Below are 144,179 nucleotides of genomic sequence, written 5' to 3' on the forward strand. Positions count from 1 at the left end.
CCTGCTGAACGACAATCAAACTCACCTACCCATTCTCTGTTTCGATCGTAGGACACTGGACGAAAACAGCGGTTGTTGCAGTGGCGTTCGATTGTGGCCACGCCGGTGAACACTACCAAACGAATTACCGCCACCAGGTTGATCATCCTGCCCCCAACTGCAGCCGGTGGCGATGTGGTTGTAATACCCTCGCCGCATGCCGCCTCCGTCGCGATCACCTTCACCATCCAAGAGCCGGCGAGCCAACACGCTGATCGAACCGTCGTGAGTATTTCCTGCAGCTCTTCCTCATTTTCGTCGCACGGTAAGTTGGACAAGTGTTCCGAACATGGTGGATGCTGCGGTGTCGAGTCGTTTGTAAAGATGCAGGTGGTGTGTAGCGGCGTCGGTAGTGCAATAACCTGCGTGCGCATCCCACGGACGTCGTCGTCGTTGCCGTCCTTTCTCTATACGCACCTGTTGGAAACGTTTCGGTCCAACGAAGCTAGCCGAACGTAAACGTCGCCGCGACGGCGATGTTTTCAGAAATGTATAAAAGGGATCGAAGGATGCGCCTTCGTGCTCTTTGTAAAACGTAAACGAGAAAGCCAGACGATTTTTTGGCTATTGTTAAAATAAAAACGATCTGTTCACAAAGGCAAGAAAAGCTGGATAACTTCTATTCTCGGTCCACGTAGATCCCGTTAAAGACGATAGTCTTTAACACGCACCCATTCAACGGTTTCGGCTCACCGGTATTGGTAAACTTTCCCATGTTGGCATGGAAACTTGACCTTTCTTCGATGAAAACACTAATCTTTCTTTCCACACTTTTCAGCTCCTGCGCAGAGCGTAGCTCAGCATGACCTTTGTTGCGTCCTGCAACAGTTTTCGGTCGATTCCCAACTGACGGCGACATGCAACATTGCCCCGTTTCCACACATTCCTACCCCCGCGAGTCCAGAACTGTCAGCTTTCTCTTGCACACTTTGTCTTCCTTCTCGTTCTAATGATGAACCGGTGTGCTAGGGGAGAAGTCACATCTGGCCTTTCACATCTTCCCTTTCAGTCTGACACATTACAATAGCGGAGCCGATCGTGTAGCATTCCCACACTGCACAGAAACCCGAATGTGTGTTGGTGCACTTTATGTCGGTCAATCATGTAGAGAATAAAAAGTCTGTATGAATGCCATCACACACCAACTGTCAATCGCGACGCGATGAAGTTTTCAGTCTTCGAAACATCCAGCGCTAGAACAGTCGAGTGAAAAAATGTAAAGTGTTGTTCCTTCCGTAAGAGTGTGTTGAATTTTCAAAGTTCATGGCGCCTAAACGGAAACTAATAGGATCCATCAACAAGTCGGGAACAGTGTCAGCTCATGTGCGATCTGGTCCGGGAAACGGATGAGGAGTTCGATCGTCCACGAATGCGTTGGCCGGATCTTAGAATCGGTAAGTAAACAAAGTGGTAGTGCAAAATCATAACCATTTATAACAGCGATTCACTAATTCTATTCCTTAGTTTGTTTCGTTCAACAGAAATAACACCGGAGGAAGAAACCGCCCTTGGGAGAGCAGAATGTTGAAGAAGCGGAGGAATTCTATGAAAAATAAAAATTTCCGCGTTGGCGGCTCGAGCAGAATACAACACCGTCTTCTCCGTCTCATTTGACATCCGAAATGGATTATATAGTTGTGTGCGTGCCATTATGGTGAAATTGCACGCACACATTCGTAACCTCTGTTTGGCACTAACACCACCACAAAATAACCGATTGAATGTTGCACCCCACCCCCTTTTTTGGTGCAACACTTTGTCTCGTTATGGAGATCGAAAATTAACAAACGAGATGGTAACGATATGATAACGAGACAAAATTCGCCAGTTGGGTTCCTACTTTCTTTCGCTCACACGTTTTTTAAACACTTCTTCGCTACTCTAATTTATTTTATTTCAAGCGAAAATGAGCGGTGTTAAAAAATTTACATGTGCTTGCTTTCTCCGTTCTGAACCGACAAAAAAGGCCATTGTCCCGGCTGGAGCCCTTTTATCATTTTTATCAGCCGCGTCCGTCAGTTGGTCGTCTCTTTCTTCCGGATAATAGACCCTACGGATCTGGATCAGCTAGCGGACGCGGCCCTTCACCACGACTACTGCCATCTGTTGACGGCTCCAACCGGTTCAATTTGAACTGGCCCTATCGAACCGTTGTTTTCACAACAACCTTTACGATTGTTTTTGTCCATCCGTTGCTGCAACGTGCTTCCTTCCATCTCCGGATTGCTGTATGGTTGCTGCAAAGTGTATGTTCCTGTCCCGTGGCGCGACGTTTGTGTTGAGTGTGAAGTGCCGTGTAAAGTCTGTTCCCAGTGTGTTTGTGCGTGGTCCAGATCCGTTCGCGTCGTTTGTGCCGTTTCATGTGCAAGTGCCAAAGCGCAACTTTCGTTGGCCACTTAAACATTTCCGTGATGCGCGTCGTGCACATCCGCCATCGCGCCTCCATCGCGCGTCGTTTTCGCCTCCATCGCGCTTTCACGCGTCACTTCTGCCACCATCGCGGTTTGCTGTTCCACAACCTCGGGCGATCGCTCGGGGTTATTGTTGGTAGGCATGCAATTTACGATGCTTGCGGCCACTTGCGCACCCTTCCTTTCATGGTGTGCTGCCCTGCATCGGTCAGTGGCGTGCAGCCACTCTTCGGCATTCCCCGGGCTACCTCTCCGGGCAGCCTCGTATTCGATCTCGGCCAACTGCAGCTCCTGCTGTTGGATCGAAATGCTTCTAAGCAGCTCTTCACGCCGCTTTGAAATCCAGTCTTGGTACCGGATCAATTGTGGTGTTTGTATCGTTGCGCGTTCCGTTTGGTGATGGTCCGTTGGTGTTGTGCCCCAATAATCTTCCGGCGACGTGCTTGTTGTCCAGGCAGCCGATAATTTGTTGGGCGGTGGGTAGCCACTATGCAGCATCGGCGACGGGCCGCTTATTGCGGAAGCCGACGAGGCATCTGTTGCGGCCTTTCCCATTGTGGACCGGTAACTTCGGTGGTTCGGCGATAGGCCACTTTCTGAGGCAGCCGGACTGAAGGTCCCGCGTCCGGTGTTTAGCGGTAATCTAGCGTCGATTTCGGAAACGACGCCTCCGGGAATCACCATTTCGTATACGAACGAGTCCATCGTCTTACGCGCACTTCCACATCCACATTTCACCTCCTAGATGGCACATAAAAAATGTGAGGTGTGAAAGGACATAAAAAATACATAGTGCAGCCCGTGTAACCGGGCAAATGAGCTAGTTTATATAAAACGCAAGTGAATCAGAAGTGATGTCACATTCGTCAACAAAATGGGAGCAAGGACTGGTAACAAAAAAAAATCTCTCGGAAATTGAACTTTATGAACCAACGAATCAGTTCATACTGGATTAGTTAGAATCTATATCAGCAATTCATCATCTAGGAAGACCTTTAGCACGCGTAAATGAAACACATGAAGTATTTACAGACGCTAATTTTAAACTTTTTTTTTTCAACCAGTGATGGCAAGGGATGCATACAGATTTTAGATGGAACATTAAATGAAGGATTTTATAGTTATAAAACCGGAGAGGCATTAACCAGTTGAAGTGGTTGCTTCAAGCGACAGCAAATGCGTGATAGCGTGAGAATTGAGCAGTGAGAACGTGAACGCTCACTCGGGACTAATATTAGTTTAGAAATATATAGTTCAAATGTTTGAACCGGAGCCCGGGACGATATATAAACCCGAAAAGGACTGGGGGTTAGGATCAGGAAAACGGATGAATTAACTTAATTTTGACGAGTTGACTAAGTCTAAAATAATTATTCGCTTCGAACTTCTTCGAAATCCGAAAGTTGTAGTTACAACACAGTGCTTTTACATTTATGTCGATGGGGGCTTCAGTTAAAGGGATAAATTCTGTGCGCCAAGATCAGGCACTGGTCGAACAGGGAGCGGGTCAGATTATTTCGTTAGTTTTGATCCCGCAATTCATATTTGTATTAGAACCCACTAACTGCTCGGCAATTGTCAATACAATATACCTTCGGCAGAAAGACCTAGAAACTGTAACGGGGACGACATGGAACCTTTAATGGGCCGGTAGATGAGCCAGGAACTGCTGACGGGCCAGGTACCTGGCCTAAAAAACCTAGTATCATTGTAATTTTGTGTTTTGTTAGTACGGATACTTTTCTAACCAACTGTAGCTTCTTGTTTTTTCATGGTATAAATGTGGTCAGCCATCGCTTGTTGAAAGTTGTTGATATATACAGTCTGCTGCAAGTAAAATCGGACGCTCGAAAAATGAGACGATCTGCTGTCTTTCCGCAAGCCTACAGTATTCCCGGAACCGAATATTGACCTTCAACGTATACATTTCTTTTCATTAATTCTTTCACTATGTAAGAAAATTGAAAACGAAATCAAAATCGATTGTTTTACTGAAATACGGCTCAAAATGTGCGCCAAGTCCCGAAAAGCGGACACGCAAGTAAAATCGGACAGGTAGGTTTCTTTGCCAATTGGTGCACTGCAAGTGGCCGCATGTCGTTGAACCTGCACATTTATTAGTTGGCCACTATTGTTCTTTGCACTTGATGTATAGGTACCCACATTATCATACAAAAAACCCTACAAAATAACGATAAGCTGACGAGAATGCAAACAAAGATTGTTACGCGGCACTGACCTTACTTTTGAAACGAAACATCAAAGAAAACATTATGTCAAAGGCAGTAAATGTCTTTCTGAACGAATAAACAAAAAAAAAAATATCAAAATTAATTGCTCCAAAACCAAATGATTCGTGCGTTCAACCAACAACAAAAACTTAGTATTTGGCAAGTTGATGAATTTTTTTTTTTTTTATAGAAATGGCTAAGATTTTTGTTTGGATTTTTTATTATGTAATTTGTTATAGAAAGCAAATAAAATAAATTCCGATATCAAAACTATACTGGTCATTTATTGACTTTTATGGTTCATAGGGAAAAATATTTCCCATGAAATTATAAAAAACCTGCATATACTGCTAGGTTTTTCTGGTGATATTCTCTTATTTTACACCCCAAATAGCCAAAATGTTGTGTTGTATTGCCAATTTTAATCTTGAATAGCTTACGGTCCTGAAAGGGTTAAGTTTACAATTATTTCCTTAAAAGAAGATCGAACTCAGTGTGTATTACTTTTCTGTGGAACAAACTTTTCGAACTGAAGTTTTCGCATCGAAAACAACTCTTGAAGAAGAAGATTTGCATCTAATCACTTATGGTGATACTGAAGCTGTTAAACGCAAAACCTATTCAGTATGCGTTGAAGCAAATTTAGGACAAAAATGTTTTTGGAGCGTTATTTCTCTTAGTACAGCTTATAACACTAAACCAACTTACAACGAAAAAGATACAATAAAAAAAATTTTTTTGATTGCAAAAATTCATCCCTGAATTTTAAAGCAATAAAATGTATCTGAACACCACCATATCTGCTTCTATCTATCTATCTATCTATCTATAAATTATAAAACTTAGCAAAGTGCGCTTACAAGTTGTACAATCTCATGTTGCGCGCAATCTCAAGATGCATGCAAGTGTGCTATGCTACCAGTAACCTGCTGCTGGAGTAGGAAAAACTATCCAAACCAACAATCCCGCCACAGAATAACTGAATTAGCGTCTTCATGATCGGTCCTGATGCGCTTTGCAATCGGTTTGCTTTTGACAAAAAGTACCGACAGTTACATAGCATTGATTGCTATAGCAACCAGCTGATTTGGGAAAGTGTATAGATACTTGGATTATCAAAAAAAAAAATCATGTTGAAATTGTGTTTTGAAGCAATTTAAAATTTTCGTGCGGCACCGGGCCCGGGCCCAGGCCTTATGAAATCCGTTTAATAAAGTCAAGAGAAAAAAAATACTCGACCCCGGGTAACTAGCAATGGTCTTCGTATAATTTAACAAAAAAAAGAAAAAAAAGGCACCATCAACAGAAGTGATGGCGAATTTCCTTAGAACTGTTTTCTCCAATACACGATTCTTCAAGTGATTCGAAACACATGCAAAACACAAATTCATATAAAATACAGTCACACACAAAACAAAAATGTCGCCATGATATACAAATCTACCATAACGAAATCCAGAGCTCACTCCGATGGACAAACACGAGGAAATTGAAGGAGATGTTTGATAGACAGCTTTTAGCAAAAAATAGTTTCAAAGCTTCCTAAGATTAACATGAAGTCGGACAGTACCGATTTCAATGGTTTGAAAGTGACTCAACTGGACTTGGAATAAATTGTTGAATGAATGTTACATTTGACTGAAATTCCACTGTTACAAACACTTTCAACGGGGTGAAGAAAAATAATTTTAGGAATCTTTTCGCAAAGCACGAAACTAAAATTTTACTCTTTATTTCCCGGTGTTTGTAACAGTGAGTGTTTTCCCGCTTTTCCATCCTATTTATCGGTTTCCTCGTTCCCTTTTCGTCTGACAGGTGCTGTTGGAGCGAGTTCGAACTTATGGGTCCGAACTGTTTCCAACATTTCTCCTCCCCGAGTGAGACACCTGTTTTCTCACTCTATTTGCACCTGTCTATCTGTTATCAATCTTCTATTATCTGTCAATCTTCTGTTCTTTTATCAACCTTCTTTTTTGTTGATACACGTGGGAATATGTTTTCTGCTGCTGGTTGTCCTAGCTGCTTACTCGGTATGTAACAAACCTTTGCACGTTTAAAACTTGTATTCTTCTTGCAGGTCAACAAATTCACTCGTGCTGTTCCTAAACTGCTGATCTCCTGTTTCCAAACCGTGCCATCAACGGCTCAGTACGCAACAAGAAACAAAAGATCTTCGCATCGTTGTCGCATCCCCGATGAGGGCCACAGGGTCATTCCGTCAGCGGTGAACGTTGCCGAAATCACGCCTCTGTCCGAGCCATCCGGATGATGCTGTGTCCCCAGCTCGTCAAGATCGTCCAATAGATCGGGTGCAAGCGGATGCTTATCTTCGGCAAGCTCAATCCTTGCCACTTGGTTCGTCTCACCTGTCGGCTGCCTGGTTAGAAGCGTCCCTCCTGTCGGCTTGCTGGAGGAGATAAACGGGCCAAGCATCCGAAAGGTGAACAATGCCGCATACCTGGCACCGTCCGAGCCGCTCCCTCGACCACCACCGCTGCTCAATCCTACGCGTGCGGGTGCCCCTCGTCGCCGCCACCATTGTCGGTAGTTGCGTTTGTTGCGATGACATCGAAACGCTGCTGGAATTTCCGAAACCAGCTGAACGACAATCACCTACCCATTCCCTGTCTCGATCGTAGGGACGTCGGTGGACACCTCGCCGCATGCCGCCTCCGCCGCGATCACCTTCACCATCCAAGAGCCGACGATTGCACATAAGCTGCTCCGGCATCGCCAACACGTCGATCGAATCGTCGCCGATGAGCGGGCTGCTCGAATCACCGTCATCGTGCGGCGAGGACATCGCCACACTCTTCTGGTCGGTGAGTATTTCCTGCAGCTCTTCCTCATTTTCGTCGCACGGTAAGTTGGACAAGTGTTCCGAACATGGTGGATGCTGCGGTGTCGAGTCGTTTGTAAAGATGCAGGTGGTGTGTAGCGGCGTCGGTAGTGCAATAACCTGCGTGCGCATCCCACGGACGTCGTCGTCGTCGTCGTTGCCGTCCTTTCTCTATACGCACCTATTGGAAACGTTTCGGTCCAACGAAGCTAGCCGAACGTAAACGTCGCCGCGATGGCGATGTTTTTAGAAATGTATAAAAGGGATCGAAGGATGCGCCTTCGTGTTCTTTGTAAAACGTAAACGAGAAAGCCAGACGATTTTTTGGCTATTGTTAAAATAAAAACGATCTGTTCACAAAGGCAAGAAAAGCTGGATAACTTCTATTCTCGGTCCACGTAGATCCCGTTAAAGACGATAGTCTTTAACACGCACCCATTCAACGGTTTCGGCTCACCGGTATTGGTAAACTTTCCCATGTTGGCATGGAAACTTGACCTTTCTTCGATGAAAACACTAATCTTTCTTTCCACACTTTTCAGCTCCTGCGCAGAGCGTAGCGCAGCATGACCTTTGTTGCGTCCTGCAACAGTTTTCGGTCGATTCCCAACTGACGGCGACATGCAACATTGCCCCGTTTCCACACATTCCTACCCCCGCGAGTCCAGAACTGTCAGCTTTCTCTTGCACACTTTGTCTTCCTTCTCGTTCTAATGATGAACCGGTGTGCTAGGGGAGAAGTCACATCTGGCCTTTCACATCTTCCCTTTCAGTCTGACACATTACAATAGCGGAGCCGATCGTGTAGCATTCCCACACTGCACAGAAACCCGAATGTGTGTTGGTGCACTTTATGTCGGTCAATCATGTAGAGAATAAAAAGTCTGTATGAATGCCATCACACACCAACTGTCAATCGCGACGCGATGAAGTTTTCAGTCTTCGAAACATCCAGCGCTAGAACAGTCGAGTGAAAAAATGTAAAGTGTTGTTCCTTCCGTAAGAGTGTGTTGAATTTTCAAAGTTCATGGCGCCTAAACGGAAACTAATAGGATCCATCAACAAGTCGGGAACAGTGTCAGCTCATGTGCGATCTGGTCCGGGAAACGGATGAGGAGTTCGATCGTCCACGAATGCGTTGGCCGGATCTTAGAATCGGTAAGTAAACAAAGTGGTAGTGCAAAATCATAACCATTTATAACAGCGATTCACTAATTCTATTCCTTAGTTTGTTTCGTTCAACAGAAATAACACCGGAGGAAGAAACCGCCCTTGGGAGAGCAGAATGTTGAAGAAGCGGAGGAATTCTATGAAAAATAAAAATTTCCGCGTTGGCGGCTCGAGCAGAATACAACACCGTCTTCTCCGTCTCATTTGACATCCGAAATGGATTATATAGTTGTGTGCGTGCCATTATGGTGAAATTGCACGCACACATTCGTAACCTCTGTTTGGCACTAACACCACCACAAAATAACCGATTGAATGTTGCACCCCACCCCCTTTTTTGGTGCAACACTTTGTCTCGTTATGGAGATCGAAAATTAACAAACGAGATGGTAACGATATGATAACGAGACAAAATTCGCCAGTTGGGTTCCTACTTTCTTTCGCTCACACGTTTTTTAAACACTTCTTCGCTACTCTAATTTATTTTATTTCAAGCGAAAATGAGCGGTGTTAAAAAATTTACATGTGCTTGCTTTCTCCGTTCTGAACCGACAAAAAAGGCCATTGTCCCGGCTGGAGCCCTTTTATCATTTTTATCAGCCGCGTCCGTCAGTTGGTCGTCTCTTTCTTCCGGATAATAGACCCTACGGATCTGGATCAGCTAGCGGACGCGGCCCTTCACCACGACTACTGCCATCTGTTGACGGCTCCAACCGGTTCAATTTGAACTGGCCCTATCGAACCGTTGTTTTCACAACAATCTTTACGATTGTTTTTGTCCATCCGTTGCTGCAACGTGCTTCATTCGCGCTTTATGGATTCTCCCCAATCAATCCTCGACTCCACGATCATCTACGGATTGCTGTATGGTTGCTGCAAAGTGTATGTTCCTGTCCCGTGGCGCGACGTTTGTGTTGAGTGTGAAGTGCCGTGTAAAGTCTGTTCCCAGTGTGTTTGTGCGTGGTCCAGATCCGTTCGCGTCGTTTGTGCCGTTTCATGTGCAAGTGCCAAAGCGCAACTTTCGTTGGCCACTTAAACATTTCCGTGATGCGCGTCGTGCACATCCGCCATCGCGCCTCCATCGCGCGTCGTTTTCGCCTCCATCGCGCTTTCACGCGTCACTTCTGCCACCATCGCGGTTTGCTGTTCCACAACCTCGGGCGATCGCTCGGGGTTATTGTTGGTAGGCATGCAATTTACGATGCTTGCGGCCACTTGCGCACCCTTCCTTTCATGGTGTGCTGCCCTGCATCGGTCAGTGGCGTGCAGCCACTCTTCGGCTTTCCCCGGGCTACCTCTCCGGGCAGCCTCGTATTCGATCTCGGCCAACTGCAGCTCCTGCTGTTGGATCGAAATGCTTCTAAGCAGCTCTTCACGCCGCTTTGAAATCCAGTCTTGGTACCGGATCAATTGTGGTGTTTGTATCGTTGCGCGTTCCGTTTGGTGATGGTCCGTTGGTGTTGTGCCCCAATAATCTTCCGGCGACGTGCTTGTTGTCCAGGCAGCCGATAATTTGTTGGGCGGTGGGTAGCCACTATGCAGCATCGGCGACGGGCCGCTTATTGCGGAAGCCGACGAGGCATCTGTTGCGGCCTTTCCCATTGTGGACCGGTAACTTCGGTGGTTCGGCGATAGGCCACTTTCTGAGGCAGCCGGACTGAAGGTCCCGCGTCCGGTGTTTAGCGGTAATCTAGCGTCGATTTCGGAAACGACGCCTCCGGGAATCACCATTTCGTATACGAACGAGTCCATCGTCTTACGCGCACTTCCACATCCACATTTCACCTCCTAGATGGCACATAAAAAATGTGAGGTGTGAAAGGACATAAAAAATACATAGTGCAGCCCGTGTAACCGGGCAAATGAGCTAGTTTATATAAAACGCAAGTGAATCAGAAGTGATGTCACATTCGTCAACAAAATGGGAGCAAGGACTGGTAACAAAAAAAAATCTCTCGGAAATTGAACTTTATGAACCAACGAATCAGTTCATACTGGATTAGTTAGAATCTATATCAGCAATTCATCATCTAGGAAGACCTTTAGCACGCGTAAATGAAACACATGAAGTATTTACAGACGCTAATTTTAAACTTTTTTTTTTCAACCAGTGATGGCATGGGATGCATACAGATTTTAGATGGAACATTAAATGAAGGATTTTATAGTTATAAAACCGGAGAGGCATTAACCAGTTGAAGTGGTTGCTTCAAGCGACAGCAAATAATGGCACTATTATACAATACAAGGTACGTCTCGGGGCAAAAGGATTTACACCCAAATTTGGCATTGACTATGAAGCAGTTTCTTCTTGTGACCAAGCTAGTAACATTTTTAATACTCAGTAGCAAGTCATAGGCCCATTGTTGTGTAGTACAAGGATGTAAAAACAGTTGCTATGGTACGTGCGAAGAACTTTGTAAGTTGTAACAGATTGTAAGATTGGCATAAATGTTTTCATTTCATAGCCTGTGCTAACCATTGCAACAACTTAACTATTCCTAACCCCCGTCTCTATTGGTATATAATCGGTATCCATAAAGTAAAGCGATTATATTCCAGCACCACGAGGAGGTTGGGATCGGAGTTCAAGGTAACAACATCAAACATCTAGTTGTGTTATGTTATGTGTTATCTTGGATACTACTTTTACTAGCCAAAAAATGGTGTGCGAAGCAATACGAACCGTATTGCTTCTGCAAGTGCTAACGTGAGACCCCGCTTTAGTTCTGCTCTATTTTGACTATTTCCAAAATAGTGAAAAACTTCCCATTATATCGGCGCTTGATGTCATATTCATTGATATAATCTTTCAAACCGGCAAGATTTGTTTCTTTTTCGCTTAGAAATGGTTTCAACCATCGCCATGAGTTTTCGATATTTTGGGTGTGCACCGTGGGGTCTTCCGGGTGTACAAAACATTGCGAATGGCTTATGGTTTGATGGGGGAAACCATGCAAACCAATCCCGTTGTAACCTCTCCAGCAATCCGTCATAATTGTGGAGCCAGGAAGGCTCTTTAGCTGTTGATACGGCTTACCGTCGCGTGCGTTATTGTTGAGGCGGTACTGCAACGGGCGCAATGCTGGGCGGAACCGGTTGCGGTACCCCGGTACCCAGCTGTATAAAAACCCCAATCAGTTCCCGCGTGAAGTAATGGAGCAGGTACAGATTGGCGTCCGAGGCGTAGAAGCGCTCCCAGACGGTGTAGAACCAAAACGGTAGTGAACGGGCGATGTAGCGCGTGAGCGATGCGTTGTAGATGACGTTCGCTACCCCGTACGCGGCGGTGTTGTGTATCAGCACCTCCAGCGCTTGGCAGAAGCGTTGCAGCTGGTGCAGCGGGCCACCGGAGGTGTCGCCGGCCGCGTCGTACACGCGCTGTAGCAGGGACGAGAAAAAGCGGCTGATGGTGTCGAAGTTCTGGTGCAGCATGTCCATGATCTCGTTGGCCGGCCAATTCTGGCGGAAGAGCCCGTACACCATGGCAAACGGGACGCCCATGAGCGCTTTCCACAGCCGCCGAACGTTGGTCTCGTTGCTGATGTTTTAGGCTCGCGTCGAAAAATGGTATTCCGTGTAGAAGCCCATCCACTCGAACGGGTTTGCCATCGAACATCGGTAGCGGTACCGTCATCTCCCACTGGCACTGGACGAACGGCGGGACGGCTGGTACTTGGCACACCGGAGTCTTGCGACTTGCAGGCCTCGAACGCGTTGGAGGAAAGCACAAAACTGAACACCGTCGTCTGCGGGCTCACCACTGGAATGGTCTTCGTCCGATGGCTGTCTACTGCTGGTTCAAAATCATCGACGTCCCTCTCCTCCACCTCTCCTTTCCGCGACAAGTTGGGGACTTTCTGTAAATCCATTTGCTGGAATTCGCGTGCTTTGTAGACCGCAACAGCATAAATCGTCCACAATACTCACACAGCACAGATTGTGCAAGTAACCCCGCTTGTTCACCAACACTGCGGACCGATGCCAAAATATCCATCGTCAAAGATTTATCTGAACCAACTAAAATTCACTTAAAAATTGCAATCACACAAGGTTTTTCAAATCCGTAAACTGTTACGTTTTGGTGGTGCCCATGGCGCAGCGGTAGCGCGAGGAAACACCACACCACAGGCGTGGGATCGAATCTCGAGTCTGGCACCCTCCGGTATTACGAACGGCTGACCACCGATCTATAATATACCGTCTTTCGGTCACACAAACTCTCTTCGGAGAGAGGTCTTGTCCCACTAGGGGATGTCGTGCCACATAAAAAAAAAAAAAGAGAAACACGGAACGAAACATACTCACTGCTGCAACAGAAGTTATGGAGTTTTTGACAGATTGATTTCCAGAACAATTCGAAGAAAACAAAATTTAGTACAACAAACTTTTAAGCTTAGAGTTGGTTCAATTGATTGGAATAGTGCGATAGAGTTGACACAGTTCATCTCTGACAATATTTAAATCATCAGTTTCCTTGATTTTGTAGTGGGTTGTCTGAATCGAATTTGAAATCTGTTAAGATGCTATGCTATAATGCATATTTGAATCGTGAAACTGTAAAATCCTCGCAGAAATAATAGGAATAGTGTGTTCGAATTTTTAAGATCTTAGTATATCTCACAGCAGCGACTGCATATCAAAAGAGTCCGCAAATCGTGGAACCTTTCTTTGACTAGCTCTTTGAAATATGTGCGTAGAAGTGATGTCAGGAGTGATGCCGCTTAAACTTCGCTTCTGGCAACTTTCGTTTCGCCTTCTCATCCGTGCTTCAGTATTATTATTATTTTTATTATTATTAACTAGCTCGGTGAAGAAGAGGTTGAGAAAAGTGTTGTGGTTTTACTCGTTACTTGAAAGTGCGATTTAATTTAATAAAGGGTGTCCCAGAAAGTATAAGCACGATTTCTAAATTACGTTTCTGGAAAACGGATGACGCCAAACAGTTGATTCTTCGGGTGTTTGATTGTTTACATTCAAACCTACTAGATAGTGCATCCAAACTACACTGGAGGAAACAAGAATAGCACCAACCTGTTTTTTGCCAATATTTTTTATATTTCCATAAAATTGAAGCTTTTTCGAGTTTGGTACGTTATTACAATCAGTTTGACAACTTTCCAGTGGATTACGGTCGCTTTAATGTGGAGAATTACTATTTAAACCGAAAAAAGCCTAAAAATGGGGAGGAAATAAAAATAGCACCACTTTGGTTTTTTGTTCAGCAATGGAAGATATTTAAAAAATTTCTTTTCCAGTTTCAATGGGGAATAAAAGGCCAATTCACTACTCCTCAGTGGGCAAATTAATCCTGTTTCTCCTTCGTTGAGCTTGTTTATCACGGAATCTGAAATTCTCACTTGCAATTACCTTCACCGCAGCACATCTAAGCTTACTAGATTGGTAAGAATAAATCTTACATTTCCGTTTCTATGGGCCCTCCTATGATTTGTGTATACCACAATATACCATTTCCATAACAGATATTCAATAGAACCGTTCAATCGTTTAAAATAATTGATTCACAGCGTGGATACAATTTGTGAACAGTAACGTCTTTTTCGAATGGTTGACTATATATGTATGTGTACACAATTTGCATCTATGAAACCCAAAACAAACCGGCCTCCAATCTGACAGGGCGATAATGAAGTTTACAAATATCATATTCGAGTTTAAAGAATCATTAATGAAGGTGACAAACGCGCTGAAGGATTGCAAGATGTCATATTCCGGTTTCCAGAAGCGTTAACGGAGTTAACAAAGGCGTTCAACGCGTTTCAACTTATGCTATCCATCGTAAAAGGCTGTAATTATTTAAAACATCTATAAAACATCTTTAGGTTTCATGGCATCGGGACAAAATATTACACTGCTTCATCAGAACCTGGCTCACATGAAACGCATATGTACGAAACTCTTTTAGTGCATTTTTAACATACTGGTCTATTGCATGTGGAGCATTCGTTAGAACTTTTGCCCTCGGGATAAGATATTTGAACCTGACAGCGCCGACGAGAACCTACAGCACCTGACACAGGCAATTTAGTGTTTGAGCTCTTATTTCCAATGTACTCTTTTGCAAGTTCTTCGCCTAACTTCGCGAATATTTAGATATCTTTTCTTTTGTGAGTTCTTTGTACAAGACCCATGCATTCCCAAATCCAAAATATTGAAAAATGAATGAACAGGCCATCTTCTACTAACACTTTTCACGAAGTACTATCTTTACATTTGGTCAACTACATCAACTCCGTACATGGTCGAGATGTAAAAAGACACAGTTTCAGGTCTTGATTTTTTATTGTCTCCAGTTCTTACATCACGATGCATTGAGCTCAGTAAATCGACATTTTTTTTTTATGTTTTACCTTGATAGACTGTAAGAGTTGCGTCGTCGCTATAACACGCTTTGGTAAGGTAAAGTTTCTCTTTGACTTTCTTTACGCAGATCGACACTTCCCTTCTAGCCTTGTTGACTGGGGCAACTAAGCTAGTTTTTTGGATTTCAAAAACTTCGCTAATTGTAAGGAGTTGAACAAATTATCACAATTTACGTCTCTTCCTCTGTTTAGGTACGAATCTACTAACTTTTTTACTACAAAATCTCCAAGTTTCTCTTCCGCAGAACGTTCATAGTTTTTTGACAGCAGGGATACCAGCCCTCACAACTAGTGTTGGGTCAAGTAACACTTTTTGATGTGCCGTATTGTGGTACCACACACAATTTGCTGTGCTGTGAATTGTGGTAGCACAGTAAAGTGTCATACAGTTATACAACTTGTCTTTTTATTCAGCAACATCTTCTCGATGCAAAATGCACAAACAAGTATCTGCTGAGTGTTGTTACTTTGCGCGCTAATCAAATCACAAAAGGATGCTAAAGTATCTGCAGTATATGCATTTTGCTCGATATTATGCTAGCTCGATAAGGGCTTTAGCCATCTACATTTCCATTCAACACTTTCATAATCCATAAGCAATTAGAGCCGGTGTTTAAAATGTGTTCCTTGTAAAAAATCATTAATAATCGATACAAAACCTCTGTTTTTTTAATGTGAGCTTAGTGGCGGTTTTGTTTCAAGTATATGCGTTATGTTTGAATAAAGTAGGTAAATTTCTTTTCTTCTTGGATTGGTTCCTATTGTGCTTCAATCGTAGCCTTTTTTCGTATGGTGGCAGTTTTTTTATACAAATAATAGAGTAAAGTTTATATGATAATGATGTTAAAATTCCACATACTGGTTTATACACTTCATTCCTATACTATGGTAGCTATGGAATTGGTATATCAAGGAACCAAAGAACGGTTCATACAATTTATTGGTTTAACGGTATGAAACTTTACTGTGGTACCACAATTTTTTCTGTGTCGTGTGTGTTGCCACACTTTACTGTGCTGTGTGTGTTGGGTAGCACAGTACCACACGACCCAACACTACTCACAACGTATTTTGCCTATGGGACAAAAATGTCCCATATGGCGGTTCTAGGTTGGAAATGAGTTTTTTAAAGTACCATATGGGATACACAATTTTTGAAGAGCGCATTCGAAAGATCGTTACAAATAAATAAAAGTCAGAAAATTTCAATGGGTTGTCACGACGGCAAGCGGAATAACACACCTTTTCCGAGTGCGAAGGGACAAAAAAGTCCCATCGGCGGTTCTAGTGTTAAAGGTCAGTAGAGCGCAGGTGTCGAGTTGGTGAATTGAATTCAACTAGCTCTGGCAGGGATGGCGCGTGAATTTCTCCACGGATAAATATGGCCACAAATACTGCCTGAGCTACCAGCCTGCGTTCATTAAAGTATCAAATCAATTAGAGAACAAGCTGACCAGACGAACAAAATCATCCAATATTACTAATGTGCTCCTATAGTGATGCTAGTACCAATAGTGGATGTAGTGGAATAAAATTCTAGCTCTACGACGAAATAAATACAATGGAGATATTTGTTCTTCTATCTTCAGATGTTCTTCGATCATGTGCGGAGTATTCAAAAGTTAAATCTTCCTATTCCATAATGAATTAAAGCTCCAAAATTAATTATTTCCAAACAGGTTGTGCTAATATACTGGATTTTTAAAAGAATTTATCAGGTATGTCATGTCATGATTTCGTTAAGGCTATAAATCACTACAAAATGTATTGGTTTATGAGAGGTCTTTGAGGCCAATGCATTGGTCTATGACCAAGACAACGTATTGGCCTATGAATATTTTGGCCGTTCAATTTGCTTCATATATGCTTAACACTAGAATACATTGCTTTGGCGTTTTTAATTTTCTGATGTACCACTTCCCCATTCTACTAGCTCGGTGTATAGCAAAAACGATTATTTTATTGTTTCAAAATGTATCATGTAAATTCAGAAATAATGTTTGCGCTATGATGTTTATATAAAGCGTGACCATAACTAAATTGAACCAAGGAAAGCGCGCTACTGTGGCGCCTCTAGTGACGTCAGCCAGAAACTAATATTTTAAGAAGTATTAGTGAATAGTAACAATGAAGTTGTGAAAGTTTCAGACCTGTACTATTTTTTTTCGCGAAATGCCGTACAATGGAAATTTAACGACCAAAAGTGAATCACAAGCATGCTTGTGCTTACCCTTTTTAACAAGGCCAGGATTGGCGACACCGATTGCGCCGGAACTTTAGACCCTGACTTTGCTGTTGAGATGCTGCTTTTTCCTTACTTCTTCTGTTGAGTGTCCATCCATCGAGCCGAAGATAACAATGTTCTGGATACGAATAGGCTGAGTGAGGGTATTTTGGCCCACTAGAAAGTAAATCAATTATTTCAATGATTTCAAATAAAAATACCCCCTTTGTCAGAAATGACAGGGCCGTATGGGGACACCTGCGTGGGAGTGTTCGTGGGGACGTGTCAAACGCCTCCGTGTTCAAAGGATCGTTACCAAAAGAGGGCGCTAGTGAAGATTTATATGTATATAAAAGCAGCGCCGAAGAAATATGCGCAATAGTCGCAATAGTCGGGGGTCCGCGACAGCCGAGCGGTAGCGCCGGTTAGAAAATCGGCCCATGAGCGCCGAGGCTCACCACCTCGACGGCGTGGGTTCGAATCCCAACCGAGACCGGACCCTCCCCTGTACGAGAGGACTGACTATCCACGTACAACAGGGAAACAAGTCTCGTAAGCCCTTAACGGGCAGGCATGACCAAGAGGTCGTTACGCCAAGAAGAAGAAGTCGCAATAGTGAGAAGGAGAAAATAAATTAATATTTTGACTGATCAGTGGATCACGTCCAAAAGCATTTACAAATCTTCTTCTTTCGGTGACTCTACCGGTTGTAGTTACAACATTTCAAAATATTAATTTCGCAATTTAATTGTCTAAGTTTAAATTAAATTCGCGCGCGGGTGCAAAGTAAAATGTCGAGTGAGGACCGTATTTTCCGGCAAGCGTGCATCGGACAGCGGGAAGCGACGGAGCACAGCAAATCTGCTGAGCAGCGGCAAGCGGCCTCGGGTGAGCCAGAGGAGCGGATGGCGGGCTCTACGGTGAACTCGACAACTTGGCATCCGAACGAGCGGATGGAGAATCATCCTGAAGCGCAGATCATGCGTGAGGGAATCGATCGCAGATCAACAGAGCGCGATCGACTAAGAACAATCATGTTCGAGATGCAACGTCTCGAGATGGAGAGGGCGTGCTTCGTGGCGGCAGCGGGGAGACGGGACGGCTCTAGTCACACCGAAAGGTGCAGCGAAAACCACACGAGCCGTTGTCCACCGGTACCATCACAGGCCCCGCAAACTACATGTAGCACGTCCACAGCTCACGTCCCGGCAGCACCGGCGTTCACTTTGGATGCACCATACGCGGTAAGCGCAACGCACGAACAGCTGATGCCGAGGGCAATTCCCGACCAAATGGTGACGGGAGCAACGTTCGCACATATGATGGCCGGCGCACCAACAGCAGAAAGCACTATGGCGGACGCACCAGCAGCGGAACGGACGATGGCGGGCGCACCAACACTGTCAAGGCCGATGGATGCATCAACGATAAGGATGCCCGGGGGCTTGATGACCTACGGTAACCAGGGAATTGCGGCACCCTTCCAAGCGGCTGGTCCGTCCACGAGCCGTATTATGACCGGTCAAACGTTGGACCCAGCATTTGCCTACGCGACAATGGCAGCCCCACAACACTGGGCATCGGCGCCGCCACAAATGCCGGCCTACACGGCGCATCCCGGGCACAACACTACTCAGCCACATGCACACACGACGCACGACATTTGGGCGCAGCAAACGATCCTGACAGCAAGCCAGTTAACGGCGCGCCAAGGGTTAACTCGCGAGCTGCCAACCTTCTCCGGCGCTCCGGAAGAGTGGCCGGTTTTCATTTCCAGTTATATCAGGTCAACACAACTATGCGGGTACACTCCAGAGGAAAACCTTCTGCGCGTACAAAGGGCACTGAAAGGCAAGGCGTTCGAGGCAGTCCGTTACCGCTTGCTGTTGCCATCGTGCCTGGACGGAGCGATAAACATGCTTCGTACGCTGTTTGGGCGACCGGAGATCATTGCGAACTCACTCGTCCAAAGATTAAGAAGGATGCCTTCGCCCGATGCAACACGACCCGAGACGCTGGTGGATTTCGGAGTAGCTGTCCTGAACATGTGTGCTACCGTAAAGGCGTGCGGCTTATGGGAGTACCAGTGCAACGCAACACTGCTCCATGAGATCGTAGAAAAGCTGCCACCGACCGAACGATTGCGCTGGAACGATCACCGTCTGGACCTGCCAGCAGTCACGCTCATGGACCTTGAGCACTGGTTGGATCGACTTGTACGGGCGGCAAGTTTATCGGTTCCGCTTTACGACACAACACAAACCGAACAAAGTCAGCACGGTCAGGTAAGCCGAAATTACACACACATCACTACACTTCCCTCAGAAACACCGGCACCGAAGACACACAATCCTGCGCCACCAAAAGGAAAAACACGGTGCGACGCATGCAACGGGACAAATCACAAACTTGCGGATTGTGAAAGGTTTTGCCAACTGGAGGTTGAAAGTCGCTGGTTGATAGTGAAAGACGGCAAACTATGTAGACGATGTTTGGGTCGGCACCCGGGTCAGTGCCGTTCTCGTACTTTCTGCGGCAAGGACGGATGCAGATCAAGTCATCATGAACTGCTGCATGACGAGGCAACCGAGCCCGCACCCATCCGGACGCAGGTTAACTGCAACACGCACACAGCGGATTGCGAGGAAGTCCTGTTTCGCTACGCTCCGGTAGTGGTGCACGGGCCGAATGGGTCGATCGAAACGTACGCCTTTTTCGACGATGGATCGTCATCAACCTTTGTGGAGCAGGGGCTGGTGGACGAATTGGGCATCGTAGGTACGCCGGATCCTCTTCGCCTTCGTTGGACCGGGGAGACAACGCGGGTAGAAAGGGAGTCAGTTCGACTCTCGCTACGTTTGTCCGGCCTAGGGGAACAAAGCCAGTCATGTGTACTTGAAACGGTACACACTGTGCGCAATTTGGCACTGCCCGAACAGACCCTCCTGGTGCCGACACTGGTCAAGCGCTTTCCTTATCTGCATGGGCTTCCCTTGAGGTCATATGAGAAGGTGAAGCCAAGGATCCTCATCGGAATTGACAACTGTTTCGTAGGACAGCCGCTTTGCAGCGTTGAGGGCAAGGAAAACGAGCCAGTTGCAACAAAATCACGTCTCGGCTGGACAGTGTTCGGTCCTCGCACGGGGAGACGCGTCCAAGCCAGCATCTACTGTGGCTACCACATCTGTTGCGGTGACAACATTCCAGATTCAGCATCGTGGAAGTACAACAACGTAGAGCGCGTGAAACTGCAACGGCAGGTGGAGGCGGCTAGGGAAGACAGCTTAGATGACACCACAGCTCCAACGGTGAGAACTGTCCCATTACACACAGATCCACCAGCAACGCCCGTGTTGGCAGCATCAGCACCGTCGTCGATGCCGGAATCCTCCAAGATTCCGAAAACTAGTCATTCGGTTAAAACATCGGATACTAAAGTTGCCTGCGGTCCCAGAGCTGACACCGCGTGCCAACGGACACTTAAAAAATCATCCAGCCCCGATACCCAAAACGATCCGGCTCTGGCGGCGTAAGCGAGTTCACCTGTGGCTGGTGGTGGCGGAACGATTGCAGGATTTTTATTTAACAAAAGTAAAAGTAAATAGCAGATTATAAATTATTATAAGGATTATTAAATCCATAAAACACATGAAAAAGGCATTTTTCAGGTGGGCCAAAACTGGTACACAGGTGGGCCAAAATAGAAGCAAAGCGGGCCAAAATAGCGACAAAAAGTGTGTTCGGAAAATGATAATTTTTCAGTGAAAACATCAAATAAACTAAAAAATATGAATTTTAATGCATGCTTAGATAGCTATTCTACATTATCATACCCAGTTTATCGTAATATGATCGGTACAATTAATGCAACGATTTATTTTGTGGTGACCCTTCCCTAAGTGGGCCAAAATGGGTACTTTTACCCTAGCTATAAAAGAAATTACAGATCGGCTGAAACTAAAACAATTACCACGATTAGCTTCGCTTTCGCGTGTGTTCAACTCACTTCTTGTTGTGATACTGATCCGGTTTCTCGAACTTGTCATTTTTTCACTGAATTTCCACGCAAGGTTCCACTAACACAGACAAATTTTTGAATCGCTGTGACCAGACACGGGAAGTTACGTTTATACCACCCGGGTTGGATCTGACAGAACGTTGATTTATACAGATGGGCGGGACAGACGATGACGAGCTACACGCTAAAAAGAGATGGCGTTTCGAAGCGTTATGCGGGATGCATTACTATGGGAATTGGCGTTATTTTCAATCTTTGAAGCCAATTTATGGAGTAATTTATAATGGTAAAAATATGATTTTATTTTTGAAATGTTGCTCAACATACTAACTTTCTAGCGCACACTTTTTTCTAGATTTACATTATAGATTTTGAATCAATAAATGCTGAAAAAACGCAATTTCGACCGTTCTTGCTATACTACACCGAGCTAGCGGGATGATGAAGAAATGCATCGAAAAACCAAAAACGCCAAAAGATAGTTAACAAATATACAAAAAAGTAACAGTTTACGGATTCGAAAAATTTTCAAAAATAGTGAAGTTATAGCGTTTTACAATTAAGGGTCAAAATGACCCCTAAAAAGCATTTTACAGGGTGGCATCGTAGAAGTGATACACTTATCCGGTTTCTGCCAAACCCCTGTACCCAGTGTGTTAAACAAATGGGTATATTTCGACAGATTTACTTGTTTACTATTTATGTCCAAAACGTACACTCAGTGTTCAGTTCAGTTTTCTAGTAACTACAATGAATTCAAGTCACGAGCAAGTAAACATTTTGCATATGCAAGGTTTGACAAACATTCAGATTTGGCAGAAACTGTCTCATCTCAATTTAAGTCGATTATTTGTCTACCAGACCATCAAGCGATACGAAAACTAGGTCTTACTAAACCGCTTAGTAACTTTTAACTTTTTATTTAGGACTTAAACCTTAAATACTTTTACACCAGTATTAAAATTTTTGAAGTCCTTCCTCGGCGGTGGCACAGTTCAAAAGAAAGCCTTTCTCCGCACACCACCGAGGAAGGCTTCACTTCTAGCATCTCTTTCTCTCACTTCTATCTTTATCTTACTTGGATTCTGGTGGGTCAACGTGCCTCGATAGCTTATCAGCTTCGATCGAGAGCTATCAGCTGATCGATGAGTAATGGATAAACTCATCGATCAGCTGACCGCTCTCGTTCTCCTTCCTCTCATGATGGGACGTTGACCCGACCGTACTCCTCGTGCCTCATCTAACCTCCTCGTATATTAATCAGTTGTCTCACTCCATTGGACCATTCGCTGATTTGGCAACAGTATCAGTGCATAACACTAATACGTGCGTCGTCCATTTATCCATCTAAACTCAATACCAATCATACACTCAAACGATTGATTTGTTTTTTTTGGTGCATTAGTATATTGACGGTTATTTTAAATCTTGGAAAATATCAATGTATTGTAAGTTTGCTGTGAAGACGGTTAGCAAGACGATGTTTGTATTGGTAATTTCTTCAATTTTGGATGTACCGTGTCACTTGAATGTGAAATAGCAATTTTGTACAAACAAGCGACAAAACCATATAAACCACGAGATAATTACCCATTATTCAAATATAATACGTTAAAGGTAACATAAGTTAAAGGATATCAAAAAAGTTTGGAGATTATTTGTAGCAATTTCTTTTGCAGAAAAGATGGCTCCTGCAAATGTCACAACCAGCCCTATCTGGGATCATTTTAGCCAGGTGGAATCTGGAGCAAAATGCAATTATTGCCTTAAAATATTTTCATACACCAAAGGAACTACATCTAATTTGAAGCGGCATTTGAATTTGGTACATAAAACGGTGCCATATATGAGACAAAATCAATCTGTGTCAGCTGCTATTAACATCGACGAAGAAGCTGGGCCTTCCGGAACAAACCGTCCGTCTACAAAACAAAAAGCAAAAGTGAATATAGGCATACAAGGTTATTTAAACAAACCTATCAGCAGTGAATCAAAACGACTTCTGGATAAACTCTTACTAGAACTAATTTGTAAGGAGTGCGTGCCGTTTGATTTAGTGGAAAGCGAAATTTTTAAAAAGTTTATACATGCACTAAACCCAAATTACAGTCTACCTTGCAGAAAAAGGCTTTACTGCCAAGCGTATATAACGAACAGTATGAAAAAGTCAAGCAGAAGTTAGTTACTCTTAAAGCTGTAGCAATTACGTCTGATGGTTGGACGAACATAAACCAAACGAGCTTTTTAGCATTGACAGGACATTACATAGATGACAACTTCAAACTAAACTCCACCTTGCTTGAATGCTCTGAATTTGAAAATTCGCATACTGGTACCAATATAGCCAACTGGATCACGGATTCGTTGGACAAATACGAAATCAAAAAGAAAGTTGTAGCCATTGTCACTGATAATGCGTCTAATATGAAGGTGGCATGTAATGAATTAAATTTTAACCATATTCCATGTTTTGCCCATACACTAAACTTGGTAGTACAGCATGAAATTAAGAGTAGCGTAAAGCCATTAATGGATAAGGTGAAGAGGGTGGTAATGTTCTTCAAAAAAAGTCCAAAAGCCACTCAATCGTTATTGGACACACAGAAAAGATTGAATTTAGATAAACTTAAACTCAAACAAGAAGTACCAACGCGCTGGAACTCAACTTACGACATGTTGGATCGGTTTTTAAAGAACAAGATTTCGATACTCTCGTGCGTCGATAGTTTAAAATTAAAACTCCATGTGCAAAACGATGACTGGGAAACGATGGAACAAATCATAAAAGTACTTCAATATTTCAATTCTGCCACCAATATAGTTTCTGCTGAAAAGTATGTAACTCTTTCACACGTAGGACTGTTATGCAATGTACTTCTAAAAAAACACGTCAGTTTGAAAATCAAGAAGATATTGTTCCAGATGTTCAGAAATTAGTCTCTCTGCTCATCACAGGTTTACAAAACAGGCTTGAAATTTTCCGCTGCAATGATCAGCTACTGAAGTCTATGGTATTAGATCCTAGAATCAAAAAATTAGGTTTTCAAGAAGACGAAGAAAAATTTCAGAACACTTTCGATAATATTATAACAGAGCTTATTCCTCTTCAAAAGCCGATGACTCAAACCAATGATGTTGTTAGAAAAGCTAGAAAAGATTTGGATATGCTTTTTGGCGATTTAGTAAAAAAGAAGGCGACTTTTAGTTTAATATTACCTAGACAAACAGCTTTTAATGAACTTGTATTCCGGGTATGTCTGTCCCTTGCGAAAGACTATTTTCAAAGGCGGGTCAGATTTATTCAGAAAAGCGGTCAAGGCTATTACCAAAAAAGTTAAAAGAAAAGCTTTTTATTCAACAAAATGCTTAAACGATTAAAGAAATTTTTTATATTATTTTCCAGTTAAAATAAATAGTGTGGAATTAACTGTAAAACAGATTGTTTTTTTTTTCTATAATTTACAACATTACTGCTATGCTCAATACTTAGAAGAGTTATGAAATTATTCGATAACTAGGTTTTTTAGGCCAGGTACCTGGCCCGTCAGCAGTCCCTTGCTCACCAACCGCCCCTTGGTAGGTTCCATCCCATCCCCGTTACAATTTCTAGGTCTTACTACAGAAGATAAATTTGATAATTGCCGAGCGGTAAGCGGGTTCAAATACAAATACAAATTGCGGGATCAAAAATTACGAAATAATCTGACCCGCTCTCTATTCGACCACTTAACTGAAGCCCCCATGGACATAAATGTAAAAGCACTGTAATATCGCAAAATGTTACCAAAACACCAAACGCGTCTATCAAACAGCTCGGTTAGTAGGAAGTTTTTCAAATACGAATACTTGTTCCAAGTTACAGCATATTGTACCAGTTTCTGTGCCACACAGCGCATGTCCTGTGGTTGCGCCACTGTTTATGCTTAGCTTACATGCACCGCAAAGCAACCTTTGCAAACGGTAAAATGTTGCCAGTAAGTCAGTCAACGTTCAAAATCTGCGCACATTTGTTTTTCGGCCAGCGTGTGAAAAAAAGATTTGCATAAATAAATTTTAAGATTTGCAACACTATCTCTTACACGCTTACATCTGCATCGGCTCACGGGTAGCAACGTCTACACGAAGCGAAAAAAAGTGACAGAAAAACTGACATTTGCGCCTGTATTTTCAGATTTTTACGCCTCGTGTAGACTGAGCAAAACACTCATATAACGCATGATAATCCGCAGAATTGGGATGCAAATTGCGCATTCTTTCGGCCAATAGTAAAAATCCCCTAAAACAGGATTTAAACAATTCAGAGAAAGCGAGAGCACTGCATTGGTTACTTGTTACCTGACGTTATAGAAAAACGAATAATATCGGTGCACATCCTTCTCTTTCCATGCCATCCGTGCCGCATTCACTGCACATTCTGCGGCTCACTATTCCCCACGTATCAGTTTCTCCTTTCTTTCGTTTGTAATGGAGAATTCCTTCCATGTGTGTGACGATTCGCTAAAGGCGTAGTATCGACTCGACTTTCGGCACACTCTGCCGCATGCTATCCCGCACCTTCTGTGTTTCGCGGAAGGTGTTTTCCCATCTTTCACATCCCGCCTTCCACCACAAACCACAAACCACATATCTCCCATCTCCCATCCCTCATCAACAATCTCTCTTCTCCCCATCATACTCTTTCTTACTTTGCCTGCCTCATCTCCTATCGCATTCAAACTGTCTCTCTCTCTCTCTCTCTCTCTCTCTCTCTCTCTCTCTTTCTGCGTATCTCCCTCATCTACCGGTCCATTAAAGGTTCCATGTCGTCCCCGTTACAGTTTCTAGGTCTTTCTGCAGAAGGTATATTGCGTTGAAAATTGCCGAGCAGTTAGCAGGTTCAAATACAAATATGAATTGTGGGATCAAAACTAACGAAATAATCTGACCCTCTCCCTGTTCGACCAGTGCCTGGTCTTGGCGCACAGAATTTATCCCTTTAACTGAAGCCCCCATCGACATAAATGTAAAAGCACTGTGTTGTAACTACAACTTTCGGATTTCGAAGAAGTTCGAAGTGAATAATTATTTTAGACTTAGTCAACTGACTCGTCAAAATTAAGTTAATTCATCCGTTTTCCTGATCCTAACCCCCAGTCCCTTTCGGGTTTCCCTTTTATATTCCGTCCCGGGCTCTGGTTCAAACATTTGAACTATGTTCTGTGGTTGCACCACTTTTCATGCTTAGCTTACACGAACCGCAAAGCAACCTTTGCAAACGGTAAAATGTTGTTAGTGAGTCAGTCAACGGTCAAAATCTGCGCACATTTGTTTTTCGGCCAGCGTGTGAAAAAAAGGTTTACCAAAAAATGTTTTTTCGGTCTCGTGTAAACTAAGCATAACACTCCTACTACGCATGATAATCCGTAAATGCGATTTGCGATGTGAATTGCGCATTGTTTCGGCCAGTTGTAAGAATCCTCTCAAACAGTATTAAAACAATTCAGAGATGTCAACTGCATTGCACCTCCTTCTCTCTCCATGCCATCCGAGCCGCATTCGCTGCAAATTCTGGGGCTCACTATTCCCCACGTATCAGTTTCTCCTTTCTTGCGTTTGTAATGAAGAATTCCTTCCATGTGTGTGACGATTCGCGAAAGGCGCAGTAACGACTCGACGTTCGGCACACTCTGCCGCTTTCTATCCCGCATTTCCTGTGTTTCGCGGAAGGAACGACCCCCATCTCTTGCCTTGTTCGTTTCGCGGAAGGTAAAGCTACCTGTCCGAACAGTACTCTCGTATCGGTCGTCCTTCTACTCTGCCGTGGATAGCGGTCCCCATTTCTCGCATTCTTCTTTTGTTTTCTTGTATTCGTAGATCCACAAACACAAGCATTGAGATTAGAATACGAATAGATTGGCTGTGTTGTAAGCTAATCCTGTCTGCGAGCGTGATTGGTCTCACTTCCTCTCACATAATCGCGAAGTGAACTCGGACATACCGTCCAATGCCGTTGGATTTCTCTCTCTCTCTCTCTTTTCTCTCTTTTTCTTTGTCTTTCCCGCTGTCTGTCTTTCTCTGTCTTTCTCTTTCTTCCTCTCCCTCTATCTCTCTCTCTCTCTCTCCCCCTCTCCATCTTACATTTCCCATTTCACATCTAACATCTACCACCTCCCACCTCCCACCACCCAACACCCACCACCCAGCACCCACCTCCCACCACCTACCTCCCAACTCTCATCTTTCACCTCCCACCAACATACCTCCCATCTCCCATCACAAACCACAAACCTCCTGCCACAAATCACCCATCTCCCATCTCCCATCTCCTTTCTCCCATCGCATTCACACTGTCTCTCTCTCATAATCTCTCTCCCTTTTTATTCATCTCTCTCTCTCTTTTTCACTCTCTGGCTATATCTATCCCTATCCCTATGCCTCACCTTGTCATACTTTCCATTTTTGTCTCTCTTTTTCCCACTATGACTGCCTCTATCTTTACTGTATGTCTCTCTCTTTCTCTCTCATTTTCTCGTTCCATCTTTCCCTATTTCTTTCTCTCACTCTTACACACACTTACAACTCAAAATTCCAACAATTGCGCACAGAAGGGTCGATTTTGCTTAACAGGCCCCTTTTTTCTGATTTTGAATTAGTAGCGACATCGAATCAGACTTCGATCGAATAAGGGTTACTTTTCGCGCGCGTGTTTATTGGGCCATGGTCGACCCTCGGAAGGAAAATTATTATATAGGACTAGGTTTTTTAGGCCAGGTACCTGGCCCGTCAGCAGTCCCTTGCTCACCAACCGCCCCTTGGTAGGTTCCATCCCATCCCCGTTACAATTTCTAGGTCTGCAGAAGATAAATTGTGTTGATAATTGCCGAGCGGTAAGCGGGTTCAAATACAAATACAAATTGCGGGATCAAAAATTACAAAATAATCTGACCCGCTCTCTGTTCGACCACTTAACTGAAGCCCCCATGGACATAAATGTAAAAGCACTGTAATATCGCAAAATGTTACCAAAACACCAAACGCGTCTATCAAACAGCTCGGTTAGTAGGAAGTTTTTCAAATACGAATACTTGTTCCGAGTTACAGCATATTGTACCCGTTTCTGTGCTCCACAGCGCATGCCCTGTGGTTGCGCCACTTTTTATGCTTAGCTTACATGCACACATTTGTTCAATCTGCGCACATTTGTTTTTCGGCCAGCGTATGAAAAAAAGATTTGCATAAATAAATTTTAAGATTTGCAACATTAAATTAAATTTTAAAATTTTTTAAAACTTTAAATTTAAAATTTAAAAGTTTTTTGTGATGATGTACACTGGTTGTTGATAACATTTCAGTATACACACTATCTCTTACACGCTTACATCTACATCGGCTCACGGGTAGCAACGTCTACACGAAGCGAAAAAAAGTGACAGAAAAACTGACATTTGCGCCTGTATTTTCAGATTTTTACGCCTCGTGTAGACCGAGCAAAACACTCATATAACGCATGATAATCCGCAGAATTGCGATGCGAATTGCGCATTCTTTCGGCCAATAGTAAGAATCGCCTAAAACAGGATTAAAACAATTCAGAGAAAGCGAGAGCACTGCATTGGTTACTTGTTACCTGACGTTATAGAAAAACGAATAATATCGGTGCACATCCTTCTCTCTCCATGCCGTCCACGCCGCATTCACTGCACATTCTGAGGCTCACTATTCCCCACGTATCAGTTTCTCCTTTCTTTCGTTTGTAATGGAGAATTCCTTCCATGTGTGTGACGATTCGCTAAAGGCGTAGCTACCTGTCCGAACAACAGTACTCTCGTATCTGTCGTCCGTATACTCTTCCGTGGAAAGCGGTCCCCACTTCTCGCATTCTTGTTTTGTTGTCTTGTATTCGTAGATCCGTAAACACATGCGTTGAGATTCGAGTACGAATCGATCGGCTGCGTTAAAAGCTAATCCGGTATGCGAGCGTGGTTGTTCTCACTCCCTCTCAAATAATCGCTTATTCAGCTCGGACATACCGTCTAATGCCGTATGCTTTCTCTCTCTCTCTCTCTCTCTCTCTCTCTCTCTCTCTCTCTCTCTGTCTTTCCCTCTCTCCCTCGCTCTTTCTCTCTCTCTCTCTCTCTCTCTCTCTCTCTCTCTCTCTCTCTCTATCTCTTTCTCCCACCAATCACCACACAACACTCAAAACCCACCTCCAACCTTCCACCTCCCATCACCCACCTCCCATCTTTCACCTCCCGCCTACCACCACAAACCACAAACCACATATCTCCCATCTCCCATCTCCCATCTCCCATCCCTCATCAACAATCTCGCTTCTCCCCATCATACTCTTTCTTACTTTGCCTGCCTCATCTCCTATCGCATTCAAACTGTCTCTCTCTCTCTCTTTCCTCATATCTCCCTCTGGCTATATCTATCCCTATCCCTATGCCTCACCTTGTCATACTTTCCACTTTTGGCTCTCTTTTTCCCACTATGTCTACCTCTATCTTTACTGTATGTCTCTCTCTTTCTCTCTCACTTTCTCGTTCTACCTCTCCCAATTTCTTTCTCTCACTCTTACACACACTAACAGCACAAAATTCCAACAATTACGCACAGTAGGGTCGGTTTTGCTTAGCGGGCCCATTTTTCTGATTTTGAATTAGTAGCGACATCGAATCAGACATCGATCGAGTGAGGGATACTTTTCGCGCGCGTGTTTGTTGGGCCATGGTCGACCCTCGGAAGGAAAATTATTATATAGGACTAGGTTTTTTAGGCCAGGTACCTGGCCCGTCAGCAGTCCCTTGCTCACCAACCGCCCCTTGGTAGGTTCCATCCCATCCCCGTTACAATTTCTAGGTCTGCAGAAGATAAATTGTGTTGATAATTGCCGAGCGGTAAGCGGGTTCAAATACAAATACAAATTGCGGGATCAAAAATTACAAAATAATCTGACCCGCTCTCTGTTCGACCACTTAACTGAAGCCCCCATGGACATAAATGTAAAAGCACTGTAATATCGCAAAATGTTACCAAAACACCAAACGCGTCTATCAAACAGCTCGGTTAGTAGGAAGTTTTTCAAATACGAATACTTGTTCCGAGTTACAGCATATTGTACCCGTTTCTGTGCTCCACAGCGCATGCCCTGTGGTTGCGCCACTTTTTATGCTTAGCTTACATGCACACATTTGTTCAATCTGCGCACATTTGTTTTTCGGCCAGCGTATGAAAAAAAGATTTGCATAAATAAATTTTAAGATTTGCAACATTAAATTAAATTTTAAAATTTTTTAAAACTTTAAATTTAAAATTTAAAAGTTTTTTGTGATGATGTACACTGGTTGTTGATAACATTTCAGTATACACACTATCTCTTACACGCTTACATCTACATCGGCTCACGGGTAGCAACGTCTACACGAAGCGAAAAAAAGTGACAGAAAAACTGACATTTGCGCCTGTATTTTCAGATTTTTACGCCTCGTGTAGACCGAGCAAAACACTCATATAACGCATGATAATCCGCAGAATTGCGATGCGAATTGCGCATTCTTTCGGCCAATAGTAAGAATCGCCTAAAACAGGATTAAAACAATTCAGAGAAAGCGAGAGCACTGCATTGGTTACTTGTTACCTGACGTTATAGAAAAACGAATAATATCGGTGCACATCCTTCTCTCTCCATGCCGTCCACGCCGCATTCACTGCACATTCTGAGGCTCACTATTCCCCACGTATCAGTTTCTCCTTTCTTTCGTTTGTAATGGAGAATTCCTTCCATGTGTGTGACGATTCGCTAAAGGCGTAGCTACCTGTCCGAACAACAGTACTCTCGTATCTGTCGTCCGTATACTCTTCCGTGGAAAGCGGTCCCCACTTCTCGCATTCTTGTTTTGTTGTCTTGTATTCGTAGATCCGTAAACACATGCGTTGAGATTCGAGTACGAATCGATCGGCTGCGTTAAAAGCTAATCCGGTATGCGAGCGTGGTTGTTCTCACTCCCTCTCAAATAATCGCTTATTCAGCTCGGACATACCGTCTAATGCCGTATGCTTTCTCTCTCTCTCTCTCTCTCTCTCTCTCTCTCTCTCTCTCTCTGTCTTTCCCTCTCTCCCTCGCTCTTTCTCTCTCTCTCTCTCTCTCTCTCTCTCTCTCTCTCTCTATCTCTTTCTCCCACCAATCACCACACAACACTCAAAACCCACCTCCAACCTTCCACCTCCCATCACCCACCTCCCATCTTTCACCTCCCGCCTACCACCACAAACCACAAACCACATATCTCCCATCTCCCATCTCCCATCTCCCATCCCTCATCAACAATCTCGCTTCTCCCCATCATACTCTTTCTTACTTTGCCTGCCTCATCTCCTATCGCATTCAAACTGTCTCTCTCTCTCTCTTTCCTCATATCTCCCTCTGGCTATATCTATCCCTATCCCTATGCCTCACCTTGTCATACTTTCCACTTTTGGCTCTCTTTTTCCCACTATGTCTACCTCTATCTTTACTGTATGTCTCTCTCTTTCTCTCTCACTTTCTCGTTCTACCTCTCCCAATTTCTTTCTCTCACTCTTACACACACTAACAGCACAAAATTCCAACAATTACGCACAGTAGGGTCGGTTTTGCTTAGCGGGCCCATTTTTCTGATTTTGAATTAGTAGCGACATCGAATCAGACATCGATCGAGTGAGGGATACTTTTCGCGCGCGTGTTTGTTGGGCCATGGTCGACCCTCGGAAGGAAAATTATTATATAGGATAAAATAAACAACAAATACTTCAGGATTTTGTGACCGGTGATCGTCGCTCGGCTGCGACGGGGCCTTGAACCAGGGAAGCACTGTGGTGAATTGGCGACTGCCGTGGTATCAACGAATACTTCCGGGCCTGGCTTATCTACAAAAGAGAATGACACGTAACATTATAAAATAAATTTGATTTAGAATGATTCTTCCTTTTTCAGTTACCGGATACCCAAAATGGATGGAAACAAGTATCAGATCGATTTGACGAAAAGTGGCAATTTCTCCATGCTATTGGTGCTGTCTATGGAAAGCATATCCAAATTAAAAAACCGAAAAAATCCGATAGCGTTTATTACAATTATAAAAAAAGGTTTAGTATTGTTCTGCTTGGTATTGTAGCTGCAGACTATATCTTTTTATACGTTGATATTGGAGGCAAAGGAGGGGTGTCTAGCTCAGGATTTTTTCGGAACAGTAAAATTCATCAAAAAGTCATAAGGAACGAATTAATCATTCCGGAACCAAAGCTGATTGAGTAATGCTCGCGTAATTTTGTTGGAAGACAAGGCGTCGTGTGCTCTATATTTTGCCTACGGCCATATGGGGGTATTCATTCACCAGTATGTCCGGCCATATGGGGGTATTGAACTGTATTTAATTACCTTCTTCTTCTTGGAGTAACGACCTCTTGGTCATGTCTGCCCGTTAAGGGCTTACGAGACCTGTTTCCCTGTTGTACGTGGATAGTCAGTCCTCTCGTACAGGAGAGGGTCCGGTCTCGGTTGGGATTCGAACCCACGCCGTCGAGGTGGTGAGCCCCGGCGCTCATGGGCCGATTTTCTAACCGGCGCTACCGCTCGGCTGTCGCGGACCCCCCGGTATTTAATTACCGACTGCCTTCTGAAGTTGCTTTCGGAATTTTATGCATCTGCTTTAGGGTACTACACTTACCTAGAGCCAGAAATGGTCAGAAAAATTGTTATGATGACAGTGTACCTCCACAACTTTCTTCGAAAACCAAACCCATACCGGGAACCAGATCATACCGAAGAAAACGACGACCAAGTTAACGCAAATGGCATAACTTTTATAAATTTGCAACGCGTACCAACCAGACCATCAGCTGAGTTGATGCAGAAGCGTCTGCCGAGAATCAAACTAGAAACAAGTGTTTTCTTATTATTTCACGGTACAGAAGTGCTAGCGCCGTAAAGTAGGCAAAGGATGCCCCAGTAGCACAGTCCTTTGCATAAGATAATTATGTTAGCAGTAGTAGATATGTTAGTGATAGATAAGTAATAAGTATTTGTGAGATAAGATCTAGCGTTAAGATAACTTGTAAGATTACATCAATAAATGTATTTTAGTCTAAGCTGAACCATCGACTTGAGCTATCGGAACATTGGTCCTTCGAACCGGATAGAATTTGGATTCTTGAAACATTCATCCGGAGTAAACCGCGTTAGAGAGTTGATTCGCGGAAAGAGTTTGAGTTCAGTGGATGGTAGTTAGATTCACTAGTTCATGGTGGTTGCCGTGGTGAAATTGTGAACTTTGGACCTGTACGTGAACGACCGTGTCAAGCGGCAACCAAATCCAGCAAAGCGCGCGTGAATTTGAGTCGACGCTACAGTGTGGCATAAAAAGTTAGCGGTTGGCGTATAAAGGTTTACATTTCTCGGGACAAAAATAATAAGGAAAATGCCCGTTTCGGACAAAATGGCGCGTCAGTTGAAACGCGTATACAACGACAAGTTAGCGGGAGTTGATTTTTTTTATGAGTTCATCGAAAATTATACCGAAAACCAGCAATGCCAGATAAGCAGCCTCCACATTTCGTTAGAAGAGGCTAAGATTAACTTCGAAAGTGCGAGAGAAAGGTTGCTTACGGAACATGAAGAATGTGATACGGTGGAACTTTTGACGGAAAAACAAGCCTTCTATGGGAAGTTCCATCGGGTGAAGGGCTTTCTGTTGGAGAAGCAAGATGGGGCGGACGGCCATAGGCCGGCTGCAAATAGTACAATGGCGAATGCAAGTTTTACAAATTCGCAAGTGAGGCTTCCCAAAATTGATCTACCGGCGTTCGATGGTGACAAAACAAAATGGATGAGCTTCAAGGACCGCTTCACTGCAATGGTTCACGATGCAGAGTTGTCGGACATAATGAAGCTGCAATATTTGTTGGCTTCGCTAAAAGGAGATGCTGCCAGGTTATTCGACCACGTAAAGCTTGTAGAAGGAAACTACAACAGTACGTGGCAAGCGTTGTTGGATCGGTTTGATGATGCGAAGATGCTGAAACGGGACTACTTCAAGGCGTTGGTGGATCTGCAACCGATGGCTGCCGCAACGGCGGAGGAATTGACTCGTATCGTCAACGAATCGAAGCGCTTAGTGCTTGGGATGGACAGATTGCAGGAGCCTGTATCTTCCTGGGATACCCCATTATCAAGTCTGGTAAGATACAAGTTCGACGAGCAAACACTAATGGCTTTCGAACTTATTGCAGCCGAGCAGAAGACGGATACCTTTAAGGCATTGATGGAGTTTTGTGAGCGGCGCATCAAGATTCTTACAAACTCGGTCGTCCACACGCAAAACAGGATCGATACGAGGCCGGCAACCAGGGGAACAAATGCAAATCCTGACCATCAAGGTACTCGAAAGCCTACACAAAGACCGTATCCGGCTTCAATGTCAGGTGCAGCTCAGACAGGCAACATGCTCAGAGGGTGTGTGTTGTGTAAGGCTGATCATCATATCGCAAGATGCGAGAGATTTGCAAAGATGTCGTTGTCAGAGCGTCAACAGATTGCGAAGGTTGAGTCTTTGTGCTTCAACTGCTTGGGAAAGGAGCATCAAGCAAGATTCTGCAAGGCCCAGTCAAGATGCGGAAACTGTCAGAAACGGCATCACACCTTAGTATGCAACAAAACCAATCCGATTACCCCGAGAACAGAGAGCAGCATAAGCGCCACCACGTACATACAAGCTCCAGTTGATTCGCAGCCTCCACAAGAGAAAATGATTTGGTTGTCAACGGCTCAGGTGTTGATTTGCAATGATGAAGGTAGAGAATTTCCAGCTAGAGCGTTGCTGGACCAGGGGTCGCAATCCAACTTCATGAGCGAACGGTTGGTACAGCAGTTGAAGCTGAAGAAAAGGCGACTAAATAAACCTTTGTCCGGCATCGGAGCAGTTTCGCTAAAGGCAGAGACGATGGTGGTAGCTACCATGAAATCACGAGCGTCAACCTTTGTGTCTCGAGTGAATTGGTTGGTGCTGCGAAACATAACAGCCAACTTTCCAGCGCAAACTCGGAACACGGAGTCTTGGAACATTCCCCAAGCACTGATATTGGCAGATCCAGCATTCTTCCGGAGTGAGCGGATAGACCTTCTGATTGGTGCAGAGTTATTTGGCGAGTTGCTCCAACAAGGTCAATTAAAGTTAGCACCTCACTTGCCAAAGCTCCTGGAGTCCAGCCTTGGTTGGATTGTATGCGGCAGGGAAGAACGAGTCTCTGAAGATGCAGCTGAGGTCGTCTGTTCCTGTTTGGCTGACAACGATCTTGGGGCAATATTTGAGAAGCTGGCTAGCCTGGAAGCGATACCGGAAGAACGTGTACGGTCCGAGCAAGATGAGGAATGTGAAAACCTTTATCTAAACACAACGAGGCGCACCGAGTCGGGAAGGTATGTCGTTAACTTGCCCAAGGTAGTCAACTTCGAAGAAAGGCTGGGAGACTCACTTCAACCAGCATTGAAAAGGTTAGCGGCCATTGAAAGGCGTATGATCAAGGAGCCGAACCTGGGTGCCGCGTACAAGGAATTTATGTCCGAATACATCAGACTAGGGCATATGACAAAGGTGTCAACTTATGTAGAAGATAAGATGGCAAAGGGCACGCCACGGTTTTACCTACCGCACCATGCAGTTTGGAAGACTGATGGATTGACGAAAAAGTGTCGAGTGGTGTTCGATGCATCATGCCGTTGTGGTACCGGGCTAAGCTTAAACGACATTTTGTTGACTGGACCGCGATTACAAGACGACATAGAAGTCATTCTTCTCAGATTCAGGATGAGGCCTGTGGCCTTTGTGGCTGATGTAGAAAAAATGTATCGGCAGGTCTTGGTGGCGGAAGAAGATAAAAATCTACAACGAATATTATGGAGAGAAACCGCCAATGATCCAGTTGGGGTCTACGTTCTGAATACGGTAACGTATGGGACCGCGTGTGCACCCTTCCTAGCAATCAGGACATTATTTAAGATTTTCGAAGATGAAGGGCATCAGTTTCCCATGGCGTCACGCTGCGCAAATGATTTCTATGTTGACGACATCTTGTCCGGCGCAGCGACCATAGAGGAAGCGGGAAACATGGTAAAGGAGCTCAGTGAGTTGCTCAGCATGGGAGGGTTTGGCCTCCGCAAGTGGGCTTCCAATGAGCCAGAAGCACTTGCAGCAATCACACCAGAGCACATCGCGAAGGCAGGAAATTATGAGTTTGGGACGGAGCCTACAGGTACGGTGTCTACTCTGGGCTTGTCGTGGAACACATCGTCGGACGTCTTGAGTGTTCAAGTTAGGCTACCGCCACAGATCGAAACCCTACGCACGAAACGGCAGGTATCGGGATGCCTCGCGAAAGTATATGATCCATTAGGATTCCTCGATCCTGTTAAGATGAAGGCAAAGCTGCTTTTGCAACGTATAGTAACTTTGAAGGATGCCAAGGGAAAACGCTGGGACTGGGACGATGTGTTACCAGAAGGCTTGTTTGCAGAATGGATGGCGTTCTTTCCCCAACTTACGGCACTATCAAAGATAGAAGTTCCAAGACCAGTGGTAACGGATAGCAGTATGGAAAAACAAGTGCATATATTCTGCGACGCATCGGAAAGGGGGTATGGAGCTTGTTGTTACATCCGTTGTCAGAAAGTTGGCGAAAAGGCGACAGTGAACTTCTTTATATCGAAATCGAAGTTGGTATCGTTGAAGCAAAAGATAACGATCGCTAGATTGGAGTTATGTGCAGCGCTCTTGGGCAGCAACTTATATCGGTTAGTGAAGAAGGTCCTGCCGGAAGGAGCACCTGCCTTTTTATGGACGGATTCCATGACTGTGTGGCATTGGGTGAATTCTCCTCATGGAAATTGGAAGACATTCGTAGCGAATCGCACATCAAAGATCCAGCGGAACGCAGAAGGAGCTCAATGGAGACACGTGCCGGGAGTCGAGAACCCGGCGGATCTGGTGTCTAGAGGTGTGGATCCGGAGGCACTTATCGACACCAAGCAATGGTGGTCGGGGCCAACATGGCTCTCCTTGGAGGAAGAATCGTGGCCAGCATTGCCAAACAATGCAAAGGCATTGGAACCTACAGGAGAAGAACGAGCAACAGCGGTACTAGCCTCTTCGCTTGACGAAGAGAACTTTAGTGACCGACTCTACTCCCTGTGTTCCACATACACGAAGCTGCGCAGAGTTGTGGGATATTGTCAGCGATATCTCCACGCTCTAAGGTCGCATGCAAAACCAACGTCAGAGGAAATGGCACCGTTGACCACGGAGGATTTAAGGAAGGCGGAGTCAACGCTTTGCCACTTGGCACAGAGGGAGCAGTTGGTGGCAGAGCTGGACACGTTGAAGAAAGGAAGGAGTTTGCCGAGTGCTTCGGGCTTGAGGTTCTGCGATCCATTTCTGGGCGAAGACGGATTGATTCGTGTCAAGGGACGGCTTCAGAACGCGCGTATGAGTGAGGCAGCAAAGCATCCCATAATAATTCCCAAAGGACATCCGTTGGCGAGGTTGTTGGCGTTACATTACCATGTCAATTTGCTTCATGCTGGGCCACAGTTGATGTTGACCTCATTACGACAACGATTTTGGATCATGGGAGTGAGGTCAATGGTTCGGCAAGTGCAGCGGCAGTGTGTCAGCTGCTTCAAGAATAAGCCGAAGCTGGTGGTGCAACCAATGGGAGAGTTACCTGCAGCAAGAGTAGCGGAAGCGAGACCGTTTGCCATATCGGGTGTGGATTACTGCGGCCCAGTGTACATCAAAGGCGGTCATAGGAAGGCAGCACCCACAAAGGCATACATCGCAGTGTTTGTGTGCTTCGTTACGCGGGCAGTGCATCTGGAGTTGGTTTCCTCTCTGTCCACGGCAGCCTTCATAGCGGCACTCCGAAGATTCGTGTCGAAGCGAGGATTAGTGGCTGAACTGCACTCCGACAATGGCACCAACTTCAAGGGAGCCGCCAACGAACTGCGTAAACTCTATGATCTGCTTAGTTCCTCTCAATTTCAGGCAGAGGTAACAACTTGGAGCAGTGAACGAGGTTTGAAATGGTGTTTCATTCCGCCGGGAGCTCCCCACTTCGGAGGACTTTGGGAGGCAGCGGTTAAGTCGATGAAGCGTCACCTACATCGTGTATTGGGAGACGCAGCAGCCACGTATGAAGATATGGTCACGCTGTTGGCGCAGGTAGAAGGTTGCCTAGAGCCAGAAATGGTCAGAAAAATTGTTATGATGACAGTGTACCTCCACAACTTTCTTCGAAAACCAAACCCATACCGGGAACCAGATCATACCGAAGAAAACGACGACCAAGTTAACGCAAATGGCATAACTTTAATAAATTTGCAACGCGTACCAACCAGACCATCAGCTGAGTTGATGCAGAAGCGTCTGCCGAGAATCAAACTAGAAACAAGTGTTTTCTTATTATTTCACGGTACAGAAGAATCCATAGCAGCACAATAACCGTCCCGCCAACCAACGATCCGGTCACTTGCAGGAACACTACTCCATCCCAACCCGCAGCATATATCTCACAACAACACCATGAGAAAAATAAAAAATCAGCTTACCGAATGGATCGATTCTCCAGCGTCAAACGCAAACCAAGTTGGCTTATAGATTAGGATTGCGGCTAAAAATGTAATATATCACCATCGTTTTCTTACCTGCTCCAGTTTGGCGAGATTCAACAACCTTCTTCCATTGTTCCATTCAAATGTTTTCATATGGTTTTAAGCAAGGAAACATCTAGGCCCATATCTTGAACTTCTCACTAAGCTGAACGGCTGGTGGGACGCACCTGGATATATCTAAGCCGTTTTGCTCCGGACGTGACGGATGAGGATGTCCGGACCATGGTCTTGACTCAGGTTGGCACGGAAGATGTGTCGGGGTTCCCGTAGAACTGAGTGGGACTGCATTGTTACCAGCCACGTGTCCGCGGGGAATAGCTTTCCGGGAATTTATCGATCGGCCGTCGGTCGCACCTCTGCCGGTTTGGCGCCCGAGCCAGCACCCGACGCCTCCGCAGGATCGACCGACCAACTCACGTGATGCCGTTGACCAGCCTCCTTCTGCACGGAACGAACTGAACTTTACGGCTAATGTTGTCGCGTAGCGTGTGCAGCCTTCGTCTGGTGTCCCACGTCAACTACGATCCATCACGACCGCGCTTCCTTCGGCTCCTGCTCCACACTTGCCCGCTGCCACTAACACATTCACTGCTGCCACCGTTACGGACGGACACCGTCACACTGGGCCTCGTCAAGTCGCCCGCCGTTCCGTCCCCGTACGGGTTTATTACCAGAATGTGCACGGAGTCCGAACGAAACTTGATGACTTACGTTTAGCTATAATGCAATCGGATTATGACATCATCATCCTGACTGAGACGTGGCTGGAGGACTCAATTCTCTCCACAATGATGTTCGACGACTCTTATGTAGTATTCAGGTGCGATCGCAACCCACACAATAGCGAGCGTACTCGTGGCGGCGGTGTTTTAAATTACGTGTGCTGCGTCGTTTCCCGTTATTGCTGTTCTGTTCCCGTTCCCATCGCTGGAGGCTGTGTGGGTGCGCATTCAGCTTAGTGCAGTGTCCATACTTCTGGGTGTTGTATACGTGCCCCCAAACGCCCGTTCTGACACGTATGAGTCTTTGCACGAATGTATTGGCGTGGCCCTCGAGCGCCTGGCTCCTAACGGTTGTCTCCTGGTGTTTGGGGACTTCAACATGTCGTGCATTCGCTGGAGAGCTGATCCCGCTTTCGGGCCTCGTGACTCTGTATTCATCGACGGCGTGCACCTTAATGGACTGGTGCAACTTTCGGCCGTCAGCTTGACCTTGTCTTTGGTAACCCTGCTGCTGCTTCGTTTTGTGGTACCATCATCCCTGCGCCTGTGCCGCTGTTACCCAAGGATTCACACCATCCTGCTCTGGAACTTCCCCTGATGACGAGCCCGCCGGTATCCGTCCCTCGCCTGCCACCTGGACGCCCTCGCGAGTTGGACTTCAGGAAATTGAACCACGCCCGCTTCAATGAGCTTATCCGGAACCACGATTGGATTTTCCTGGAGCAGGACACATCGCTCGATGCAGCCACCGCCAACTTCACGTCCACGATATTGTCCTTCCTGTCTTCCTGCTGCCCTATCCGTAAACCCCCTCCTCTCCCGCTGTGGTCTGACACTCACTTGCGCGCATTGAGGGCAGACCTCAAACGTGCGCTTCGGTCTTACCGTGCGCAGCGGTGCGTCTTCCGTCTGCGTGTTTTTAAATATGCAGCATCCGCATACCATGCTTACAACCGCTTCCGGTACGGTTGCCACATTGCGCGCATTCAATCGAGGCTCCTTTAGGACACGCGATCTTTCTGGCGGCATGTGGACAGACGTCGTGGTGTTTCCCGCATTCCCTCTTCCATGTCCGTTGGCAACCGCTCTGCTTCCACTCCTATGTCAATAAGTAACCTGCTGGCTGAACATTTTGCCGGTCTCTTTGTTGACACCGCCAGCTCTTCCACGTCTCTCACCGATGGACTAGCTTTCACTCCTTGTGACGCAGTCAATTTGTGCACTATTGAGATCAGCGAGGCCTCGGTTCTCACTGCCATCAACCAGCTGAAATGCTCCTTCTCTCCCGGTCCTGACGGTATTCCCTCTTCGGTTCTCATCCATGGTGGTCGGGCCTTGGCCTCGCCTATACTCTAGGACGATCAGGGACGAGGTTTTTCCCACCATGTGGCGGTCTGCCTGGATGACTCCGTTGCACAAGAGTGGCTGCCTTTCCACTCCTTCCAATTATCGAGGCATCTCCCTCATTTGTGCTGTCTCTAAAGTCCTCGAATCTATCGTCCATTCCTCCGTTCTCCCCTCTGTTAACTCTCTGATCCCTCCGGCCCAGCATGGTTTCATGCCCAAACGCTCCACTGTTTCGAACCTTATGTCCCTTATGCTCGACCTGTTGCTGCCGGGAAACAGGTTGATGTTATTTACACCGACTTCAAGGCAGCCTTTGACTGCTTGTCACACAGGCTGCTCCTTGCCAAGCTCGAACGGATGGGTTTTGGGGGTCTCTCCTTCTCTGGCTCCGATCCGTTTTAGCAAATAGGACCTACAGAGTTAGGGTCGAGGAAGCCCTCTCCGATCCTTTCGTTGGGCTGTCGGGTGTACCTCAAGGAAGCGTCCCGAGCCCTCTCCTTTTCTCGCTTTTCATCGCCGACTGTGCTAAAGTTCTTCCACCTGGTGGCTGCCTCATGTATGCGGATGATGTCAAGCTATATCTTCCTCCCACTAGTCAATTTAGCCGTTACCATACAAGTTTTCCCACCCCCGATCCCTCTTGGCCCATACTTCGGCCTTTGCACACAACATGTCGAGTATGCCATCTCTTTTTAGCGTGCAGCTCGTCATCGTCTGTCCCGCTCATCTGTATAAATCAACGTTCTGTTGGATCCAACCCGGGTGGTATAAACGTAACTTCCCGTATTTGGACACAGCGATTCAAAAATTTGTCTGTGTTAGTGGAACTGTGCGTGGAAAGAAAGTCAGTGAGCAAATGACGCCGGATCAGTATCACAACAAGAAATGAGTTGAACATACGCGAACGCAAATCTAATCGTGGTAATTGTTTTAGTTTCTCCTGGTCTTTTTGTGCCTGGTAATTTTGTTTTAGTGATTCCAGAACATTCCCAACCAGCCTGGATTTGGGTTCCATTTGAAAATTGAGCATGCCAGAGAAAACTCCATACAAAAAAAACCAGCTCTCTCGGACTTAGCCGATTTTTGCGATCCCACTCTCGATGATTGCCGTCCGCAGATGCCGCGACAGTGGCGGAGACCCGTCGCTCGCGGACTTAGCCAAATTTTTCGATGGAGAAATCTTTTTTGGGTGATCGAACGCGCGCACCCTGCATCGCGCTCGCTCCCGTACACGAGGAGCGCACCGAGCTCAACATTTTCCATTGCGGAACACCGCGATGTGCGTTTGTCTCCGTCACTGCGTGCATCTCATGCTTGCATTTCTCCATTGGAACGATGGAGACGTGAATATTTTTCTCCTTCGCTCCGTTCATCTAATGCGTAGAGCGATTTTGACAGATCAACGTAAACAAAGCAACGAGGTAAGATCGCTAAAGTTTTTCGGTGATAATTACATGTTATTTTATCATTCCAGTTGCTACATGATAGTATTTCACACCATCAATCAACTATCAACTATTCAATGCACAACCCTGACCAGTTCGCGAGGTTTTTTCACTGCAGGATGATAAGTTCCGGACGACCTGATCGAAGTGCGCATGCGCATTGCGGCGATGGATACATAGAGTAAAAACATAAACAATCAGGTGGGCTGTAATGTGAAAGTGTTTCTTCCGAAATAGTTTATCATTACTAATATTATGTTCTGTTTTTGTAGCCTTTGAATATTGAATCAGTGTTGTGTTATTTGGATAAGATTAGTTGTACTGCATCAAGCAACCACGGAAAAAAATCAGTGACGCGATTGATACCATCTGTCGATTGTTGCATTTACACAACAAACCTTACATCTTTCGTGATCTACCCGAAAGTTTCGCCCATTTATCGTTGAGTTAGATGAACATTAGATAAAACATTGTTAACAATCAGGTAAGATGTGAAGTGATAGTGTTCTGTTGTCTTTTTATTTATCTTTATTATATTAATGCATTCCATATTGATTCAATGTGGTTCTGTGCTTCCAGGTTGTAACATCCTGCGAAATTTCTCGGTAGCCACTTCCACATCTTTGGAGCAACATATTCAACCATGCAATTCGTCCCAAACAGGTTAGCACTGTAGTGTTTGTTATAGAACACATTGTTGTGCAGAGGTAACACAAAGTCTTTACTTTGCAGAAACATCCGTGCTGTGAAAATCAAGTTGGTGTATTTGATATTCATTTGCTTGAAGCATGTTCACATCAGCCTTCGGAGTAACACAACTTTTGTTTAGGCTTGTTGAAACACTTATTTTCAAGATAAAAAATCAGCAATTGCTATCGGATGATCCCAGCAGTAGCTTTTCGCTGGGCTGAATGTCACGTGAGATTGAACGTACTTCCCGATGACTCGAAAAAATTCTCTAAAATCTCATATTATTAACATAATGATTGTTTTTCATTCCAGCTGCATGTTCATCTTTCATGTTCGTGGTTCGGTTCATCAACCCATCACAGGTTCGAGGTTGGCAAATTAATTATTGCTCCGATTATAATTATTGGAGTAACGGAACAGTTTCGATTTTTTTCACACTTTTTTATCAACCGGGTATGTTCTGCCGCCTATTAAATTGCATACTTAATTTATCTATATTCCATCAAATATTTGTAGATCGTCTGCATACATTTTTTTTTGGCAGAAAGAGATGATTAGAGACAGCTTTACCAGTAAGTTGATTAGTGTAATTGTGTTCTCCAAAAAAGTTCATTGACACCACACGTTACTGATTTAATGTTATTTTTTCTTCCAGTCTCAAAACGGCGCAGCTACTGTCTTCGTAGTGTTTTAGCGTTCAATCGCCTCATAATCCGATCAAAATAAAAAAACATTACACCTCACAGCTTGCGGTCATCTATTTTCATACATCGCCTTTATATTTTCTTCATTTATTTTGTACAACGGCCAACACCCTACACGACCATCATAAGACAGAACCTTTGGTATGTTGAGATTTATTTATTCATTATACATACGATGTCTACATTACGGAACATAGGCTTTATTCAGATGTGATAATTTTAACAGTTTTAAGATTAACAATTACCAATTTTTAACGGTGATTTTGACTATTAATATTTGTACGTTGTTGTAAGATACCATATCTGGAAGATTGAGCAGCATATTATTAATTTAGATTATCAACTATGCTGTACTGATACCATAAATATGGCATATCTACACTGCTGTTTTGATACAGTTATCCAAAGATATCAACTTTGCGAACACCCGGTGTTGGCACTGGTGGTTTACGTGTTTGCCAATTGATGATGGCGATTAATGAATGAAAATAATTAATCAACATATTTTATCCTACTTTTCTTTCCAGGTGTATCACTGGATCCCGTTGATAGAAAAATGTGAAGTAGTTTAGCAAAAAAAATATAGCTAATAAAAGGTAAAAACGCAACAACACATTTCGTCCAGCGTATTCATTCGCGCAAGAGCTGTGACGTCACAGCCGCGCGTAGAAGCGAAAGAAAAAATCTCTCGGAAGTAACTCTCGGGCCTGGGGCTCTCGCGCGCTCACCTCTCAAAAATTGCACGGATGCAGCTGCTATTGTCACAACTATCCGTTGAACGGAGAACCCTCGGTTTTTGAACGGACATCAACTCATCGCGAGGTTAAAGCACGCAAAAGGTTATTTGGGTTGTTATCTTCAGTTCGATGGAGACACTCAACTGTAAAAAGTAAGGAAAGCAGCATCTCAGGAAGCCGACAAAGCGACCGGGGAAACTACATCCGAGGCAGCAAAGTCGGAGTCGGAAGTTCCAACGCAATCGGTGTCGCCAATCCTAGAATAATCCTAATAAAAGAGTATTATACGTGAGTATTTGTGAAAAAAAGTGTAAAAGTGTTCCAATATGTTTTGAGTGTTAAATAAATGTTTCATAATTTTAGCTATTTGTGTCTGACATTTTTTTTTGCGGCATCAACCGAAAGAAATCATTTATCACTACTACATACATAAATTCTATGGTTCGCACCAACACATGCATAGATCAGGGCTGTACGTTCTCACTTACACACGCTCATAAGCCCGTGGCTCAAACTGCTGACTTTTCCTAACTTCTCCTAAATTTTGTATGGCCGAAATCGAGGTGAACCCAAATTAGGAGTTTGCATGCAAGTTTTTGCCTAGTGGGCTGTATCCTCGTCTAATGATCTCCTCTCCTTGCAACGTTTCGCTGATGATTTTTCAACTTGGTGCATTTCCAATGGCCTTGTTCTCTGTGTCCCAAAATGTTGTGTAATCTCGTTCAGCCGCTCTCAGAACACTCTGATACACAACTATTCCCTGAATGGCTCGCCGCTTCCGCGTGTGTCGGTTGTTAAAGATCTAGGGGTGTGGCTTGATGACCACTTGTCTTTTGCTCCACACCTCGACTCGGTGATAGAGCGCGCGAACAGGATTCTAGGCCTGATTAGTCGTATGGCCTCCGAGATCCGTGATCCCCTGTGCCCACGGGCACTATACTGCTGCTGGGTGCGTCCCATCCTGGATTATGGTTGCGTCATCTGGTCTCCCGCTGGTGTCTCGGCGCTGGATAGGTTGGAGAGGGTGCAAAGGAAGTTCACTCGGCTCGCCGTGAGGCGTCTTTTGAAAGACCCCAGTGCTGCCATTCCTCCCTACCCAGCGCGGTGCCAACTTCTGGGGCTAAATTCGCTTAGAGACCGTCGTAGTAGGGCCCGCGCTTTGTTTATTGCCAATATCCTTTTATCCAATATCGACTCCCCTTCCCTGCTTGCGACAATCCCTCTCTATGCTCCTTATTTCCAACTCCGCAAGCGCCCTCCCCTGTTCATCCCCACCCGACGTTCATTGTTCGCTCAGTGCGAGCCCTTCGTGCCTTTAATGCTGTAAGTGAACTGTTCGACCATAGCATGTCCATCGCCAGTTTCCGTTCTCGCCTCTTGTCCCATTCTATGTGACCGTCCTTCACCTGTGCCTGTGACTCTTCCTCCATACGTTATCCTCTCACCTATCCCTATCCGTTCCGTGTAAGCAATGTATGGTAAAGCCCTTGAGGCAAACAATATTAAATAAAATAAAAAAAAAAAATAATATCCTCGCCAGTCGAGCGCCATGGATGGTCCTGCTTCGTACCAATTTTGTAACTATCATCCTGTTTGTTGCACAATACTGTTAGCCACTACTGCAAACTACGAGGGCTGACAATAAAGTAAGGTCTCCAATTTTTTTTTCATAGAAAATGACATTTATTTACAAAAAGCGATACACCGTTGGAAAGGCCAAGGTCTTGGCTACTTTTCTGCATAATCGCCATTTTTTCCAACACCTTGCGCATCCGCACGATGAACTTGTCTATGCCGGCAGAATACCACTCTCCGTCCGCCTCGCGCAGCCAGGTGTTGACTTCTTTCTGAACCTCTGAACCCATCGGGCAGAAAATTTGTGATACTGCAAGTTGTTCACAAGGATACGACGGATTGTTTCGCTGCTACACACTCCTCCAAGCTTCTCTTCCAAGTCCCTAATTGTCGCACGGCGCTTTTTGAGCATTTCTGCCTCCACTGCTTGAACAATCGCATCCGAGACCGACGGTCGGCCACTTCTCTCCTCGTCGTGAACATTAGTGCGCCCGGAATTGAACTCGCGGCTCCACTTACGCACGTTTTTTATGTCCATATACTTTTCCCCGTAAACTTCAACTAGTTGACGATGGATTTCAATAGGTTTTACCTTTTTCGCACTCAAAAAACGTATTACAGAACGCAATTCGCACTTGGACGCTGACGCGAGGGGTACCTCCATCGTTGACGGCTGCTCAGCCAAGACTGAGCGGTCGGGGAAGCCTCACCCAGCAGCAAAGTGGTAGTGGGGGAACCAAGGAACACGGCGGTGTTGCCAGATTTCGCCTGCAGCGTTGGAGACCTTACTTTATTGTCAGCCCTCGTACAACTGGCCGAACAACACCTACGAGTTGAGCGGAGGTCCACTAGTGGAACTAATCCTGGATCCAAAGGAACTAATCCTGGATATCCAGAAAAAAACCTAACGTCCGATCCGAGTCAATCTGAAGACGCAGCACCAAGTTTCAGTTTGGCGAGAATTTTTGGATTGACCAATCTTTGCGTGGTCAAATCAACCAGCGGCGGATCCCACATCTAGCAACAGTTGGGTTTGTAAATATGATACATTGCATCGAGATTGCTCTCAGCTCAATCGCCATCTACGATGCTATGCGAATAATGACAAAGACAAAAAACTGATACATAAATACATATGTCATTTAACTTACATTATTTTTTATTTTTTAGTTCGTTTAGGGAAAAACTTTTGTTTTGAAAATTTATTTTTTCATTTAATTTATTTTATACTTTTACGTATTGCATGAACAGAGAAAACAGGATATTCTTTTATATGAAAATTGTCATTAAGTTAGTTGAGTCGGAGTATACTTAAGGAACGAATACAAATCCACTGCCTGTTACTGCAGAATCTTGCTGTTACTGCGATCCTGCTTTGCTGTTAACAGGATCGCGATGTCCGAGTACTAATTATCAAGGAGTATGAGTAGGGCTGCATTCTGTTTTAACGTTTGCTATGAGCACTGAGGAAGTGCTCGCGTTCTTCAGCACTGCTGCGAGAGAACACAACAAGCGATCTCTGAATGTCACACAGCGCTCTCCCGGGAGAGCTGCTGAAAGAGACCAGCACGCTTCAAGTGGGCCAGAACGGGATCCCCAACGCGCAGTCATAATCTGGGAGCGAAATATGCGGGTGTTGCTAGCACACTCTTTCATTACTGATCTCCTATCTTTTATCTCTGTCCGATTCATATTTTGCGACATCCGGGAAGGTAAATGCAAGAAAACTTAAAAAAAAACTGGTTCAGTTCAAACTTTTTCATAACTTGCATTACTTTCGCTAATTACAACTGCTTTTTCACTATATATTCAGCTACCATCAAACAAACAAGAGTGGTTGGATGTTTCACGAAAGTTTGAGGAGCGATGGAATTTTCCTCACGCCATAGCGATTGATGGGAAACACATCCACATATAAAAGCTCATAGCATAGCGGATCGCAATATTTCAATTACAAAAGATTTCACAGCACCGTTGTGCTAGTTGCTGCGGACTACAATTTTCTGTACGTCAATGATGGTGGCCAGGGCGGAGTTTCAGGCGATGGACATGGTGCGCAATTTTTTGCAAATCTATTTTTCATTAGCCGACCGAAAAACAGATTTTCGCTTACTTTGACAGTTGACTGCCCATCTGACAGCATTTTACCGTTAAAGTTGGATGTAGACGTTACATATTAATCTATGCAGATCTTTGACGTCTACAGCTTTTCCTTTGTTCTTTCCGTAATGGCGACCACAGATAAATATGTCACGTTTGGGAGGGCTTCTGTGGTACCGCAGATGTTGCTGTCAATCGCTGCAGTTGCAAATGCCAAATGAAGGTTTGTTGTGTTTATGAGTAGTGGTTTGAGTTCGTTGTGCCGTGCGCTGTTCGTTGAGTTCGTTGTGGTATTTTAGTTAAAACAATTAGTATTAAAATGGCATTCAACACAGTTTTGACTGCTGCAGCTGCAGAACTGGCTACATTAGTGCAGTTACTAATTGAAGAAGGCGAGGAGCACTGATTCTCAATTCACTAAATTTCGTATTCCCCGTTGGTAAATATTGGTTTTTGCACTTAATATTCCTTAGCGGAATGGTAAGTCACATTATAACAAAAACTGTCTGAGCTGAGAATCATTTTGTTTTGCGTTTATTTCGCGTTTCTGTTGATGTAGAGCTATCAAACTCACAGGGTGACCATATTTCAGGTTGATCTTGCAGGGTTGCTACTTTTTACGCGTTGAAAACTCGTTTTTCAAGGGAAATGGGAAAGGGTGCGTATTGCCTCAGGGGTGCGTATTACCCCAGCCACCCCTACCTGTGAGCATTAATAAATACTGCCCCGGGGCACTAATTCTGTCAATTTACAACAAAAATGTACAGCTGGTAAGAATAATACGTGTCGCGGAACGGTTTACAGTGAAACAACGGTTACCATGTTTACCAGTTACGGAACGGTTCACTGTGTCAATTCTGCTTAGTGAGTTTTTAGTGCAAATAGAGTTTTGATTGTGTAAGGTGCAAAATACTACTGGAAAGATGTCTGCGAAAAGAATTCGTGTAAAAGGATCCCTGCCAAAAAAAATTAAGCGTTATGAAGATGCTCTTGAAAGAGAATTATCTGGGGAAAGCAGCTCATCAGGACCAAGGAGCTCACCAGGACCAAGCAGCATGGAATTTGAAACGCTTGAAGATGTATCCACATCTAATTAGGAAACCAATGATGAAGAATCAGTTGTAGATGAATCGACAAATTATATCCAAAGAAATTGGATCAACATCGACGACAGAGAGGCCAGTGAAGATGTCGATAGCAGTGAGGATGAAGAAGACTTCATGGAGCCAGTGGATCCAAACAGTGGCGAAGGGAGGCTATTGAACTGGGCCTTGGAAACTAATCAGAAGCTTTGGTCACTAACTAAGTTATTAAAAATTCTGCGCGACGTGACTGATTAAAAGCTGCCGAAAGATTCGCGTACATTTTTGAAAACAAAGCAGTGCGGTAAAGAGATCGTCAAAATCCAGGGAGGTGAACTTTGGAATGCAGGAGTCCGAAAAGTTTTAAAGCAAAATGTTCGGTAAGTAAAGAAACAATAATATTTTCACTATTCTATAAGATTATCAAATATTTATCAAATTGTGGTTTATCCTGCTTTCCAGTTATGTTCAGCCATCGCAAGTATAGTGTCCACAGATCGCTACCCGCCAGGGACTTTCTGTGGATTATACTGCTAGGTATGTTGGGGACAGAGCCTAACAAAGCACCAGTTGTTTCTCAAGTTGGGTTTATTTGGTTTTCTGAACGTTTTTAGTTACGTCACAAATGTTGTGATAGCGATGTCTAAGACCAGTGAGACTGTTATCAATTAACCGTTAATAATCCATAAACCGGTACTCGCGGGACTGACACTATGGCCGCTGTGTTGGAACGCGGCCGTCACACAAGGCTAACAAGATTTTTCGAACTGGCTGCCAATGATGAATTTGCCAAAAGATTACTATATCAAGAAGTCCCGCGATACTACCGATACAGCACACCTACCAGCAGCCTACGTTTGCCGTGGCAAGGGTCTGGCGAGCATTGGATTCGACGCGTTAGAGACCAAAAGATGGTCATTGGCCGGATGGTATCATGTTCCATGGTGCTGATAGAACGATACTGTTTGCGCCTTCTTTTTTGTTACCATAAAGGCCCAACGTCTTTTGAAGATCTTCGGACTGTTGATGAACATATTTGCGCAACATATAAAGAAGCTGCTATTAAGCGAGGTTATCTCGAAGATGACTCTGAATGGGAGAGAGCTCTCAGTGAAGCTGCTTCTTTTCAAATGCCAGCTCTTCTCCGTCAATTTTTTGCCCTTATTCTATCGGAAGGCGCACCACAACAGCCACGACGTCTTTGGGATACTTTAAAGGATCAATTGTGCGAAGATTTTCATCGACAACATCATCAACGGTACACATCCCAAGATTCCGATTTAAACCAGCTTCTTCGTGATATAGAGCAGTTTCAAGCGTTGCGTGATATTGAAAAGACCATACGAGGAACTACGCCAACCAAATCCCTCAGTTTGTTCAACGATATGCCACAACTTACCGATTATGACCATATTCAACATCAAATTGAAGACTATAATATCGTGCTGATTGCTGCAGAGCGATCGTATAGTACCCGAGATATTGAAACTCTTTCTTCCTTGCATTTGCACAATGAAGATCAACGTGTCGTTTACGATACTATTAAGGCAGCTATTGACAACCCATCACAGAATGAAGCTAACTTTTACTTCCTCGACGGACCTGGAGGAACAGGAAAATCGTTTGTGTTGGAGAAAATTTTGGCGTACACACGTCGCCAGTCAAAAATCGCCCTAGCAACGGCATCGAGTGGTATAGCCGCGTTGCTATTAACAGGAGGAAAAACTGTACATTCAACATTTAAGCTGCCGCTCAATCTAGATGATAACAGTACCTGTGGAATTCCAGTTCCCTCGAAACTGGCAGGCTTAATTCGACAAACTGAGATTATTATTTGGGACGAAGCTTCTATGAGTAGTCGTTATGCACTTGAAGCTGTTGATCGTACACTACAAGACATTATGGAAGATACCCGCCCGTTTGGAGGGAAAGTGGTTTTACTATGCGGTGATTTCCGACAAATTTTGCCAGTGGTCCCCAAAGGGACAGATGCGGAAATAATAAATGCATGTATTAAAAAGAGTATTCTCTGGTGACACTGTCACATGCTACGTTTGCATATCAGCATGCGTGTGCAAACAGCGCCAAATGCAGGACAGGCTATCGAGCTACAAGAATTTGCAGACTTCCTGTTGCAAATAGGCGAAGGACGGCATGTCACAGTACCCGGTCTGAAACCTTCGTATGCTAAAATTCCTCGCGACATCGTGTTACGTTCATCTGCACTACACCGACCCAGCTTTCTTTTCGGATGGAGCTATTCTTTCGCCGTTGAACATGAATGTGCATTCTATCAACAATGCTGTACTCGAGCGCTTACCTGAACAAGAGCAGGTGTTCCTATCCATTGATACATTGGTCCAACAGGAAGACTATCAACATTTTAACACCCCTACCGAATATCTTCACAGCCTTCGGGACATTATGGAGATGTTCCATCAAATCAGGATCCGCCATCCTGATCGCCAATCGCAACGATTCGTTTACCGAAAGAAACCCTCCGATCCGTGCCTCCGAAGTATACGTGATGGACGTGGCGACTTTCGGGTCTACATGCTCACCTGTATCGGCACAATACGTAAAGAATCTAAACGCCCAGGAGCAGGAGAAGGAGTTTCCGGACGCCACTAATGCTATCCTTCAAAACCATTACGTAGACGACTATCTTCAAAGCTTCAAGACAGTGGAGGAAGCGCTGAGAATCGTGAAGGAAGTAAAACTGGTGCACTCTAAAGGAGGCTTTACGCTCCGGCGATTCCTTTCCAACTCGTCAGCTGTACTACAAGGTATCGGAGACCCATTGGAAGAATCAACTAAAGACCTCATGCTGGAACAAGGGAAAAACACCGAGTCGGTGTTAGGAATGAAATGGAAGATGAAGACGTCTTCACGTTCTCCTTGTCTTCGAGTGAGAGCATCCAGCATATTCTTCAAGCCAAGCATATCCCTACGAAAAGAGAGGTGCAGAAGGTCGTGATGAGTCTGTTTGATCCCATGGGCCTCGTGTCCTTCTTTCTAGTCCATGGAAAGATCTATGACAACGATGGTGGGGGTGGACCAACCTTTTCCCAGATCTAGGGAAACTACAAACATACTACTTCGGGACCGGTTATCGAGAGGATGCCGAGCTACAACTGCACGTATTCGTGGACGCAAGCGAAGCCGCGTACTGTGCGGTAGCTTACTTCCGGATAGAAACCAACGGAAAATTCCAAGTTGGACTTGTAGGCGGAAAGACAAAGGTAGCCCCACTCAAGACAGTCTCGATACCTAAACTCGAACTGAAAGCCGCAGTCCTAGGATGTCGGTTACTTGCGAGGATAAAGGAACAACATACCCTCACGATACACCGACAGTGCCTGTGGAGTGACGCCGGTGTCTGCCTAGCCTGGATAAAATCGGCAAATCCCCGACGCTATCAGCAGTTCGTTTCGGTACGAGTAGCAGAAATATTAATAACTAGCTTGACGCCCCGGCGTTGCTCGGTTTTAGAGGATTGAGGGATTGAGAAAAGAATTATGGTTTTACTCTTTACTTGAAAGTTTGAATTAATTTATTAGTTACAATAACGGCAAATTTAAATGTATAAAATTTCATGAATTTCCCCGTGATGTATAAACCTTAGGGTAACTATGTTGGATACACCTTGACATTTGTTTACATGCTTGTTTTGTTAGTGTTAATAAAACTGAGTTTAAATTGTAAAATTTAGATAATTTTATCAAAAAATAGTGATCAAGCAAACCTTCAACAACATCTGCAGTACTTAAACTTAATGTGTGAAAAGTTTCAGAAGCGACGGTTCAGTATTGGTCGAGTTTTTAGTGTACATAGAACTCCATACACAAAAAAAAAGCTAAAATATGTAGTAGATGGACGTGGGTGCCTTCAAAGCAAAACGTGGCGGATCTGGCGACGAAGTGGAACAACGGCCCCGACCTGAGTATGGAGAACCCCTGGTTCGTAGGACCACAATTCCTGCACGAACCAGAGGAAAGTTGGCCAGAGAAACGGTCAGTCCCCGACACCAACGAGGAAGTAAGAGCGATACACCTTCATGCCTGACCAACAAAAACACAACCGATGGACTTCTCGCGGTTCAGCTGCTGGGGAAAACTACTTAGAGTCACAGCGTGCATCAACCGTTACATGGACAACCTGGGACGCAAAGGTGATAACAAACCACTAGAGCTCGGTGTGCTCCAACAAGCTGAACTTAGGAAAGCAGAATTGGCATTATGGAAGAATGCCCAGAAGGATGCGTTCCCCGACAAGATAGCTGAACTGAGTACAACGAAGGGCAATCCCGACGGAAGACGCAACGTTGTCCCTAAATCCAGTCCCATCTACAAGAAGTGGCCTTTCCTGGACGATGACCGAATTTTAAGGACGAGAGGACGAGTCGGAGCATCTATCCATTCAAACTTCGACGCTAGGTACCCAGCTATACTCCCAAAAAATAATTATATGACATTCCTAATTGTAGATTGGTACCACCTAAACTACCGGCATGCCAACAGGGAGACAATAGTGAACGAAATTCGACAACACCTGGATATTCCCAACCTCCGAGCACTTACGAAGAAGGTTGCCGATGCCTGCGCGTACTGTAAAGTGATGAGAGCGTCCCCAAACCCACCGCCGATGGCACCACTCCCAAAAATGCGTTTAGCCGCGTTCACTAGACCATTTAGTTATACAAGATTAGACTACTTTGGCCCGTGCTAGTACGAGTAGGGCGCAGGCAGGAAAAACGTTGGGTAGCGTTATTCACCTGTCTAACGGTTAGGGCCATACACCTGGAAGTAGTTCATTCACTAAGTGCAGAATCATGTGTTATGACCGTGAAACGCTTCATGGCCAGAAAAGGGATACCGCTAGAGTTCTGGACGGACAATGCCACCTGCTTCCAAGGAGCTGCAAGCAGAGATTCGGGATGCCTTTGCAGTGTCCTTTACTATACCCACGACAAGCTGGAACTTTATTCCGCCCGCGACTCCACACATGGGAGGAGCGTGTGAGAGGATGGTCATGCGGAGCGGTGCAAGGCTCAACTAGGAAACCAGACGACGAGACTCTAGAGACTTTGCTCCTCGAATCCGAAGCATTAATTAATTCCAGACCTCTGACTTACATCCCCTTGGAATCAGCCGATCAGGAAGCTCTAACACCAAACCATTTTCTGTTAGGTAGTTCAAACGGAACGAAACCAATGCCATCGTCGAACCTAGACCAGAGGGCAACACTTAGGAGCAGTTGGAAGCTAGCTAGGTACTAAACCGGTTCCAGTTCTGGCAGAGGTGGCTCAAAGAATATCTTCCCGTGATAACAAGAAGGAGTAAGTGGTTTGACGAGGTGGAGGACTTAAAGCCAGGGAAATTAGTACTAATAGTGGAAGGTACAGGGAGAGACCAGTGAGTGAGAGGAAGAATCGAAAAGGTAGTGATCGGAAAAGACGGACGTGCTAGAGAGGCTTTAGTTCGTACGTCGAACGGCCTGAAAAGAAGATCAGCAACCAGGCTTGCTGTTTTGGACGTCTTGAGGGACGGTGAACCCAACCCAATGAAGTAGAAGATAAGGTGAGTTCACGGGCGGGGGTATGTTGCGACGATCGTTCGACACCCCAGGAGTGAGTGTTCCTACCCGATTGGGATCCTGCACCATATAAAAGGGAAAGGCAGGGTCTCAATCGGTTAGTAGCGGAATAGCAATACACGTGATTAGTGTGCCCAGAGTGAAAGCAGTGAGTGAGTAACGTTAGTAAAGAACCACCGAAATTAAAAGGTCAGAGGGGGAGAGGAGTAAGTAGTAAGGACAAGCAAGGAATAATGTAATACATGTAAAAAAACATACTATATGTAAATAAACATTTTGAGAACCCTTGTGCCCTGTACCCTTGTGCCCGAGGCCTGGTTAGAGAAAATCATCTCAACAGTATTCTTTCGGCTTAACACTTTGACGGCCGCACAATTCACGGTGTCACAACGCTTTGCGACCGGCGCGTTTGCACTAGTTCCTCCGTATCTGGCCGCCCTGTTTGATCATTCATTTTCAATCTTTATTAGATTTCACGAACGAACGAGCAACGCACCCTGTGGAATTTGTTTACTTTCTATTTGATATTTGTTTACATTCAGTAGTCTGTGGTGCGTGTCTGGTGACAGCGTTGACAGCACACCAAAATGATGTGATCGGATGCAAAATGAAACGGAGCCATTACATCTATAGATGTAGCCGGCCGTCAGAGTGTTGATAGTTCCTTGTGTCTTGATCATGTTTATACCTCTTATTTACCTTATGTAAACCTAACCTTTAGCCTTATGTTGGAAACGTTTCGGTTCAACGAAGCTGGCCGAACATAAACGACGCCGAGACGTCGATGTTTTTAGAACATATACAGGGTGCCCGAGGTAAATTTGACAGTTTAGAAAGGAATTTTTGTCAAATTTATGTTAAATGTTAAAAAAAAATTTTCTTCTACAAAGTTTAGCTTACCATTTTTGCCGCATTTTTTTTGTTTACCCCCCCTCCGCGCCGATGGCTGCCTGCCCCCGCTTCCGGAACCCCGGGCAAGCGTGGGCAGTTCGTGCCGGCCATAGGCCAGTTCTCAAAATCTCGATTTTTCGATTGCGAGCTAGCGCTTTGCGGTCTTCGGCAATGTTGTAGATCTCGATGAGATAAGGCTTTTTGGTTAAGGGACATTTTCCCCTCCGACCCCTCCTTCCTCCCGCAAATTTGCATTTTCACCACTGTTCGGCCCAAGTGGCCGACGTTTGGCCACCCAGGTCCCCTGACCTTAATCCTATGGATTATTTTGTGTGCGGCACAGTTGAGCGGGACACCAACAAGGCCTCCTGCAATACCAAAGCGGAGCTGGTGGCCAGAATGGTGGCCGTGTTTGCGGCCATCCCCAGAGACATGGTTGGTAATGGTAAGCTAAACTTTGTAGAAGAAAATTTTTTTTTAATGTTTAACATAAATTTTATAAAAATTCTTTTCCTATTCCCTCAGGAACTGTCAAATTTACCTCGGGCACGCTGTAAAAAGGATCGAAGGATGCGGCTTCGACCTCTTTTTCAATACGAAAGACGGAAAAGCCAAACGATTTTTTGGCACAACGAAACACAAAACGAAGATTACGTGTAACATAAAGTTGTTTAAGATAAGGCAAAGAAAGCTGGTTGTCGTTCCTTTGATTCCGTCAACTAGAGCACTGTTAAAGACCATCTTCTGTAACACCTTAAGTACGTTGAATTATGACATCTGTCGAAATAAACCACGAGGCGGATTCTCTTCTGCAACAGACCTCCGACTAGAACGGACGTCACCTCGGTCTTGTATTTGTGCTTATGTCCGTATAATTGTCGCTCTTAGGTGATGATTTCATTATCGGTAATCAATTATCAATTGCGTCAGTGTTACGCGTTATAGATTCAAATATGAATTTATTACTTGTCATACCAGTGAACTCTACAGCTCTGGAGTGTAAACTAGCATGATTTCGATGTGTAAGCGATGTTCGAACTAATATGCCGCATGCATCGGGAAACGCGGCGAACATGAAAAAGCAAGTTGTCAAATTGTTCCTTCCGAGGGTCGACCACTGCCCAATAAACACGCGCTCGTACAAGAAACTCGCAGGTTGATTCGATGTCGCTACTTTGCCAAAATCAGAAAATGGGCCTGTCAAGCAAAACCGACAAAAATTACACCTTTTACCACTGTTTAGCGCGATGGCCAAGGCGTTTAGTGACACCGTCCGAAACAGCGCAATGCGGCACGGATGGCATGGAGAGAGAAGCATGTCTACCGGCAATTCAGGGATTCAATTCAATACTCTTTTCTTCTCTGAATTGTTTTATTCCTGTTTGAGGGGATGTTTTCCATTGGCTCAAACAGTGTCCAATGTGGATTATCATGCGAAGCAGCAGATTAATGCTTAGTTTACACGATACGCCAAAAACTGATAATACACGCGCTAATGTCAGTTTTTTTGTCATTTTTTTGTTTCGTACCGACGCCACTATTCGTGATCCGATCCAAATGAAAGCGTATGCAGTGTTCATTTGAGTGCTTAACGGTAAAACAAAACAGCAGAGAGGTAATGTTTTCACCGAAATCTTATCAACAAACATTAAACATTATCACAAACAACTATTTTCTATCCGCTTGTAATCAATACCCGGTGCGTAGATTTTTGTCTTTTAATCGCTTCGCCGACCGAAAAACTAATTTGCGCACATTTTTACAGTTGACTGACCAACTATTAGCATTTTTCCGTTTGCAAAGTTTAAAATTATTTTACGGTGCAAAGGGCTGCCTGTGAAAAACCTCCTACTACCCGAGCCAGATTGTTTCGTATCTTATTTCGCTTACCGTCGTTCGACAATTGCGAGCACAATAGACCTTCTACAGAAAACCTAGAAAGTGTAACCTGGCCTGCATGAAGCCTTCTATGGGGCGGTCGGGGAGCCGAAGGGCCCGGTACCTCGCCTAAAAAACCTAGTTAGAATTGATAATTTCACTGCACTGCACACATTCCACTTTCCATGTGTTTTTTTTTATGGTACCAGAGGTGGGGCTGTCAAGTGACAGCTGCGCCAGGCACATTGAGATGAAAAATTGAGGGTATTACAATTGGGAGGACGGAAACGACACAAACTGCCAGACTTCTCGACGATGTCCAAAACAAAATGTAAACAACACTTTGAAAAAATCGAAAAAATGGCTCGACGATTCAAAACGACGCCACCTACGTGTCGAGACGATGCGTGGATACGAAACGACGCGCGTTGTTATCGTCGAGCAGGTTCAACACTATCCGCATCTGTAGCCCTTCTGAAGAACTATCGCCCGATGCATTGAACTTCTTGCACGAGCGTGTTTCTACGTTATTTGGAGAAGAATATTTATGAATGCTCTTTGAAAACCCCAACTTAAGATCAGTTGCCAGTTACATGTGCTTCCAATACATTGAATAATATTGTAGCCCACACCATTTCCTATCCGAAAATGAATGAGAGGGGGCGCGAGGCGTGAGCGGAAGTAAAATGCCGACTGTGTAACATCATATCAGATTCTCAAAAACTATTAAACATAAAATAACTTTCATTAATTGCATATTCCTGGAACAATGAACAGCAAATCGAACAATAATTAACGTGGTGCATTCTGCCCCTGGGCTTAAACCATTTCGAACAAAAATATTCAATTACTGGTGGACAAAAATCTGCATTCCACGATTGCTAGAAATGATTAAAATAGCTATTTATTGCTAAAAATATTTTTAAAACAATATTTTATAATATTGATCATTTAACGATATTTTAATTTTGTATGAATTTACATTCACTGAGTAATCAAATATTTGAATCCACGCGCACGGACGCTTAGAACTGAAATGCATGCTTTCATGGTTAAAACAATTGCCAAGAGCTGCACCAAACGCTATGATAGAAAAAATGGAGCAATATAGAAATGCGAGAGAAACGTAAATAAGCTGGGGAAAAAAGTGTAATTGCACGATCCATTGTTTTTATGAACAACTTAGAGCGCGCCACATGCAACTGTCCCGTAACCTTACTGGTAGAACGGCTACCACTAGAAACTTTTCACAAACCTGAAACCTGATGTATAAATATGGAATCACAGAACTCTACATCTAGAACCCGCAGAAGAACAGAACCAGCTCCCTCCTCTGAGTCTCTCTCCAACGCGTGGTGCGGTGCGAGAGAGCGTGAGAAATCACGACCGCCACCGACGGCGCTTTTTTTCGCTCACCAAACCGCTGCTCAAAACGTACCCGAACGAGACGGTATTTTTCGTCTGCAAGAATATTTTAAGCCTGCTATTTTGCCAAAAAAAACACTCGGTATTTACCAAGAACACGATAATTCAGGATGCACTTTTTGTTTCAACGTTGACAAGTCACTTGCAAAACAACACACACAAGTGCCAGCACTGCAACGCGTGTACAAGTGCGTTGGTGTGCGTGCGCAAATTTTTGGGTGGCGTAGAACAATCGCGCACCGGTTCGATATCGGCTGTTCATTTCGTCCTAGCTAGCCAGACAGACGTGTGACACGTTTTAGGGCGTTTTTTGTTTTTGGGTTTTTTTGTTTTTTTGAGAGAAGAAAATAGTTTGCTTTTTCGCGGAAGTAAGTGTTGCCAGGTGTTTTGTTTTTCAACCTTCGTGCGTTACATTTCTTTTTTTTCTTTTCCCAACCGATAGGATGAGTAAGTGTCTTTGCGATTGCGGCTCGACAGTGCTGTGGCAGTGTAACCGACGCTTGCGTTATTCTCCGGCCGATGACAATTCCTCCTTTGCAATGTATCAGCAGCGGATTGCCGTAGCACCCCCGGACGAACTGGAGCCTCAGATGGGATCTGAGGCAGCAGCTCCGGATGATGATGATGATGAACCATCTGTCTTCGCATACACCGATAAAGTATTGCTGCCCCGAAATGTACAAGCACCGGATGCTAATGTTCTGGACGTCTTTGCAGACTGATTCGTCTGGCAGCTTCGATGACGATGACGATCAGCAATCCGGTAATTCTGACGAAGCTCCGGTGAACGGCTTATCTGCAGATGCTGTTGGTTCCGAAGCTCCGCAAGCGCAAGGCGTGAACGGCGTACCTGCAGATGCTGTTGGTTCCGACGCGGGACAATCAGCTATTCCAGGAACGGTCGATGCTGTTGGTTCCGACGCGGGACAATCAGCTATTCCAGGAACGGTTCAGCAATCTTCTACTCCGTTTTGTATCTTTCACTTTTCATACAAAAGCTACATACAAAATTCAAAACAATAAATACGTTTAAGGCAACCTTGATTGTAGCTCCTTGATATTTTCATGGAATTTCCCCATTCCCTGGTATGCATCGTACGATATTCCACGCAAAATCATAACTGCGTTGATTCTAATAATGGAAGGGAAAATGAATCAAAGTGGCAAAATGTAAGTTGAAAATAGTTGTAACTCCATTTCATTTGTAATCAGTTATTTATTTTCTTTTAGTATTAAACACACCAATAACTCGATCGTGATGATTCATTCAGGAAAGAAAAATTTAAGTTACCATGAGGAGGCTATTGTCAGGATATTGTCCATAGGAGGTATCAAATCTATAATTCGATTTGTTATTGGGATGTGCAGCGATGCCGAAAGACTGATCAAATTCCTGGAAACCAACGATTTCATTCTTTTTAAAAAGTTTTTATGCATTCACCTTCCTGGATGTCGCAAAATATGAATCGGACAGAGATAAACGATAGAAGATCAGTAATGAAAGATTGTGCTAGCAATACCCACATTTTTCGCTCCCAGATTATGACTGTGCGTTGGCGATCCCGTTCTGGCCCACTTGAACTAATAGCGTGCTGGTCTCCTTTAGCAGCTCTCCCGGGAGAGCGCTGTGTGACATTCAGAGATCGCATGTTGTGTTCTCTCGCAGCAGTGCAGTAGAACGAGAGTACTTCTTCAGTACTCATAGCAAACGTTAAAACAGAATGCAGTCCTACTCTTACTCCTTGATAATTGGTACTCGGACATCGCGATCCTGTTCACAGCAAAGCAAAACGAGTTGCGTCAGATCCTGCAGTAACAGGCAGTGTATTTCTACTCCTTCCTTAAGTTTGATAATGAATTATAACACTCCGACTCAACTAACTTAATGACAATTTTCATATAAAAGAATCATTCCTGTTTTCTCTGTTCATGTAATACGTAAAAGTATAAAATAAATTAAATGAAAAAATAAATTTTCAAAACAAAAGTTTTTCCCTAAACGTACTAAAAAATAAAAAAATAATACATGTTAAATGACATATGCATTTATGTATCAGTTTTTCGTTTTTGTCGTTATTCGCATAGCATCGTAGATGGCGATCGAACTGAGAGCAATCTCGATGTAATGCGAATAACGATAAAGACGAAAAACTGATACATAAATGCATATGTCATTTAACATGTATTATTTTTTTATTTTTTAGTACGTTTAGGGAAAAACTTTTGTTTTGAAAATTTATTTTTTCATTTAATTTATTTTTTCAAATTTACGAACATATCAAAGCTTTTATGGCGAGTTGGTTGGGGAAAGTCTAAGACGAAGACGAAGTAGACAAGATGGATAATGTTTATGAAACAAAACATTAAGGTTTGGAGAGCGGATTAAAAAATGTTATAGAAATAATTTTGTAGTAATGTTTTGGACCCCGCGAATCTGTGTGCTATATTTTTTCGCCTGAACGCGTATTTCTTGTTGTCCTGTGCCTTTTGGCTGTGCTGTGCCCTGCCGTTTGTGCTCCCTAGAAATTGACGCCAACCCAATGCTGTGTTCTGGGCACTGCGAGGGGAGTATTCATCGCAAATGCACGGGCCTTTCTACTTCGTTGATTAGGGAGCTTGCCAAGGAAGTAGGAGTGTTTTGGCTGTGCCAGGCTTGCTTACCATCTTTCAAGGATCAGCTGGCCCAAAGAAAAGTTCAAGCGCCAGTCGCCTTGAAATGCTAACAAACCATAAACAAACTGGCACTCTCAGTGACTGATATGAGAGTGGATATGCTTTCGCTCACTCATTTCTCGAGCCCCGACTATTACAGGTTCGAATAACGGAACTAATGATCGCATCTCACTGATACCAACACAAAAAGCAACCGGGCGTTTTACCCGCCCGGTAAACACCGCCATTGCTGATCATCTATCACCACCGTGTACAACTCAATTAAAACACCCGTGCTTACGCTTGGACGTTCTAGGCAAGAAGATAGATTTATTTGACATTTCATCAGTGTTGCCAGTAATTCATAATGTCACCTCTCAAGGCTGAAAGCTCCTATTCTATCCGACTAACACACCGCCGAGGCACGGGAGCACCAGATGCACAGGATCCTAAATGCATCCCACTAAATTCACCAAAATTCTGGCTCTTCATTACCCGGCTTGAACCATCCGTAACGGAAGATGACATCTCAGCCATGGTCTGCAGCCGCCACTCGCTCAAAGAAGAGGATATCATTGTGCGCAAACTTGTGAAACGTGCCACCGACTGCAACACCCTCAACTTTGTGTCGTTCAAAGTTGGGCTGCCTGCATCAATGCAGAGTGTTGCCCCATCACCTGGCACTTTGCCGCCTGCGTTGATTTTCCACGAGTTTATTTCCACTCCGGATGACGATTTGACGCTCACCACACTACCGGCTAATTTAATGGCGATGCTGCAGCCTACACCAGCCCCACCCAGAAAGCGGATGCGCAAGGACTGCCGATTGGCCAATAATCCTACATCTCCGTCTTGCACAGACGCATAGTTTGGGGTTCACACGCCAATCGATGCCGTCCACTCGTCTACCGGCCCCCATTTGCCGTAATATCAACGACTTCCATCGATCCTGCACCTGTTCACACCAGCACGCTCGCCGTATCGCACGCTCCTGCTCAGTAGTGATGGGTAAATTCAACAAAAAATCGGAACCGCTTCCGAATGGACTCCACCAATCACAGAAGCGGCTTTGAGAGGTGGGTGCAATACTCCGAGCTCGGAACCGCCCGGAGCCGTCCAGAACCGTCCGGAGCCGCTAGTCGGCAGCCGGAGCCGTCGGAGCGGTTGGAGCCGTCGGAACCGTCCGGAGCCGTTCGAAGCCGTCCAGAACCGTCCGGAACCGTCCGGAACCGTCCGGAACCGTCCGGAACCGTCCGGAACCGTCCAGAACCGTCCGGAACCGTCCGGAACCGACCGGAGCCGGAGCCGTTCGGAGCCGGCTCCATCTGCCCACTAGCGGCTCCGGACGGTTCCGGACGGAATCGTGGGTTTTACTAAGCCGGAATCGGAGCCGGTTTAAAGATGCACGGAAGCGGTTCCGGGCGGTGGGTGCGGTTCCGAGAACTCACCACTACTGCTCAGTTCCTGCTTTCGAGTTCGCCGGCTGTTTCCTGCTTGCCTGCATCCACCTGCTCTTCATCCGCCGGCTTGTCGACCGCCGGATCTCGTGCGCTTGATGCTACGCGCTCGCCCGATGCCGCTGTCCTATTGCTTCAGTCGCTCCGCTGGCCCGCTCCTCGTTGCAGGTATTGTACCAGAACGTGAGAGGGCTACGCACCAAAACAAGCGACTTTCGTCAGTCAGTCTCCGGCGCGCTGTATGACGTCATTATCGCCACGGAAACCTGGCTGGACGACTCGTTGCCCTCTTCGTTGCTTTTCGAGGATAGCTTAGCGGTGTATCAGTACGCAATCTCGTGGCGGTGGCGTCCTTGTCGCTTGCGCAAGTCACCTGGCGTCGTCCCGTATGCCACACACTCCCCCGTCGTTGGAGCTCATGTGGATTCGTGTGCAATGTCCACGGTCCTCGATCGACATCGGTGTTTGCTACGTGCCACCGGATCGTATCTCATCGGTCCCATATCTGAAAAAGGTGTGATTGAGAGCGTCTCGCGTATCTCCGAGCGGATGGTACCCGGCGACGAACTGATGCTCTTTTTAGCGATTGATGAACCCTCGGTGCGGTTCCTCCTGCATTCCACATTCCATGTCGCTCAATGGAGAGACCGGTTCCACTCCTCATGGGGTCTGCAAACTTTTCGCAAAGCACTTCTCTAGCGTTTTCGTTGACCCGACTCAGTCGGCTGCCTGGTGGGGGGGCCTCTTTACTCCTGAATGTGATCGTTCCTTAGCGGATGATCTTACTCAGTGGGGGTGGGGGGGTGTCCTCTCTGATCCGTACTTCGGTGTATCAGGTGTTGTCACTGTGCTGCCACGTACCGGGCACTTGCTGTATGCTGACCATGTCAAATTTTTCCTTCCCATATCCTCTTCTTCCGACTTCTTACTCCTTCAAGAATCCCTCCACCGCTTCTCCGACTAGTGCTCCGCGAATGAATTGACTCTCTGCACATCCAAGTGTTGTGTCATATCCTTCAATCGCTCCGCTGGGGTGACCCACTACGACTACTGTATTAGTGGCGTTGCTTTGTCGCGGGTGTCGGTTTTCGAGGACCTAGGGGTGTGGCTTGACGCCACCTTGTCCTTCTGTGTGCATATTGACCGGGTGGTATACAAGGCCAACCGTATGTTGGGGCTTATTTCTCGCCTGGCATCGGAGGTGCGGAAGCCGCGCTGCCTAATAGCGCTGTACTGTTGCTGGGTCAGACCGATCCTCGAGTATGTTTCCGTGGTATGGATCCCAACTGATTGCACCCCCTCCAAATATCCCAAAGCGGTGACGAGACGCTTCACGCGTCTAGCGGTGAGGCGTCTTCTCGGCTACAATGCCTGCTCCTTCCCGCCTTACGAGTCGCGGTGTCAATTGTTGGGGCTATCCACAACCCCGCTGACAGAAGTCCATATAAAAAAAGGCTTTAACTCGGCTTTTACTCGGCTTGTATACAGTCAAAGTATAAGCCAGAAGAGAATGCACGCTGTGACGTCATCGGTCTCTGTGCTTCCTCGCTCACGCTTCGCTTGCTCTCTGCTGTTTCTTCTCCCACCCCATTTCTTTCTTGTCAAATAAATGCATGTGTTTTTGGTTTCTTATAAAATCGCGAGGATGATAATTTATTAAAACAATCAAATACAATACAATATTGATACAATATTTTACTGCCAATATTGTTTAAATACTTATCCGTTAGTTTTACCACGATCACCAATCCGTCCCTGGTGGTGCAGTTAGGCCTTCATTCTGCTTCGAAGCCGCATCTTCGCCGTGGTCCAATTCATACATCAACTGCTGTCTGTACCGGCTGACAATCACTTCTTTCACACTTCACTACTTGAATACACTTTTAACAATACAAAACAATACCTTTGAAGATGTGCGCTGGCTGCTTTGACAGATTCGCTCAAAGTTGACTTGCAACCGAGAGTGCACTTGGTGTACTAGAGCAAAACTGATCGTGTCCAAAAACTAACACCCAGAAAAGGGAGAAAGACAATTTTTTTCGAGTGTTGGAAAGGGATGACGTGATGAAATCGAGAGAGCGTAAGAGACTCTGTCAACGGGGGATTCAGACCCGTCAACGGAACGCTCAGGCTATTTTCATCGCCCAACTTCTCCCGCACTCCACTGACGCTCCGGAACTTCTCTCTCATATCCTGCTATATGTCCCTTCCCATAACCTTCGGGAAAGGCCTCCTCTCCTTATTCCCTCGCGCCGTACGCGTTTCTCCCAGAACGATTCATTTATTCGCGCCATGTCTTCCTTCAATAGCAATAAACACCTGTTTGACTTCAACGTCTCCATCCCTTCCTTTCGTTCACGTCTTAACAACTCTCACATGTAATCCATCCCTCTCCCCCTCTCGTGATTTGTCATAATAATCTTGGCTCATCCATACGTAATCTGTATAAAAGGTTGTAAACATATGATCAAAACGTAAAGGTTAAAGCACTCCGAATTCTGATGAGGAATCACACGGGACCGTCGAGTGCACGGCGACGAATGCTGGCCAGTGTGGCGACATCGGCTATGCGATACGCAGCACCTGTGTGGCACGGGGCGCTGAAGCGGCAAGTAAACCGTCGGTTGCTGAAGCAAGTTGATCGCACCTCCGCAAAGATGGTGGCAAGCACGTTCAGGACGGTTCGATACGAAGTGGCCAGTGTAGTAGCCAGCATGCCCCCGATATGTGCATTGATAGAAGAGGACCATCGCTGCCACGAGCAGCGGAGAACCACCAACGTTGCTCCTGGCAAGATAAGGAAAGATCAGCGATCGGAGACCATGCGGAGATGGCAGGACGAGTGGGACAACTTAGCCGAGCAGCCTAACGCCAGCAGGTATGTGAGGTGGGCACATCGAGTGATCCCGCAAATAACGCCATGGATCGCACGGAAACATGGAAGGGTGAACTTCCATTTGTCGCAGGCTCTTACGGGACACGGATTCTTCCGAGAGTTCCTTAAGGGGTTCACCCTATCCCCGGACTGCACCCATTGCGTAGGCGTAGTAGAGAACGTGGAGCACGTGCTGTTTTCCTGCCCGCGGTTCGCAGATGTACGGCAACGACTCCTTACTGACCAACAGGACCTCGTACTCACTGCCGAAACGCTGGTGAGCCACCTTCTCAGTAGTCGCCGAAACTGGGACAGAGCAAACGAGGCAGTACACAGCATCACCAGGGAGCTGCAGCGCTCCTGGCGAGCGGAGCAACAGCACCGATCAACGGCGGCAGCAGCGGAAACGAGAGCGGATGCTGCGGCAGCAGAAGCGAGGCGAGTGAGAAACAGGCTGCGTCGACCGGGCGGATACTCGCGCCGTCGCCCGGCAGTCACCGCCAGACTCAACGCCATGACGCCCGTGGACAGATCAAACTGGCTTCGGGAGTTGCGCAACATCCGTGAGCGAATCCGTCGCCTGAGGAACAGGACTGTCCAGCGAGCTACGCACCACGCGCTCGCAATGCTGAGGCGACACGAGGCTACGAACCAGCAGGAACTGCAAGACGCACAGCGAGACCTCGTAGCAGCGGAAGCAGAGCTCGTAGAAATCCGAAGGGACCAACGGAGACTGTCACAGCAGGAAAATCGGTCCCGACAACGACGTCATCAGCGATGACACCGTGAGGACATCCCGATGACAGCAGAAAGAAGGCAGGGGTAAACTGAGCCAAACATGGGAGCAAGACGCGCACCAAAGCACACGGAACAACCAGCTCGGAAAGGTTTTTAGGAGGTAGTGGTGGGAGTCAATCAGCGGGGGCAACCCGTCTGCTGTATCTCACAGAGTCCGTTCCCCAGGGCGTGGTACCCCTTACCTTGGTAAGGAGCCCGACAGTCCCTCAGGAACATCCCCTTACCCTCTTCAAGGGTCTGGGGGTGCCACAGCGTCCGTAAAGAGAGATTTTTCTCCTTTCCAAACCCCCCCCGAATGATCGCTCTACCACGACGGTGCACATGCGCATAGGGAACAGGGTACGTGCGATCGCCAGAAGGCGATCGATCACTAAAAAAAAAAAAAAAACGTAAACAAACAAAGCAGTTGTTTCGATTGTGTTGTACGAGTAGAAGCTATTTTGTTGCGTTGCATTGTTTTTAACTATTGCTTGGCTATTTTAAAAGATTTAAACAATGAGCCAATAAAATCGACGAAGTTACGAAAAGTTGGTAAGTACAGCTAGATCCATACGTTTGCCACGCGTGTGATTAAATCATAACCAAATCGAGTGCGGGAGTTCTTCGTGGTGTTCAAATAGTCTGTTTCATATACAAATGGTTTGTTTTATTGCAGGATGCAGAAAAAAGCCTTCGTTTAATTGACGAAGTGCAGAAGCGGCTCGTTTTGTGGTAATAAAAGCACAAGGCGTACAAAAATTTGAACATAAAAAAATAGCCAAAAAGTTCGAAATAGCCTTAAAAGTGGTGCAGGTATGTTTGTAAGGTGCTTAAATTTTTACTTTATTTCCAATAAATGTTGAAACCATATTGATATGAGGCAGGAATTTACACTTGTAAACAAAAACACTGCATAAGCCATCATGGCAATTACGGCCATAATTAATTTATGGGACCGAACCCGTCATGATAAAAAAGAGTAATTAAAAAGAGTAAGAAAAATTATGAAATGAAAAAAAAACCCGGGTGGTTTTTTGGTAGAAAAGGGAGATTTTTCATTCTTACTAGCCTTTATAGTAAGAATAAAAAATCTCCCTTTTCTACCAAAAAACCACCCGGGTAACTATTGATCGTAGCACGAACAATCCGAAATTATCCCGAAAGAAACTCGCGCAAGAACACATATATTTTTCAGCCCATGACGAAGTTTACACCCCCAAATGGTTTGGATATTCTGCGATGCCTTTCTTCGGTGAAGCTACTCAAGACGCCGAGCATGTTGACACGGTCAGTTTGAGTTTTATTATTTGTTTGAACTAATAATGTTAATTTAAATGTAGGTATGTAATGTATTTGAAGTTGAGAGTATGTTAATATTTAGGATTATCGATTATTACTCATTAACTTGCTAGGAACGCTGAGTGGCTGAAACCTACCATTTGTTTAGCATGGTTAGTCTAGTGTTACTCACAGGTGTAAATATTTAGAAAGTATCATACATTTGAAGTTTCTCTTTTTATTAGTTTTGAATAATAATTCGTTTCTAACATAAACCCAAACTACATTATTAAATTTAAAATCGTGAGCCATGTGTATGTCCAGTAGGCCATTTGCAGTTCTCACAGAAACAGGCTGGAGACCGTGCATAGGCTCTCCACTCCTCGATTCGGCTTCCACTAGTCGTCCATCTACGACTCTAGCAAAAGCAGATAAGGGTGTATATGTATTTCTTGAGGCCCGCTTACGCAAAAAATTATGAAAAAAATTGTTATTAAAATAACATTTTTCGGGCTCTAGATGGCCAGGAAGCGACTAGTTAATATGCCAAGGGAGTTGTCCACTGGCATACGAGCTCTTAAGTATCGTTTATTGAACGCTCGTTCAATGGAGTCAGGACTATGCACGCCACCATACTGACGTATGCAGTAATCGGTAAAGGCAAATGCCTTGTCACCGAGGAGAAAATACGGAATTGCGGTTCGGTAGGGTACCCGCAACGGTTATGGAGGTGGAATATTAAGCTGTTTGTTTTCCAACCTCTGGTACAGCCGTGTGTTTTTAAATATTCCCCCGTCGGATATCCTACCCTTGCCTATAGCGTATATAAAATAATAGTCAGCATCGACTACTACCAGTAGTACGATTGTTCTTTTTTTCTCTCTACGTTTTATCCCGGTAGGTGGACCCCCGGGCACATAGACCCGGTGCTGTGCTGTCGCTTTTATACTCCTACCTTGGGTAGGCGTAATCCTTAATCGGCGTGATCGGCGTAACTACACCGTAGTTGGCGCCAGTTTGTTGACAAATGTCAGCGATTTCAACCCTACCTCGTTTCCATTCGTGACAATTAGTATGAATTTTGTTACTTACGTTTTTCGTTTTTCAGTAGAGGGTGCTTTGAGACAATTTTTTCTCGCTGGCAGCCAGTTTGTATTGAACATCGTAGTTGTGCGGGCATACTTTGGAAGATGTGAGACTTGCCGCTACTCTTTGCACCATGGCTCCTGCCATGGATACCTACGTTGAAAGCTTATTTTAGCGTGTTTCCGGTGCCATGGATCATCAAAAGCGGTTGGTTCCAGCCCTTTTCCGTCTCACCATCAACCACACAACTACCGAGATCGCCACCACCCCTAGCACTCTTCACCACTCCATCAACCGTCGCCTATTCCTGCGCCGCCTGCTTTATCCCGTAGTGCCATAACACGACCGAGATCGCTACCATCCCTTACACGATTCACCGCTACATCGCCGTCGCCTAGTCCTGCGCCGCCTGCTTTATCCCGTAGTGCCATACAATCACCGAGATCGCCACCACCCCACACACGCTTCACCGCTGCTTCACCGTCGCTCAGTCATGGAACATCACCAACACCGTTTCCGGACAGTTTAGCGAGGCTCGAAGCTGATCCAGATCCTTTTAATTTTGGGCCCCCTTCCAGAAGACGCCTTGCTTCTCCAACTATTGAAATTTCCTATCCTCTTCCTCTCCCCGATCCTGCTTCTAACCCACCCCTTCGTCCAGTTGTGGAGTGTTCATGCCAAAGGGAACTGAGAGAAGAAGTTCGCGTCCTCCGAAAGGCCGTGATCAAACTTCAGGTGGCATTAGAGCAAACCGGCGAGTTAATGACGGTGCAACGTTTTGCCACAAGACCCTCAAATTTTGTCAAGCTTGAGTATGGACGCTCCATTCGCAGAGATGGTGGCGCATCCAAAGCAGGGGATCTTATCTCTCGATCCGAAGAAGAGTGATAGATTCCCTCTTTAGTCGCTGTCTCTTCGCGGCATGCAGCTAGACAGGTGCTGGGCGTTCTAACAGTAAAATTCCTTTTGCCCAATATCAACATATTTTCAGTTTCATCGCTCGGGTTGCCGCTAATCGAAATCCGGCTGCCAGTGATTTCGTGAAAAATGTGTTGCGAGGCCGATTATTTTTTTTATTTTTCAGAGCAGAGAAAATTCGAAAAACGAATCTAGCAGAAAGTTGTGATAATGAAATAATGAAATACAAAGAGTTTGTTATACCTTAATAAGTAAAGTGTTTATTTCCGATGGCACCAAGGTATGAATCAATGGAATAAACGCTGCTATAGCGCACAACTCGAAGATCTTTGGTCAAAACCCATCCGTTGATACTGTTTATCCCAAAGCTCAAAGTCGTTCATTCTCAATCCAACCCTATCGCCTCGTGGAATGAGATACGGTCCAGTTCTACGCAGCTGATAATGTGGCATTCGAATTTGATCGCACTCCGCACTGACGGTTCGACATTTGTTTCCATGTCACAAACGTCGTTTCAACGGGTGCTGCATTCTCAAACGGATAAGCGGAAATTTTATCCCGAGGCCCGAATCTGGTTACATCCTCAAAAATATGCAGTAGATTGTGGACGATGCTGGAAATGAAATCCCTGCCAAATTTTTCACCATATTGCCGAACGAAACATTGTAGCTTTTGCCCAAAGTTGTCTGTCAATCTCAATCTTACGATTGATTTCCAACGGCAATGTGATCTCCAACAGTCTAGTTGAAATTTTTTTGCTGATATCCGAGGGCCAGCTGCGGAATCTCCATTTTCCAACAAAGCGTCCTTTCAGTATTCGTCGAGTGGCTCCGTGATCGATAAGATGCAGCTGGTCAGCTACGACCATATCTTTGATAATGGAACTGATTCAAATCTAGGAGCGGGGATCGTAGAGACGTCTTCTGATATGGTATATCGACCGACAAGTGTTCTTTTTCGGGATACTTGGTTCACTGAGCAATCGCGAACGTTGAAAGTTATCTATTGATATATCAGTGGATAAAACGGCTGTCATACGCGAACAAATTGATCGAGCAGCTGCTATGTCGATAGATATTGCTATCGCGAACGCTCAAAGATGAACCCTATCGATCGATATACCGATCGATCGATATATCGATCCACTGCTATGGACCAGTCGATAGCGAGTTAAAAGCTCATTTTTGATGTTGCGTCCTGCAACAGTTTTCGGTTCGATTCCTACTTTCTTTCTCTTTATTCTTCACGAACACGTTTTTTAAACACTTATTCTCTACTCTAATTTATTTTTATTTCAAGCGACAATGAATGTAAACAAGTTGCAAGTGTTTTTTCCTTTCTTTGTTCTGAACCGAAAAGACGCCATTGTCCCGGCTGGAGCCCCTTTTATCATCTTATCAGCCGCGTCCGTCAGCTGGTTGTCTCTTTCTTCCGAACAATAGACCCTACGGATATGGACCAGCTAGCGGACGCGGCCCTTCACCACAACTACTGCCCTCTGTTGACGGCTCCAACCGGTTCAATTCGAGCTGGCCCTATCGGACCGTTGTTTTCACAACAGTGGTGTATTCAATTAAATTATGAAAAAATGATGCACAATTAAGAAAAACTGAAAAATCATGGTATTTATTGATATATATATATATATAAATATATTTTTTATGTGGCACGACGTCCCATAGTGGGACAAGGCCTCTCTCCGAAGAGAGTTTGTGTGACCGAAAGACGATATATTATAGATCGGTGGTCAGCCGTTCGTAATACCGGAGGGTGCCAGACTCGAGATTCGATCCCACACCTGTGGTGTGGTGTTTCCTCGCGCTACCGCTGCGCCATGGGCACCCCCATGATTGATATATTACCGAATAAAAAGTTATGAAAACTAATTATGCAAAATATATCAAAAATTAATTTAATTTCTATGTCCACTGCAGTCCGAAGTTTCCACTGCCCATTTTAAATATTTTGGTCAGGATTTACAAAAATAAATAAGAAGCCAAAATATTATATACAGTGACCGGCAGGAAAAAGTGCCCACTTCGAATTTTGTTGATTTTCGCTCAATATTTTTTTCTCAATCCAACTAAATATACTGCGAGTATTTTTCGTATACTGATTTACATATTTCATATAAGATCCACTAATTAATAAGTGAAAACAAACATATTTTGATTTTGAGAAAAAAATAATAAAAAAAAGTGTCTAAAAAAACAGTGACAAGAAAAAGTGCCCACTTCAGTTATTCATTATTATCCATAAAAATAAGAAATAATAAATGCATTTTGATATTTTATGTGTTCTCTTTGAGCTTTTAGAACCTGCTGAAGGCGCTTTGGCATACTTTCTACTAGGATTTTTAGTTTTTGGGGATTTTATTCTTCTGAAGCGCGCATTAGAGCTTCAAATTGTCGTTTTTATTCGATTCATCAGTTTTGTCCACCCTAGCATCGAGAACTGCCCACAAATGCATAATCTCCGGGCTCTGAGGAGGCCATTTCAACAGTTTTGTCCGACAAGACGGGAAGAAAGACTTCGTCTTCTTGGTAGTATGTCGAACTTGCCCCCGCCGGGAGAACGAACTTCTCTTCAAGGCCCGTCAGGATCAGTGAAATCTCCAGATTTTGTTGCAGGATGTTTATGTTTATGTTGTAATCTGCAGTCTTAACACCGTTAATATTCCCAAGGCTCCCCACTCCACTGGACAACCCCAGACTACCATGTTGCCTCCTTCATGGCATACTGTGCCCTGGATGTGGCGAACCTGCAGCATTGCCTCCTTCGATTTGCACTGTATACGTTCAGGCCATCTTCGATTAAAAAGTTCAAATTTTGATTCGTTAGACCACCGAACCGTTTTTCAGTACTCTAGAGGCATAGCAGCATGTTCCTCAGCGAGCTTAAGACGCTTGGCCTTATTGGTCATGCTCATCTAAAGAAGCCTCCTAGCAAGTCTGCTCTGTAACCCGTATGCAACAAGCCGACGACGAATAATTCTTTCAAAAACTGATGGCTGAAGTATTTCCAAGATCTCCCTGACAGTTACTTTTGCATTTTTCTTGACCTCACGAATGATCTTAGCGTCCATGCGCGCATCGGTTTTGCGCTTGTCTCCTCTACGAGGGCGATCCTCCACCGATCGTTGCGTTTAAAATGTAACTATTAATTTTCCTACCGCTGCGTTGTGGATTTCCTGCTTTGAATAAGTTACTTTAATGTAGATAAGTGCCATAAAACAAATTTTATGCTATTTAATTTCTTGTAACACTCAAATTAATGAGACACCTAAACCCAATATAAACAAATTGTATATTTACAACCAATCATGAATTAAACACGTGATCATACGTGTATAAATGTCAGAAATAGTGCTAACAAACTTAAAAGATATCAAACGCAATAAATTGGTTAGCCCTCAATGCAAAACTTTATGCAAAACTCAAAATTTCAAAGTGGGCACTTTTTCTTGTCACTGTTTTTTTAGATACTTTTTTTCATTATTTTTTTCTCTAAATCAAAATATGTATGTTTTCGCCTACTCGTTAGTGGATCTTATATGAAATATGTAAATCAATATACGAAAAATACTCGCAGTATATTTAGTTGGATTGAGAAAAAAATATTGAGCGAAAATCAACAGAATTCGAAGTGGGCACTTTTTCCTGCCGGTCACTGTATATTAAAATATATTTTAATTTTTAAAGTATATCTGAAATAAATAATAGAATGGAATAGATTAAAAAAAACTCAAGTCCCAAAAAAAAGGTTCATTTTTCAAGGGTAATCTGTAAAAAATTATACGCACCGCATGTGGCGTACGGATTAACACTGGATGATGCTGTACTGAAAAGGTGGGTCGCCGGTTAGAAAATCAACACGTGTCCACTAGGGCTCACAAACTTGCCGGCGTGGATGCGAATCCCACCCGAGACTGGGCCTTCCCCTGTACGAGAGGATTGGCTATCCACGTACACAAAGGGAATAAATTAAATGAAAAAATAAATTTCAAAACAAAAGTTTTTCCCTAAACGTACTAAAAAATAAAAAATAATGTATGTTAAATGACATATGTATCTATGTATCAGTTTTTCGTCTTTATCGTTACTCGCATTACATCGAGATTGCTCTCAGTTCGATCGCCATCTACGATGCTATGCGAATAACGACAAAAACGAAAAACTGATACATAGATACATATGTCATTTAACATACATTATTTTTTATTTTTTAGTACGTTTAGGGAAAAACTTTTGTTTTGAAATTTATTTTTTCATTTAATTTATTTTATACTTTTTTACATTGAACTGTATTACATGAACAGAGAAAACAGGAATGATTCTTTTATATGAAAATTGTCATTAAGTTAGTAGAGTCGTAGAGTATTCATTATCAAACTTAAGGAAGGAGTAGAAATCCACTGCCTGTTACTGCAGGATCTGGCGCAACTCGTTTTACTTTGCTGTGAACAGGATCGCGATGTCCTAGTACCAATTATCAAGGAGTAAGAGTAGGACTGCATTCTGTTTTAACGTTTGCTATGAGTACTGAAGAAGTACTCTCGTTCTACTGCACTGCTGCGAGAGAACGCAACATGAGATCTCTCAATGTCGCACAGCGCTCTCCCGGGAGAGCTGCTAAAGGAGACCAGCACGCTATCAGTTCAAGTGGGCCAGAACGGGATCGCCAACGCACAGTCATAATCTGGGAGCGAAAAATGCGGGTATTGCTAGCACACTCTTTCATTACTGATCTTCTATCGTTTATCTCTGTCCGATTCATATTTTGCGACATCCGGGAAGGTGAATGCATAAAAACTTTTTAAAAAGTCTAGTAAGACCTTCATGAGTTGGAATAGGTATTCGTTTGCTCAAAATCTGGTCAAATCAAACGTCAATCAAACTGGTTGCTAAGGTATCGAGCAATGCGATGGGAACTTCATCTGGTAAGGTTCGATTCCTTAGTTATATTCTCAAAAGATTATCGTTACACCCATATAGAAATCTGAAGCGAAACAGTTCAGTGCGAAAAGAGTGAATATCCGACATCATGAATCAAAAGGGTGCAGAGATCGAGTAATTGTTTTTCATAAAATGTATGTGTGCATAATGTATATAACAAAACTGTTTGTCACAGGAAATGCTGTGCTACTCGCATCCAGTTGGACAAACTGCTGGACATCATGTAAGAGAATCCAGCTGTTGCAAAAAGTAGTTCGTCCAACCCTGGTGCATCCTGGAAAGAGGTAGCAGCTGAACTGAATGTGTTAGGCCCTAGTAAAGAAGCAGGGGGATGGAAACGAGTAAGTATTTTGAAGAAATTTATGTTTTTGTTTTATATTTTACTTTTTATTATATATATTTTATATTTGTATAGACATGGACCGAAAAAAAATCAGGAGCAAAAAAACTCTCCCACAACCAACGAGAACAGAACAAGACGGGTGGAGGCAGAGCAAAATTGAAAATTTTATATATTATGGACGAAATTATTATCCATTTAATGAAGTTGAATGAGACTGTTGCCGCCATTCCTAACTGGAATGCCAAGAGGAAGAGGGAACAGAACCCCAAGAAAAAGAAACATCGGAACAGAATGAATTAGTAACAGAGGAAGCTCCTAGCACCGATGAGGCCAACGATAAATCATTAGAGGAGCCAAGAAAAGAGAGACCATCTAATCCGAGAAAACGAACGCATTCGATAAATTTGGATTTCGAATCGGACGTAATATCGGCATCAGCTGAAATACAAACAACACCGCAAGACGTCCAAAAGCCGAAAGTTCTCCCCCACAATATAAATTATAAAAAAAAACCATTGTGGATTAAAACACACATAATTGCTTTGCTACAGGAATGTGTAAATTATGGGAAAATGTTTGTCGAAAGCACCATCCGCTATCATGAAGAACAACTCAAAAATATGTGAAAAGAATGATTCAATAAATACTTGTAGATGATTTCACCAATTGATTAGTATTTGTAATATCATTTGAAAAATTAATTTTATTTTTGCATAATTCGTACAAACTTCCTCAAGTCGAAGGGTTTGTTTGTGAATATTTCTTATACCGCATATTTTTGCTCGTCTAAAACACCAGTTAGCAATCCATTCAAAACGCACATTTTGTGAAGAGCACAACAAACATTTATAATTCGCTCGCATTTTTCTAGTGCGTAATGAAGCTGCCTAGCTCCCAAGATACATCGAAATTTGTTTTTTAATATGCCAAACTTTCGCTTGCCCTAGCCAACGCGCTGGACAGTATGATTGGCACTGATGATCAGTTGTATGCTGTATATGACGACTTCAATTATTCCTCGCTGCTATGGAGCTTTGACGGCACCAATATACCGGATCGCATTCAACCGACGCCCGTATATCGGGGTTGTAGTCCATTTCTCGATGCTATGAGTTCGATTGGCTTACCCAACATGGACACGTTACATGCACACTTTTTCTTGGCGTAACGACCTCTTGGTCATGCCTGCCCGTTAAGGGCTTACGAGACTTGTTTCCCTGTTGTACGTGGATAGTCAGTCCTTTCGTACAGAGGAGGGTCCAGTCTAGGTTGGGATTCAAACTCACGCCGTCGAGGTGGTGAGCCCCGGCGCTCATGGACCGATTTTCTAACCGGCGCTACCGCTCGACTGTCGCGGACCCCATGGAACCTATATGAAAGTCGATTTAAAACAAATTCCGAGCATTAAATTTCTTAATTATGCTCGTGGCAACGTCACCAAGAGGTTCAAACTTTATTTCGCCGATAAATTCGCTAAAAAAAACGATTTGGCAAGGATTCTGCACATGTGGCAAAAAGACCGCCGTGTTTGTGACGAATAAGAACATAAATTCGGACTTGTATAAGAAGGAGTGCCTTATGAAATAAATTTTGCCATTTGTTAGGTCTCATGATGGTCCAGTTATGTTTTGGCCTGATCTAGCAAGCTGCCACTATAGCAAGGACGTGCTATCATGGTACAACGATACTGCTGTGAAATTCATTTAAAAATGATGAATCCACCGAATTGCCTCCAGATCCGCCCAATAGAGCGATAATGGGCAGTAATGAAACAAAAATTAAAGAAGAGAGCAGTAACAAAGGACATAATAAAAATGAAGAGTTTTTTTTTAATTTACTGGCCAGAACAGTGACTAAAACTGTTGTGCGCTGGTTGATGGGCGGTATCAACAAAAAAGTTGGAGAATTTCTTCGTAAAACTAGAACGTAATTTTTTTACGTTATATATTAAATCAAAAATTATGATTCATTCAAACAAAGTTTTTCAATTGGATTAATGGTATGAAAGATACACGCAATACAAAGTGCCCCATTTCTAAATGATATCGGGGTTCAAATATCGGGTTTAATGCAAGAATGAGACCTACTAGAGGCCGAACAGCAGCCGTGAAAGTTGTTAACAAATTACGTTCTAGAAATATTTCTGTTATATGCGCGATGAACAAAAAAGGTATTTTGCATTACGCACTGCATAAGCGCTCAGTGAACAGATCCTTATTTCTTCAATTTGTAGTTGAACTCAAAGAAATATTGAAGCAACAAAACTTTATGCGTACAGTCATGGTCATGGACAATGTTCCTATCCATCGTTCCATAGAAGTACGAGAAAAAATGGAAAGTGACGATCAATTAATGTAGTTACCTCCATATTCACCGTTTCTGAACCCAATTGAAAATATGTTAAGTAAATAGAAAAAAACCAGTAAGAAGAGCTTATGTTCAAGATGAAAACAGTCTTGTACAAGCCATACAATTTGCTGCTAGGTCAATTACCGAAGAAGATTGTGAGGGTTATATGAACAATATGTTAAGGAATGGGCAAATGTGTATTAGGGAAGAACAGATAATAGATTGAACTAACAATGTTATTTTGAGTAAAGTTGGTTTAAATAAAAACATCTAATTAGCCAGTAATGAATGATTTATCTATTTTATTGAATCACAAAACAAGAACCGAATCTTTTAGTCTCCATCGACCATCAACAATAACATCAACGCGTTCAATTCATGTACACGAAACCTCTACAATTTATGCTAAATTCATTTCCATTCGATTTAAAACGATATTACACCTTCGAACTTCGTACGCTCCTGGTTTGATAGTCAGAATCAGCAAAACATTTTCTTGAAGGTAATACCTCCAGTAAAAACGTTGCATTCATATGCAGAAACGAAAGACCCCATTTGAAAACCCCTACTTTAATTAATGAATAAAAACCAAAACAACAGCGCGCGCGTAATAGTCTTGCGAGAAAACGAAATCAATTTGCACCGATCTCAAAAACGATACGAGTATGCATACAAGTAATAAACAGAATTGTCATCCTTCTGTTATGTTATGAAATTCTATACCCGATGGCCTGCAAGTCATATGTTAAAACGAGATCTTTCTGCGTCGAATTGTCATTCCGTTGACCGACGCTTGCAAGTCATTGTTGGCATTGACATGTATTTGAGCAAACACGATAAATGGGTGTTTGCGAGCGCCAAACGATGCCGTTTCCTGTAATACAGGTATGACTACAGGTACGGGAAAAAGGTAAAAGTTTTCATGTATTCAGTCTCATTAAAAATATTTTGGAGAGTTGTTATTACAGAGCCCACATCTTCCAATGTCAATGAACTTATTAAATATGATCAAAGTTCAAATTCGGAAGCCGACAATGAAAAAAACGAGAACGCAAAATTCACTGATCACAGGGATGCAATTTATGATAAATCGTCATGATGAAATTAAAAATTCTTTTTTTTTCCTCTACAGATACGACGTGAGAAGTGTATCAACCCTCAAACTATTTTTTTTGTTATTGATGTACTTCCTGGTTTTAAAGTAGCGGCGTATGGTTATGGCCAATATTGATGACAATTCATGGTATACCCGAAGTTCATCCAATGATTGTTGCCGCTTAATACTATTGCGGTACTTCAAACCCTTAGCCCTATTCCTTTTAAATTGGGGGATGAGCTGAATATACTATCGGAAAAAGGGTTTAGATCAAGGGACGTGCTGCTAGGAGTTTCCTTATTTTACATAGTAGCGGACGCTCCTGCGAGGGCTTTTAAAGGCAACTATTATTTGGTCGATCTTATGTCAACATATCTTCATAGTTTCACCTTTTTATTCATAGGAGTGGTTGGGCACAATGCCATCCATGGATGTCTTAAATGTACGTCGGTTGGCCAGCATCTCCCGGCTTCACGAACGGTGACGTATTCACATGTGACGGGTGTTCTTAGAACACATGAACTATAACGCTTGCAAGGCTATGGCCAACACCACTAATATCCGTCTCCGTTATTAAATTTAAGAAACTTTAACATTATTCAGGATATTATTGTAGCAGATAGGCTCCATTTAGTTGATTTAGGTCTAGTACGTAGAATAATTAGGAGTTGTATTTTTGGAGAGTGGGGTGTTCAAAAATGGACTACTGATGAATCCGCTTGTATAATGAAGCACATGAAAAAAAAAATAATACTGCCGTCGGAAATTCATCGCCCCTTAGGAGGTTTCAAAGACGAAAAAAGTTCTATATTCTGATGAACTTAGACATCAGAATATAGAAGAAGAAGGCATCAGAACATAGAACTTTTCTGCAGTATGCTGCCATAACGGCGTTTAAAAATGTGCTTAATCAAAGAGCATATAACCATGTTATATTACTATCTACTAGAATAACAATTTTATCGACTGAGTTTCATAGAAAATACTGGGAGCATGCCGGTAAAATGCTAGAACAATTTGTCAGTGACTACGCAGAGATCTATGAATCCGCGTATATTAGTTGTAATATTCATAATTTACTACACTTATACGATGTTAAAAAATTTGGATCACTTGACGACATCTCTGCATACCACTTACAAAATGCATTACAACATATCAAGGGTATGATTAGAAATGGCAATCATGTGCTTAAACAATTATGAAACAGAATTTCTGAATATGATCGTTTTCAAGCAATGATTGGAATACCAATGCCGATAAATGACATTTTTTTAAGTGTACGGTGGTATAGTATACTATTATTGCACAAATTTTGTTTTAAAAAAAGGACTGCACGGCGGATGGTTTTTATCTGACAAAGGCGAGGCATAGGCGATCTCTCCGACGAACCACTTTTGTTCACGGCTTCAAACATACTTGCTTGTATGTTTGAAATATTACATAGTTTTGTATGAAAAATTAAATAGATGGCATAACTCATGCGACTCATCAAGACGGTTAAATGCGAATTGGTCTTACATTGCCTTGTTGAGAGAGAAAATATGCGCAATTATCTTTACCCCGCGTCCACACGGGATAGTAGCGTAGCGATTTTGACACTCCGTCGTAGTGTAAATGTTGGTCGAGAGGCCTTAGTCACGGCCATAAAAAATAGTTGACACTACGACGGAGTGTCAAAATCGCTACGCTACGATGCCGTGTGGACGCGGCCTTACAAGAAGGATTCTTCAAACCAACATAGTGATATACCATAATAACTACATTTACTCAATAATTTAATTTTCTGAATTATTTTCGTCACAAAAGTTGTAACTTTTATAACTTTCAAAGACTAATTGAACAACTCAAATCGTATTGAACAAAACTCACTGCACAAACTACAACTGTGACAAATGGCTAGACGGACAGACCGATGGACGACTCCCAAAAGATCTGAAGAATACCACTCCAGTAGTATGAAGTTCCGCGAAAAATGGAAATACACGCATAACATGTACCCACAGTGTACCCACAGTGTGTCACACGGAACAGACGGGAGCGACCGACGTATGCTATGCCGACGTTCAGGACTTGAAAAAAAATGAGACAAAACGACAAGCAAAGACAAAATCGACAAAGCATGGAAGAAACGAAATACAAGGGGGAATAGAGAGAAACGGGAGTAAAGAGCCCGTATCGGAACGTAAATGTAAATCTGCTCCTTTCAATATAAAACTGAAGAACGTTTATTAGTAGAAAGTAAATTAAATAATTTACATAAAACAAATGAATTGCAAAATAAACTTCAAATTGAGCTATGCTTAAAAAAACTGTTCTTATGAACACCAAGTAGTAACAAAACTGAAAATCAACAATACTCACCATGTTTAGATTGATAGATTTTGAAGAAGCTCCTCCCACACCGTTTCACTCTTATGTCTGCGACAATAACAAGCCACACTCATGTTGGAATGAATTCTGAAATAGTTATGAAATAGTAAATTAGTAGAAACGTTTATCAAACTGAGAGAATATTTAAAATTACAAATTAAACTTTAAAAAAGACTGAGCAAAAATAACTCACGACACTTTGTGTGGGCCTCTGCATCCATTTCCTCACGAACATCACTAAAATACACTGAAATGATGAAACTGATACATAAATAAATTAGAAAACTATCTTCACATATTATTAACAAACATTAAACATTATTAAATGCTTATGAGTACCTTCAGCTATCTTTACAGCTTCAAATACCATGCATTAATTGTCAGTTGTTGACAAAATTGATCAATCATATAATACTACTGCGCAATCCAACAAACCGATTATCATATCACTTCTCCACAAATATGCTCCCAAACAAAACGTTCCTTGAAGCGTGTTACACAGCTTACTTACAATTGATCAGAAGACTTATTAAGCATTACGTTCAAACAGATTAATTCTACACAACTTACCACACTATACACTTTCTTCTTTAATGAAGTATTCATGTCTACTTGATCACAAAATACAGCTCCGTTTAATCACTTGTATCATGTAAGTACTTGTTTCGTGCAATGGGTGTTAAATAGGTTTTCAAGTATTCATTTTTGCAGATATCTTCATTTAAACTTGTTAGCTCTTTTACCCTGCACCAACAATCTCTCTACGCTAGAAATAGAAGAAAAAACACACAATTGAAAATGATACGTTAATTTATACATAACGAAATTCTACTACAAGTTGCTGCATCATTCGTTGTTTTTACAAGGCCTACAGAGAAGTCATGCAGTGATCGGGAAAACTCATCTACATACCGTTGTCTGTCTCATGTTCGACGTGGCAGATTTATTTTGGTTTGAATCAACGACATTCCATCGCCTGGCAATACAGAATAAAAATATTATCCTAGCAGTTCGCATTTAGTCAACACCATCAATTGGCATCTGTTTCACAACCGGAAATCTTCCAAGCTAACAACTTGACAGCTCTCGAGGATTCTATTTCTACTGCGACATTTCATTTCATGAAAAGGCATTACACAAATAAACAATATGACATGTGGTTGTAGAGTTCTGTACTAAAGTCATATCCCATCCGCACCTACCCAACAAACATTAAATTAAATTTTAACCGGTACCCGTTCAACCGCGTACCCGGGAAGTTTTTGGAATTTTGTTTTCAAATAACTTTTGATTGGATTGACGTACCGACATTAAACTTTTAGAATTCCTAGAAACACAAATTTTCCATCGTTTTGCTGAAGAAAAAAAAATTTCCAGGAATTATTAATATATAATATTAAATAAAGTGCGCTACAGATATTGTTGTTGATAAAATGTTCGCGAAAAGCACCAGCACTAAGCCGCTTCTGTTCAATTATGTGAAACAAATAATTCAAAAATTCCAGTAAAGTTTTTATTTTCAATGCGATTAATCAATTCATATGAGAGCAATGATCCAGTTGGAGCCGTTACCCAAGTGACAGAAAACACGATTTAGATAATTTTTGCCAGGCTTAGAAAGGGGCTGCATAGAAGATTAATAGCAGTTTTATTAAGCCAAAATTGCAAGTGTGTGCGTGAAAAATGAACCCACCGTGAGTGCACTGATCCGATCCTTACTATTATAAATTGAACCCTTCCATCCCAAAACCGGAACTGACAGCTCAAAGCCATCAAATCAAAACAAAATATAAATTCGAATTCGAACAGAGGATTTATTTTAACAATTTCAGCAGTTGTTCTGGAATATTTTCTTCGCGTGTTCCAAAAACCGTCTAGTTACAATTCGTAGTCATGAAACGAAAAAGACGAAAAGGTAAATATAGAAAAGTACAAATATACAAAAAAATACCCTTTTACATTTACCTTGCTTGCAAACAGGATAATCTTCCCCGACGAACTCGAATGCAACAAAATCGCAAACACTGCATGTATCGAGCTACCATGGAGTAAACCTGCTTCCTAGCTTGCTGCTCGTCCTGTATCACAGGGTCAGCTGCATCTTGCGGCGAACAGAGCGTCTGCATCATCATTGCATAAAGTTCATCCCTTGTCGATAAAGTCACTGGAAATATTGGCCTACCCTGGCTTTCCAGCATTATTTTGGCTTGTATGTCCTGTCTCGTTTCCGAAATCATAGCCTCTACAAGCAGCAAACGCTCCACCACGGTCAATACGAGCAATGCAGAAACCTTCCGGCCTTTGTTGTTGAAACCTGCTGGACGGTTGCAAATAACACTTTCCAAATAAAAATTATCGAGTGCTGAAGCAATAACGCAAATAAATCAATAAACTTACCATAATCGATAAACTGCCTCATCACAATCTTGCTTGGCCCTGGGTAAACGTGTTGTTGGCTTTCATACTGTTGATCTACTCGCTGTTTAATCCGCCTTCTGATCGAGAAAATTAGAGTCACATCCCTGTTTATCTTCGAACCACAATGTTGTTTTTGGTACAGTGCAAACGGCTGAATCGAGAGAGATGTGGAAATATGTTATTCGTAGACCGAGACGCAGGTAGGACATTTCAGTCCAGTCATTGCTGATGCTCTGCAGGAGTACCATGACAAATCGCCGCCAGCACCATTGATCGCCGACGATTCACTTTCACGTTTGACCACCTCATCCATGTCGATCAAAATATTACTCTACTTTTGCTCCCACGCACCTCCGTGGACGCGGTTTTCCATCCGCTTTTTGTTCAACAATCGAGCAGTCGACTCCTGCCAGCCAATCTGTTTCGCGATCATGTGCGGAGCTTTCGGTTTGGTAAAAGTGTTGGTCATCAACCGTCGCGCATTTGCAAGCTTCAGTGACAGTTTGGCCAGATTGGTGTGATAAATCAAACAGAGTGCCCTGGCGTATCCCATCTCGGTGTCGGACCCAAGGTCGAGATCCCGCAATCCCAAAATAGCGTGCGGCTCCAGCTCGAACGGCAGCGTGAAGGAAAACAACCCCGATTAAAGGTTGTGGCACTCAAGTGATGGATCGTAGAATCGCAGGACAGCATTTTTTTGCTCGAATTTCGCTTCGTGGTTAGCATATTGGTAATGAACTTGATCAGCTTCCTCGGCGCCAAAGTGTCATCAACCGTAGCCTCGTGCTTCGTTGTGGTGGTAATGGTGAGCCCGAGTGAAATCCAAAACGAGAAAAATAGGAAAATGAATAAGCTTGTCCCCTGAATCTTACGAACCTTTTCAATGTTAAACTCTTTTCGGATGTAACACTTCACGTTTGGCAACAGTGACTCCAGTACCATTTTGGTATCCTGCGGCGGAAGTGTCGTACCTATCGCGAAATTCTCCTGTACCACGTCCAACATCTACTGACGTGACGCCGACAGTACTTCCGATCGTCCTTGATAATCGTTGCTATTGCAGCATACACTATTGCAGCAGCGAACTGACGATGGCGATCACATCGTTCATCAGCACATTCTCCTTGTTTGTTGCGAGTTTGTAGAGAATTCCCGAAGCCACCAAGTTCGTTTTGCGAAGCTCTACTTCTCAAAAAACCCTATATCGAATATGAAGTTCAAGAGATGAAACATTTTAAACAAAACTTCCTTCAACGGTTGTGATTTATTCACTCCCGCCGTGTCAACAAGTTTTGATACAAACCTCTGGTTTGTTGACGTTTTTTCATTGAACACCTACATTCGACCGACGTTGATGATGATGCTAAATATGTTTCTGGAAAAAGGCTTCTCTTACCGCTTTTCTTGTTATTCCGTGAAAACATGTGTGGTTAATAAAGATTATCATCTTTTATTTACGCTGAACAAGTCCGCACGATGCACAGTCGCATTACCAAATGAAAACACCAATGACAGCTCAAAACTGATGCACAGCCAGCTTAGAAAAATGTTCAAGAAGAAAACATTCATCAGTCCGTGTATGTACACGGCGATACGAAATTCCGCACCCATACATTCAAACATCGGTGGGATTTAGGGCAATTTCACTGCATTTTTCAAAAATAACCGTCAATTTTGTCACCTGGGTAGCGTCAAGCAATAATCTCGGAATAGAATCGCTGCTTCAAGTTGGAATCTTGTATATTATGTTTTTTTTGCTTCCTGTTATCCTGACTCAAGAGCTCTTGGTGAATTCTTTAACCATTCTTCAAATAAACTAAACATTGAAATAAAAAACAAAACCTGTGGAACGCACAACAACGTATCGGTTCATTTGATACTTATTTCATCTCCTTCAATGCCAAAAACCGCCATATTCCTTCCGGCGATGTACTTGTAAACTTGTTTGATAGATTTCCCTGAACTTAAATAAAGGCTGGCCCCGGTTTTCGTCAGCCTCGGTGAAGATAAATACACACTATATAAGGTAGCGGAATGTAGAGCATTTTGACGTCTACACTGCAAAAAATCGAAAAATAGCTTTTGACAGTATGCTGATACTCAAATTTGGCGGGAATCATCCTTAGAAGATAAACAAACAACAACCCTCGAGAACCAAACAAACCGATTCTTCAATTGCTTTTGTTTTGTTCGAATGGAAAATGTTTAAGAAGCCGTCGGCCGTAGTGGGTCACCGATTTTTCGACGAAATGTATCGAAGTTTCACCTCACGTACCTTCTCTTTACGCGCATAGTTGTTTACATTCTATGCTGTTTATCACCATGCTGGCAAAAGCCACGCAGGCCATTTTCTAAAAAAATACCTCCTAAAAAGTCACCTATTCAGTACTTAATCATCTTGGCCTTGGTTTTCGTCGTTTGACAAATCGTTCGAAGCTGGTTTATAGTAGCGTGCTTTGTTCTTTACTCATATGATTCAATTCATTTTGTATGACAGAAGAATTAACATGGACTCATAAACGAGTGGTACAGGTTTTCTGGTTCAGACTACTTTGCTCAATCAAAAATATCTTCCAATTGAAGCACTGAAAAGTATTATTGTAAACCTACACGGCATGGAAACCAAAGAAGTAAAACGGAATATAAAACGGTTGATGGCCATTGATTTGATGATTAAATACACAAACTTTGTTATAGTTTCAAGAACACCTTCATATCAACAACTGAATATTCAGACGAGAAGAGTGTACACATCCAACTTTTGTTTTGTGCCAGTCAATTCTTGAGTAGGTATTATAAACGTAAGAAGTGTAGTCCGCTAGCCTCGGTTTTCGTCGCTGTCAAAGTCCCGTTTGGTGACGAAAACCGGGGCCAGCCTGTACTCAATATTCATATGTGTTTAGCATGCCTTACACAAAAAAGGCCAATATGATATGAAGTTGGTGTTTTCCAAAATAATGCATATGGAGAGCTTTTAATAAATTCACTGAACAAAACATACTAACGAAGAGGAATTGTAAAGTCCGCAAGCTCAATGCACCATTGGATAAAAAATGTTCGCTATTTGATCTGACGGAATCTTGTTCACCTTCCATAGAAAAATGTGTACATGCAACAAAGCTTTTTTCTGCCACTCAACAAAATACAGTCAACTCCTATCAAAACCAAATACACGTGATCTAGGCGATCGCTTGTTGACTAACCGAGATGAAATAATTCGATTATCTGTGAATTCGGACTCGTGATTTATCACAATTTTAATCGCTGGGTCAGGAAGAAAAAATCATCCCAAAACTTCGTTAAGGTTGGACAAGCGGTTTCTTAGTTTTAGTTATAAATCGTATATTTGGAAATCGTGTGGGAAATTTTCCGACTTTTCCTTAGGGAATTTAAAAGTTTTCTTTTCTTTGAACCTTCCATGAATAAAAACGAACAAATGCCGATAACCGATAAAAGCCATTTTTACCGAATTTTACCATTTTCCGGCTTTTTTTGGGAATTTTCACGTGCTCTTTTCTCCTAAACCTTCCTTGGGTAAAAAGAAACAAACCATACGAAGACGTCATCAAGATTGGTTCAGCCGATTTTGAGTTTTAGCATCACGAGCATACAAACATCCATGTTTATAGATATAGAGAAGAAGAAGAAAAGAAGAGATAGAGAAGATTACTAAGAACAGCATTTCCGACGAAAAACGAACTTAATAACGGACAAAACTTTGTTCCCAGTTGAAGCATGAAGAAAGCAAGAAACGACTGAAAGTTTATTTATTTTTACAATTTCTTATGTAACTTCCCAAAAAAAGTCAAGTGCAGTTGGTCCCCGCTGTACGCTATACTCGATATACACGAATACGCGATTTTTTACATCTGACCGCTCATAGCATTGCTTGAGTTCCCAACAAGAAATGTTGGCGTTATTTTTTGGTAAAAGAATTCTCTTCACAACTGAATTCTTTTCAGAATTCTCTTACCCCTTCTTTTGAAGCAGATTTCCTATGCAATCTAGGCGTAAACCGACTTCTGAAAAGAAGTGTTTCCGCCAATTCTCTTTGTACTTGCGGGACGCCTCAAAAGAGAACGCTTTTGACGTGACTGTGCGTTTATTACAGACTATACGTGGCAAAACGTATACCCATTCGTAATAGATTATATGAGCTGAGTTCAGGATATCTTTTCTTTCCCATAATAATTATTTTCATGCAGGAAAATATTTTTGTTTGTTTTATTATTCTAATATTTCGATAATAATAATAAATATCTATCGTCCGGTTCGGAAGGCGATCAGGCGAAATATCCAGAAATGGTCCGACTCCTCCTCTGGTTCGTGCTGGCAAACAGCGACCACGGATCGTAGCAGGCTCCTTCGATGTACGATGTGCAGCACCACTCTGTCATGGCCAGTGAAAACACGTAGAACGCGTTGATGTTTACTTTAACCGTCACCCGTTCAACCGCCTACCCGGGTAGTTTTGGGAGTTTTGTTTTGTTCTAACTTTTGATTGGATTGACGTATCGGCAAGAAATTTTTAGAATGCCTAGAAAAACTCATTTTCTATCGTTATGCTAAAGAAAATAAATTTTCCAAGGAATTAAAAAAAAATTATTTGCGATTTTCGGTTGATACCCCTCAAACGTTCAACCGGACTACCCGGGTAGTCCATACATTTTGTATGGGAGATTCCGTTTTCCTGTACTTAAGACTTAATAATTTTTTATCTAGACGTCAGATCGATATGAAATTTTCAGTAAAGATACTTGAGGGTGTTTCCAAAAATATTGTATAATTTTTATAAATTTAAAAATTCATGAAGTATGTTAATTTGCCCATTGATTTCCTACCTCGACCCGAAGCTTTTGGCGGTAGGGTATGTTACACCCGGTAACAACCGATGATCGCCGCGATGTCCAAACGCCACCGAACAACTATTAACTTAGCCTGTCGCTAAGGGTCATCGTCTCATCCTGTTTCCTTTCCTGCCCTTTTCCTACCATGTTCCATGATGTTGTTTGAAAACTTGTTCTATAACTTCACTCCGATTCCGACACTCAAACCCGCGAAAGCGCTATTATTAACTCGCGCTCCCGAACAAGTTGCTTCGATTTCATTAAAAAGAAAACAAATTTTGGCAATCGAAGCCACATGTCCTTTCGTTCGGCGATTGTACCGAATACGCTTTGGTAGGTTATGAAGTGTAAATGTAAATGTCAATCCAATCAAAAGTTATTTGAAAACAAAATTCCAAAAACTTCCCGGGTAGGCGGTTGAACGGGTACCGGTTAAAATTTGATTTAACACGTTCCGTACCGCGTCATCCAAATATGGGTGACGGCAGTTTTAGTTCTAGAAAGTTGTTGACCCATAAATAAATGAAAATGCAACATGAAAATTATTTTAATATTTTATATACATTTTTTGTTAAGCTAAGTTTTTGCTTGGCCTTCGAAAACAATCGATTTAACAAATATTATAAAAAAAATTGTAATTTAAAAAATTGTACTGAAAAGTGTGTACGCAAGTGTGTAAAACGCTTGGTACGCAACGTGTTAATGTTTGTTGGGTAGGTGCGGATGGGATATGACTTTAGTACAGAACTCTACAACCACATGTCATATTGTTCATTTGTGTAACGCCTTTTCATGAAATGAAATGTCGCAGTAGAAATAGAATCCTCGAGAGCTGTCAAGTTGTTAGCTTGGAAGATTTCCGGTTGTGAAACAGATGCCAATTGATGGTGTTTAGTAAATGCGAACTGCTCAGATAATATTTTTATTCTGTATTGCCAGGCGATGGAATGTCGTTGATTCAAACCAAAATAAATCTGCCACGTCGAACATGAGACAGACAACGGTATGTAGATGAGTGTTCCCGTTCACTGCATGACTTCTCTGTAGGCCTTGTAAAAACAACGAATGATGCAGCAACTTGTAGTAGAATTTCGTTATGTATAAATTAACGTATCATTTTCAATTGTGTGTTTTTTCTTCTATTTCTAGCATAGAGAGATTGTGGGTGCAGGGTAAAAGAGCTAACAAGTTAAAATGAAGATATCTGCAGAAATGAATACTTGAAAACCTATTTAACACCCATTGCACGAAACAAGTACTTACATGATACAAGTGATTAAACGGAGCTGTATTTTGTGATCAAGTAGACATGAATACTTCATTAAAGAAGAAAGTGTATAGTGTGGTAAGTTGTGTAGAATTAATCTGTTTGAACGTAATGCTTAATAAGTCTTCTGATCAATTGTAAGTAAGCTGTGTAACACGCTTCAAGGAACGTTTTGTTTGGGAGCATATTTGTGGAGAAGTGATATGATAATCGGTTTGTTGGATTGCGCAGTAGTATTATATGATTGATCAATTTTGTCAACAACTGACAATTAATGCATGGTATTTGAAGCTGTAAAGATAGCTGAAGGTACTCATAAGCATTTAATAATGTTTAATGTTTGTTAATAATATGTGAAGATAGTTTTCTAATTCATTTATGTATCCGTTTCATCATTCCAGTGTATTTTAGTGATGTTCGTGAGGAAATGGATGCAGAGGCCCACACAAAGTGTCGTGAGTTATTTTTGATAAGTCTTTTTTAAAGTTTAATTTTTAATTTTAAATATTCTCTCAGTTTGATAAACGTTTCTACTAATTTACTATTTCATAACTATTTCAGAATTCATTCCAACATGAGTGTGGCTTGTTATTGTCGCAGACATAAGAGTGAAACGGTGTGGGAGGAGCTTCTTCAAAATCTATCAATCTAAACATGGTGAGTATTGTTGATTTTCAGTTTTGTTACTACTTGGTGTTCATAAGAACAGTTTTTTTAAGCATAGCTCAATTTGAAGTTTATTTTGCAATTCATTTGTTTTATGTAAATTATTTAATTTACTTTCTACTCACTAATGATCTTCAGTTTTATATTGAAAGGAGCAGATTTACATTTACGTTCCGATACGGGCTTTTTAATCCCGTTTCTCTCTATTCCCCCTTGTATTTCTTTTCTCCCATGCTTTGTCGATTTTGTCTTTGCTTGTCGTTTTGTTTCATTTTTTTTCAAGTCCTGAACGTCGGCATAGCATACGTCGGTCGCTCCCGTCTATTCCGTGTGACACACTGTGGGTACACTGTGGGTACATGTTATGCGTGTATTTCCATTTTTCGCGGAACTTCATACGACTGGAGTGGTATTCTTCAAATCTTTTGGGAGTCGTCCATCGGTCTGTCCGTCTAGCCATTTGTCTCAGTTTTAGTTTGTGCAGTGAGTTTTGTTCAATACGATTTGAGTTGTTCAATTAGTCTTTGAAAGTTATACAAGTTACAACTTTTGTGACAAAATAATTCAGATTATTCATTAAATTATTGAGTAAATGTAGTTATTATGGTATATCAATATGTTGGTTTGAAGAATCCTTCTTGTAAAGATAATTGCGCATATTTTCTCTCTCAACAAGGCAATGTAAGACCAATTCGCATTTAACCGTCTTGATGTGTCGCATGAGTTATGCAATCAATTTAATATTTCAAACAAAACTATTTAATATTTCAAACATACAAGCAAGTATAAGTAGTAAGCAAGAAGCCGTGAACAAAAGTGGTTCGTCGGAGAGATCGCCTATGCCTCGCCTTTGTCAGATAAAAACCATCCGCCGTGCAGTCCTTTTTTTAAAACAAAATTTGTGCAATAATAGTATACTATACCACCGTACACTTAAAAAAATGTCATTTACCGGCATTGGTATTCCAATCATTGCTTGAAAACGATCATATTCAGAAATTCTGTTCCATAATTGTTTAAGCACATGATTGCCATTTCTAATCATACCCTTGATATGTTGTAATGCATTTTCTAAGTGGTATGCAGAGATGTCGTCAAGTGATCCAAATATTTTAACATCATCGTATAAGTGTAGTAAATTATGAATATTACAACTAATATACGCGGATTCATAGATCTCTGCGTAGTCACTGACAAATTGTTCTAGCATTTTACCGGCATGCTCCCAGTATTTTCTATGAAACTCTGTCGATAAAATTGTTATTCTAGTAGATAGTAATATAACATGGTTATATGCTCTTTGATTAAGCACATTTTTAAACGCCGTAATGGCAGCATAATGCAGAAAAGTTCTATATTCTGATGCCTTCTTCTTCTATATTCTGATGTCTAAGTTCATCAGAATATAGAACTTTTTTCGTCTTTGAAACCTTCTAAGGGGCGATGAATTTCCGACGGCAGTATTATTTTTTTTTTTTTCATGTGCTTCATTATACAAGCGGATTCATCAGTAGTCCAATTTTGAACACCCCACTCTCCAAAAATACAACTCCTAATTATTCTACGTACTAGACCTAAATCAACTAAATGGAGCCTATCTGCTACAATAATATCTTGAATAATATTAAAGTTTCTTAAATTTAATAACGGAGACGGATATTAGTGGTGTTGGCCATAGCCTTGCAAGCGTAATAGTTCATGTGTTCTAAGAACACCCGTCACATGTGAATACGTCACCGTTCGTGAAGCCGGGAGATGCTGGCCAACCGACGTACATTTAAGACATCCATGGATGGCATTGTGCCCAACCACTCCTATGAATAAAAAGGTGAAACTATGAAGATATGTTGACATAAGATCGACCAAATAATAGTTGCCTTTAAAAGCCCTCGCAGGAGCGTCCGCTACTATGTAAAATAAGGAAACTCCTAGCAGCACGTCCCTTGATCTAAACCCTTTTTCCGATAGTATATTCAGCTCATCCCCCAATTTAAAAGGAATTGGGGTAAGGTTTTGAAGTACCGCAGTAAGCGGCAACAACCATTGGATGAACTTCGGGTATACCATGAATTGTCATCAATATTGGCCATAAACATACGCCGCTACTTTGAAAACCAGGAAGTACATTAATAACAAAAAAAATAGTTTGAGGGTTGATACACTTCTCACGTCGTATCTGTGGAGGAAAAATAGGAATTCATCATGACGATTTATCATAAATTGCATCCTTGTGATCAGTGAATTTTGCGTTCTCGTTTCTTTCATTCTCGGCTTCCGAATTTGAACTTTGATCATATTTAATAAGTTCATTGACATTGGAAGATGTGGGCTCTGTAATAACAACTCTGTAAAATATTTTTAATGAGACTGAATACATGAAAACTTTTACCTTTTCCCGTACCTGTAGTCATACCTGTATTACAGGAAACGGCATCGTTTGGCGCTCGCGAACACCCATTTATCGTTTTTGCTCAAATACATGTCAATGTCAACAACGACTTGCAAGCATCGGTCAACGTAATGACAATTCGGCACAGATAGATCTCGTTCTAACATATGACTTGCAGGCCATCGGGTATAGAATTTCATAACAGAATAGGGGGTCCGCGACAACCGAGCGGTAGCGCCGGTAAGAAAATCGGCCCATGAGCGCCGGGACTCACCACCTCGACGGCGTGGGTTCGAATCCCAACCGAGACCGGACCCTCCCCTGTACGAGAGGACTGACTATCCACGTACAACAGGGAAACAAGTCTCGTAAGCCCTTAACAAGCAGGCATATGACCAACAGGTCGTTACGCCAAGAAGAAGAAGAGCAGAACAGAAGGATGAAAATTCTGTTTATTACTTGCATGCGTACTCGTATCGTTTTTTGAGATCGGTGTAAATTGATTTCGTTTTCTCGCAAGACTATTACGCGCGCGCTGTTGTTTTGGTTTTTATTCATCAATTAAAGTAGGGTTTTTCAAATGGGGTCTTTCGTTTCTGCATATAAATGCAACGTTTTTATTGGAGGTATTACCTTCAAGAAAATGTTTTGCTGATTCTGACTATCAAATCAGGAACGTACGAAGTTCGAAGGTGTAATATCAGTTTAAATCGAATGGAAATGAATTTTGCATAAATTGTAGAGGTTTCGTGTACATGAATTGAACGCGTTGATGTTATTGTTGATGGTCGATGGAGACTAAAAGATTCGGTTCTTGTTTTGTGATTCAATAAAATAGATAAATCATTCATTACTGGCTAATTAGATGTTTTTATTTAAACCAACTTTATTCAAAATAACATTGTTAGTTCAATCCATTATCTGTTCTTCCCTAATGCACATTTGCACATTCCTTAACATATTGTTCAAATAACCCTCTCAATCTTCTTCGGTAATTGACTTAGAAGCAAATTGTACGGCTTGTACAATACTGTTTTCATCTTGAACATAAGCTCTTCTTACTGTTTTTTTTCTACTTATTGAACATATTTTCAATTGGGTTCAGAATCGGTGGATATGGAGGTAACTACATTAATTGATCGTCACTTTCCATTTTTTCTCGTACTTCTATGGAACGATGGAAAGGAACATTGCCCATGATCATGACTGTGCGCTTTAAGTTTTGTTGCCTCAATATTTCTTTGAGTTCAACTACAAATTGAAGAAATAAGGATCTGTTCACTGAGCGCTTATGCAGTGCGTAATGCAAAATACCTTTTTGTTCATCGCGCATATAACAGAAATATTTCTTGAACGTAATTTTTTTACAACTTTCACGGCTGCTGTTCGGCCTCTAGTAGGTCTCATTCTTGCATTAAACCCGACTTCATCAATCAAAATAATCTTTTCTCTAGAAAATGCGTTAAGATGATCAAGAAATTCAATTGCATAGGCTTTACGTATCTGCAATGCTTCTTCGTTAACTCTGCGTTCGGGAACCAATTTTAAACGCTTAAATGTGTAGTTCATTCCGCATATTTCTCTTGCTACTGTTCTTTGACTAACTGTTATCCTATACACTATTTGCAACTTTTCACAAATAGTCTTGATCGTAATGCAGCAATGTTCATCCATCTAAGTCTGGATTTGTAGGGACAGTGTTGCTGATATCTTCTTTTCCTTAGACCCACCGCGCTTAGCTGCTTCCACTTTGTGGAAAGACTGTGGATGCAGACATATCCATCTTGGCCGAGATCGTTGCTACAGAAACTTTGTTCTCATACGCACGAACAATTTTCTTCCGGTCGTCGTTCTTAACAGCTCGTCGTTTCCTAGCAACAATGGCTAACGCAGACGTCCTTTCAGCGAACATGGCTGAAAATCTAATCGCCGCCATTTCTCCTGGTTTCTCCTTTCTTAAAGGCTTCGTTCTGCTCGTCCGCTGCTTCCCATGTCCTCCCAATGGTTTCTGCTCTTCGAATGTAAGACCCGTCTCACGCAAAAGACGCTTCCTCAGGCCATCATCGCGAACACCCGCAACCAGTTGGCCACGCGAAGCCTCCCCCAAACAGCACTTAAATTCGCCTAATTGTGCGAACGCTATGAGTTCGACTATGTATTCTGCCACCGGCTGATTTTTTTGGATGCAGTTTCTAAAGTTGAACCGCCTCGCTAAAACGTCAACTTTTTGCTCCAACTGTGCTGTACCAAGCACATACGCAGGCGCAATTTCCAAAAGTACAGATCAACATAAGCTTAAAACAATTAACATTTCAAGCTCCATTGCAGAGCTTAATCTTCCAAGCAAGTTCTAAGTAGCATACAATGTAGAATGCAATATGGAATGCAAAACAAATGAAAGGCAAGATAAAACGCAAAGGGACAACGTATTCACAATCAAAGCCAAACAGGCATGTACGCATAATGTAACCTGATATTGTTTACCGCTAACAAATTCAACCACGAAAAAACCAAAATTAATTTGCGCAATAAACCAAATGTTAAAGAAGCAATGCATGCGTAGTTGGGAATGCGTGTTCCCACGCCTAAAAGAGCATACGCCCTTAGGTAGCATACGACTCGTCTCAATATGACACCGCGAGATAATTCTCGCGATTTCGGGTGCACATGCAATCGCGCCAATAAACAGCATATTAAGTTCAAGAGCAAAAGAACGTTTATAAACATATCAAATACAATGTATGGATTCCCACACTTTCAGGTAAAATAATGAACCTCAAGTTCCGCAATCGAACATGTTCAATCATGATAGGCACGTTTAGGATCATATTAACCAAACTTACCAATCATAATTAAGTAAACACGAAGTTAGCCAGACAGTAAATCGATATCAAATCTATCAATATATGCTCTAGGTGCAGTGGTGCACACAGGACGTCGGAATGTAAGTCGGCGGCCTTAAAATGTGTGAACTGGGTGTTGGCGGGTTCAAGGGGGAGCACGGAACATGCTGCTTCTAGTAGCGGGTGCCCCGTATACAAGAGACAGGCATCGAAGATTGCTAAGCATTTCCAATATCAGAGATTGCTGGGGATGGGACAGCGATATGAAATCATGTATTGCAATGTCGCTGGCCTATCGTCAAGCTATGTTCTGTTACGCGACTCGGTAGAAAGGATGCAACCCGCGTTGGTCCTTCTTTCTCAGACGCATATAACGGAGTGCGAAGCATTTGATCAGCTTAGTATACTGGGGTACAGGGCCGTGTCCTGTTTGTCTCACTCACGACACACAGGAGGGGTTGCAATTTATGCTGGGAACTCGGTTGCTTTGAAGGTGATTCTAAACGAGTCGCTGGAAGGCAACTGGTTTTTGGGGTTCACTGTGACTTGAGGCATGGCGGCTGCAAACTATGGCGTTCTGTATCACTCACCTAGTTCAAGTGACTCACGATTTGTCGAAATTCTGGAGGACTGGTTAGACAGATTTCTAGATTTTGGCAAGTGTAATGTCTTGGTTGGGGACTTCAACATTGATTGGTTCAATGATGTGAGGTCCGAAAAATTGAAGAAACTTATGGACTCGGTGTGCCTGAAGCAGAAGGTTAGTGCAGCTACTCGTATTACGAATAATAGCAGGACATTGATTGACCATGTGTACTGCAACACAGACTCAATTAGCGTGATAACAGATGCTTGTGCAAAAATATCTGATCATGAAACATTGCTTTTAAACTTGAATGATGAACGTTTCAGGACAGTTCAAAAACAAGTTAAATGCTGGAATAGGTACTCTAAAGAGGGTCTTTGTCAGGCAGTCACTTTGGGTCTACAGAGGGAAACTACAAATTTCCATGAAGCTGCAGATCTATTTTTTTTTATGATTGCTCCTTGTTGGACTAGAGCCCGTCTGAGTCGTGACCGTTTTTTTATATTTACATCGCTTATTTCTAACTATTTTTACAATATCATTTGTCGTAACTCTGTTTTACCCATATTGCTATTCACATCCGTATTATATCTGTTCCACTTTAGAGTGATATGCTGTTTTGCTATAGGAGCTTGCCCAATTGAATTCAAAATGGAGCTATAAATGTTTTTTTGCTGAAGGCCGTTGAACAGTCATTCTTGGAAGGTATGCTAATTCAGTTTTTATTATGATCATACATGGATAGGTTGAAGGTATGTCAGCTATGTTGGGTGGATTTCCCCCGTTCAATAGTATTGCCTTGGAGTATGGAATGTGTTCCAACTCTTTAAGGTGTCTATTTACTAGCAGTTATTTTAGTTTTAAATTTAGGTTTAACAAATTGAATCCTCCTTTGGCTTTTGGTAACGCTAATTGTTCCATTGACACCCTTGGTCCTCCTTTCGACCATATGAATCTCCCTAGCATTGAAGTTAGTTTGCCTAGTGTTTTTTTTTTTCCTTTAGAAATAATTGATCCTATGAACAAACAGTTGGATGTTATATATGTGTTGGCTAGTATTACTTTCTGCTGGATGTTGAGTTCCCTAGCCTTGTGTTGTCATGTAATATACGCAAATTTATGGGTTATCGCTTCCCAGTTTAATTTGATCATTAGCCGTAAAGAGTTCGTGAAAATCAATCCTAAAATTTTAATTGCGTTTTAGTTTTCTATCCAATCTACTGTCATTCTGTTTCTTGCCGATATGAATCCTATATCTATGGATACGCATTTTTTTAAGTTAAGTTTTGCTCCTCAGTTCAATTCAAATTCTATAAACGTTTGTTTGATGCTTTCAATTTTTCGCGGACACGTAGTTATTATTGAAAAGTCATCAGCATATGCATTTATCAAGTCGTCTTGGCCTTGGCATATCTCTTCTAGTTTAATTATCAGTGGATGTATGTATATGTTAAAGAGCAACATTGCTAGTGGGTCACCTTGCCTTACGGAGCGTTTGATTTGCAGGGCTGGTTGGAGACAACCGTTAAAATACACTTTTGAAAATGAACGTGTCTGAATGGTTTTTAAGAGCTCTATTAATCTTGCATTGAATCCCATAGCGATGAGGGTATTATTTAAGAAGTCATGGTTCACTCTATCAAAGGCCTTTTCTATATCAAAGGAGATGAATTTTCCTTTTACTTTCTTATTGTTCAGTTGCAGAATTCTATATTTTATTGATAGAAGCGCCTGCAATATGTTACGTTTGTTATTCGCGCACTTCAATATTTTGTAATCACATTTTAGCAGAGTGATTGGTCGAATATTTTCTATGGTTGTTGCATTTCTAGTGTTTTTACTACCTTTTGGCACTAGCAAAATTATTCCCTCTAAAAATTCTGTAGGTATCCTATGTTCTGTGTTGGATACCTCAAATAGTGTGCGATCGCGTGTTGAAACAAATACTCTTTCGTCGCTCTATTTTGCGTGCCAGATGGAGCGTATATGTTGAGAATTTTTGTTTTATCGTTCACGCATATTGCGATGAACCTGCCATCTAAACTCTTTTCAACAAACGTGTAGCTTATCTCATCCTTTATAGCGATTGCCGTTCCTCTTTGTGGTTCATCAATATTTTCAATTATATTGTTCCCTTTAATCGTTTCTAAGGAATTTGCATTTACCTCTTGTAAGCAAACAATGTCGAAATCTAACTTTCTTATGAATGATATGAGCGCATTTCTTTTAGTAGTATTTGATATGTTAGCTATATTGATCGTAGCGATCTTGTATGATATCTCAGTTGGTTTTTTTTTATTTTTTTTTATTTGTTTGCTTTCGAGGTAGTCCCTCCATTTTTTTTTATAAAATATCGTTTATTGTACGTGTATATAGGTAAGCTTACATTTCTATTTTTAAAAGTTTTTACATCGAGGACAGTCGAGGACGTTTATGTCAATCACAGCATAATTTTTTTTTTTATTTGTTTGCTTTCGAGGTAGTCCCTCCATCGTGGCTTTCCTCGTATATTTCGTCCTACCTCTTTTACACTGAATGTTGATCAAATCAGTAAGTTTTGTCATCGTTTTTCTTTTCTTTGAGCGTTCTCTGTATCGCGATGGTCCTGCTAGCGGAGAGAACGATTTGGATCTTATGGGAGATCTCGATTTGCTGCCCGTTGAAGAGTAGTTGCTTGCAGGTCCCGTTATAATCCTCTTCGTGATTATCGCGTTTGCACTATCTATTGTCTCGCTTTTTTCGTTTGTCTCGATAACACTATTGTGGGCAGCTGATATGGGAGCTGCCTTCTGTACCACTTTTGTGGCATCTGTGTAGCTGCTGATTCGGTCGTTCACCTTTGCTTTTTGCACATGCAGCTTCCTCTGCAGGCAGGTCATACCGTGGTGCACTGTGAGTCCACACTTCCTGCACGTGTGCTGTTGTCCACGATATGTTACCAGCGTTGTTTCTCCGCCAATAACAATGTACGATGGTATATGTTTTTGCACCACCATGCGTTTTTTTTTTTAAATTTGTTACGCGAAGAGGAAATCTTCAGGAAGACACCCCACACACTACGGTAGTGTGGGGCTTTTACCCACTAAAACCTCTCCTCGACCACATCCCCTGGGAACTGCCTCAAGGCTTTACTCCCAGGGGGGGTTCTGCTCCCGCACACGTCTAGCGATTGGTCAGTGGCTCCAATCCGTCGTCAATGCCCAACACGGGCCTGCCTCTGCTCCTCTCTCCACCTTATCTGCAGCTTCGTCGCAATCGTCCGCATTCCAGCACCAACTGCCACCCAGTTTTCCTCCGAAGCACACATCACTTGCGTGAGGTTTCTCGCCGTCAGCACCACTCTGCAGCTCTGCACCATCTCGACGCGTTCCTCGCGGAAACGTGGACAAACAAACAGGACATGTTCTGCGTCCTCCACCATCTTGCTGCACCAGGAACACCACGGGGCGCTGGCATGCTCGAACCGGTGCAGGTAGGACTTGAAACACCCATGGCCGGAGAGAAACTGCGTGATGTAAAAGTCAATCTCTCCGTGTTTCCTCCCTACCCACGACGCGAGGTCTGGGATAAGGGTGTGTGTCCATCGTCCCCTGCCAGAACTGTCCCATCTGCTTTGCCACTTCCGCATCGTCTACTGCTGAACCGCTGGTCTCACCGCACTGGAGCTGCCACCTCCTGCCGCCTTCCGTCGATAGCACTCAGCGTCTTCCTCCACCAACAAGCACGTGGGCACCATCCCTGCAATCACCGCGACTGCATCCAAGGATATCGTCCGGTATGTACAGGTTACCCGTATAGCAAGTAGCCTATGCACCCTTCCAATCCTCTCCTGGTACGTTGTGGCGCTCAGGGCATTTGCCCACACTGGTGCCGCGTACCGCAACGCTGACGTAGCCACCGTCGCTAGAAGGCGGCGTTTACTGCTTCTGGGTCCTGCGGTGTTCAGCATGATGCGCGAGATAGCTGCTGCAGATCGCGTTGCCCTCTCACAGGCATACTCGACGTGTGCCTTGAAGGAAAGCCGGTCGTCCAGCATCACTCCCAGGTACTTCAGCTGCCGCTGAGCGATGATCGGGGAATCACCCATCCAGATAGACGAAGACTGCCTCTGCTTGTGGCTGCTCAGCAGTAGATGCTCGGTTTTGTGGTAAGCAATCCCGAGCCTGTGCTGCCTCATCCACGACTCTATCCTACTACAGGCCTCGGCCGCAAGGATCTCCACTTCGGCTGCGTCCTCCCCAAGCACAGTCAAGGCGATGTCATCGGCGAAGCCGATGAGTTCTGTGCCTTTAGGGAGGTCGAGTTCCAGCAGCCCGTCATACATAATGTTCCAGAGGGTAGGCCCCAGAATGGAGCCCTGTGGAACACCTGCAGTTATGGCCATGGACTCTTGGCCCCACTCTGTGTCATACAATAGGCGACGCTGGCTGAGGTAACTCGCGAGAATCCTGCACAGGTACTCGGGTACGTTGTTCCTGCGCAGAGCTAAGCCGATCGCATCCCAGCTGGCACTGTTGAAGGCATTCTTCACGCCGATGGTGACGATTCCGCAGCAACGATCTCCAGTCCTCTTCTTCTCGTACGCTGCTCTCGCCTTCCCCACTACCGCAAGGAGGGAGGATCGCCCACACCTTTCCCTGGCTTCAGCAGAAGGACTAGCTTCTGCCTCTTCCATACAGCCGGGAACTCACCCGTTTCCAGAAACCGCTGAATACGACTCCCTGAACACTTCCGGATACGCCTGTACCGCAACCTTCAGCGCCACATTCGGAATTCCGTCCGGGCCCGGAGCTTTGTCCAGCTTCTGCAGGCTAACCGCGTCCAGCAACTCCTCGATGGTCACCGGCACCACTCCCGCAGACAGCTCCTCAGCTGGTGACGACGATAGGACACGGGTCGTGAGATCGTGCTGCGGAAACAGCTCCTCTATGACGGCACGAAGTCTGCACACATTTCTCTCGGCTTTGCTACAGAGGTCGAGGAAGCACCTGCAGTTTCGAGCTGGGTGGCCTCCTCCTCGGCATTGTTGCATCACACGCGTCCGATAGGACGTCCACCAGTTTAGCGGCACTGGTTGGTGCGATGCCAAAGCCCCCGAGGCTTAGAGCCGCCAGAAACGTGTCCGAGTGGAAGCACTGCGTCCTCCATCCTCTCGTGACCCCATATCCGCTTTCTGATGGACCACGAGTATGTCCCACCGAGAAGCGAATGGCTTGGTGGTCACTGAGGGTATCGTCCTCTAGCACTCTCCAATCTGCTCCTGGCGTCAGCCGTTGACTGCAGAAGGTCACGTCCAGTATAGATGACCTGTCATTTCTCCGGAAAGTACTTGCTCCACTTGATCCTCGCTGGTTTGTGGTCTTACTGCCCCACTCCACCGACCAAGCATTGAAGTCGCCTCCGACCACTACTGATCCCCTCCCGACTAACTCCATCGATAGCTTGTCCAGGAACTCCTCGAATTTCACGACCGGCCAGCTAGGGGGAGCGTAAACACTGCAGCACACGACCGAGTTAACCGTGGCTACGACAAACCCCTCGTGCTCACTGCAGTCGACACTCTGGAGAGGGTACCTACCCCCGGCACAACACCTGCTGAGCCACCTCGCAATGGTTGAGGTTGAGCTGGATCACCTCCATGTGCTTCTCTGTTACGAGCGCGCCTTGCAGTCCGGTCCTCCTATCTGCCGGACATAGAACACATTTCGGCTCCTTTCTGCAACCCCCTGCTCGATGGCCAACTTCTCCGCACCACATGCAGGTGTTCGTACGGTCCGGCCCCTTGCAGTTCCACTGTTGGTGACCTAATCCCCAGCACTTGAAGCACTCCTTGGGTTTTGGGACCAAGCGCAGGGTGCATACGGTCCACCCAACTCTAATTTTTCCTGCCGCCAGAATCTTGGGAGCAACGCTAGAAGACACTTTGATGGTGGCCTTTTGCATACCTCCATACGCCATGCGCAGCTTCACTTGCACCTTTGTTTCCTCAATGCCTACTTGTGCTTTCAAGGCCTCCACAATGTCCTCGGCCGATGTCACCTCGTCTATGTTTCGACATTCGATGGTCTCAGATTGGCTGAGCATTTTTACCTGCCCAGCATTCCCCACCGACTTTTGTAGCGCTTCCTGACACTTCAAGTCTGCCGCGTGCACTCCTCTTTTTAGCTCGATGAGGAGCTCATTCTTCCGAGTGCGCCTCACCCGGTACACGTTCTCCCCTAGACTTTTCAACTCCGGGTCACACTTTACGCGACGCAAAATATCCGCATACGAACTATTTTCCTCTGCATCCACTAGTATCGCGTCTCCTCTTTGTCTCACTACACCAGTGTCCCTAACACCTTTCGCATCCGACACTGATTTTCTCTTTGTTCCTCCATTTTGGGTCTGCCACCCCACAGTTGACGCTGGGCCTGCCCCCCCCCCACTTTTCGGTTTTTTGCTGCTTTCCATCGAGTCCTCGGGAGATCTTGTGGCACGAGGTCTCTTTACCGTGCCGATCGGAGTCGGATTTGGAGCAACCGATCCATCCCTGCCGGTGGCAACCATCTCTACACTTCCTTTGCCAACGCCCCCCTCTAGCGGCTCGGTAGCCGATTTCTCCCTTTCACACGCCGTCAAAGCGGCCACAATCTTAATTACCATCCTTTTGATGTCCTTGTGGACATTATTTCTGTCCTTGGTATACTCGTGGAGAGCTTTTGCTGTTTCCAGCGCTTCCGCGAAATTGCTCCCCTTTTTACTGGCAGCGTCTCCTCTCCCTACCTCCACTGTAAGCCTCGCCACTGGCGTTGTCTCTACCGCGCGAGTGCTCACGGAAGCTTCTTCGGCGGCCACCACTTCTGCGACGTCGCTTGGTGGCGTCCTCTGAATTTTGGAGCTTCTTCCGAAAAAGGCTCCTAGATCCTTCATGGCTGTGCCAAGCGGATTTGTGTTCCCGCTGGTATTAATCTCGCAATCATCCCGTCGGGATGACAGGGCGCTCTAAGATCTCAATCGCCACTTATAGATGGGGCTAGTGAACCTCAAAAGTCCTGCCCGTACACACTCGCACACACTTCACTTTCTCGATCAGCGCGCTCTACTTTGCAGCCACCGGCAAAGCGTCTTTTCGTTAATTCACAGTGAATCTTCACCAAATCACTAGCAAAGAACACCACGCACCGGCGATCACAATCCACTCCCGCGCGCGTTTAATTGAACTCAATCTCGTGAAACAATACACCGAACAATTTTCGTTTCTCGCTGGAGCCGTTGGAACGGCGTCCTTCTTGATCACGAAACAGAACCAACCATGCGTACAAAGCGGTATCCGTTAGGGAGACCGGCGCAGATGTATTGGGGTCCCCATACACCTTCTGTAACGGATATCACTCGTCCGTACAGGCTCAGCTCTTTTTGAATTGTTTCATTAGAAACCTCAGCTGAGGCGTCGTGGATCTTAACTATAGCCGATCCATCGTCCATCGAAATGGGTATGACATATTCATTGTCGTTGCACAGGATGCTGTGCTTCCTGTCGTGCTCCTGCACGATGTCCAGGGCCAAATTTTGGTCTTTTATGGAGACGAAGGCCGCGGTCGATGATGTCCGTAGGTGAATACGGCTGATTTTTTCGAGTGAAATTTTTATCTTCTCTAACACAAAGGAAGTGACCTCGCTAGGCGGAGGTCTCCTTGGAATGCCGGAGAAATCTACCTTTATGGTAGATTCTCTCTCCGCACTCATTCTCTCTTTTTTTATAAGCTTGTAGCACTTCTAGATCACACACGGTTGCTTCGCTCAAGCTGTAGAACCGAACTGTGAAATTTCCATGAAGCTGCAGATCTATTGAAGGATACACTAGAGAGTGCTATGAATAGTTTAGTTTATGAAAGGACCGTGGAGACTAGATACTCTGGCAGATGGTATACGTTGGCTCTGGAACGTCTAAAGCGGAAAAGAGACAAAGTGTACAAAAAATTTGTTCGGACTAATCTGGCTTCACATTGGTGTGAGTACGCTAAGCTAAGAAACGAGTACAGTAGGTCTTTAATAACTACTCGTGAGGAATACTTCAATAGGGAAATTAGCAAGCATCAAGGTAATTGTAGGGAACTTTGGAAACTTCTTAAAAGCATGTTGAAACCCGACGAGAATACAGCTTCATGCGTGAAATTCGATAACTGTTTCGAGTCCGATGAGGCGGTGATCGCAGCAGGGTTCAACAACTTTTTTGTGAAGAGTGTCACACTTGTTAACGGCAACATTCCGACGGTAGACGAACCAGTCTAGCTGAGACAAGTTGATACTCCCAGGCATAGATTTTCTTTTCAACCAATAGACATGAGCAAGCTTAGGCAGATATGTTTTGACCTGACCAAAACGGCAGTAATAGGGAATGTAAATGCAAAAACTTTGCAGGATTGCTTTCATGTAGCGGGGGAGACGCTCCTGGATTTGATTAACCAATCGATGGAGAGGGGTGTTTTTCCGGAGACATGGAAGGAGTCATTGGTTGTACCTATTCCAAAGCTGACTGGAGCTTACAAAGCGGAAGCGTGCTGCCCCATCAACACGCTTCACACTGTCGAGAAGGTCCTGGAGGTTGTTATCAAGGACCAATTGGTTCAATACCTGGACCTGACCGGACTGCTGGCCCGGGAGCAGTCGGGATATCGGGAAGGACATTCCTGTGAAACCGCACTGAACCTGGTGCTTGCGAAGTGGAAGGAGTTGATGGACAGTGGACAGCCGGTGCTTGCAATTTTCTTGGATCTAAAGCGGGCATTTGAAACAATAGGGGGAATCGCATACGGATTTGTTTATTTAACCATGGTTTAATCTGCCGTCTAGCGTTCCTTTTGGATGAATCGCGTTTATTTGTCACTAGCTTGACGCCCCGGCGTTGCTCGATGAAGAAAGAATACCCAGCCAACATTTCGCTATGGAAAATGACCGCTGCTTTTCTGTGAAGTGTTCGGCTACTTTTCCTATTAAAGCAGCTCCGTTCATTTCGAATGCAGCACCGGAGTTCATGAAACAATTGAAGCGTATGAAATAATTGATGAAATAATTCACCAAATTTAAGCTTTGTTTTGAACCTTTGCAAAAAATGTGAAAAATTTCAAAAAACATTTCACGACTCTTGTTCCGTTTGTTTCTTTTTCTTCTGTTCTGTTCTGCCTTTCTCGTGCCTCGCTCCCCTCTGCGGTCCTCTTGTAACCTCCTGATGTGTTCTGCTCGCCTGGTAGCAGGTGTTCCGTTGCTTCGGTTTTGGAAGTTGGTATGTTGCCTGAGGGTGAAAGATGTATATATTTGTCTTTGTTATTAAAGTTTTTACTTACCATTTGATTCTGCCAGTCCGAAGCGTATGGGAATCTCGAATTGTTCCAGTAGTCTACCGAGATTCTTGTACACTCTCGGGTTCAACTAGGGTTTTCTTTTATCGCTTTGGTGTTTGCACGCACGCGTCACTTGGTACACACATGTGTATAACGCACGTGCGTTGACCTTGTAAAAAGAACCGCTAACAAGAACCAGCTGATTCTTGTTTTGCCACACTGGTGTGGCGACAACCGATCACACCGTATGATTATCTTTGTTATATTTTCGCGCAGCATTAAATATACATATGCCCATGGAATTTCTTTGTGTTTTCATTACAGTTGTTCCTCACATTTTTAACATGTAATAAAAGGTACTAAAATATGACCGCAAAATGTTTGATTTAAATTTCAATACAAACTGGCGCTACGTACAGTGTTCAACTATCAAATGGCGAACATGAATCCATAGCGTCGAACACCTCGCAATAATTGGCGTTCGAGATCATTGATTCAAATGATCAATGTATCGCTGGGATATATTTTTGATGTTTTGAATATAATGGACACACTTTGTGAATAGCCGAACATTTGTTAGTTTAGCATCTGCGGGAGAAGAGTAAAAATTGAATGCGGGAGGAAAACAATCTCATCCGCCCTTCTTAGAACACAGCTTGAACCGGCAACTAGAAAACTTGTGATTTGTTTTTCTAGCGCTGGAATTGCTGATATGCATGTGCATGTGCATGCGCTAACAGATCGTTCCGAGCTAACAGATAAATATAATCAATAAATTGAATAATATTTGTCTATTTTCTCGTTGTCATTATAGGTATGTAACACTTACACGATTTTGTAATAACGTAAATGAAAACATACCCACATATAGAAATTCTGTCGAAGGATTCTTTATTCTATCGAGTGTTGCTTTGAAGAGACCGCACGAGAATGCTTCGAATGCTTTTGAAATTATACATTTTGGATCATCTAAAACACAATCATTTCTGAGGCGATTGAGATGTTATAAAAATCATTGCATAGGTATTTAGTGGAACTATCTTTTGATTGAATGGTGCACTTGGCTAGGAATAACCATTGAGGAGCTATGTTTGTTTTATTTCTTCTCTTTATTGTGCTTCGATAACAGATTTGAAAGCGTCAATGTTGTTTACATTGGAAAATGTTCTACCGTAGTAGGCAGCGCTGGTGCCATTCAAAGTAAATAAATAAACTTTCCGTTCAAACTGTAGCGGTTTATGCTTTCCATCCGTCGCTTTATTTCATTCTTCATGCAAAGTTTCACTCAAGAGCGGCCGCTCCCGGGTTGAAAAATTTCGGCGCTGCTGCGCGAATGCGACGGAGCATAAGTCAGTCGCTTCGTCTCGCTCCGATCCACGGGGATAGGCCTGAGTTCATTCAAAATTGGTAGTAGGGTAACGGCATATTTAAATGTATGAAATTTCATGAATTTCCCCGTGATGTATAAACCTTAGGGTAGCTATGTTGGATACACCTTGACATTTGTTTACATGCTTGTTTTGTTTGTGTTAGTAAAACTGAGTTTAAATTGTAAAATATAGATAATTTAATCAAAAAAGAGTGATCAAACAAACCTTCAACAACATCTGCAGTACTTAAACTTAATGTGTGAAAAACTTCAGGAGTGACGGTTTAGTATTGGTCGAGTTTTTAGTGTACACCGAACTCCATACATAAAAAAAAGGTAAAATATGTAGTAGATTCATTTGTGTCAAAATAAACCATGGTTTAAAACTAAACAAACGATTGTCACGCACCCTAGGGTTCTGCGGGTAAAAGTTTCCAGCAGTATAATAAACCATCATTTCTGGCATCGCATACGCTCTGACTTCAGCGTTGACGATGGTTTATTATATGATGCGTCTAGGGTAGTTGTTTAATGAACAAATCTTCCGCGCAAGATATTTTATTGTAAAATATCAATAGGGGAGTCGATATTTTTGTGGAACTAGGCACAAGAATATACATTTTTAACATTGGAGTGGATGAAAAAGCTTTAATAAAAAGATAAAAACTCAAATAAATACCGGTTATGTCGCCGATGGGCAAACGAGTGTTTAAAGTAGTGATGTGCGCTCTGAGTGAGAATGAGTGAGTGGTTCTAATCTTAATATAGAATGAACGATTTAAATCCTAACAGATAGTTTATGTGACTCCCTTTCATTTGAATCCTTAACTGGGATTCGAATCCCAAAAGAATGAACGAGTTGGTAAAAGAGTCGCTAGTCGCCATACAGATTCGAATTCCAAGTTGTGATTCGAATTCCAAGTTATGATTCGAATCCCAGTTTGGGATCACTACATGGGCGACTACCCGAGTAACAAAAATACGCATGTTGCACTATCAAAAGAGCGTTTTTCATGGTATCATCAGAGTACTGATGGAACCCGCGAAATATGTAGGTCGCGTGACAAAAACGGCGTGACGCGATGTTTTTTATACAATGCGCGGTGTTTTAATAGAGGCGATGTTTTCAATATATTGTCATCATGTACAAAGGAAAATTCCTGAGTCGTAATTTTATATTAAAAGAACATTTTTTATTCAAATATATTTATACACCACGTTACAAACCACTTATTCGCCAGGAGCCGCCTTTACTGCAAAAATCAGCCATCTCCGCACGGAACTTGCATTCCACCGCGTGAAGACACCGCGGTTGGGCTTCTGGTGCCGCTGCTGCTTACGTTGAACTTTGGAAGAGAATATGCATAAAAATTAGCACAGTTTTGGATTCTTTCTGATTACCATTTATCACAATAACGTTTACTTACCGAATATTAACGAAAACTGCCGTTATATTACTATTTTCTTCACATTTTTGGTGAACTGCAATTTCACTCTGCAAGCGGTGGCAAAATCAAAACAACTCTGCTGACAGCAGGCAAAACTGCCCAAGGCTCATAGAGCTGCAGGTTGGTTTACTTTGGCTTGTTGACATTTGGTTCAAATTCATAATTAATTGTCAAAATAATATTTTATTTTTTCTTCATTGCTTGGTAATTATGAGCAGTGTTTGAAGTGATGATTGATATCAAACTGAACACATTGATTCTATTTTGCGCAATATTTGGATCTGGTTCGCTTATTTCGCTTTCAGTCACTTAAAAAATTGTTTTTTAATTCTCCACTACACTTCTACGACTGAAAAAAATAGCTCGATAGAAGACCCATGTTTTTGACATAATATTTTGTTTCTTTACATTATGAATCATAATGAATCATGCTATGAGAAATGTATAGCGATTGTTTTGGGTTTTTCGCATTCGCAGTAATCAATAAACAATAATTTTGACCAGCCGGACACAAAGAACATCATAGCGTTACGTTAACGATAGGTGGCTGTGCGAGAGATCGTTCTGACTCTCGCAACTGCTCAAGATAAAACAAGTGCAGTGCTAATGTTCAACCTATTGATCGAGTATATACGCTGAAGCAAGAAGTTCAAGAACTTCCTGCGAAGTTTAATTTCGCCTGAGAAGCGCGAGAGAAAGTCCCTTAATGCGTTTAACGCAGCAATGCATAGAAAATACTGGCAGTTACGAAAACTGATTTCAGTGGTATTTAATATAACTCATTTTTTAAGTGCCTTCATCGAAGTCATGGTTAAGTTTTGATATGAATCAATTTTCCGATTCAACTTCAGGGTTTTTATAGTTTGAAAAGTTTAACGACATTTACCAAACCGACCCTGTTTAATGCGCCTTGGTCCGAACCGCTCCGTGTTGCAGTTCTATCTGCAAGTATGGGTCGATCAGGGTTGGGATGGGGAAATTCCTCCTGATGCATCGCTTCGTCGCGGTGTTTTGTTCGCGATGTTGTGCTACCGCTTGCAAGTATAGACTCGCGGAGAGGAGCACTGGGGTAGCACTTTCATCGCCCGGGCTCCAAATTGTTGCTCCTAAACTCGCCGTCGCGCAACTTTGTTCGTCGGGTACCCAACTGACGGTGACATGCAACATTGCCCCGTTTCCCCACATTCCAACCCCCTTAAGCCCAGTACTGTCACCTTTCTCTTGCACACTTTATCTTCCCACTCGTTCTAATGATGAACCGATGTGCTAGGGGGGAAGTCACATCTGCCCTTTCACATTTCAGTCTGACACATTACAATAGCGGAACCGATCGTGTAGCATTCCCATACTGCACAGTAACCCGTGTGTGTGTTGGTGCACTTCATGTCGGTCAATCATGTACAGAATAAAAAAAGGCGTTTGTATGAATGCCATCACGCACCGACTGTCAATCGCGACGCGGTGAAGTTTTCAGTCTTCAAAACAACTAGCGCCAGAACAGTCGTGCTGAAAAGTGTGAAGTGTTTTTCCAAAGTTCATGGTGCCCAATGGGAAACTTATAGAAGAAAAAGTGCATCCATCAACAAGTCCGCGACGGCGTCAGCTCATGGACGATCTGGTCCGTAAAACGGATGAGAAGTTTGATCGTTTGGAACGATCTTGGAATCGGTAAGTAAACAGTATGATAGAGCAACCTCATGACCGTTAAAACAGCGATTCGTTAATTCCTTTTCTTTGTTTGTTTCGTTCAACAGAAATAACACCGGAGGAAGAAGCCGCCCATAATGTTCCGGGGGAGCAGAGTGTAGAAGTAGAGTTCGAATTTAATAAAGAATAGAAATTTCCGCGTCGACGGATTGCGCAGAACACAACACTGTTTTCTCATTTAATATCCGAAACGCATTATATAAATGTGTGCATGCCAATATGGTGAAATAACACGCACACCTTCATAACCCCCTGTTTGACACTAACACTACCACAAAATAACCGATTGAATGTTGCACCCCACCCCCTTTTTTGGTGCAACACTTTGTCTTGTTATCCATCAAAAAAATTAACTAACAACATGAAAACAATATGTTAACAAGATAAAATTCGCCAGTTGGGTGGTTTGGCGCTGGTTGTGACACGCAACCAGCGGGTCTGAGATGCCCTCGTGGGCGATTTTGCGCATGCGCATGGGTCAGTAATGGCGGCCCCCGAGAACCCTGTATAGTGATGGTCATCATGCAAACATAAGTCCGCCAGTTCCGTAATATTTTTATCAACATATATATTTATTTCGGTTTATTTTTAATTACCTACACCGCTTAAGACTATTCTTAGTAATCAATTTCACTACTTATCACTGCACTACACACAACACTTGTACACTAGGGAATATCTTGGGATTCGCATCCGAGCAGCGGGATCCAAAACAAGCTTCCGACGAAAGATGCTCTAGAAATGAAAATAGATCGGAAATCAATTACTATTGATGTTTATACACAATCAATGATGGAATACTCATCTTTTTTTTGCTTTCGATCGATGAATTCTGCGAGATCGAATCGGAAGCCATCAGCAGCAGTACCTCTCCATGCTGAAGAGTAGCGATGTAAACAACACTACCTATCGATTAAATACGTCGTGTTCGGGCTGAATATGAGCAGCAAAGCAAACCCACGCACAATTTCTTCACTCTTATCGATAAACTTCACTAAATAACACTGAAAACATCACTATTTTACGCACTTGACACTGCACTCGACGCGCACCAAGCGGTCCCGGCGGCTGCAATCACTGAACGCTCACCTGTTAGCTTGACTGTGAGTGTGGGATTGAGACTGTTTTGCAAAATGAAACGGTTTGAAAAATTGCCTAAGTCCTAAAAGAGCGAGTACGAAAATCCAGGGTCGAAGGTAGGAGCAGGATGGCCTGCTGAGTGTATCAACGGTGTTGCACATCGTTTGAAAAGTGTGGGCCAATGAGGGGTGGAAACGGGTGCAGACGGGAGAGACGTAGACGTGACACGGAATTTTGAGTTACCGCTGCCACCAGCCCAGCGGGCATTGTTGCGCATCATTAGCTTGCAACGCTACACATTTTGGCTAATCTTTAGCTAATCCTCGAAAAAGATTAGCCAAAGATTAGCCAAATATGAATGAACGTTTCGTGACGTCACAATGACGGTTCAGCATTGTGACGTCACTACAGCGGGTCCCATCCAACACAAAATGAACATTTCTCCATACAAAATGGGTCCCGGTTTTGTCAACGGTTCTCTCAACGATCGTCCAGTTAAACCGGGATAATTCATTCGGAGCAAAGCCGGCAAAAACGAAAAAGAGGAGAGCCCTGATGGGCCCCCTTCTCTCTTCTGCCTTCTACAACACTCTCATGCCTCGAGCACACAGCGGGATTCGAACCCAACCTCTCCAACTCCGGTCTGTGTACGCTAACCACTAGACCGGCGCTCTTGCTTGAGAATGGCGCGCTAAATGTACAATATATATCTAGCTACATGCGTTTGCATGCATCGTTAGCGATCGCTAGCGTAGGCCTCAACCAAGAGCAGGCCATTTAAGGCTCTCGCGGGGTCTTCGCGTACACTCTCTGCACTGCCGTACGGTGGAGAGCGTGTAATTGTATGGAGCGAATTGTGCTCTTTGAGGCCTTCGCACTTGTTTGTATCCACGCGTGCTCAGGCTTCATACAAGTTTTGCTCACTCTTCATATAAGTTACGCTCGCGGGCGGGTCGAAAATTGTCGGCCCTGCAGCGCGAATGCGACGGAGCATAAGTCAGTCGCTGCGTCTCGCTCCGATCCACGGGGATAGGCCTGAGTTCATTCAAAATTGGTAGTAGGGGTGTTCATTCGCCCCTCACCCCTTCCTCCTTTCTTTCATTCCCCACATTCGTTACGTCAATTCTTTCGACAATAATTTAACGACCGTGAAAATTTAAATTCAACGTTATTCTCGTTGAATCAATATTTATTTACATAAAAAGGCCATTTGTACAATGGCGGGCAAACAGTTCCGTTGTAAGCTGTAAAGAAACAAATTTGAAGAAAAGAATTAATATCAAATTATGAAAACAATTTGAACATAAATAACAGTAAAAACATACATTAGACCAAGTGTTGAAAACATCTCCCTTTACGCCGGTTATTGCACCATGGTGATCCCTGCAGCACTATGCTGGGTGTTTTCAGTGCTGTTTGAGGAAACGTGGAGTAAACAGCTGGAAAAAATAAAGATATAATATAAATATTAAGCGTTTTTAAAATATGTATAGCAATGTGCAATTTTCACTGCACTGTTGATGATTAATACTTATGTACTAATAATTTCACAGTAACTGCGATGATTCATACTCACTTGTTAATATTTTCACTGTAGTTTTGATGATCCGGCCAGGCTGGTACGGGTTTGGAGAATCGTATAGCACGGATTGGAGCTTACGTTTACCACCATTTTTTGTGCACGGGTCCCGTGTAGTCCAAGTACCTGTCGAACTTACTTACCTTATTTACCCACTTAGAACGTAATTAACATTATTTATTACCTCACTTTCTGCACTTTTCACTCCTATCCAGATCGATTGTTTTCGATCAATTGTAAAATGTAAACAACGTGGAGCTGTCAATAACCTCGATCGTTCTATAACAGTGTTTACATGGAGGAAATATGGTTGTGCCCCTTCAAATTTGTTTTTTGTAGTTTTACTAGTTAAATAGAAGAATCTTGAAATTAAAACATGAAATTAAGTTGGTGACGTAAAAATAGTCATATATTTTTTAACTATGGGGCGACAATGGATTGAAAGTGAGCTATAAAACACATAGAGTTTCATTCAATATAGTCTACGTTAGCAAGTCGAAATCAAAATAAACAATTTCGGAACGGCAACGAAAGCTCTGTACTCCCAGTGTTACGGCAAACAATCAATCGCTGCATTCTATTTCCGAGCGTGTGGATATGAACCTGCGGCAAACATTTATACTGACGAAAGTTGTCCGGGGGATGAAGGATGTGCTGGACCAACGGCCCCCACAGGTGGTAACACATCAGGAACCCCCGTTTACTCTGAAGGCAGTGGATAGCAAAGAAGAGCTGGACGAGTTGGAGTTCAAGCTTCGTAACGCTGAACATTTCCAAGATGTTCTGCAATGGGTGCAGACTCGTACAGTTAAAACGGAGGCAAAGCAGAGGATGCATGAGGGTATGCAGCTCCTATTTAACAAACAGTTTATGGTCAAATGCAGCTGGTCTGGCGGAGGACGTCCTGAAAAAAAAATTAGGTTTAGTATTTATCATAATATATTTCTACTTTTAAAAAAAATAGCGGAGAACGGTCATGATGGCCAAGTGCATGCATCCGCTGTAGAAGCCTTTATAAGGTTAAAGTTAAAAAACGCAGCGAGCACGGGAAAAACAAAAGGGATTATAAAAGGTTCGGCCAACAAACCATACACTTACAAAAAAAACAGACCGTTCTTCCCTTAGTACGTAAGTTAATTTTAGCTTTAGTACATGAGTTAGTTTAGTTACTTTCTTTTCTATTTGGTGATAGGGCTTTGTTTATTTCTGGTTAGTTCTAAGTTTGTTTAATTTAGATTTATTGATAGGGTTTTAGTTTTAATTTATGAGAACAATACATGAATTGTTAATGATGTTGAATTGTTTTTTTTTTTAATTACATTTGCTATGATGATGGAGATGAGAACTTTTCTTTGCCTCCAAAAATTTGATGACGCTGCCCTGGTGGGTCAAAAACCATTGATCTCTAAATTCGGGCAGCAAGGTAAAATCGGCTGTTACGTGTAATCCAACCCGATTTACCATCAACAGCGTTTGATAAACTGCAAGTGGTTTTCAAAACAATAAGCCGAAAAATTTTCAAGTTGTCCAAATTTTAAAACTTCTCCATACACGTGCTGGAGATTATGAACATTACTTGTCAAGTGGTAACGACCATATATCGTGCCGAACTCCTTTACAAACTTTTCTAGGAGCTTTTTCGCAAGCGGCCAATGTCGCTGATGTGCCGTGGATGCAAAACAGGTCACACCGCAGAAGTAGAGCAAGAAATGATTGTAAGCCTGTTCGTTCCTGCAATCTTTTAAGACCACAACACTAATGTAATGCAGGAAGGACCGATATTCGGTTCCCTTCCAATTGCGGACTTCATTGAGGTGCCTCATGGGGCGATGCACCTCAGAAGGAAGCCGTGTATTTTCCATAAACTTAGACACAGCTTCCTTCTGGGGGTCTGACCATCGACCAAGGGTTGCAAATTTGCCATCCAGCATCCCTCGAAGAATTTTTCTGGTCACCCCCAAATCAATTAAATGGAGCCGATCGCCAACAACGACGTCTTCTATTAAATGGAAATTATTTATATCTTCTAGTGGTGTCCGCCAACTCTTATGATGGTCCTTGTCTACCTTAGCTCGAAAGCCCGCGTCCATGCGCGGTGCAGAGTTCACGGAGTCAAAAATGACTTTATTCTCCGGTTTGATGTATTCCCCAACACAGGAACACTTTAAGCATCCATGCTTACCAGTATAACTGGTGACAGCTTTTAGATACGCCCGCGCCGGAGAATCGGCAACAATGGCGCGAAGTTTATAATGCACCTGCTTGTCACCGAACTGCAAGCCTCTTTGCTGGAGATCGTTCACCTCCAACACTAGCGGCCGAAGATATTGTTCGATGTTCTCCGGCTTTGCTTGTCCCCCAAAAACACCGACAAGCATTACCGGACCATCTACCAATTCTTCCACCTTTATAAGTATTGGCCACAGTTGTGTGTTTGAACTTTTAAAAAGGGGAAGCCCATCGATCGACACTTGTATGGAAAGAAGGTCATCTTTGGGTATGACATCTTTAAAATAATTTTTTAGGACCGTCTCTACCCCCTGATACCAAAATCGTCCTCCCAAGATCGATTTTACTTTTACCACGACTGGAGAGGATGATTTGGTAAGTGTCCGTGCATCTTTAGGAAGTTGCAATTTATAATCCTTCCTCAAGATCGCCAGAAGTTTTCCTAGAGACGAACGTGATACGAGTTCCAAGATTGCCCACCGTCTCAACGCCTCATGTCGGCTATAGCTATCTACATATCTAGCCAACCTAGTGCAATCCACTCTGATATCATCATCATCATCATCAGATCCGTCAATAGATGTGTCCTCATGGCTCGAAATTGTTTCAGGTTCCTCCGTGGGTAAAATTAAGCTTCCACTACCAATAACCTCCACCCTGTTTTCTACACTTATCTGGCGGTTGGCTTCAACAATGCCGCTCGTAGATGCCGCTTGTAAAAAAGCATCTTCATCTCGGGTTATACCTAAAACAGTTGAAGTATAGAATGAAATATTACATAACCCAACCCAGCTGCCCGGAGGCTTTAAAACAATATATTACAATTTAATCATTTTTTCTTTTACATACCAACTCCTAGATCAGGCCATTTTATTTCAGACGCACTCATTCGTTGCCATTCAGCCCATTCTATTTCAGTGTCGTCCATTCGAGGTCGATGGCTAGGACCACTAGAAACTTCATCCACGTTCTTTCTTTTGCTTGACGAAGCTCTACCTAATTCCATCGCTTCCTCTTCAGGAGTTATATCTAAAACAATATTACTAATTATTAAAACTGCATCCAGATCCCGATCGTATATTTATACGTAACCAGCAGCAAGAGTACACCACATATGCTATTACCCGAAACATTACCAATGTTTCGGTAATATATTTTGTATTTTCACTTTCACTTACCAACGCCTAGATCTGCCCACGGTATAGCACTTGATCCACTTTGCTTGAATGCCTCCCACTCGATTTCTATTTCACGATCCATCACTTCAAATCACAACGATTAACAGCAAACAATTTTAAAAAAATAATCGACACTGCTCAAGATTCGACACTGCTCAAGAAAAGCGATAAATCCTTATCAAAACAAAGTTGACACATCAAAACAAGCCATCCACGCGGATTTCATAAAAAAAAAATACTGCTCGGTTGATAAGAAAACAAAGCAAGAACTTCATGACCCACCGTTCTTGCGGTTTTTTTAGCGTTGAGTTTGATCAAGGCATATGAGAAAGAAGGTGTGTGAGAAGGAAGAACTTCATGACCCACCGTTCATGACCCACCGAAACGTTCTTGCGGTTTTTTTTATCGTTGGTTTTGATCAAGGCATACGAGAAGGAAGGTGTATGAGAAGGAAGGCGTATGAGAACTGTACGTGCAATGGGCAAACGAAGTGGAGTGATGACGTCATGACGTTGCGCTACTCGACGCTGTAGTGCACAATTGTGGACTCCAGCGAGGGTGCATTGAGGAAAATTCATTTTTTGAGTGAATTTTTAGAGAATGTTGTGCAACAATGCCCGCTGGGAGGGCTCTTTGGGAAAGGCTATTCTCGAGCTCGTCCATCTGCTCTTGGGACGTAATCTGCGGAACATCCTCCGGCAGCTCCTCGGAATGGCTTTGCTGAGATGATCCTGGATGTACGCTTGCCGTAAGTTCTTGAACAGCCTCTTTAAGGCCTATATTTTGTTTTGTATTGCGGAACAGCTCCCGTGTATTTACCAACAGTCTTTGCTCTACTTTCTCCATCCTTATCGTCAGTTCCTGAATTGACCGCTCCATTCTGCAAGAACAATAATTATGGTGAGTATTTGCGTAAAGCAGTAATTATGTTTACTTTTTGTAACATTTACCTACGTTTCTTTTTTCGTTTACACAGCGGACACGAAGTATAAAACTTTCTGCGCAGGAATTTGGCAACGAATAAAACTTTCCGCGTCGACGGTTTAAGCAGAAGTAAACATAAACACCGTATTCTCATTTGACATCCGAAATGCATGATATAGATGTGTGCGTGCCAATGCGCCAAATGACACACACACATTTGTAACCGGGGGCCTATTTGGCACTAACACCACCACAACATAACCGATTGAATGTTGCACCCCACCCCCTTTTTTGGTGCAACACTTTGTCTTGTTATCCATAAAAAAAAATTAACTAACAACATGAAAACAATATGTTAACAAGATAAAATCCGCCAGTTGGGTAGCGACTATTTTACCAACTCGTTCATTCTTTTGGGTTTCAAATCTTATATAGTGATTCCCTAACTGGGATTTAAATGATGATGAGTCCCACCGCTTACCCCTACATAGGTTTGAGAGGGACGTATCTTGCGATATTGAATATAAATCATCAAACGAGAGTGGGCATTGGGGCATTACTCTCCAGAACAATCGCATCCATCTCTGCTCCATTCATACAACGGTCGCCATCAATTGCACAAAGAGGTACATCTTAGATTTCCCAACTAGCAACAGGGGACCACTTTCCGGAGTAGGGCAGGTATTTTCGCACAGATTTGGTTAACACCGCCAGCTATCAATGGTTGATAGTGTGGTGAAACCCACCAGTACTACTTAAGGGACCTGATCTTGTTCCTTGCATACAACGGATTCGAATCACAACTTGATTCGTTGATCCTTTGATCACCTCGAAGGTTAATAAATCATTTTACACGTTTTAAATCACAAAAGAGTGACTTAAAGATTCGAATCATCGTTATGATTATTCACTCTGATTCAAATCTATTAAAAGAGTTGTTATTCTCATCACTAGTTGAAAGAACATTTGGCAATTTATCACCTAAGTAACTATGGAAAGGACTAGTTATTGAGCATCTTTTTATATTTATTAGCTAACCGAAAAACAAGTGAGTTTTTTTTTAAACAGAGTTGGTTGGATTACGTGGCTTAACCAAATTGGGTATTCCCAGTCTTCAACGAACAGAACCATATCTGGTTGTATGAACGAAGGCAAAAAATGGCGTATTCCACCGAATTTTCTAATTAAAAGAGGAAACGAAAAATTGAGTAATATGTACGTTATTTATTTTAGCATTTATTTATAATTTGAATGCAGTTTACAGTTGAGCCAAATGCCTTGCTTCGATACGAATGAGTCGATATACAGCCGCTTCCGGCCAGCTCTGTCGTACGCTACGCGAACTTTGTCTTGTAAGCCCGATCGTTGGCTTCTGTGCCAATACGTTCAGCTTTCGCTACGATTCGCTCGTCTTGTTCGTTGCTGAACAAGGTGACTAAACCAAGCTAAACAACTGGCGAAGGTATATAGAGCATCGAAGTCAAGGTGTATGCCGCGTCACTTTCAAACTTCTTCCCTCCGAGATGTTTTTTTCAGGGCGGGGAACATGTGGTAGTCACTTGGGGCCACGTCGGGACTATAGGGAGGGTGGTCGATGATGTCCCAGCCAAATTTCTTGAGCAGGTCAAGGGTAACGTTGGCTGTGTGCGGGCGCGCGTTGTCGTGGTGAAATTTCACTCCTTTGCTCAGCAATCCCGGGCGTTTGTTTTTTTATGGCACGACGAAGCTTTTCCAGGGTCTCACAGTACCTTGCTGCATTGATAGTGGTTCCCCTTGGCATGAAATCCCCCAACAATACCCCGTGGCGATCCCAAAACACCGTAGCCATCACCTTGCCGGCTGACAGTGTCGCCTTAAACTTTTTGGGTTTCGGAGAATCGCTATGGCGCCATTGTTTGGACGACTCCTTTGTTTCGGGTGTGTAGTGATGAGCCCACGTTTCAACCCCCGTAACAAACCCTTCCAAAAAATCATCGCCTTCCTCTTCAAAACGGGCCACAACTTTGGTCGCACATTCCACGCGCCGCTTCATGTGGTCTTCGGTCAGCTGTTTCGGCACCCATCGGGCAGAAACTTTGTGATACTGCAAGTTGTTCACAAGGATACGACGGATTGTTTCCCTGCTACACACTCCTCCAAGCTTCTCTTCCAAGTCCCAAATTGTCGCACGGCGGTTTTTGAGCATTTCTGCCTCCACTGCTTGAACAATCGCATCCGAGACCGACGGTCGGCCACTTCTCTCCTCGTCGTGAACATGAGTGCGCCCGGAATTGAACTCGCGGCTCCACTTACGCACGTTTTTTATGTCCATACACTTTTCCCCGTAAACTTCAAGTAGTTGACGATGGATTTCAATAGGTGTCGCCTTTTTTGCACTCAAAAAACGTATTACAGAACGCAATTCGCACTTGGACGCTGACGCGAGTGGTACCTCCATCGTTTTAAGGCTGCTCAGCCAAGACTGAGCGGTCGGGGAAGCCTCACCCAGCAGCAAAGTGGTAGTGGGGGAACCAAGGAACACGGCGGTGTTGCTAGATTTCGCCTAGCGCGTGATCCGGCGAAGTTGCAGCGTTGGAGACCTTACTTTATTGTCAGCCCTCGTATCATGGCAATCGTGATGCCGGAAGTTCACGTGTAGATATATTATGATAAAAAGGTGATGTAAAGAAGAATATGTAACATATCATAGCAACTGTGACGCCTAAAGTTCTCGTGTTGATATATTATTATATTACATGGCGACCGTGACGTTTGTATGTGTAGATTATGTATTATTATATTACATTATTATATCACATCAACTACACAATGATGCTCCTCCCAGCGTTAACAGCATTACTGTTCTCTTTCCGGATTCAACTTACACCGTACACCGAGCCCAGGTAAGCATCGTTCAACTGCTTCTGTATCACCGAAGGTAAACATTTGACGTCCAAGTAAAATACTGTTGCCTATCAGTACATGGTCCAAACGTAAATGAATAAAGTTCAAACGCAACGAAACATTACGAAACTAGATTCCTATCCCTGAAGATTCATTAATCAATGAAGATTCATGAATCTCTCGGGATTCATGAATCTTTATTGAGAGATTCATGAATCTTCATTGATTAATGAATCTATACCTAAGGATTCATTAATAATCTATCCCTAAGGACTCATAATAATAGGAGAGATTCATGAATCCAGAGAGATTCCCGAGAGATTCAAGAATCTTCATGAGAACCTAGAGATTCATTCAAACTGTACGAGGAAGAATATTTCTCGGTAATCTGGGATTGGCTGGCTTCCAAGATTGACCCGCGTCAGGTTCGTATCGTATCGCAGTATGAGTATCGCATGAATCATGCGTACCATCTTTTGATGGACTCACATTTTGCAACGCAGTGCTAGTGGTCCGGATACACTGCAATGGTGCAAAAGGACTGGAGGACAAACTGTTGGAGGCGAGGGCACGCATGGGGCCGCGGTCAAGGCACTGATTATGAAAAAGTTGAGAAACGCAGAGAACCACTTGCTGCAAGGAAGTATGCCATACATGGAAGGCTCCACCAAGCGTACAACCGAAAAAATGGAGTAAAAAAATGGTTAGTGTAAGTGGTTCTTTGCGTTTCTAAACTTTTTAGCAAGCGTATGGAGTTAATTTTTTTTTATTGTAAAATTCGCATAGCGAAGGTCCGAAAGTAGCAGATACCAGAGTGAGCGTTGGAATGAATGCCACGTGTACTAGGAGCTAGCGAGTGTGAACGGAATAGGAGCAGGTTAGGATAGTTCTCCAAGTGGGTCGGTCAGCGGACCAGTATTCTCTGAGAATTTAACCAATGAACAACAATTTATTGTAAAGTAGTAGTAGAGTCAAAAATTAAGTTAGTTAAATAAAGTTAGATGATAAACGAATACATATTACTATATAAAAAGGTAAATAGAAATATAGCAATTACCGAATTTGACTTATACTTTTTTAATTCCTTCAAAGCATTCGAAATTAAAACCGTTACTAAAATTAATTTAACATCATCATCAAAACAAATTATCATCAACATTTATTTATTTTCCTTCATACTACCGCCATATAGTTCGAAACATTCCTCCCAAATCCAAGAGTTAGTTTATTTACAGGCTATTATTACTAAGTCGCGGGGGTCCGCGACAGCCGAGCGGTAGCGCCGGTTAGAAAATCGGCTCATGAGCGCCGGGGCTCACCACATCGACGGCGTGGGTTCGAATCCCAACCGAGACCGGACCCTCCCCTGTACGAGAGGACTGACTATCCACGTACTACAACAGGGTTGTTTCCCTTGTTTGTCTCGTAAGCCCTTAACGGGCAGGCATGACCAAGAGGTCGTTACGCCAAGAAGAAGTATTACTAAGTGAATGTTGATGATGCTCTCCACATACCCAAGCATAACTCTGAGCCGAACAATTTAAATTACATTTTATACGAGCGGGTTTTAGAAAATACATGTTAAACCACGCTAATGCGCGCGGTGCTCAGGGCTTTTCACATCCATTACTAAAATTAATTTAACATCATCATCAAAACAAATCATCATCAGCATTTATTTATTAAACTTAATATCTCCACCACCTACATGCACTTAGTTCGAAACATACTTCCAAAGTATCTCTAATCGAAAAGTTGATTTACAGCTTGAATTCAAATATTTATAATTTTTACCTGAATACCATCAGCACAAGATTTATGATTTAAAAATAAAATGTTAGAATTGTTAGTGTATTTCTGCTCTATTAAAAATTACAGTGAGAATACAGTGAGCCCAAAAAGTATTCGTCTAGACGAAAATTTCTTGAAAACCCCATATTTTGGAGCGATGTAGGCTCAAAACATGCGTTTAAACGGCCATGGTCGGTAGAGGATTGGTCAATTCGTATATATCAATCAAATTTGCTAGTACAATTTAACAACACTTGTGGCCATAGCGCAATGTTACAATAAAAAGCATTACGATGAACGCAAAAAATATTCGTCTACTTCGGATTGTTGTCCTATTTTCGAGGCAACCAGCTTACTGTGTAAGGATTTAATATTTTTTTACGGTATCCCTTTTGCTTCAATGACACTTGTAGGTCTACGTGGCATGGAATTGACCAAATTTATCAAGACGGTAGGCGGTATTCGGTCCCATTCTGCTTGTAAGGCGCCTTTCAACTCATCCTTGTTAGAGATTGTCCGTTTTCGAAGGAAATCATCTAAAATCTTCCATAGATGTTCTATCGGGTTCATCTGGACTCTGTGGGAAGCGAATGGAGTTGTTTTGGGACATTATAACGAAGCCCCAACTTGGTTTTTACGACTGTGTGTTTAGGCTCGTTATCTTGTTGGAATAGGAATCGTCCTTGAAATCCTAACTTCTCGGCGCTTTTTATACAACTGTTTTTCAAAATTTGAACGTAGGTTTCGTGATCCATTACCCCATCAATGAAGTGCAACTGCATCGCTCCTGCTGCACTCATGCACCTTCAAACCATGTCGGACCTTTCACTATATTTTACCGTTGGAACAAGATTATTTGCTTGCATCTCAGTCTTGCATTTTTTATGTGGTTACAGCTCGTGGCTTTTCGTTGGTTATTATCGAATGTTTTTGAGTTGGAGAATCGATAAATTACCGATTGAGCTTTAAAACAAGAACTGGCCACAAGTTTTGCTAGCTCGTTGGTAGACTTGCATGCATTATGCAATCGAACGATTAACTGTTCTATTCAAAGGTTATCTCTGACGTTTTTTGACCTATGATGTGAACTAACTGGACATTCCGAATTAACACATTAAGCGCTACGTCCATTTGCACTGCATTCCGTTAAGTCGATAATGCGTCATTGGCCATCGACGGTGAGTAGTGAGCAGTGCTTGCATGTTCAAACATTCATTGGCGATAGAAAACAATGTAAAAAGAGTGGTAAAACAAAGCCTTTTGCCAAATTTTTGTTCATTTCCCGATACCTCCTAAACAAAAGGTTTCAATAACGCGAACTGACCATATTATTTTAAGAAACGGGATGTACTGTCGGCCATAATAACCTCGCTTCCCTTCAATAGAGACTCTGTCCGTTCCACAGGACTAAGAGAGCGCTTAACACGTTAATTCCAGACCGTGGTAAGCTAGATTTCACTCAATGCCTGATGCGTCATCAATAAGATTCAGAGAAGCCCAGAGGAAGCCGGTCAATTTACAACTAGACTAGGATTTTTAGGCCAGGTACCTGGCCCGTCAGCAGTCCCTGGCTCCCCTATCGCCTCATTGTAGGTTCTATGCCGTCCCCGTTACAGTTTCTAGGTCTTTCCGCAGAAGGTATATTGTGTTGACAATTGCCGAGCGATAAGTGGGTTCAAATACAAATACGAATTGTGGGATAAAAATTACGAAATAATCTGACCCTCTCTCTGTTCGACCAGAGCCCGATCTTCACGCGCAAGATGTCTCCCTTTAATTGAAGCCCCCATCGATATGTATGCGAAAGCACTGTTATATCGCAAAATGTAACCAAAAAACCAAACGCGTCTATCGAACAGCTCGGTTAGTAGAAGGTTTTTCGAAGGCAGGGACTTGAACCGAATTACAGCATATTTTACCAGTTTCTGTGCCACACAGCACATGCAACCGGGTACTGCAACCTTTGCAAACGGTAAAATGTCAGTTAGTCAATAAACTGTCAAAATCTGCGCAAATGTGTTTTCGGTCGTCGAGTGACAAATAGATTTGCAAAAATTTGCGCAACTGGTATTGCTTGCAAGCCGATGGAAAATAGTTGTTTGTGATGATGTTTAATGTTTGTTCAAAAGATTTCGGTGAACACATTACCTGTCTGTAATTTGTTACAGTTAAACATTCAAATCAACACTGAATGCGCTTTCATTTGGATCGGCTCACGAATAGGAGCGTCGATACGAAACAAAAAAAAAATGACAGCAAAACTGACATTCGCGCGAATATTATACAATTTGTTTACGTCTCGTAACTCCTGCTACGCATGATAATCCACATTATTGAGATTTAAATTGGGCATTGTTTCGGCCATAGCACAAATCAACTCAAACAGGAACAAAACAATTCAAAGAAGTCAAAAGCACTTACTCGCAGCCTGAGCTTACCGAAAAGCCAGTGTTGCCGGTGCACATCCTTCTCTCTCCATACCATACGTGCCCATTCGCTGCAAATTCTGCGGCTCATTATTCCCCTCGTTTCCGGTTTCTTCTTTCTTTCGTTCGTGTTGCAGAACCCTTCCATGTGTGTGACGATTCACGAAAGGCGCAGTATCGGCTCGACATCCGGCACACTCTGCCGCTTGCTATCCCTCACTTTCTGTGTATCGCGGAAGAACTATCCCTCATCTCTTGCGTAGTTCGTTTCGCGGAAGGTAAAGCTACCTGCTCGCACAGCTCGGACATACCGTCCTATGCCGCTCGCATTCTCGCTCTCCCTCTCTCTCTCCTCTCCTCTTTTATCTCTCTTCTTCCCACTATGTCAGCTTCTATCTTAACTGTATGTCTCTCTCTCTCGCTCTCATTTTCTCGTTCTACCTCTCCCTATTTCTTTCTCTCACTCTTACACACACTAACAGCACAAAATTCCAACAACAACGTTCAGAAGGGTCGGTTTTGCTTAACAGTCCCATTTTTCTGATTTTGAATTGGTAGCGACATTGAATCAGCCATCGATCGAATAAGGGTTACTTTTCGCGCGCGTGTTTGTTGGGCCATGGTCGACCCTCGGAAGGAAAATTATTATATAGGACGAATACTTTTTGCGCTTGCAAAATATAAACTTTTTAGTTTGTAATTTATTTTACTGTTAAGTTTTTATATTTTTTTATTTTTATCAAGCAATGACAGTGCCTTGGCCATTACCTCACTCGATCTGACCTTAAGAATTTTTTTGTGTGCCTACTAGGCTTTTAAATCGGGTCTTTCCAACAAATATTCGTCTAGACGAATACTTCTTGGGGTCACTGTATATACTCGTAAATCCCTCTATCGTGAAGACACAGCGGTCCCCAGAGACTTGAAATCAGCACGGTCATCGTTACACGCGTAAGATATTCTAGTTGGATCTTAGATAATATTAATGTAATATTACTATATACATTCAATAATTCAAATAATAAATACTACTATATACATTTATCCTATTATGTACATCTACCTAAAATGAATGGGATTTTTGTCAGTTTTGCATGGTCACCCGCAGGCCCCTGATCCACAGTAACTTGATCAAAATGAATTTCTAATTCCAAACGATCAAACAAATCACTATGGGGGCATCAAAGCGGCAAAAGCAGTCGTCCCACGTCTCGGGCAGCGATTAACCAGTACGAAGGTGGTAGTTGTGATTAAAAATTCATGAAAAGGGTTAGTAAAATTTGTTAGTCAGGCATAAAAGCATGTAGCAAAGGAATGAAAGCAGAGAATTCGGAAGGTGATAGAGTAGGGTTGAGATGATAGCGGGAAAGAGAGCGTGCAGGTAGAGGGAGCGTGGAGGAACGTAAACTAACTTACATAATACAGAAAAAGGGATACTACCACCCGCCGAGACGGAGTGTTTTTATGGACTTGATAAATGTTCAAAGAGGCGGACGATAACTGGATAGGTCTATCATCGTCCACCTAATTGATTTCAAACATCTTCGTCTGAGTATTGTATTGGTTTCCAAGTAAAAAGACGTGCGTACTATTTTTTTTCGCTTCCATAAACTTAACTATGCCATTGGATCTGGTCAAAAACCATTGATCTTTCTCATTTGGCATAAGGACGAAATCGGTTGTTACGTGCACCCCAGCACCTTTCTCCTTCAAGATAGGAAACTTTGGTGGCTGGCAAGCGGCTGTATGAATTGATGCATATAGATGCGTTCGTACTGCCACTTGCTCCAAACATCTCGCTTCCTATTCACACAGCGTTTGAGATGTGGTAAATGGTTCTCAAAGCATAACGCAGAAAAATTATCAAGCGGTCCATGTACCACAACGTCTCCATGCACGTGATGGAGATTGTGGAAATTGCTTGTCAAATGGCATCGACCGTAATGCGTCTTATGCGTCTTAACAAATTGTGTAAGGGGTCTTTCCGCTAATGACCAATAGCTTTTATGTGTCGATGATGAAAATATCGTCACAGCGCTAAAGTAGAGCAAGTAGTGATTATATGCATCCAAATACATAAAATCTCTGTAGACCACAACACTGATATAATGCAGAAAGGACCTATACTCGGTTCCTTTCCAAACTTGGACATTATCGAGGGACCGAAATGGTCGATTCACCTCAAAAGGAAGCAGTGTCTTCGAAATGTACGAAGACACACCGTTCTTCTGTTGGAAGGACCATCGACTCTTCTCTAGCCCGAAAGCCAGCGTCCGTACGCAATTCGGCATACACGGAGTCAAAGATAACTTTATTTTCCGGTTTGATGTCTACTCCTAACATGGTACACTTCACTGACTTTATGACTGACCGTGCTGGATAATCGGCGATAAATACACTGATCGAAAAATGTTCTTGTTTATCGCAGAATTTCAAACCTCTTTCCATAAAAATGTTCATTTCCTGCACAAACGGCCGCAAATATTGTTCGACACTCTCCGGTTTTCCCGGGGGTCCGCGACAGCCGAGCGGTAGCGGCGGTTAGAAAATCGGCCCATGAGCGCCGGGGCTCACCACCTCGACGGCGTGGGTTCGAATCCCACCCGGACCCTCCCCTGACGAGACCGGACCCTCCCCTGTACGAGAGGACTGACTATCCACGTACAACAGGGAAACAAGTCTCGTAAGCTCTTAACGGGCCGGCATGACCAAGAGGTCGTTACGCCAAGAAGAAGAAGACATACTACACTATTCATCAGTAACATGAACAATATTTCGCACAATATAATGTTTAAATTTGTCTCGAATATTTTATGCTTGCTGACTTCAATGGTGGAAACGCCGGCTTAACGAAGGCGTTTCATTTTCTCGATTGATAGAATAAAACCTTTGAGATCCCTGACTTTCTCTACAGTTGATTCAAATGTTATGCAGTAAACACGTGGTTTTTACAATCGTATCAACATGATCCGGATTGACTTGCAGCTCAGTTTTCAAACATCTCCATTTGCTAACCAAATTCCAAAGGCTCATTCAACTGTTCGTCTAGTCTTACTCAAAAAACAATTATACACTCCTTCATCATCATCGTCTCCTGTTGAGTACGGTCTCAATAGGTATGGTTTTAATGGGTATCCCTGATCTCCTAGAGGTACATAAGGTAGCTCTAAACCATCTATTACTCTGGCTGGAGGGAACTTCAAAATGTTAAGTTGAATATTTCGGAACGTGTTACTTTCTACAAAAACTCCACTATCAGCTCTTCGACCATAATCTATATATATTGTCAGACACTTTCCTTTCTGATCTGCTACCGCTTGCAAATGAATAGAATTATAGTTTTTATAATTGTAGAATAACGATCCGGATGAATTAGGGCACTAAATACGCACATGTTTCCCATCGATGTAGCTGCATACGTTGGGAAATCCGGTTAGTGTTTCGGACTCCTCCGCTGTCTGTTGAAAAAGTTGCAGCAGCAGGAAATGGCATGTCATGCCTCAGAGTGGTCCATATTGCTTCACATACTTTATATAGAATTTGTCCAACATTTTGTTTTGATATGCGGAACAAAAACGCTAAAGCTCTATAGGATAATGTGGTTGAAAGGAATCTGAAAGAAAATATTTCTATTACACCGTTTTCGAGCCCACCGAAACATCTGTCACTGTCTTCTAAATAACCGCCAACCGTAAGTAAACATTTGACGTTCATCTGCATTCGTGAGACCGTACTAAATATATACCAAACGTTACTAAACATTTGCCATCTTCAACCAGCTAAGTTTATAAATGCAGGGTTGATTACGATTGGCCCATTACGTTACAAGAAGTTCTCTGGCGGTTTAGTATGCACATTCTTCTAATTTTATTTTCTTCTTTTCTCAGAATTCTATTAATATTCAAAAGCTATCGATACAATTAAAGTAAAACGAAAGTAAATATAATTCAAACAATTGTTTTATTCAACAAGTAAATCCTAAGGAGAGGCTTGGCCCTTAAATTCGTTCAATTCTGGCGTACTTGCGGGAAGTGCTGAAAATGTAATAGCATAATCTTTACGAACTTCTAAAGTAGCTCCTGTGTTTCTTCTCTCAGGGTACTAATACATCCTTTTCAGAGAGTAATTGAATTCCCCTATGCATTTTTTCTAATATTTTGTGTGATATCTTTTGTAAAGATATAGAACAGTCCTCATCAATCCAATTTTGTATCTGTTCCTGTATCTGTGGCGAAATTTTCTTTTCCATTACTGTTACAAATGGTTTGTAGAAACCCTGGCACACTCAGTACAAATGGCACACTCAGTGTGAGACCAAGCTAAGCTTGGTCCGGCGCGAGTTCGAAATCGAGAAACGACGATTTCGGATCGAGCGTCGCGAGCTTGAGCTCGAAATGGAGCGCCGGGAGCTGCGGTTGGCGGAACGACTGTTGGCAATGGAAAGGGGCGAGTCGTCCAGAACGGATGGCCAAAGGTGGCCAGCGCCGTGGCGCAGCGCTGAGCCAAACGAAGGTGTTACTGGGTGCGTCGACCGAGGGGCATCTAGCGCGATGGCGTCAACCCCTGGTCATAGCTTTGCGCAACCGCATGCGGTTGCGTTTTGACGCTGCGGCATGCGTAAGCTGGTCACAGCTCGACGCAGGGTCGTGCGGTTGTCAAATACGTTGGGAGCTTGAAACGTAAACAAACTTCTTTTCAAAATAAACAAACATTAAAGATTGTCGTAACAAATATTTAGTATCAATTTTTATTCGAAATGGGTGACGACGAACTTCACGGTTTAATGCTTGCTGGCACAAGTCTGGCATTACGATATTTACTTTTAACCCAGCGACAGGGTGTAAATCCATTGTGGGAAATAAGAGATAGTGAGGGAGAATTTCGCTTGCTGTTCGAGCGGCTATTGCAGCAAGATGACAAATTTTTTCAATACACGCGATTGCCGCAACGCACGTTTTACTACATCTTGAGTAAAATCAAGAACAAAATTACAAAACATCCTACTCGACGGCCGTACATCAGCGCAGAACAACGACTATTTTTAACATTAAGGTATGAATGTTTATCTCATGTTTCCTTGTGTTTTCTCAAGTGTGCCTTCGTTACTTACTTACTTATGTGGCGCTACAACCGCTGAGCGGTCTTGGTCTGACGAAGCTCCATCCGAAACCGTTCACGGTCGCTCGCCACGCTGGTCCCATTCCGTATCCCGGCTTTATTGGCGGCTTCATCTACGCCATCCTTCCACCTCAATTTAGGTGGCACCTACCGATTTCGCCAATTTTTCTTAGCAAAATGTTAGGAGTCGAACACTATTTGTGCAGAACGCTTTTGTTTCGAAAATAGTTTCGATGCACTATCTAGTAGGTTTGAATTTAAACAATCAAACACCCGAAGAATCAACTGTGTGGCGTCATCCGTTTTCCAAAAATTTAGAAATCGTGCTTATACTTTCGGAGACACCCTTTATCTATCATTTTGAGGACAAGGTTAGAGGGTCTAGAATAAGAGTCAAATCGAAAAATCTATTGGTAATTATGTAATAGTATATTTCAATCAAACGCACGTTAACAGAAAAAGTAATTAATATTAAAGTTAATTGTTGCTAGTTTTTTCTACTGCTTCTGCAATTAATTTCATTATATCTATTCTAAGTTTAAGTTGTTCACACATCGGTAGTGTTTCTATCGGCTCTACGCAGCTCATCAAAAATTTTTCCGTGCTAGATTTCTTTTTGAATAATCTCTTCATCAATTCCGTCTTTTCCTTTTCCGTTTCAAGCAAATTCTCTAACAACGCGTTGTTTTTCTTTTTTTTCTGCGGTACTTCAAAAGACAATTCGTGGGCTTCATCCAAAAACTCTACGTTTTCAAATTCCGCTTCCCCTCCTTCATCTATGCACGGCGTTTCCAAATGTTCTGAAATGGATGCATATGTTGTTTGTTAGAATATATTGTAACAAGCATTATAAATTTTATTTTATCATACCTTGCGTAGCTTGCAAATTACCAACTCTTTTCCTCGACGACACTGTGTCTTTCATAAAAGACATTTGGTCCAGATATGGCCAGGGTTGACTAGTTTCTGCTGCACCTGACCCAGTTGGCTCGTTTTGTTTTTTTTTGTTTTTTGGTGTAGGTGTCCCTCATATACCTCCATCTATTCCTTGCTGCTTCGTGTAAAAAAATAAACAGTAGAGTTAAAAAAATATCTAATATTAAATTTTATTTTCTATCATATTAGGTTTTTGTCAACCGGAATAAGCTACCGCGCGTTGGCATTCACGTTTAGAATGCCCCACAATACGGTTTCGAAAATAATTTACGAAACGTGCGATGCCATATGGGACACACTACATGAAGGATTTATGCCGTTCCCAACAACCGCAGCACTCAAGCAGGTCTCACAAATGTTCTACGAACGATTTGGTTTTCCTAATTGTGTTGGCGCCATCGATGGAAAACACATCAGGATAAAATGTCCTAACAATAGCGGGTCTAATTTTTTCAACTATAAAAAATTTTTTTCGATACATTTACAAGCTGTGGCTGATGCCGACAGACGGTTTATTTTTGTAGATGTTGGAGATTATGGCAGACGAAGTGATGCACGAGTTTTCAATAGTTCAATATTATATAGACTATTAGAAACTAATAGGCTAAATGTTCCTTCACCAACACCACCCCTAGGCACAGATGAGGAGTTGCCCTTTGTACTGATTGGGGACCAGGGCTATCCATTAAAAAAGTATTTATTGCGCCCCTACGCTGGCAATAATCTAGATCCTCAAAAAGAATTTTTCAATGAGAAGCTTAGTAGCTCAAGAAATGTAGTAGAGTGTGCATTTGGGCTCCTTGTAGCTAAATGGAGATGCTTGAAAACTGAAATACAGCTGGACCCAGACAATGTTGATAAAGTGGTCAGAACAGTTTGTTTATTACATAATATTTGTATAAATGAAGCAATACCAGCGGATCATTCTCCAACATTACCAAGCTCAACCACTAATGTAGGGAGAACGTACAATCACCCATCGCGTGAAGCTTGTAGAGTACGAGATAGTTTTAAAGACTACTTTTATGTAAATAGAATTGTTATAGACTAATGATATAAGTTATAGGTAAGTTTAAGAAATATTATTAGAAATAGATTAGGTACAGGTATATGTAAGTTTAGTAAAGATAGGTTGTATAGATCTATGGTAGGTTAATTTGTTATAAATAACCAGTAGCTTAGTTTTGAAATAGTTAGTTTTATCAAGGGATTCGGGTTAGGTTAACACGTTAAGCGCTACGTCGGGCCCGTGGGGCCGACAGTGTTATTTCCCGTAAGCCGGCGTCGGTCTGCTCGGACCCGTTAGGTAGGCCGGCGTTTCTACGAATCGCTGGCAGAACGGAAAGTAGTGCAATTGGCGCATAGCGCTTAACGTGTTAACAAGTATGGTGAAGCTCAATATATGCAAGACCAAATCATAGATCACATTCGGTGTGTCTTATCTCCCTCCCTGTGTGCTTGACCTGAAACATACCGAAGCATGGCATAGAGAATTATGCTATGCTGAAATTTAAATATTTACCACTTGTTCCTAGTATATCACTAATCGCACGCCATGCTGCTACTTTGGCTTTCAAACTTTTATAATTTACATCAGCTGGGCACCACAAACATTTATGTGTTTGAACCAAGCTAATAAGCAATTCGTCGTCCATCATTGTCGCTTTCTGTCGTTCTACTACAAGGTTCTACTCGAATGTACATGCTACGCAACAAACATACATTGGTTTCATTTCTTCGAAATTCATTCTTTTATTTCCATTCGTTGCTACTTTCCCATCCATCGCTTCCCGCCCGAATTGACACATTCGATTGACAGATGCAATTGACAAACGCAATAGTCTGCGGCAAGAATCAAACTCGTTTGATTTTTTAGTACAGAAACCGTCTGCGGTGACAGCCCATGACAGCTCCTATCTCTCCCATGGGAAAAAACGCAACCGCATGCGGTTGCGGAAAGCTGTGACCAGGGGTTCACCAATGAAACATTTTTGAGAGTTTTCGGTCAATTTTTAAAGGGCTCCGCCTCTGATAATGGGGGCGACCGCGCAAGCAATACTGAGCCGTGATTTAGATGTCTTCTATCGCTTTCGCGCCTATGGGGTCCGTACTCCGGCTGAGTCTCGGGAGCATGGATCATATGGAATCGATGGAACGAGAGAATCGGTAGAAGAGAATCGAGCGATCGTCCCACCGACGTACAGCGAAAAGCAAAACATCGAGAATGTTCTCCCGTGTACTTGGTGTTTACGTCGTACCCGCCATACTGGGCAGTAGCATACATACATACCATACCACACATTGTGCTGCCTTTCACGCAGCGGTTCGAAAGCTCAAAAAATGATAGACATTTTTTCCACAGTTTATTGGTATTGAACGCTTATGATTATTCCCCTTCACACAAGAATATTTATGACATTGTAAAACTTTTTTTGTCTTTTTTTATCTTTGACTTTTGTAAAAACATTGAAAATTTTTAATTGGTTTGAATAATACAAATCAACGATTGTGAACCACTGGTAACATGGTCAGGCAGTTCCACACATCCAAAAGCGATAGAAAGATGGTTCTTTCGATAAAATTGTTTCGCATGAGGATTTTTTGGATTTTAAATTATTTGTTTACAGCACATGAAGTTACAAATTAATAAAAAGAAGCAAACACAGCAAATAGAAAAAAAGCAAATTCTAGAATTTTTATGTTCTAGCTCTGTTTTCATCGTCGAGGATCCCTTGTACGGGAAAGTGGTTAAGGAACGAATGTTGTATTATAATTTACTCTACAACTTTGTCGAAGACGTCAAGTCGCTATCTCTTATCGTTTGGCCAGAAACGCCGAAAAACTGTTTCCATGAGTCACGACCAAGTCTTTGACATCAGCATGTCATCAGACGAAGCCAATTCCATTTCTAAAATAAAAAAAATCGTCAAAAAAATCTGATTTTGGCTTCAGAAAAAAAAAATATGCGTGACCAACATGCGTTAAAAATCAACGATACTTATTGCGTACGAACGTGTCTGTTTTTCGAAGAAAGAATAGACTTACGCGTATGACGTGCAGACCGTAATTCTTGACGAACACAAGACCGCATCAAAACCCCTGACAGAACCTGCCACCCGATCCAGCCAAACCATGAATGGGAATTACGTGCATGCAAATCCCCATCAGACGAGCAACATGCATCCGCCTCACAGGAGCGTCACGGAACGACTGACGAAAAGACAAGAACCACCAAATACGACACCGGCACACATGTGGTGTGAGGTGAGACAAACATAGCCATCGGTGAAAGCGAAAAGTACAGTGAGCAGCTCGCACACACGGCCCCGAGCTCTTTTTTTTCGTCTCTTTTGGTCTGGAGCGTGGGGCCCGGAGAGTTGAGTGGTGTAGCTCGGAGGCCGAGTTTCGCTGAATTTGGTACCAAATAGGGTTCCGAATTTCGGCCCCATATGTCACTCAATTTTATATGGCCGAATGTTTCATGGGCAGCTGATCGTACCGTGAGTGTTGACCACAGCGGGAATAGCGCGATGGAGTCGGTTGATCGCCCAGCTGAGTGCAACGACCGGGAGGAGCGCGGCGCGATGGCGGATGTGCACCAGCAAGACGGAGGAGGCCTTGCAATGATTTGGCGTTTGACGACGCCGACCGCATCCCGGCACCACACAGACGGCATGCAAATCACACCACTCACAAAACACGGATGCGCGGATGTTCATCAATGTCTTCCACACGGCGATATAAACGACACGGGCACACGGACACGCGAACACATTGACACACAAGTCGCACCACTCACGAAACCTTAACACACCCACACGGCAACGAACGATGGCGTGTTGCTCCGCTACGTCCCGGTCACAATTCACGGCGAACTGTCGAAACTTTCGCGTTTTTTGATGATGAATCATCATCGACGTTTATCGACCACGAATTGGTTGAGTTGCTGGGGTTGAAGAGAAAACCAACTCCGTTGTGTCTGAGTTGGACCGGTGCACGATGGAGCGAAGCCGGGATAAAAATCAAAAATTCATTTTTGAATTTCAGAAAAATGAAATATGTTTTCTTAAACTACAAGATGAAACTAAGAAATGACCCAAAAACTAGAGCCTCTGTTCTTCCAGGTTCTGAGAAACAGCCCGTCAAAGTCAAGATTTGTGAAAATATTGCATGAAAAATTGAAAAAAAAATCCATCAGCTTTGAAGGTCTGTAACTCCTATAATAATGGTCGGAATCGAGTTTCAAGCACAGTTTTGGAAAGGTATATTATCATGCTTTAAAATTGTTGACAGTTTAAGTAAATTGAAATTGAATGTCACAAAATATTAAGTATTGTTTCGCAAAACTCCTGGAAAATATTTCAATTTTCTGTTTTTAACCTTACGCCATCACTAAGGATTGTGAAAGATTGTAATATGATGCAATCCCACTTATAGTCTAGAATGTTTTGTAACAATTAAATGTAACCATTAAATTCCACGAGTTTTGCGAAACAATGCTTAATATTTTGTGACATTCAATTTCAATTTACTTAAACTGTCAACAATTTTAAAGCGTGATAATATACCTTCCCAAAACTGTGCTTGAAATTTGATTCCGGCCATTATTATAGGAGTTACAAACCTTCAAAGTTGAGGGTTTTTTTTCAATTTTTCACGAAATATTTTCACAAATCTGGACTTTGACGGGCTGTTTCACAGAACCTGGAAGAACAGAGACTCTAGTTTTTGGGTCATTTCTTAGTTTCATCTTGTAGTTTAAGAAAACATATCTCATTTTTCTGAAATTCAAAAATGAATTTTTGATTTTTATCCCGGCTTCGGTCCATCGTGCATTGGTCGCATTGCGGACCACCAAGTCCCCTCCGTCGATGATACCACGGCGGACCAGCGTGTCGCCTACAACGGCACCACGGCAGACTACGGGGTCCCCTGTGCCATTACCAATAGGTACCTTGTGGACCCGATTGTCCCCTCCGCCATTGAACGTGCTGCAGACAAGCGTGCCTCCTGGGTCGTTGGGTAAACTGGGGATTAGTGGATCCCCACGGCCGGAGCCTTCTCCGCGGACTAGTTCATCCCTACGGCCGCAAGCTGCTCTGCACACAATAGACGCGGATTTTTTTAAAAAGTTTGACCAAAAGTTAAAACTAATTATGGAAACGAACTTGAAAATTGATCTACTCTGCAAGATGTTTAATAGAATAAGAGCCCTCAATGCAAAACTTTATGCAAAACTCGAAATTTCAAAGTGGGCACTTTTTCTTGTCACTGTTTTTTTAGATACTTTTTTTTTATTATTTTTTTCCCAAAATAAAAATATGTTTGTTTTCGCTTACTCATTAGTGGATCTTATATCAAATATGTAAATCAATATACGAAAAATACTTGCAGAATATTTAGTTGAATTGAGAAAAAAATATTGAGCGAAAATCAACAAAATTCGAAGTGGGCACTTTTTCCTGCCGGTCACAGTAGCTTCCGATTCTTGACCTGTCCTAGCTGCTACTAGCTTACATTTAATTTCACTTAATTTTATGGGCACAACTGATGTTGTAAGATTGTCCATGCTCGCATTGTATGTGTGGACAAAATTTGCAGTACAAGGATAGCTAAATGCTGGTATGTGATTCGGCAAAATATGGCCCTCAATTTCGATTTAGTTAGAATCATCTTTAGCAGAACTGTACTGCATTATAATATCATCTTTGGTTAAAAACCATCCATCTTTGTTCCCTTTTCTTAATAAAGAGCCATACCTCACCACTCCTTAATTTTAACTTAGGATAGGATTCTTCCTAACTATAACTTAACTTATACTTATAACTTAGGATAGGAAGGGTCATACGTGTAGTAGGCCACAAAAAAAATCATATCTCCTATCCTGATGAATATTTTTACATGAAATTTGCTGAAGAAGTCAAAAACACATATTTCAACAATTAAAAAATAACAATCCGCCAATACCTTGGACGCGCACAGTTTGCGTACCAAAGTCACCTTACGTATTGGACACAGTAGTATACTACCAAATTGATTAACGACTGTATTAAGTAACGTGTCCGCGTATGCCCAATATTGGCTATAATATTTAGTTGACAGCATAGTGATCGCACAATAAAGTAATTTGAAGTGGTGAAACGCGTCTTCGTTTAACAATCCTGCCAGTATAGCTAGGCTTGCATAGTGAAAATTGCACGATACTCCGTACCTTTTCAATAGTGCAGGTAATGCAAAGGCCGCAGAGTTTGATTGGTAATTTCTGACGGAAATTCAATATGCTTAATTAATTGGTTGAACTTATTGGATTGCTTCGATGTCCACTTTTTAAAAGGTTCCAAACCACCATGTGCTCAGCCTTTCAACAATTTCCTCATCACTCCTGGATCTACCAAATGTAACCTATCTCCTAATATAACATTTTCTATAATATTGATTTTTTTTATATCTAGTAGTGGGGATGGTAACTACAAGCGCTCAACATATGATCCATTTCTAAACTCCACAACAGTGCGTTTTGCTGCTTCGGTGTTTTCAAAAATAACTTTTCGACCATCTTTAACGTGTTCTCCTACACATTTGCATTTCATGCAGCCGTGGATTGCATTGAAGTAGGCGACACCTGATGAATGTATAAAAGAATGTTTTTTAAAATAAGACCTATTTTAAAAGTAACAATTTGGTTTTTTGTATACCTTTTATAAAAGCTCTGGCTGGTGAGTCTGCTGCAATAAGCCGGAGATGTACATGATACACTTTCTCTCCCATTTGGAAGCCAGATTCCATAAGTGCATTTAGCTCTGTCACCATTGGCCGCAAACAATCCTCGCAATTATTTGGCTTGCTGCTTCCACAAAAAATACCTATTACTATAATTTGTGCTCCAGAAACGTTATGCAGTTGCATTAAAATGGGCCAAAGTTGGGTTGGACCATTATTACAAATGGGAAACCCATCCATTGAGAGATTGATCTCAAAACGATCAACGATGGGCTTCGTGTTACTAAAAATAAATGACATGGAAATTATTTGGCATTACTTCATTGAGGAAGCGAATAAACAAATAGTTTACACTTTCCAGAAATAGTTTTGCAGCGCGGTTTCAATCCCCTGATACCAAAGCTGACCACCAGCAACAGTCGCTATTAGCCTTCCAACACGTGTGGACGTTTTCAAAAATGTCCTGGCATCTTTCGGCACGTAATAATCCGTGGTGTTGCGAACTAGCAACAACAAATCGCTTACATGCACCAATGCAATTTTTAATGCCAGCGCCCAACGCCGCAGGCCCTCGGGGAATGTAATAGCTTCAGGCTCATCGGTTGGTACATTATCATTAGGCAAATCGTCGGAATAGTCGTCATCGTCTTCAAGAATATATGAAGTATCCTCACAAACGACAACCTCGTTGTCAACCATCGCACCCTCAGCAGACGGAGCGACGACTAAACAATTAATAATGAACAATATACCACCATCTAATCACAGCACTTAACAATATTACATACCATTCAACAGCAAACCATCACTACTCGTTCCCGCTTGTTGTTCGCGCTGCCGATCTGCCTCCAGCATACGCTTTTTAGCCGCACTTAATTTCGCAAACTTTCCACTTCCTTTCAACTCTTTTAAACAGAAAGACATTTTGCTAAACTACACTTTCACTTTCACAACGTGTTAAAAATCAGCCAAACGCTTTCAAGTACGTCTTTCTACTTCGAGCAAAAAGTATTAAAGGGACGGAGAAGAATCGACAACGAATAGCCGACGCCAATCTCATCGATAGGGGCGGGATAGGGAGGAAACGTAGCGGGGCAAAAAAGCGGGGTTTGATGAATGATTTATTCTTGGGCGAGGTAGGAAGTGCGGATCGATGGGGCGAAGGTGAATCGACGACGAACAGCCGACGCCGATCTCATCGATAGGCGCGGGATAGGAAGGAAACGTAGAGGGGCAAGAACTTTTCATAGTTCGGGTCAATTGATAGACGAGGGAGACGAGTCGCGGCAGCGACGGTAGGTAGCGCTGTAGACTCGACCGTGAGCTAGAGTGAGACGGAAATACATTTGCCACTCAAAATTGCTGCTAGGGCGATGTAAGCTCATCTAGTCGCTGGTTCCGCGGACCAGACTTTATCTGGGAGCCAGAAGAGGCTTGGTCCTTGGCTGATGCTGATACAGGCGAAACATCTGAGGAGCTACGAAGGACGGTACTGGTATTACATCATGCGGTTGCAGTAAGCTTAGTAGCTATTGACCGATTCTCCAGGTGGAAACGCCTCATTCGTGCCGTCGGGTATGTAATACGATTTATCAGCAACATCCGATGCCGTCGTCGTGGGGACCCGGTAGCCGATGGACCACTTACGCATGAAGAGCTGGCAAAAGCCCAAAACGTGGTCCTGGTGCAGATCCAGTCTAAGGCTTTTCCACAGGAGGTCCAAAGGTTGAAGAATGAACCACACAAGAAGCAACCTTGGAAATGCGCTTTAGACAAAGGCAGCCCATTGTACAAAATCGCGCCTCAAATCGACGAGTTTGGGGTTCTAAGGATGAGTGGACGCCTGAGTAACTGCCTCCTGATTGACGAATCGTTGAGAAAACCAGTTATTCTGCCGCGAAAACATTACGGGACCCCGGTGTACAAAAACTTGTATGCAATCACTGAACGCCATACATTAGAATTACTGAACGCCATATGCTTGAATTACTGAACGCCAAGCAATAGGAGTCTTTTTGATATATGGCGTTCAGTAATTCGAAAAATGAGAGGAAAGAACTCACTCTCCTTCTTTTATGGGTTACCCCTCCTCGTTTCTCCCTTCCCACATTTTTCCCCATACCCTCCGGGTCTACCAATGCCCACGAGGGAAATGTCATCCGAAAATGTAAACAAATATTATTTACATTCATACTTTCACAAATATGTTTATTAAAAAGAGGAATTTACCTTAGTTATAGCCAAGAAGTTCATCCTTATTCTACAATGAGTATGTACCATTATTGTAACAAGAAATTACAATGTCTGCTGTTGTAGAGATGTAAAACCGGAGCGTTCCAGATGGATTGATGTAGTGCGTTTGATATTAAGACAATTGCTCTGCCTTCGTGTGTGCTGTAGTAGACAAGACATGGTATTTAGTCATTATATAATAATTAACTGAATTAGAATGTACTTTCCTGGCAAATCATATGATAACATATGTTAATTGAACATGAACTCCAACGAAGGTACTCTGAAGATGTGGTTATGCCGATGCGGTTACTAAATCAAATCAATTCCGGATAACGGCGACTGTAAAGTAAACGATACATGAATTAGCATTGCTACATTAAAAACTATTACTACTTTACAATAATAACACACTGTACTTCCCAAGCTATGATCGATGAGCGAAGCAACTTTGGGGCATTGCGCAAGCTACTCGGAAGATGCATTCATGCCGGTGTGGTCGATACATCTACAAACGATACATGAATTAGCATTGCTACATTAAAAACTATTACTACTTTACAATAATAACACACTGTACTTCCCAAGCTATGAGCGATGAGCGAAGCAACTTTGGGGCATTGCGCAAGCTACTCGGAAGATGCATTCATGCCGGTGTGGTCGATACATCTAATCAATTCCGGATAACGGCGACTGTAAAGTAAACGATACATGAATTAGCATTGCTACATTAAAAACTATTACTACTTTACAATAATAACACACTGTACTTCCCAAGCTATGAGCGATGAGCGAAGCAACTTTGGGGCATTGCGCAAGCTACTCGGAAGATGCATTCATGCCGGTGTGGTCGATACATCTAATCAATTCCGGATAACGGCGACTGTAAAGTAAACGACACATGAATTAGCATTGCTACATTAAAAACTATTACTACTTTACAATAATAACACACTGTACTTCCCAAGCTATGAGCGATGAGCGAAGCAACTTTGGGGCATTGCGCAAGCTACTCGGAAGATGCATTCATGCCGGTGTGGTCGATACATCTAATCAATTCCGGATAACGGCGACTGTAAAGTAAACGACACATGAATTAGCATTGCTACATTAAAAACTATTACTACTTTACAATAATAACACACTGTACTTCCCAAGCTATGAGCGATGAGCGAAGCAACTTTGGGGCATTGCGCAAGCTACTCGGAAGATGCATTCATGCCGGTGTGGTCGATACATCTAATCAATTCCGGATAACGGCGACTGTAAAGTAAACGACACATGAATTAGCATTGCTACATTAAAAACTATTACTACTTTACAATAATAACACACTGTACTTCCCAAGCTATGAGCGATGAGCGAAGCAACTTTGGGGCATTGCGCAAGCTACTCGGAAGATGCATTCATGCCGGTGTGGTCGATACATCTAATCAATTCCGGATAACGCTGACTGTAAAGTAAACGATACATAAATTAGCGAACAATTACTACATTAACATAGTAGCACACTATACTTTCCAAGCAGGCCATGATTGACTATCGAAAAAGTTTGGGGCATCTCAAACTGATATTGTCAACATATCTTCTTACACAGTATGTTCGACACAGTAATCTTTATACTGAAATGTTACCGGTATGCTGTTTTTTGGTAATATGTAATACTTTTACATAACGTAAAACCTATTTTTATCAAGCATCACAGAATATGAGAATAGATTGATATTGTTGACACCAAACGATAAATGACGTTTGAGAAAACCAAGATTATTCATACACATGTATAAGAACCTTGTTTGGGGAAAAATATTCGATGATAGATTAATGAATCACATTAATCTATTTAATTTCCTCAAAGAAAAATAATAAAGTTAGTTTTTTGGAAATGTTCACCGATCTCATCAGTTGGAGATGTATAAAATCATTTAACTGTACATAATGATTCAAAATACCAAGATTAATAGTATGTGATGTGTATATGAACCTTGAATGGAAAATTTCCGTTTTCAGATTCATTCTACGAATGTACTCATCAGGTACTGTTCAGATTCGAGTTCAAGTTAAAAAAATAGAATAAAGTAAGTTTTTTCACAACAATGTTATTGAATATAACGTTTAAAGCTGCAATCATTATACGTTACTGTGTTATGTTTGCAGGAAAGGAGATGGAGCAGCTCGTACATTCTATTGAAAGTTTACGACAGGACGTGAAGGTATGTCGGCAACGAAGTGACTTGAACACTGTACAGACGGTGAAGTTGTCCAGTTGCGTTGTTGGAATGCGATTGGAGTTAAAAAATCTCTCGAAGCATATAGCCGATGGAAGTAAAGGAAACCAAAAAAATTATAACCAGCCACCATCCTTCTTCCTTTCGGCTATAAAATCGAAGGAAGAACTGGATGTCATGGAGTGCTCGTTATCCAACAAAGACGAGATGGAAGGCCTGATCGAGTGGCTTAACAGGATACAAAAGCAGCGAAAGAAGGAAAATCGACTAAATGAACTGTTTTATATGCTATTGGATCGAAGTTTTTTGATTAACTGTAGTTGGGCAGGACACAAGTATAAAGGGGTGAACAAAATTCCTCTCGGGAAATACACTAATTTGATTTCCCTTCTGCAAAACGCAAGTGGGTTGAATGGAACGGAAGTTGAAAAATTTATTAAATGTAAGTTAATTAATTCGACAAAGGCTGCACGTTATCGTGGAATTTATAGAAGTGTTTGCCATAATAGGAATAAGCAAGAATAATTGAGTTTTCATTAAACAATTATGTTTAACAACATGTAATTGAATGTATAGTAGTCAAGTGATTTACAAAAATGAATTATGTAATATAGACCGTATTAAGTATAAGCACCCCTTAAAGAAGTATTTAAATTAATGAAATTAAGATTTTGAACTATGTGATAAAGAAAAACGACTGAAAGATGTTTACAATATGTAGTAAACATGTATGTATATATAAATAAATTTTATTTTTTGTATGTAAGTTATATATAATGCTGATATATTAGTTATTGAATGACTATAGATTTTGATACAATTAGGGTAAGTGCACCCATAGTGGAGCTAGTACCAATAGTGGTTGTAGTGGAATAAAATCCTAGCTCTACGCCGATATATATACAATGGAGTTATTTGTTCTTCTATGAAATGTTCTTTGATCTTCTGTGGAGTGTTTAAAAGATGAACCATCTCATTCCGTAATATAGAAGCTCCAAAATTCATATTTTCAAAACAGGTTGTCCCAACATGCTGCATTCCTTAAGAATCTATAACGAATATCTTGATTTCCTTAAGGCTATAAATCACTGCAAAATCATTAAAACCATATGATTTCGCTACTGACATACCCCAATATAATTGATTTATACGAACTTAGTGCATTTTAGCATAATTTTATTATATTTTCATAGTTTTTACCATAGTGCCACTATAGGCACAAAAACCAGAGCTGTTCCTATAGTAGCCATAGATTTTTAGTATAAGTATATTTTAGTTTTATTCCGGTTTTGGCCAATATAATCAGGTAAATTTAGTGATTTTATTCTGTTTCTACAAAATAAACAAAGCGGAACTGGAGAGAAGGCTCAGCAGAAGAAGCAGAGGAAAGAAAAAAGAAAGCGGACGAAGGATACGCTATAAAGCATATATGTACTATAGTTTGAGCTGTAATATTCAGAGCATTTTTTTTTAATTAAAATTGGACATATTTCGGTAAAACAATACAGTCTTTTCAATGACAACGCATTGGTCAAGGAGTATTTTACCGTTCTGTTTGAAATATGCTTCAAAAATAAGTAATAGTCAAAATATATTCAAGTTTTTCGTACTACCACCACTATAGGAACACGATACCACAACTATAGGAACCATACCACCATAATAGGAGCAACCGACTAGGAAGAAAAATACGCTTTTTTCGTGTATTTTGTATAGTTTACGGTGAAAATAGATGTTTTTCAGAAGAAAAGGCATGTTTCGATCATAATTGATTCAAATATGTAGAATATTGTGTTCTTAACACTCGTAAATTACACCTAATTGGTATTTACATTACTAAGTGCACCACTATTGGTACAGTTACCCTATGTTTTTCATGACAAACTTAGACTTAAAAGATCTTTAACAGTTTTTAACATTGAAATGTGTGTAAGAGAGGGAATAAAGCCAAAGAATCAGGAGTAGGTGACCGTTCAGAACGATTCCAAGATAAAGGGACTTTAGGAATAAAGATTGGGACTAGCTTACACTTGATATTAGTATGGGGTATCGATACTGATCTGGAAGGACCATTCAATTTAGTTTTATAAATGAATAGTTTTGTAGAAGAAAACTGTCTAACATACATATACGCCCTACCTACGAATACATTATCATTCAATGTTATATGGAAAAGTTCCTCAATGTCCTGAACTTCCATCCCAACCACGCTGAATGAAGTTGGGGAATTTTTCTTGGCTTCTACAAATTTTACAATTTTATCCTCTTTCGTTAGGAACCACTGATTTTGAAATTGTGGCCCTAAGAGAAAATCGTCCGTCATACGGAAGCGGCCGTTTCTTATTAGCTTAGGATATGTTTGATTGGAACGATGGCGAGCTTTTTGGACCAATCGTTGTTCTGTGAGCCTGCCAGCTACTTGTTGAACTATTTTTGTGCCTGATCTTACGCATGGCTTGATGAACCTCATATTATTTTCAAAAGCATAGGTTGAAAATTCATCGAGTGCTCCCAATCTTTCAACTTCTCCTGCCACGTGCTGGAGATTGTGAACGTTACTAGTTACATGCGTGACTCCATAAAGTTCGCCAAATTTAGAAACAAAAAGATCTAGCATTTGTTTGGCTATAGACCAATATTGCTGGTG

General features: G+C 42.8%; 3 protein-coding genes and 2 long non-coding RNA genes across 8 annotated transcripts in view; 2 read left to right on the forward strand and 3 right to left on the reverse strand.

Moving 5' to 3' along the window:
- Positions 1 to 7,649: 7,649 nt before the first annotated feature.
- On the reverse strand, positions 7,650 to 82,083 carry LOC131265927 (uncharacterized). Of its 3 annotated transcripts, none has more exons than XR_009178337.1 (4): positions 81,916 to 82,083; positions 81,539 to 81,592; positions 81,337 to 81,432; positions 7,650 to 7,729 (listed from the first exon to the last, which is right to left on the reverse strand). It is a non-coding gene; the product is annotated as an uncharacterized LOC131265927 (long non-coding RNA). The 3 variants fall into 3 exon arrangements; XR_009178336.1 differs by lacking the exon at positions 7,650 to 7,729 and adding an exon at positions 32,084 to 32,202; XR_009178338.1 differs by lacking the exon at positions 7,650 to 7,729 and adding an exon at positions 60,214 to 60,318.
- Positions 82,084 to 83,306: 1,223 nt separating this feature from the next.
- On the reverse strand, positions 83,307 to 83,828 carry LOC131264552 (uncharacterized). Its single transcript, XM_058266836.1, has 2 exons — positions 83,743 to 83,828; positions 83,307 to 83,659 (listed from the first exon to the last, which is right to left on the reverse strand). The coding sequence occupies exons 1-2, from the start codon at positions 83,762 to 83,764 to the stop codon at positions 83,307 to 83,309; spliced, it is 375 nt and encodes a 124-aa protein (XP_058122819.1). The 5' UTR covers positions 83,765 to 83,828.
- A 5,653-nt stretch (positions 83,829 to 89,481) lies between these two features.
- On the forward strand, positions 89,482 to 90,927 carry LOC131265919 (uncharacterized). Of its 2 annotated transcripts, none has more exons than XR_009178327.1 (4): positions 89,482 to 89,613; positions 89,760 to 89,955; positions 90,279 to 90,336; positions 90,439 to 90,927. It is a non-coding gene; the product is annotated as an uncharacterized LOC131265919 (long non-coding RNA). The 2 variants fall into 2 exon arrangements; XR_009178326.1 differs by having other exon boundaries at positions 90,279 to 90,332.
- Positions 90,928 to 130,590: 39,663 nt separating this feature from the next.
- Positions 130,591 to 136,967, forward strand: LOC131264553 (uncharacterized). The gene is made up of 3 exons (XM_058266838.1): positions 130,591 to 130,900; positions 130,988 to 131,217; positions 136,947 to 136,967. The coding sequence occupies exons 1-3, from the start codon at positions 130,591 to 130,593 to the stop codon at positions 136,965 to 136,967; spliced, it is 561 nt and encodes a 186-aa protein (XP_058122821.1).
- Positions 136,968 to 139,302: 2,335 nt separating this feature from the next.
- The window catches only part of LOC131264554 (uncharacterized), a 5,671-nt gene continuing 794 nt past the window's right edge, over positions 139,303 to 144,179 (reverse strand). The window contains exon 3 of the mRNA XM_058266839.1: positions 139,303 to 139,332. Within this exon, the coding sequence (XP_058122822.1) occupies positions 139,303 to 139,332 (30 nt within the window). The remainder of the gene's footprint in view (positions 139,333 to 144,179) is intronic.

Source organism: Anopheles coustani, chromosome 2, assembly GCF_943734705.1.
Source record: "Anopheles coustani chromosome 2, idAnoCousDA_361_x.2, whole genome shotgun sequence".
Lineage (NCBI taxonomy): Eukaryota > Metazoa > Arthropoda > Insecta > Diptera > Culicidae > Anopheles > Anopheles coustani.

Excerpts from the sequence above, each read along its gene's own strand:
- LOC131264553 (XM_058266838.1), top strand. The coding sequence starts at position 130,591 with ATGCCCCACAATACGGTTTCGAAAATAATTTACGAAACGTGCGATGCC. Across the intron at positions 130,901-130,987 it reads TGGAGATTATGGCAGACGAA|GCACAGATGAGGAGTTGCCC; the intron begins GTGATGCACGAG and ends CACCACCCCTAG. Across the intron at positions 131,218-136,946 it reads CAGACAATGTTGATAAAGTG|CCGTGGATTGCATTGAAGTA; the intron begins GTCAGAACAGTT and ends CATTTCATGCAG.
- LOC131264552 (XM_058266836.1), bottom strand. The coding sequence starts at position 83,764 with ATGAGGCAGTTTATCGATTATG. Across the intron at positions 83,660-83,742 it reads GAGGCAGTTTATCGATTATG|GTTTCAACAACAAAGGCCGG; the intron begins GTAAGTTTATTG and ends ACCGTCCAGCAG.